Genomic DNA, 144179 nt, shown 5'->3' on the forward strand with positions numbered 1-144179 from the left:
GTAGCCTGGATGAAAACCAGGAATCCTAGCTACTAGACCAGCAAGGGCTCGAGGCTAGAAGCAAAGTTTCCCTGACTTTTACCCCTGCTTGAAAGCAAGCTTGTTTCAAGGAGGCAAAAACTGTAAAAACAGGCACAAAGTTTATTATTAGAGACACAGCACAACATGTGGGAGAGCTCACAGAGAAACAGTTTCTTTAGTTAAGACAGAGCAAAGCAGAGATACACACCAGAGAGAAAGGATGTGGGCATCCCCCCTAATGACGGGGAGCACGGTTAGGTCCTTTATACAGGGCAGTTCTTCAGGGTCTTTGTTTACCTTTAGCCAATAATCTCATTTCTTTTCCACACCTGCCCTGCCCTAGGGCACTCCCCAACATGCATGCGCAACTTTTTTCGAGATGAATTCCAGCCCGGAGGCCTATGGGGAGGTGGGGGGAGGCTTGTCACCACCTATTCTGGGGTGGAGCCCCCTCCTTTTTGACCCCTAAGGAGCCTTTCTGTGCATGTGCAGTGTCTCCCTTGCCCCAAGGATGGGAAATATGTGACCTCTTGATCTTTTGCTCAAGCAAGGTTTTAGCCCCTCTCTGTCCCTGCCATGACTGCTATCTTAAAGTATCCACAGGAGACAAAGTCCAGCTATTTACCCCGTTCCTGTTGTTATTTCCATCTCGAAGTACAAACAGGAGGCTGGTTGTAACTAGCCTAGAGCCCACCTGCCTCCTTCTTCAGGAAATGTAAACAGGAGGCTAGTTGTAAATGTCTAGCCTGGAGCCCATCTATCTCATGCCTCAGACACAGTGATTTAATTCTGGAAGGCTATGGGGTGCATGGGAGGTGGAGGGAATGGAAAGCAGAGTTGAAGACAGGCCTAGGCACCTACTCCGCACTCTATAAATATTTGTTGAATGAATGAATTGATGAATGAATGGGGTGGGGAGACTCTTTCCTTATTCTTAGGTGAAAACTCCATCTGACCCCAAATTGTTCCGGTCTTGTTCAGGTAATAATCATTTCAATTTTGTAATAAAACCTCAAGATATAATAGGCTCTATTTGGTCATCAGGATGCCCAGTGTTGTGTAATCATTCAGATTCTAGCTTGGTACCCTAACTCTCTTCTCTGCCCCCCAGCTGGGGTCCAGGAAGATAGTGTGCTTGGTACTTTTTTCAGCCTTCACTTATTTTCATCCCCAGTTTGCCAACAGAGGCTGTCCTCTCTCTGGGACTGGGCCAAGGGGGGCCGGGGTTGGGGGGGATTGGAGAAAAGGGTACAGTCTTATGGGGTGAAGATCTTTGCTGACTTTAGATGTCTGAAGCAGCAGGTGTTTGGAGCTGAGTGTTGTGAGGTATTTTCACAAAAATGATGGTTTGGGTGGTAATTGAAGCGGTGGAAGTACACGTTGCGGAGGATACAGTATCGTATTAATAAAACATCACCCATTAACACCTTAGCACAAATGATGGTAGCTACACCTCACTGATAAGGATGTGAATAAGGATGAATAATTTATGGAGATGATGTGTGTTGGGAGTGTTGGGTGGAAGCTGCCCTAAGAAATTTGAATTATGGGACGTCCCTGGCGGTCCCATGGTTAAGACTCCGTGCTTCCAATGCAAGGGGCGCGGGTTCGATCCCTGGTCGAGGAGCTAAGATCCCGCATGCTGTGTGGCGCGGACATTAAAAAAAAAAAAGAAAAAAGATATTTGAATTAAAGAGCTGTAAGGTAATTTAGAGATTATCTATGCCAATCTGTACATTTTGAAGGAACTGAGTAAAAACGAGAGAAATGACAGCTCTGTAGGATCTGGGTGGACAAACACTTCTGAGTCCAGGCAGTCCGTAAATAGGACAATGGGAAACAGAAACATAGGGGAAAATTTGTGCTTCTATGGAAAACTACACTGTCTGGAGTCTAGACTGGATGAGGTCCAGGTTAGCTGATTCTGATTCTGAGGAGCTGCTTTACAACTCTGTAAGCTGTAGATAACCAATAACAATGCTGTTGACTAAAAAAATATACTCACAACCTAAACGTTGGGAGTTATGTTTTATTTGGTGGGAATTTTTTGGACTTCAAGCCCAGGAGGCAGCATCTCAAGTAACCCTGAGAAAACTGCTCCGAGGGGGCGAGGGGAGAGCTAGGATATATACCAGTTTTGCAATGAAGGGCAAGTAGTAGGAACAAAAGGTTACTGTTAATAAAAGAAAACTAGATATCTCCAGTTAAGGAATTTAGTGCTTTTCTATGTATGGGAAGATGCAAGAGTCTGGGCTCACTAAAATCATTCCTTTGATGTGCACCTCAGCTCTCTGGGGCCAGTATCTTGTGTTTTCACACCCTGAGTTTCCTCAGGGCTCACTGCAGGGAGAGGCTGCAATCTGATGGCTCCTAGATGGCAGGTATTCTTTGTTTCCTTCCTGAGTTCCCTCAGGGCTCACCAGCTCACTGTTGGAGGGCTGCAATCACTGATGATCATGACATCTTTGTTTACTGATATGGCAGTCAATGTTCTATTTATCAATGCAAAATAATTCTTGTCTATATACATGTAAATTCTGCCCTGACGTTTCAGCGGACCTGTCTCCCCCAGTTTTGCCTCCAATGGCATGTTTATTTCAAGATTCCTGAGCTTTGTTTTTGTGTTTTTGTTTTCAAGATTCCTGGGCTTTGGAGTCTCCTTTGTACTGGCTGTAACACCTCCCCATTATCCTCATGAATGAATTAAACACAATCTTTAATGTGTCCATTTTTATATCTGCGGGAGAGTCCTGTTACCCTTGCTTCACAATTATCCTTTAACAAAAGGACAAAAGGACGGTGGGGAATATGGGCAGCTCCGGGCTCCTGGCCAGCTCCCTCCAGAAGATTATTTCCAGATGGGGAAGTCAGTCAATGTTACCAGATCTTCAGCTTTTCAAGGAAAGCTGAAAATTTTTCAGCCTTTTTTTTTTTTTGTAATGTGTGAAAGCTCTTTATTTTTAAATATTGACAACTGGAAAAAAAAAAGGCAAAAAAAAAAAAACAAAAACTTTGTGTCCCCAAGGAAACTCACCAGTGGCCCTGTTAGGGGAACGATGGACTGAAACTGCCCTCCCTGGCCAGGCAAGAGAGTAACCACTTGCACGAGTTATCTCATGACAGGAGGTCCTGGTAAGGAACGAAGACCCAACAAGCTACCACCAGCCAGAAGAATCCGGGAAAGGTCAAAAGGAGAGAGACTCCAGTCCATATGTCCTACCAACCTCCCAGAATCCTTCTCGCTGGAATCCATCCTGGCTGAGCGATGTGCGGGCCACCAGGAAGGACCCTGAGTCAGAATGATGGGCCAGAGACAACCCGGAAACTCACCCCATCACCATAAACCCAAGACTGCGAGCCACGCGGCAGAGCAGTTCTTCTGGGTCCCCTTACCCTGCTGGTCTCCGCCCGGGGGCGCCCCTTCCCAATAAAGTCTCTTGCTTTGTCAGCACGTGTGTCTCCTTGGACAATTCATTTCCAAACGTTAGACAAGAGCCCACCCTCGGGCCTTGGAAGGGGTCCCCCTTCCTGCAATAGCCCCACCCGGCCTTTGGAAACCTGGACCCAAGGGGGACCATGTGCTGGCCTGAAGCAGACCCAGGGCTCCCAAATCTATTTGCTCATCCTGACGGCAAACCAGTGACAAAGCTACCATCTTACAGGACAGCTGGAAAGTAGCCAGGTACAGAAATGAATGGCAGCGGCAGGACCAGACCCAGCTTTGCTACCCAGCGCTGTTTTCCCTCCAACTGGGAACAGTGAGAGCCGCAGGAGGAAAGGACAGGTGGTTGCCCTTCACAGTTTTGCCCAGGGCCAGCGCGAACCTAAGCCTGTGAGGTCCTCAAGTTTCCAAGAAATGTCAGCCTGGAGATCCTTTCCCAGAGCGGGATGGGGAGATTTTCAAAGAAGCTTCAAAACCCACAGTCTTCTCCAAATGATTTTTTTTTTTTTCAGTGCCAACTAAAGAAATACTCCTAGGTTCTTTAAGCCTAATTTTTAGATTCTTTCTCAAAGACAGTCCTAATCTAATGATCGTAAATCAAAATGGAAACAAAACCATGGATGAACTATTTGGAAAACTGGCAGGATCGTAGGGTGGATAAAAAAGCCTCTGCACTTTTGAGTTCCCTTAATGAGTTTCATGATCAGAGCGCATAACATGTTCATTCATTCATTCGTTAAAAAAATTACTGCCTTCCCACCAAATATGCCTAACACTGCACTAGAGTCTACTTGGTGTATCAAATACGTATGTAACCGAACAGGACCCTATGGGGTCTTCCCGGGACAGGCCTCCCCGTACCCTCTGCTTTAGCTCCTCTCTGAAGGACCTAGTAACAGTATTTGATGCACATTTCCTGAGTTGTTTTGCAGATGTGAAAACCCCCCACCAAACGGAAGATGTTAACTGCTTGATGACCGTGAGCACGTAGCCCCAGGCCTCCTGGAGCCCAAGGACTGATCGTGTTAACCCCTGTGACACCGCCCTGTTACCTCACCATCAGCCAATCAGAGAATTGTGCACGAGCTGATCACATACCCTACAACACCACTCTAGCACCTGGCTTTTAAAAATGCTTTGCTGAAACCCTTCAGGGAGCTCCGGGTTTTTTAAGGCATGAGCTGCCCATCTCCTTGCATTGCCCTGCAATAAATCTTTCTGTGCTCCAAACTACCGAGGTTTCAGTTTGTTTGGCCTCACGGTGCCTAGGGCACAGGAACTTGTGCTAACGCATATAAGACTCTCTCTGCCCCATTTCATTCACTCATGTAAATGTGATGGGCAAGATCCTGAGTTAGGCTCATGACAAACTATTATCTGCATTTTACAGTCAAGGAAAGCAAGGTGAGCTACCCAAAGCTGCACAGCTTCTAAGAGGCAAAACATCTTTTAAGTCCAGAGGGCTAAACCTGGATCACATGGGTTTTGTGGGGTCATAACCAGATGCTTTCAAATAAAAACAAACCAAAAAAAAGCAGAGCATATGAACTGGTAACCACTGATAAAAATAAAACAAACCTGTCCACAACCCTGGTTCAATTGCCTTCAATGAGTACTGCAACGTTTTCTATTCAGTTCAATTCAGCTGAACTTTCATGACACTTTAAACATGGAAGGTGGTGTTTAAACGGGACTTTGCAGGATCAGTAGGAGTTCGCCACACCGTGAAGGGAGAGAACAGGGGAAGGACATTCCAGGCAGGGAAAGCAGACAGACACAAGGCGAAGAAGAAGCTTGGCTGGACAAACAGCTGAGGTCAGTCACGCAGGCCTGTAGAGCATGTTAGGATGCTTGGACCTCATCCCACTAGAAACAGGAGCCACTGAAGGGCTTGAAGCAAAACAGCAACATCAGATTTGCGTTTGGAAGGATCACTCTGACCACACTGTGCGGAGAGGATCAGAAGGGGACAGAACTGGAGGCAGGGAGACCAGCAGGCTCTGGGGAGTCGCCTAAGCAAGGCATGATAGTGGCTGGGAAGAGTGAAGGCAGAAAAGGAGACTGGTGTGAAAGATACTTAGGAATCAAGGATGCTTCCAAGGTTTCTGGCTTGGGAACCTGGCTGGTTGGTGGTACCATTGTCCAAGGCATGGAGTGAAGGAAGAGGAGCAGCTTTACTAGGTGAAGAATATGAGTTAACTTTTGGGTGTATCAACTGGAGGTGCCTGGGGAACGTCCAAGGGGAAATATCCAAAAAGCAGAAAGATATTTGACTAATAAGCCTATGAAAAAGGGCAGTATAATTAGTAACCAAAGAAATATGAGTATAAATGACAATAAGCTATTTCCTGCCTATCATATTAGTAAATAATAATAATAATAATTATTATTATTATACAGAATCTGCACAGATCAGTGATATGGTAATCCTCTATACTGCTGGGACGGTGAGGTGGTGGTATATAAAATGAAATGAAGAGCACTTTGGGAATACGTACGAAAATAACACTGCAAGGGATTTACCTTAGGGAAATAATCTTGAATGTAGGCAAAGAATTAAATTTTGCTTCAAAGACATTTATCGTTGCATTGTTCATAGTTGTAGAAAATTGGAAATAACAGCCAACCGTCAAGGCTTGGATGAATGACTGTGATAAAATTCCATTCTACTATTCAAAATAACGTTTTTGGAGAGTACTAAATGGAAAAATACTCAAATATATCATTAAATTGGAAAAAAAAAAGCAAGTTAAAACTTCACATGATCCCATTTTTATTTTTAAAAATGTTTTTAAAAGAGACTGGAGGGAGGTAATCAAAGTGTCATCTCTGGTTCTCCCCAGGCATTGGGATTACAGGCGTTTTAAGTACTTGTTTGATTTTGCTTCTCATTATTTTATAAGCTTTCTGTAATGTTTGACTTTTATAATAATAAAACTAATAAATACAATAATAGCAACAAAATTAAATTGTAAAAAGCTGTCATAGCTATTTTAAAGAGCATTGCCAGAACATGATGGTATTTAAACACTGATGCCAGCGTGGACCAGGTAAACTGAACACAGAAGGACAAGCCTGGAGTACGAGGGCAGGGTTCATCATTCGGTTGAAACTGTAAACAATTTTTTGCTGGCATGTATATACATTCGTGTATTTTCTATGACAAAGCTCTCATCAAAAGTTGTTCCTCAGATAAGCATCAAGTATTTATGCCCAAGAGTAAGTAAAAATTCTTTTAATAAGGAAAGAAACACGTATGGTTGGAGATAAGCAGAAGCTTCTGGAAATACGGTTTTCTTCACAAGTATTCTAGGAAGACCGTCTTCAAGCGTTAGAATATTATTGGTTTCAATATTTTGGGGGGAGAGCAGCCTAATACTTTCTTCAATAGATATCTCCCTTCTGTGGCAGCTTATATAAGAAACAGATAAAAGCAAGATACCCCATGGGGGCAGGAAGCGGTGAGGGGGGTAGAGGGTCTGGGGCTCTGCTAGCCTGTTGTCCACCTTCTAGCCTTACAATCAGCCGCGAATGCATCTGTATGGGGTCCCTAGTCTTCGCAGAGGTAGTTGGAAGAACCCTTCAGAGCAATAGGGTAAAAAAGCTCTGCTCCCTGGAAAGGTAGAACTAGGCTGAAGAACTGGGAGGAGAGTGTGTTGATTGCAAACTGCCCAGACTGGGGACGAGTGGTCCAGGAAGGCTTCATCTGCAGCTGTGGTCAGTGAGAGACGGGACACAGGGGAGGAGAATTCAGTTCTTTCCCAGGACCCACTTCAGCCCTGAAGCACAGAGCTTTTCAAAGAGCTACTCTACCAGTTTGAAAGCCGTGCTGTCACTTGCAGAATGAACCAGCTAGATTTAGAATCGAGCTGAGATACCAATCATAGACACACATGCACACAACTAAAATATGTGTCTATTGTCTCCTACTTAGGCACATAAGAGGTGAGAAAATTTATAGGTTGTAGCTCCAGAGGGGTGGAGGGGAGCCTATTCCTAAAGAGCTAGAAATATGACAAAATCCCTAATGAAGATTTTGCAAACATTTCCCTTCCTCCCCCTGCCTGTTCCCCCCACCAATAATAATCCCATTGTGGCAACATTAAAAATGGCTAAGAGAAATCACAGCAGTGGTTACAGCTGTCCCAGAAGCATCCCATAGCCCAGGCTGCCTCCCACCTATAGTGGAAGTAGTGTCACCGAACCTGGCTTTGGGTCTCCTCGATAAACGTGCAGCAAAGCCAATCTACTGACACCAGGTTGTGGTGAAGGATAGTACAGCGTTTATTGCAGGGCAGAGCAAGGAAAAGAGGCAACGCATGCTCAAAAGACCCAAACTCCCTGATGGTTTTCAGCGGAGAGTTTTTAAAGGCAACATTTTAGGTGAGGGTTGCTCTCTCTTCTGATTGGTTGTTGGTGGTGGTGTTTTGAGAATCTTAATCATTAAACTTCTGGTTCCAACTAGTCTGGGGTCTATGTGCTTGTGGTCAGCATGTAGTCACCATTTTCTACCTGGGTGGTGGTCTCAGTTTTTGCAGAACAACTCAAAGATATGTGTCAGATGGTTACGTACATCCCTTGAGGGGGAGCTAGGACTCTGTTTTATCACTGAACTATTGCTTAAGCTCTCATTACTTTTCTTGCTTAACTGCTTTTCCTTTGTTCCTGCATTGCCTCACTTCCCTAATTAGTAACTAGTTGGATCTGCTCTTCGGAACTCAGGGAAGGCCTAGGAGACCAAAGCCTTTTTCTACAAACAAGAAATGGGACATGGAGCGACTTTGGTACCAGGGAGGGCCCTGCAGGGTCCTGCTTGGTTCCAATAACAATGTCCATTCCTCCCATCACACAGAAGCACATGCACATGCACACCACCACCAGTGGCATCACCACCACACATGTGGATTCTGCCCATCACTTGTGGAAGCTTCTCTCACCACTTCTTTCCTGCCTTGAAGATGTTGTGCACCATCCCAACTTTGGATGAAATATGATACCCGTCTGGCTACTGCTAGACCGAAGTCTGTAGCTAAGACCTTCCAAAGAAGGAAGAAAAGAAAGAGAGCACCAGGGCATCCTTCCAAACATTTATTTAACAGCTTCTCTGGCTCTCTCATGTTTCTCCAGAGACTTCAGAAAAAGAAAAATTTCCTGGAGTTTCTAATTGCCTTTATGTTTATTATGAGGAGGCATATGCTTTAATTGCATCATTAAAATCTTTTACTTTGTTAATTATACAATATCGTGAATATTCACATAAAAATCTTTTTATGGACAGAAGTTTTCATTTTTCTTGGGTGGTACCTAGAAGTGGAATAGCTAGATCATATAATTAACTTTAGGAGCGAGTGTTCTATAAATGCCAGTTAGGTCATGTTGATTGTGTTATTCAGATCTGCTATATCATGATTACTGTGATAGGAAGAAAGATGCATAGAGGGGCCCTATGATCTCCACTCTCTGGTGTTACTCCCATGATTAAATTATGTTACGTGACAAAGAGGCTTTTATAGATGCAATTGTAGAAGACCAAAATATGCCACCCCAGAATATGCCTCCTTGTCATAAGGATTATTTTGAACTGATTATTTTGAGAAACAGAAGATACAGGAGAAGCTCCGAAACTAAAGTAGAAGTTACCCTTTTACAAGGAGTTTACATTTACAAAGGAAATCTCTGTTTGTAAGAGTTTCTCCTTCTCTGTACCTGGAAGAGAAGGATGACTAAATCACAAGAGACTCTTATCAATGGATAAGGTACCAGCTTAAGTCTGCATAACTAGTTTTACTTTTATTTACCTTACTTTTCCTGATCACTCCCATAACTGGCCTCCCCCACACCCTTCTTCCTCTGTTTTTAACTGAAGACGTGATATTTAAGCCGAATTCTAAGCCCATTCCTTGAGGATTACTCATTTCTCTGGTTATCTCTCCCAAGAGCTATACATGTAATAAACTTTAGTTTGTTTTTCTCTTCTTAATCTGTATTTTATTATAGTAACCCCAGAACTTAGAAGGCTAGGGGGAAGATATTTTTCCTCCCCTACACAATTAAAATGACTTATCAGTTGACCTTAAGATTAGGGAGGCTATCCCAGTGGACGTGCTCCATTTACATGAACTCTTTAAAATCAGACAGTTTTCCCTGGCTAGTAGCAGAAGAGGAAGTCAGAGAGATTTCAAGTGTGAGGAAGAGGTGCTGGCTTTGAAGATGAAGGGGACCAGGTGGCAAGGAAAGCAGGTAGCTTCTAGTTACTGAGAGTGGCCTTGATTAACAGCCAGCAAAGAAACAGGGACCTCAGTCCTACAGCTTCAAGTAACTGAATTATGCCAACAATCTGAACGACCCTAGAAGTGACTTTCCCCAGAGGCTACAGAGCTCAGAGTGGCTGACACCTTGATTTTGGCCTTGTGAGACACTTGGGAGAGAACCCATTTAAGACCACCCTGGCTTGTGACCTACAAAACTATGTTGTTTTAAGCCACTTCTTTGTGAAAATTTGTTATGCAGCAAGAGAAAACTAATACATGTACTAACTTTTTGTTCCAATTGTTTTATCACTTATTCTCTCCAGGATTGTAGATTTGCCTATTTATCTTTAGTTATGACAGTTTTTGCTTCATGTATTTTGACGCTCTAAGATTCACATACATGTAAGATAGTTATGCCTTTCTGACTGATTGACCCTTTTGTTGTTATAAAATTTCTACTTCATCTCTGATAATAATCCTTGTTTGGAAATCTTCCTTGTCTGGTATTAACATAACCACACCAGGTCTCTTCTCTCCAAGAAGATATAACAATGCTTAATGTGTATGCACCTGATAACAGAGTGTCAAACCACATGAGGCAAAAACTGATAGAACTTCAAGGACAAATAGATTAATGCACTATTACATTTGCAGACTTCGGTGCCCCTCTGTGTATACTGAACAGATCTACCAGGCAGACAATCAGTCAGTACATAGTTGAACTCAAAAACACCATCAATCAACTGGATATAATTGACATCTATAGGATACTTCATCTAACAACAGCAGAATACACATTCTTTTCAAGCTTGTGTAGGACATTCACCAGGTAGACCACATTCTGGGACATTAAACTCACCTTCACAAATTTAAAAACTAGAAATCTTACAATGCATACTCTTAGATCACAGTGGAATTAAAATAGAAAGATAGCTGGAAAATCCCTAAATACATGGAGATTAAACAACATAGTTCCAAATAACACAAGGGTCAAAGAAGAAATCTCAAGAGAAATTTTAAAAAGCTTTGAACTAAATTGAAATGAAAATATAATTCATCAGAATTTATGAGATACAATGAAAGCAGTGTTGAGAGGGAAATGTATAGCATTGAATGCACATAATAGAAAAGAAGAGGAAGAGTCACGTGGTGACCGAGTTGGGGAAATGGTGGCTGTAGGAGTGAGCAGGTTTGGGGTGGAGGGGGCAGCACAGAGGAAGCATCTATGGCCTTCTACTGTGAGGTGAAACAAATAAGGAAGAGAGATTCAGTTCTAAAGTCCAAAAATGAGATTGAAAGGTTGACTTGTCCTGGTTCCTCCTACTTCAACTTGAACCCTGATGTTCTTCAGATAGATCCTGAAGTGACAGATGAAGAAATAAGAAAGTAGTTTCAGCAATTATTCATATTGGAGCATCCTGACAAAAAAGAGGTGATGCTGATGGAGCACAAAACACTTCTGAAGCTGTGGACGATGTTTACAAGTTGCTACTGGATCAGGAACAAAAGATGAGGGCCCTGGATGTAATTCAGGCAGGAAAATAATACCTGGAACACACTGTGAAAGATTAAAAAGGGCAATTAGAGAAGGAAGGAAAACCTACAAATGTGGAGGAGGATGGTCTCAAGCTGTTCAAACAAGCAGTATACAAACAGACCATAAAACACTATGCTGAGCTGGAAATTAAAAGGGAAGAGAGAGAAACCAAAGAGATGCATGAAAGGAAATGAATAAGGGAAGAAGAGATTGCAGCTCAAGCAAATGGTTTTTAAAAATCATTTTTTTCTCTGTTTTTCTTCACATTGGATAATTTCTATTGATATGTCTGGAAATTTATGACCTTTTTGTCTGAAGTTGCCAATTTGCTATTAAGTCCACCCAGTAAATTTTTAATTTCAGATACTATAAATTTCAATTCTAGAATGCCCATTTGGTTCTTTTTTAGAGTTTCTAGTTTTTCCTTGAGATTTCACCATCTCTACATTCATTATGTCCATCTCTTTCTTTAAATTCTTGGACATTTTTATAATAGCCATTTTAAAGTCCTAGTGTTTGAATTACCACATCTGAGTCATCTTCTGGTGGGTTTCTATTGACTTCTGTTTTAATGGGTCACATTTTTCTGCTTCTTCACATGTCCAGTAATTCGTGATATTATCCTTGACATTGTGAATGAATCCTTGTAAAGCATCTGTTATATTGTTTTCCTTTAAAGAGTGTTGAGTTTTGTTCCGACTGTTAATATACTGGAAACTTATTTTGATGTTGTTGAGACTTGCTTTTGGGCTTTGTTAGAGTGGGTTTAGAGTGGCCCTTACCCTAGGGCATGGTTCTTACACGTAAGCAGTGGTCTTCCTATTGTCTTAGCAGGATACCCAGGGTGTTCACTAAGATGTCTCCATTGTGACTCAGCCAGAATTCCTGTATCCGATAAGACTGTGTGACCTCTAGTATCTTTGTTATGTCTTAATCCTGTAGCAGTTATGCTAGGGTAGACCTTGTGGAGTTTCTCCCTGGGATCATTAAACCTATCCCATATCTGGGAATCTGGAGGGAATCCTCAGAAATCATCCTCTTTCTAGGTAGCTCCTTTAATTTTGGTACCCTGCACTGAAATTTACAGATGCTTTAGCAGCTCCCAAATTTAGCTGTCTGACTCCTCAGCTCAGGAGGCTATCATTCTCTGCCTGGGGCCGACCATCCTATGCCATAGTTGCAAAATTGTCCCCAGATCAAGAGATGGGGTAAATGTAGGACTCAACTCATGCTTCCCTCTCTCAGGGATCACAGTTATTTGCTGCCTATTGCCTGAAAACAGGTGTCTCATATACTTTGTTCAGCTTTATAGTCTCGGCAGGAGGGAAACTCTGATTCCAATTACTCCTTCATAGCTGGAAGCAGACGTTGATTACAGAAAGCCAAAAAAAAAAAAAAAAGAAGAAGAAAAAGAGAAATTATGGTGCTTTCCCATCTATTTTCAGCTGATTCTTCAGTAAATTTAATGTAAGGTAGAGATACCCCTTTCTCAACTCATCAAACTAACCTTCATTTGCCTGAAATTCCAGAATATCTTAAGTGCTTCTTCCAATTTTTTTTTTCAAGTAGATAGTTTCACCTTGAATTATTTAAAGTCTCACTGGAATGCCTAAATGAAACAGAAACTGAGCTGTTGCTGGCAGGTGGCAGCTGGTAAGTAACGTAGTCCTTCAAATCATCATCCATCAGATAACATTTGAAGAACTGAATTTAAAGGCTTATGAAAGTGAATCGCATAGACAAGTGTGGGCTGCCTAAAAATTGCGTCTACTCTAGTTCTGATGGTAATGGCCAAGATTCCCTACCAGGTCACTGATGCAACTCACAATCAGGTGTGGTAAAAAAAAAAAACCCCAAAACTCATGTTTTGGTTGTGATTCCAGTTCCCCTCTTCTTTTGCTGTTTTGTTCTGCAATCTGTATTGGTCTATTTTCCAGGATGATTTTTTTCCCTTGGGCCAATTCTGCTCTTTTATAGATACTCAGGGCTGGTGAATAATTGCAAAGAATTCTGTGGCTCTGTCATTTCTCCAAGTTAAATGTTTATCAATTTTATTGAGTACACCATTGTCTCTTCCTAATTATGTACAAATGTATTAGGTTTTATGATGCTAATTCTGCAGCACGATTCTCTTTCCTCTGTTGCTATGGTGAAAAAGATTTGTCTAAGCCTCTTGATTATTGGTGGGAAAGACCACCTTTAAAGTGGGTTTCTTACTCAACAATTTTGCTTACCTTATGATTTTTTGGGGGGGTCTTACTATGTCATATTCTCACTCCTGGCTGAGCAGCTGAAGTGAAAAACTATTGTCATGGAACCCTTGTTTCTGCATCATATATAGACTTTAGCATAATGATAAATATATAGGCAACCGGTCCAGGAGGTCAGGAAGGACGTTAGGAAATGGATATCTGTGCAAAAGAAAAACTCTGCAGATTATCCGTACTAACCCCCAAAACTATAGCATAAAAAAGTATGATTAAAACACTGAAACAAATACAACCTGATCCAGAGTGGATATCACTTTACCTTCTGATTCTCAGTTTCCTTATCTGTGAAATGGGCTAATAATCCTTGCATCAGAGGATGGTTATGAAGACCAGATAAGATCGTATACATACAGTGCCTAACACTGGCTGACCCACAGAAGGTGCTTACAAAATATTTATTTCCTTTTTCCCTCCAACACATGTTCACAATCCACAAATAAGTTTTTTCTTAGCCACTGTTATCAACCCTATTCCTTGTCAGATGAATGAATCCTCTGAAATTACACAGATATTTGTAACCGATTAAGAAACGGTACAGCTTAATCTCTGGAGAACACATTATCCCCAAATGAGCATAGAATGAGCAGAAATTTTAGGGATGAAATATGGGCGGGGAAGGAGCTTCCTTCCAAAAAGTCAGTATTATGATCAACAGAAGTAATTCATTCTGAAATATTTACTGTCTGGCTTGAGGTTTTATGCAAAGGGAAAGAAGAGATAGACATTATTCATGATTGAATCACCATTTCCCCCCCCCAGTAGGTTTTAAGACACTATAAATATAAAATTTCCCATGCTTAAATGTTTTATTGTTATGTTTAATTACAGTACATTTCTACTCTCAAAAATGTTATTAATTTCCTCTGAGCAAATTTTCTGCCCTTGATCTTGCCCTAGAGCTTCAGAGACAAATTTCCATTTTCTCTCTGGACATACCTGATCTTGCAGAGGCCTTTCAAATGAAACATATACCTAGTTGACCTAAGTATCCCTGCCCCCTATCTATTCTCCCTCTTTGTAGACCCTGTATTATGGGCACTACCAAGCACTCGATTGCTGCAGCTGGAAACCTCAGAGTTCTCTTTCACTGCTTCTTTCCCCTCAGCCTCTATTTTCAGATGGCTACCATGTCTGGTACATTAAAATACCTTTAACTTATAAATATTTTCCATTACGAAGCTGATAGGACCATATCAGAGAATAATTAAAAAATAGAAAAAGAAAATTAACTGTCTACATTTCTACTACCTTAATGCTACCATTCTGATCATTTCAGCATATTTCCTTCCAGTCTTTTTCCTTGCATTTCTGTTTGGTTCTCTTGTTTTAGTTTTCCTCTTTCCTTTTTTGAGTATTTTCTTACTTTCTGGTACTACAAAATGCTTCAGGTTCATCTCATATTTTCTCTGCCCCAGAATCAATCATTTATCTAAATTACATGGGTTCCTTGTGTTGGAGAATCTGTTCACAGGGTGTTGTTTTTCTTTCAAATGTTGCTGTAATCATGGTCATACTTTGGCGTGGCAGGTGGTTCCCATCTGGAATCTAAGCTATGCTCAGTGCTTGAGTTTAGCCATCTCTGGGCACATCTGGCAGAGTGATAGAGTAGGCAACCAGCAGTCTGCTAAGGAAAGAACTGCTAAGGAAAGAACTGCTAAGGAAGCAGTCTCCTGGGAAAGAACTCATGCTAAGGAAAGGAGTCAGGCAGGCAGACAAATGTGGACAGAGGTGACGTCCTCTTCATCTGAGGGAGAGAGAAGTGATTCTGCGTCATAAATGGAATCAATCATGCATTTTAAATTTCTTTTGACTCCAATTTGCAGGTGAAAGCATGGGAAAAACTGATGAAAACAAAAGAACTGGTTACTAAAAACCCTAGTGTTTTAATGAACAGGTTAAAAAAAAAAATCCTAATGTGATTTATTTATGATGTGTGTGTTCTTTATCTCACTTTGTAAAGTCCTTTACCTCCCTCCCACCTCCCACTTCCATGGTGCACTCTGGACTTTGTCATCACCCCGAACTACTCTTCTCTGAAATGACAAACTCATGCCATCCATCCCTGATCGCAACCTCAGGACCCTGGCGCAAGCTCATTTAATTTCTCCATAACAATACCATCCCTCCAGCTCTTCTCTTGCCAATATCCACAACTCCGTGCATACCTGTTCTGTTGTACTCTCCTAAGAGCCACCCCCCAACCCCAGCATCATGTGAAATCAAATGCCCATCTTCTCTGTGTCTTCACCCAAGTGCTGAGCACTGTTGGAAAAATTCCCATAACCAAGCAGCCTGGAGCCACTACAAATTCATGGTCACTTGCCTCAGCTGGTCCTCTCCCAGCCCTGTGGCGATTCTATGTTTCACAAATCAGCTCTCAATCCCATTTCTTTCTTTTTTTTTTTTGGCCGTGCAGTGTGACATGCGGGCTCTTAGTTCCCCAACCAGGGATCGAACCCGTGCATGCTGCAGTGGAAGCGCGGAGTCTTAACCACTGGACCACCAGGGACGTCCCTGAAGATACTCCCATTTCTGATCACAACAATTGTTTTTCTTGTTGGATTTTTTTAATGAGCAATTATGTTACTTTTTTTAAATTGTGTGAATATAAATATGGTACATTCATTTCAAGATACAGCTCAGGGATCATACTGGGTAGAACACATTTCCTTTCATCTCCAGGTTGAGTTCAGTACTTCTCCTCCGGACACCCATGACATCCTGCTTAAATCTCTTATGATACGTATCGCACAGCGCTTGTAACTTGTTTTCCTTGCTGGCCTGGGAGGTAGTTTCCACCTCATTTTCCCAGACTTCTCCACCGTGGAGAAGGGCGCCATCAACCTGTCTGGTCACAACAGCCAGAAACCTCAGGCATCACTGACACTCCCCCTTTCCATGCCTACACTTTCACTTCCCAGCTGTCCTCAAGTCCTGTCTAGCCAACCTGCAAATCACATCTCAAAATGTTCCACTTCCTTCCCGACTGCATTTTCATTCTAGATCAACATCTCTCCCCTAGTCCACTACACTGCTGCTTCCTAATTGGTCTCCTACGGCCACTCTTTCTGATCACAGCAATTTAAGTTTCCCACTCTTCTCAAAACCCTTCCTCACCTCTTCCCCTTCCTACCCTCCCGACCCCTGGCAGAGGAAACAAAGAAACTAGAGAAAATGGAATAATAGCCAAAGTTTACTGTGTGCCAGGTCCTGTCCTAAGCACTTTACATGTATTAATCCACTAGTTATCACAGCAACCCTCCAAGGTACTTGGTAAACTTAAGACACTGAGAAGAGAAATCCCCTGGCCAGGGTCACACAGTTACGAAGGGTTAAGGCAGCCTGGCTAAGGAGCCGGGACCTTTAACATCTCTGTGTTAATAGAAGTTGTCAGATAGGATCAACCTGTCTTGTTTGCCACTGTCCTTAGGAACTAGCCAGTGTAGATGCTCAGTAACTCTTTGGTGAGTGAATGGTCCAGGTGAGGTCAATAAGGAATTGAGCTGGAGTAGAATGGAAAGAAAGGGATGAATTTTACCCTGAAGAGATAGGCCCTACACAAAGAGGCAACTGGATGGAGGTGGGGAAAAGAGAGTTAAAGGAGACCTGAGGTTTTGGGATAGGGTAGGTAGGAGACCAGTGGTTGGTACCATCTGTAGAAATAGGAGTGATGCCTCGGGAGACGCAGGGGCAAGGTGATTAGGAATTTGGGAAACTTGGAAAACAACAAAATGAGAAATGTCTCCAAGAATCAGTTGAGAAGAAACTGATGATGATGGTGATGAAGATGACGAACGTAACAGGCACAGTTACACATGCTTTATGTGTACAAACTCATTTAATTCTCCCCCCAAATCCATGCAACAAGTGCTGCTCTGTCCCATTTTACAGATGGGGAAGTGGAGAAGTTAAGATACATACTTTCCTGAGGTCATGTACCTGGTACGTGGCAGATGTGAGATTCAAATTTAGGCAGTCTGACTCTAGAACTGCAGATTGGTATGTCTGGTGGTGGTCATTGCCTTGAGGTGAGAGACAGGGCCTTGGGGTATATGAGATCATGCAGAGGAGAGGACAGAGGGTAGGGATGGGGGACAGGGCAGAGGAGCTTATGGGAGCCTGTCTGTAGTTCTGTGATGCAGAAGGTACTCACTGAGAGAGAAATGATGGCGGCAGAGCCAGGGCAACCGAGGTGAACCTGGCCGGGGACCAGGGTTGGTGACAGGCAGATGCAGAGAAGGTAACACTGGTTTCTCCTCCTTCTGCTGAGGATATTCTCAGCTGTGTGGTCCTGCGTCCAGGCTCCAAGATGGAGCTGTATCATGGGTCTTGCATCTGGAGACAAGGCCACTGACTTTAATGGCACAGTGGGGGAAGACACAGTTAATATCAGAATCAGACTCACCTAAGCTGGGTCATCCTGTGAGAGACTAACAGATTCTCCTGCTTCCCTTGGGTAGGGAGATTCTGATTTCATTCATTTGGGGATAAGCCTGGATAACTACATTTAAAAATTATTGTGACAGATGATTCTGATGTAAGTGGTTCTTGGGCTTTATTCTGAGAAATATTAGCTTATTGTCAATGTATTTCTCAGATCATGGTTCCTAGAGGAAACGTGAAAGTATGGGACTTGAGATAGATAAGTTCTGATAGAGCTGAAAGGAGAGATATGTTTTCTTGCTTGCCTGGTTGGGACAGCCTAGCATGGCTCTGACACATTCCCTTGATCCAGCGTAGCCTCTGGGGCAAGAACTTGTAATTTTTAGAATCTGGGGAGAAAAGCATTTCAAGGAAACGTGGATGAGAAAGCAACGCCCAGGTAACTAAAGATTGGCTGAAGTGTCTTCTCCCCTGCTCTTCGTTTGCAGAAGAAGGTATGAAACTAGCGATGAAGCAACCAAAAGATGTGGATGACACACTGGCAAGGGTGAAAGATGAAAAGTGTCCTGTTCAAAATGCAGTGCAAGCCTAGACGAGTGGCTTCTTTAAGCAAAAACCCAACAAGATTCTCTTCCCAAACTCAAAGCTTTTCAAGCGGTGAAGTAGGGACCTTTCTGAGGCTGAACAGAAAGAGGTTGAGGACCTCTTCCAGAAGTTTGGTTACAACGTTTACCTCAGTGACCAGATGCCCCTCGATCGAACCATCCCAGACACGCGAGATCCCAGGACAAAGGTGGGCTTCCTGGGGACCTCAGTTTAATTTGAAGACAGGGTTTGGGAGTAGCAAAAATCAAGGGTTGGAAAGAAGATTGGGGGAGTGGGAAATTGGTGGGGAAGGGTCTCAGGGCGTAGAAAGTTCTGGAAGGCTGACAGAGCAGAGTTCTTGGCTCTAATCCATTTTATGATGGCAGCTCAGAGAAGATAACTGACTGATTTAAGTATTTACAGCCCCTCCGAGATGAGCAGAGATGTCAGAGAAACACAGATCCTTGAGAATTCTGATAGGACGGGTCTAACTCATAATTTTACAGATGAGGAAACAGGCTGAGAGAGAGAAAGAACTTGGGCAAGTTGCAGGGAAGTTAACAGCGCTACTCTTCTCACTGGTGTTTTCCCCACATTCTCTGCTTGGATCCCTCTTTGTTATTAATTTTAACCAAAAGAATCTTCCCTCTCTCCTGCTGTTTCCCCCTTCCTATTGTTTTTTTTTCTCTTTCTGCCTCTCCTACCCTCCTTAATAAGTTTTAAAAATAACATCTTTTGAAGATATAATTCACATACCATATAATTCATTAATTTAAAGTGTACAATTTAATGGATTTTAGTTTATTCATCACCATAATCAATTTTAAAACATTTTCACCTCTTCAAAAAGAAACCCCTCCCCCACTAACAGCCACTCCCCATCTGCCCACGATTAGCTCATCGCTAGGCAAGCACTGATCTGCTTTTTGTCCCTATGGATTCGCCTATTCTGGACATTTCATATAAATGGACTCATATAATATGGGGTCTTCTGTGACTGGCTTTTTGCACGTAGCATAATGTTTTCAACTGTCATTCATGTTATAGTGTCTACCACTACTTCATTCCTTTTATTGTAAAATAATATTTTGTTTTATGGTTATACCACATTTTCTTCGTCTATTCACTAGTTGATGGACATATGGATTGTATCCACTTTTTGACTGTTATGAATAATGCTGCTATGAACATTTACGTACAAGTTTTTGTGTGGACATATGTCTTCGTTTATCTTGGTTATACCCTAGGAGTAGAATTGCTGGGCCATATGATAACTCTATATTTAAACTTTCAAGGAAATGCCAGACTGTTTTCCAAAGTGACTGCATCATCTTACATTCCCTCCAAGCAACATATGAGAGCCCTGATTTTTCCACATCCTTACCAACATTTGTTATTACTTGTTTTTTGATCAAAGCCATCCTAGTGGGTGTGAAGTGGCATATCATTGTGGTTTTGATTTAAATTTCCTTGTTGTCTAATGATGCTGAACATCTTTTCATGTGTTTATGGGCCATTTGTATATCTTCCTTGGAGAAATGTCTGTTCAGAGACTTTCTACTTTTAAAAATGGATTTATTTGTCTTTATTTATTGAGTTGCAAGGGTTTTGTTTTTTTTTTTAATAAATTCTATATATATACATAAGATTATGTCATCTGCAAATACTTATTCTGTTCCAATATGATGCCTTTTATTTCATATTCTTGCCTAATTGCCTGGCTAGAACCTCCAGTACAATGTTGAATAGAAGTGGTGAAACAATAGGCCATTATTGTTTTGTTCCTCATTATAGAGGGAAAGTATTTTATATTTCACCATTAAGTATGATGTTAGCTGTAGGTTTTGTAGATGTCCTTTATGAGAAATTCCATTCTATTCCTAGTTTGTTTAGTCTTTTCTTTTTGTTTTTATCATGAAGGGGAGTTAAATTTTGTCAAATGCTGTTTCTGTGTCTGTTGAAATAATCAAGTGGGTTTTGTCCATTGTCTATTAACATGGTGTTTTACATAAATTGATGTTAGGATGTCAAACAAACCTCAAATTCTTGGCATAAATTCCACTTAAACATGGCATATAATTGTTTCTACAGTTGCTGGATTTGGTTTGCTAGTATTTTGTTGAGGATTTTTGTGTCTCTAGTCATAAGGGACATTGGTTTGTAGCTTTCCTTCCGTTTGATATTTTTGTCTGGTTTTGTATCTGGGTAAGACTTGTCTCATAGAATGAGTAGGGAAGTGTTTCCTCCTCTTTTATATTTTAGAAAAGTTTGTGAAGGATTTCTATTAATTCTTCTTGAAATACTCAGTAGAATTCACCACTGAAGCCATCTGGGCCTGACCTTTTTTGATGGGTAATTTTTGGTTACTAATTTAATCTTTTTGCTTGAAGTTGTCTATGCAGATTTCTGTTTATTTTGTGTCAGTTTTGATAATATATGTCTTTCTAGGAATTTGTCAGTTTCATCTCAGTTTTCTAATTTGTTGGCAGATAGTTGTTTATGGTACTCCCATAAATGTGTTGTTTAATTTCCACATATTTGTGAATTTCTAATTTTTTTCTTTTTTCATCTCTAATGCCACTCCACTGTGATCAGAGAATCACACTTGGTATGAATTTAATCTTTTTAAATTTACTGAGGCTTATTTTATGCCCTAGCATACAGCCTCTCCTGGAGAATGTTGCACGTACAGTTGAAAGTATTCTGCTTTTGTTGCGTAGTGTTAGTATAGACGTCATTAGGTCTAGTTGGTTTGCAGTGTTGTTTAAGGCTTACATTTCCTTGTTTATCTTCTGCTTAGTTGTTGTATCTATTATTGCAAGTCGGGTATTGAAAACTCCAATGATTACTGTTGAATTGTCTGTTACTCCCTTCAATCTGTCAGTTTTTGTTCCATGTATTTTGGGACTCTGTTGCTAGGAATATATGTTTATAATTTTTATGTCTTCCTGATGGATTGATTCTTTTATCATTACAAAATCTCTCCCTTTATAACTAGTAACATTTTTATTTTACCATCTATTTTGTCTGATTTTAGTATAACCACTCTAGCTTTCTTATGGTTGCTGTCTGCATGATATATCCTTTGTTTTCAACCTATTTGTACCTTTTGATCTAAAAGTGTGTTTCCTAAAGACAGCATATAGTTGGATCTTTTTTTTTCCAAATATAATCTGACAGTATCTACCTTTTGATTGTGTTGTTTAATTCATTCACAATTAATGTTTTTATTAATATAGTTGGATTTACGTCTATTTTTGTTTTCTAATGTCTTGTGTGTTTTTCCTCTATTCCTCCTTTACTGCTTGTTTTTCACATTAAGTGAATATTTTCTAATGTAACAGTATAATTCTTTTAACAATTTTTCAATATATTCTTATAGTTGTTTTCTTTTTTTTAATACATTTTATTTATTTAATTTCTTGAAGTGTTAGCACATTCACATACTTCAAGCATCAAAAGTATAAAACAATGTACAGCAATGTCTCTTTTCCAGCCCTGTCTTCTATCTGCCAAGTTCCTATCCCCTTAAAACAAGTAACCAACATTATTAGTTTCTCATTTACTTCCCAAGATTTTTAAATTGTATATACACGCCAGTACAAGTATAGATTATGTTCCCTTCTTTTTTTAACCCCAATAATACACTATTTTGGCACCCTTTTCTCCCCACTTAAAAATAAATCTTGGAGATTGTAGTTGTTTTCTTAATGGTTGGTGTAACTTAACTTAATGATAAGTTAACATACATCTTAACTTATCAGAGTCTATTTAGACTTATTCCAATGAGATATAGGAAGGTTACTCCTATATAACTCTATTCCCTCTTCCTTCCTTTTTCTATTATTTTTACACATATTCCATATATGTATGGTACAAACCCCAAAATATACTGTTATAATTACATTATATAGTTGTATGTCTGTTAAAGAAGATGAGAAAAGTTAAAGAAGAGAAAAAAGGAGAGGAAGCATAAATTTATAGTGTGTTATATTTATCTTCTTATTTACCATGTCTGATTCTCTGCACTTATTCCTGTGGATTCAATTTACCATCTGGTGTTATTTCCTTACTTCAATACAGCTTTGCTCCCATCCACCTCTTTTGTGTTGCTTTTGTCAAGTATAGTAAATTGTTACATGTTATAGCCCCAATAATACAATTATACACACTTTAAAAAATACAGTTGCTTTTAAAATTAGTTAAGAGAAGAAAGGAGAAGAAATAGGCATTTATATTGTCTTTTATAATTACACAATTACCTTTAGTAGTGCTCTTTGTTTTTGTGTGTGTGTGTGTGTATTTGAATTATCGACTGAGATCACTTGCTTTTAACCAAAAGATTCACAGACTTAGAGAACGAACTTATGGTTACCAGGGGGGAAGGGTGGGGGGAAGGGATAGTTAGGGAGTTTGGGATTGACATGTACACACTGCTACATTTAAAATGGATAATCAACAAGGACCAACTGTATAGCATAGGGGACTCTGCTCAATATTCTGTAACAACGTAAATGGGAAAAGAATTTGAAAAAGAGTAGATACGTGTATATGTATAATTGAATCAGTTTGCTGTACACCTGAAACTAACACATCGTTAATCAACTATACTCCAATATAAAATAAAAAGCTTAAAAAATGTTAAAATAATAAAAAAACAAAGCAAGTGTTAAAAAAAAGAACATCGTATTTCTTTTAAGGTGGTCTGCTACCAACAAATTCTCTCAATGTTTGTTGATCTGCCAATGTCTTTATTTCACCTTCATATTTGAAAGATATAAGATGCTCTGTTGATAGTCTTTTTTCTTTTGACAATTTCAGTATGTTGTCCCACTGCCTTCTGTTTTTATTATTTTTGATGAGATGTCAACTGTTAATATTTTTTGGAGTCCCCTTGTATGTGGTGAGTCATTTTTCTCTGGCTGCTTTCAAGATTTTATCTTTGGCTTTTAGTATTTGGACTCTGATGTGCCTGGGTGTGTATCTCTGCATTTATCCTACTTATTTTGGAACCTAGCTCAATTTCATAATTTAGGTCTTTAGGTGTGCAGATGATATGCTGAGGTCAGTGGGTAATTGAAGCTGCTTTGCACTTAATTCTGGAGCATTAAGTTTTAATTCCATAGAGATTAACTAATGAAACTGCTTGTTAGAAAGTCTTAGTGTGGATACAAACTATATATGACTCAAGTATCCACCTATACTTGAATAACATGAGTCACATCTCATGCTTATAAACCAAATAAATACTCTTCCTTCATGCTGACCATAAAAAAATTCGTGTGGCTCAGACATATGGATTCCAGAGCTAAAGCATCCTGGGTACCACCACGCTTTGAAAACTATAGGAAGGGCTTCCCTGGTGGCGCAGTGGTTGAGAATCTGCCTGCTAATGCAGGGGACACGGGTTCGAGCCCTGGTCTGGGAAGATCCCACATGCCACGGAGCAGCTGGGCCCGTGAGCCACAACTACTGAGCCTGCGCGTCTGGAGCCTGTGCCCCGCAACGGGAGGGGCCGCGATAGTGAAAGGCCCGCGCACCGCGATGAAGAGCGGGCCCCGCACCGCGATGAAGAGTGGCCCCCACTTGCCGCAACTAGAGAAAGCCCTCGCACAGAAACGACGACCCAACACAGCCAAAAATAAATAAATAAATAAATTAAGTAGCTATAAAATTAAAAAAAAAAAAAAAAAGAAAACTATAGGAAGACCACTCCTTGGACTTTCTTTGAGAAAGAAATAATTTAGTGATTCAGAGCTATCTCATAGAATTATAAGGTAATATAAGGATAGACCTTCTATGCCTGCTAAGCATGATGCCAAAGTGGTGGTCATCATTAGGTCTCCCCAGCTTTCTGGATGGTTGTCTGATACCAGAAAGATGCCAGCCCTGGCAGTCTTCATGTTGTCATGTCCTCTCGTTACCTTTCAGGGACCAGAGAAAAGCGACTCAGGGGAATCAGTAAATTTTATTGAGCTTAGGTAGCTATTAAATACCAACCAAACAATCAAACATATGGAAAGGCAGAGCTTCAATAGTTAACCTCTAATAAGGAGTTCACCAAAATGCCATGGGCCAGGACCAGTTACAAAATTTGCAAGACCCAGTACAAAATGAAAACATGGGGCCCTTTGTTTAAAAATTATTAAGAATTTCAAGATGGTGACAGCAGAGTATTAGCCAAGTTAATTCACCAATTCATTTTTTTTTTTGGAACTGCAGGAGCCACATTTTTTTGCCTCTCTCTCTCTCTCTTTTTTTTTGGGGGGGGGGCTGCCCTGCGAGGCATGCGGCATCTTAGTTCCCCAACCAGGGATCAAACCCATGTCCTTTGCAGTGGAAATACGGAGTCTTAACACTGGACAGCCAGGGAAGTCCCCTGCCTCTCTTGATATAAAGTGAGTAAGAGAATGTGAGGTGTGGATAAGTGTTGTGAAAGCATTTAGAAAGTAGCCAAGAAAATATTCAAAAGGATGCGTGGGAGACCGGGTGGAGGAAGAAACATCTGAAGGTAGCTGATTGGATTATGTGGATTAGAGGTAAGAGAAGCTGAGCACGGTTTTAATCAGTTTCCAGTTTAGCATAATTACCGATTCTTACTCTCAGTTAGATGCATATTTATTATATAACCAGTCTGTACTAGACGTTAAGAATGGCCACTGAGGGCTTCCCTGGTGGCGCAGTGGTTGAGAATCTGCCTGCCAATGCAGGGGACACGGGTTCGAGCCCTGGTCTGGGAAGATCCCACATGCCGCGGAGCAACTAGGCCCGTGAGCCACAACTACTGAGCCTGCGCGTCTGGAGCCTGTGCTCCGCAACAAGAGAGGCCGCGACAGTGAGAGGCCCGCGCACCGCGATGAAGAGTGGCCCCCGCTTGCCGCAACTGGAGAAAGCCCTCGTACAGAAACGAAGACCCAACACAGCCATAAATAAAATAAAATAAATAAATAAATTAAAAAAAAATTAAAAAAAAAAAAAAAAAAAAAAAAGAATGGCCACTGAGCTTGAAAGAATTTAAAGTTCATCTCTCAGGCTCCTCTGCTTTAAACATTGATGATCCCCAGGCTTTAGCTGAAGGCGTCTATCTGCACGTAACTTGAGTGATTTTACCCAGCTCTTACGAAGTCAACCACCATGTACACGGTGATGACTCCCAAATTCACGTCTCCAATCCAGATTGTTCAGACTCAATGTGGCCAAACTTAAATGTACCAATTTCTTTTTCTCCTCTCATGTGAATGGTGTTATTGTTCAAGTGATAATTATAGCAACAAGAACAGCTATAACCACCAAGGTGGTAGCGATAGCAGCTAACATTTATTGAGCACTTCTTCCATTCTGAGCATCTTATGTACGTTATTGCATTTGATCCTCATAATAATACTATTGTAAGATAATAGAAATATATATTGGTCTCTGTTCCCAGTTCCTGGCACAGAACTCATGAAACCGTTGTAAATTCCTAAGTGCATCCTAAGTGCATTCCTAAGTGCATACTAGGAGCATCTTTCGTTCTATTGAGGTGACTCTGGGTAAACTCCTGTATGGGGGCTGGTCACCAGAAAGACCAAGTCATGCTTAGAAGCTTGGAATTTTCAGCCTCACCTTCCATCTTCCAGAAAGGGGAGAGGGTTGAACAATCGAATTAATATTTGATCATGCTGGTGTGAGGAAGCCTCTGTAAAATCTCAGTAGTGTGGGATTCAGGGAGCTTCCAGGCTGGTGAGCACATCCACACTGGGAGGGTGATGTACCCCAGCTCTGTGGGGACAGAAGGTCCTGTGGTCAGGACCCTCCCAGATCTTCTCTATCTATGCCTTCATCTGACTGGTGAACTGTATCCTTTATTCTGTTCTTTGCGGTTGGCATCTGAAGTGGGGAGCAGTCTTGTCGGACTGGGCCCTTGCCATGTGGAATCTGATTATCACCAGGTAGATACTGTCAGAATTGAATGAAATTATAGGACACCCAGCTGGTATCACAGAGAATTGCTTGGTGTGGGAAAAACTCCCACACCTTTGGTGACCAGAAGAGTCAAAAATGAAGTGTTCTGTGTGATAATAATGTAATACAGGAGACACACAACAGGGAGCCACAGAAACCCACACATACACGTCTGGTCACTGACGTTTTCATTGTGAATAGCGCTGTAAGTAGAGAGAAAGAGACACACAAGAAGTTTTCTTCTTTACAAGTACCAAGACAATTTAATGGCGGAAAGAATGGTGTTGGGACAACTGGGTATCTACATGCAAAAAGATGAAGTGGGTGCTTAAATCACATCAGACATAAATATTAACTCAGAATGGTCATAGATGTAAGAGATAAAATGATAAAACTCTGAGAAGAAAACATGAGTAAATCTTGAAGATCAGGTGTTAGGCAATGATTTTTAGATATGACACCAAAAGTCTAAGTGATAAAAGAGATGATTGGACTTCATCAAAACTGAAATTTTTTTCTTGCTGCAGATAATATCAAGAAAGTGAAAAGACAGCTCTCTGAGTGGGATAAAACATTTGCAAACCATATATCCGATAAGGTACTTGAATCTAGAATATATAAGTAACTCTTACAACTTAATAATAAAAAGACAAATAACCAAATTAAAAATGAATAAAGTCCTTAGATATTGCTCCAGAGAAGATATACAAATAGCCAACAAGCACAGGGAAAGATGGTCACATCATTAGTTATTAGGGAAATGCAAATTAAAACCACGGTGAGATAATACTTCACACCTACTGGGAAGGCTATCATCACAATGGAGTAATGACAAATATTGTCCAGGATGTGGAGAAATTGAAACCAACATTTATTACTGGTGGTAATGTAAAATGGTACAGCCACTTTGGAAAACCGTACAGCAGTTCATCAAATTGTTAAATATAGGGTTACCACGTGACTTAGCAATTTCGCTCTTAGGTGTGTATGTTAGTAAAATGAAAACATATGCCAACACAAAAGCTTGTTCAAGAATTTTCATAGTGGCATTAATAACAGCCAAAAAGTAGAAACATCCTAAATGTCCAACAATGGATGAATGGATAAACATGTGACATATCCATACAATGGAATATTATTTGACAATAGAAAGAAATGAAGTACTGATATATGCTACATTGATGAACTTTGAAAACATTAAGCTAGGTGAACACAAAAGACCACATATCGTATGTTTCCATGTAAATGAAAAGTCCAGAATAGGCAATTCTATAGAGATAGAAAGTAGATCAATAATTGCCTATGGCTGAGGGGGGATGGGGTTGGGGAGAAATAAAGAGTAACTGCTAATAAGTATGGACTTTATTTTCAGTGTGATGAAAATGTTCTAAAATTAGATAGTGATGATGTTTGCTCAACTCTGTGAATATTAAAAACAATGAATTGTACATTTTTATTTTATTTTATTTTTTCCCTCTGGAGAGTTTTTAAAAAATTTTTTACTGGGGTATAGTTGATTTACAGTCTTGTGTTAGTTTCATGTGTCCAGCACAGTGAATCAGTTATACATATACATAGATCCACTCTTTTTTAGGTTATTTTCCCATATAGGCCATTACAGAATACTGAGTAGAGTTCCCTGTGCTATACAGTAGGTCCTCATTAGTTATCTATTTTATATATAGTAGTGTGTATGTGTCAATCCTAATCTTCCAATTTATCCCTCTCCCATACACTTTTTATTTTTAAACCAGATTTTATATTTTATTCAAATCACATTTATTTTAAATTTATTTATTTATTTATTTATGGCTGTGTTGGGTCTTCGTTTCTGTGCGAGGGCTTTCTCCAGTTGCGGCAAGCGGGGGCCACTCTTCATCGCGATGCGCGGGCCTCTCACTATCGCTGCCTCTCTTGTTGCGGAGCACAGGCTCCAGACGCGCAGGCTCAGTAGTTGTGGCTCACGGGCCTAGTTGCTCCGCGGCATGTGGGATCTTCCCAGACCAGGGCTCGAACTCGTGTCCCCTGCATTGGCAGGCAGATTCTCAACCACTGCGCCACCAGGGAAGCCCCGCCCATACACTTTTAAATGGGTGAATTTTATTGTATGTGAAATATATCTTGATGAGGATGTTAAAAAAAAAAAGAAGAGTAGGTCAGTGCCTAGCATACGGTAAAGCATTTAATAAATATAAACTCTGACACTTAAAAAATGTGTTAAGCACACGTCTCTGGACAGTTGCACCTCTCTTTAGTGGTGAAGGAGAGGATTGTGTCAAAAATGACGGAAGGTCTGAGAACATGGAGAAAGGGTGGTGGCAATGGCAGAAGGAGGCCCTCTGGCAAGGACGATAATATGGGGACAGGGAAGAATAAGAATTCTTTGTGGGACACGTTGAATGTTCAAGTGGAAACGTCTACTGAAGGTTAATCAAAAAGAAATGAATTTTATCCCCATAACAAGAGAATTTTGGAGAAATACAAAATCTTCTTGCTACTGTGATAAGCAACTGAGAGTTCTCCTCCCTAATGAGTTTGGGGGTTGGTGAGTTGATTGATAGATTATAACATCATACGTAGAGAAGAGGGACTTTGGAGAGTAATGTTTAAGGAATTAAAAAGAGTAATATGGTTATAAAACATCTCTTAGAGGTGTCTTCAGAAGAGATACCCTTCACAACTCCCGTCTCTCAGTGTCATTCTCATATTCGTGGATGAAACTCTGTCTGTTATACAAAGAACCATCACCAGCATCATCAACCGGACGCCCTCTCAATTGTTGAAGGAGATCATCTTAGTGGACGGTTTTAGCTCAAATGGTGAGCAACTTGTTCAAGGAATAGTAGTAAAAATGACCATTTATGGACTGTGCTAGGCTGAGAGGGGTTTTAGAGTTTAGGACAAGAAGTTGGACTTCTCATGGAGGGAAAAGAAAGGGATCATTTGTTGAGGGGTCATTTTGTGCTGGGTACATTAATCTTCCCAAGTCAAGACAGAGGACCATCCTTTTGTTTGTCCTTTTGTTTTTCTGTGGATAAAAAAAACCCAAAAGCAATGGTTCTATAATTCCACATTCCATGGAAATAGATGAGTTAATTCAAGACTCCTTCCTGTGGAGCAATGAAACTGAAAGATAACAAGTTTACAAACACAGAGTGGACACACAAAGAGAAGCCAAAGAAGGTTCTCAGCTGTTCTAGACCCTGTCATATAACATCCCGTTCACTTGGGTCGGGAACCCATTCATAGACATAATTTGTTTGGATAGGCACAGCAGAGGGAATTGTTGGTCATTCTTTGACGGGTGTCCCTGGGACAAGGATCACCTTCTCTCTCAGTAACCATGGAAACATCAGCCAGTTTGGGCCTGCACTGAATTATGTATTGTGCTAAAATCTTTTTTTTGTTAAACTGAGGAAAATGTTGGGACGTCTCTACCATGCAGGCCACAAAAGAAACTTACTGTTCACGTGACTTTGGGGGGCTGTCTCTCAGCTACTTCCTGCCTCCATTTCCTCATCTGTGACATGGGACAGATAATAGTGCTTCCTGATAGGACTGTTTTGGGGATTAAATCATACATGTAGAGTCCTCAGCCCAGGGCTTGCCCGTAGTAAATGTTAGCTAGATTTATCCTCCTTGTTTACCTCAGTATCATTGGTAGTAAGATTGAAATGCCACAAATCGACGTTAGAGATGTACCCCCTTCCTTTTTTCTCCCTAGACGTGAAGCCTCCGTTGCATCAGGTCAAATATTTCAAGTGTCAACCGATTTAATCCAAGTGTTTCAAAAATGGTTTGAATGCATACACAGGCTTTATAAAAGAGAGGAGAGAGAGAGAAGAAGAAACTGTAAACAAGCTGGAAATAGCGAATCTTATTTGCATAATGTTGCGGATAAACTTATTAGCTAGAAGCTGGCAAGGAGATTCGTCTGGATATTCTGTCCCAATTGGTCCTTGAGTAGGTCAAGTAGGAATACCTAAAACAAGACAAAACAATTTCAGTTGTTTATGTACTCTCCAGAAGATCTTGAGAGTTTAGCTGTGGAGAAGAAGTTCTAGGTTGTCTCGGCAACGTCTGTCCATCAGCACCTCTACCTTAGGTCAGGTGTGTCCCATTCATTCTTTTTTAAAAAAATGTATTTATTTTATTTATTTATTTTTGGCTGCGTTGGGTCTTTGTTGCTGTGCACGGGCTTTCTCTAGTTGCAGTGAGTGGGGGCTACTCTTGGTTGCGGTGCGCGGGCTTCTCATTGCAGTGGCTTCTCTTGTTGCAGAAAGAGGGCTGTAGGCGTGTGGGCTTCAGTAGTTGCAGCACGCAGGCCCTTGAGTGTGTGGGCTTCAGTGGTTGCGACTCGTGAGCTCTAGAGCACAGGCTCAGTAGTTGTGGCGCAGGGGCTTAGTTGCTCCGTGGCATGTGGGATCTTCCCGGACCAGGGATCAAACCCGTGTCCCTTGTGTTGGCAGGCAGATTCTTAACCACTGCACCACCAAGGAAGTCCCGCATTCATTCTTGTAAGACTTTCTCAATACTCTTAAAACACATGTAACAGTGCCTGGCACATAGCAGTATTATTATGCTAAGATAGTTTAACTTCAATGGAAAAATTAGGATTGGGAACATGAATCCTGAGGATGGAAGGGAGAGGAGAAGCAGGGGTAGGGAAACACTATTTTCTCAGTCAAGGCTGTACAACTGCCCATCCTATGCTGGAGGTAGTCCAACCACTACTCTACAATAGTACAAAATTTTTACACCGCATTGATTATTGCATTCAGAAGTTCTATAGGTGTGCATTTGGTTGGCAGGAGAATTAAAGGCATACTTGGATGAGAAGATTAAGCTTTACAACCAGAAGTCTCCAGGACTACTGAAAATAATACGGCATACCGAGAGAAAAGGTCTTGCTGCTGCTCGCAACACCGGCAGGGAGGTGGCCACGGCTGACGTGGTTGCCATCTTGGATGCTCATGTTGAAGTGAACGCTGGGTGGTAAGGCTCCAGGGGACTCCTTCTGGGAAAGGGAAGAGAGGAGATATTGTACATACGGTGAGTATAAGACAGGATATTGTGGAAGTGGGGAAAGTCAACACCAGACCTCAAGCAAAAGGAAGCTCCAAAGACAGGATGCTTTTGGTTGGCTAGGAGAAGTAGTCTAGTGCTAGCGAAAAAGCAATGGACTTGGCATATGGACAACTGGATACCAGCCCTGGCTTTGCCAAATACTTTGTGACTTTCAGTGAGTCACTTCACCAAACTAGACATTTATGTAAAATGAAGAGATTATCCTTATCTGTAAAATGAAGAGATTATCTTCTGGTAATTCCTAAGGTTTTTCCCATGAAGTTACCTGATACGAAGAGAGTTGTGTTCTTTGGAGAATGTGGGGAATCAGATAGTAAAGAGACATTATTTTGGAAGCAGGAAGACCCAAGAGGTAATGTAAATTCAGGCAGATACTGATGGTCCTGTTCACAATGGCTTGGGGGTGATATTTGGGTACTAATTTCAAATCTGCTCTTGACCTGGGTCAGCAGCTAGCCACCCCAGCTATCCCCAAAACTGCAGATTCTCTGGGCTCTGGAGAGTTCTGCTCACCACCCAGGGCAGCCTGAATGAAGAAGGTGCTCAGTGCCAGGGCAAGGTGCTTGCAGCAGCTTTGTCTGCTTGCTTCTGCTGTTTACTCTCACATCCAACCTGGGTTACACACTGTTCTTTTAGGGCAGAGCCCATCTTGGCGCTGATTCAGGAAGACCACACCGTGGTTGTGTCTCCTGTGTTTGACAACATCCTTTTCGACACCTTTAAACTGGATACGTATGCATTAGCAGTTGACGGGTTTAATTGGGAGCGATGGTGCCACTATGATTCACTGCCAAAGGCCTGGCTTGATCTGCATGATGTCACCGCTCCTGTGAAGTAAGTCTTTGTGGGCTCAGGGAACGTGATTAGCACATGGGAAGTCAGGAATGGGCAGTCTGGGCTTCGTTTGTTTTTGGTGGTAGTCATGAGAGTGGGGTGGGAGGAGTGGAGGAGATGGGGTGAAGGACAGGGGATAGAGAAAAAAGAAGCTGATCCCAGATAAGAAATCACAGATACTTTGGCTATTTAAGGAATTTCAAGCAAAATAAAGCAAAGAGTATAATGGTTTAGAAAATATCTTGGCCACTTTAAGCATTTATCAGGCTATGAAGCAGGGATACCAAGATGAAAAAGATGTCATTTCAATGTAATTTGAGAAGGGAAGGCTCCACGCACTTAGTTCAGCCTAAGGGTTTGGGGAGAACCTTCAGGATAAGAAGAAGCTTGGGTAGAGAGAATCTTGAAGGCTAAACCATCATTGGGCTTCCTAGCCCTCACCGTCATCCTGACCCATTCCTCGTCGAGGTGTTAGTGACTCTCTTGCTGTGTGCTCTGCAGGAGTCCTTCCATCGTGGGCATCCTGGCTGCCAACAGGCTCTTCTTGGGAGAGATTGGATCACTGGATGGTGGGATGCTGACCTATGAAGGGGAGAACGTGGAACTTAGACTGAGGGTGGGTGCATTTCCATTCTCGTTATGGGACAAAGCAGAAGGGGAAATCATAGGAAGGTAGTAGGATCTGTGGAATCCTGGAACAAGGATGAATGCCATTGGCTCAAGAGGCAGACAAATTCTCATGTTTCCAAGTCACTAGGGAGGGGCTGTGGAACTTCTGGAGTGGAGCTTTCTGGTATAGGTCTGTATAATCTGGGTGGAAAGATGGTGTCCCTATTTCCCTGAGGACTCCAGGCATTTTCCAAGCATCTCCTGAGATAAACCAACTTTGGGACAGACGGCTCTCTACAAGACCAGTCAAAGAGAAACTGGAATGGGCAGAGGGACCAGAGGATACAGATGTGTGGAGAGCCAACCTGCCCCTGTATGGACAGCCAAAGCAGCTGACAGGATGACATAAGTTCATGCTGAGATGTAGTCTAGTCTAGAACAGATAGCCAGCGATGGGTTGCACATAAATGGAATCCTCAAACCAGTTCAAGTTCTGAGCAACTTCCTGTGTGTCTGGAGCAATACTGGCGTCACACTTCAGCAATGATCCCTGTTCTCTGCCCCTGACAGCTTCTCATGGTTTCAAATGAACAGGTCAAATGAACCTGGATTTATTTGTGCTTTATAAGGGTATTCACGGTGCAAGTAAAACAGTTGGAGAAATTCCAAGTGCAGGTTCATATTACCTCTGTGTATCAGTTAACTATTGCCACAAAAATGCTGTGTAACAAACCATTCTAAACTCAGTGACTTAACGCAACAATAATTACAGATCTTACAGATCTGCAGGTCCAGCTGGGCTTGGATGGGGTGGCTCTTAGGCCTAGGTTTGGAACTAGCATGTTATTTCTTCTGTCTTATCCCATTTGTCAAAAGTCTCACGGCCAAGCACAAAGTCAAGGGGTAGGGGAGTATCTTCTGTCTACAATAAAGGCATGGAGAGAGGTATAAAGAACTGGGGCCAATGGATTCAACTCATCACAATCAGTTTGGAACAGTTTTCATGCATAAAATATCCCTTCTATAGTATGCCTTTTGCCCCTTCTGTATAATCTACAGGCCTTCTCTAAACGAACTTGACCCTTGGGTTTGTGACTGTCCTTGTTAGTTATCCTGTAATCTTCCAACCTAAGGCTGAACTCTTTTTATTTTTTTATTAATTTTTATTGGAGTATAGTTGCTTTACAATGTTGTGTTAGTTTCTGCTGTACAGCAAAGTGAATCAGTTATACATATACACATATACACTCTTTTTTAGCTTTCCTTATCACGTGAGTAGGGTTCTCTGTGTTAACAGTAGGTTCTCATCAGTTATCTATTTTATACATAATGGTGTATATATGTCAATCCCAATCTCCCAGTTTGTCCCACCACCCCCTTCCCCCCCTTGGTAACCATAAGTTTGTTCTCTACATCTGTGACTCTATTTCTTAACTCTTAAAAGACGCAGCGCAGCCTAAGGTGGTGAAACTTACACAGGTATTGGAGACAGACAGACTTAAGTCCAAATCCTACTCTGCCATCCGAAAGTCTGTGTTACCCTGGGCAACACACAAGCTCTTGAAGCCATACCTGCTACGTCAGGCACCTAGCATGGCTAGCGACACGTGGCTTTTACACTCAGTAAATAGTTACTGACAATAATAATAATAGTAAGGATGTCAGGGTTGCACTGTGAAAAATGCTGAACACGGGTTCTAATTCTGGCTCTGCTGACACCCTGTGGACTGACCTTCTATAACATGGCTTTTTTCTCTTCCCCCAGATTAAAAATTCTGTGCTTGAGGCCAGGTGACCTCTGGTCCATTGTGGACTCTGGAGGAACAAGATAATTTCCTGTCTAAAGCTTAGTCAGGTCTTTCAGAGACTGATGACCCTACAGCCATATATCGTACCCGGTTAGCACCCAATGAGGACTCCACATTTGTATGTTAACAAATAAACTTTGAGTTCCCCTCTGGGTTCTACCTTAAGCCACAATCATTCCTTGGCAGAGAAAACTAATTTTTTTACGTAGTGGTCTTGACCAGTTTTCCCATTTGTGAAATGAAGAGAAGCATCCTTGTTTCATCTTCCTCCCAAGGATGACGGTGCAGTTCAAACGTGATAAGTAATTCGAAATGATTTATAAACATATTAATTAGAATCCTCGTTTGGTTTCTGTGACAGAGGCCAAAATAACAAAGGTTTGAACAAGATAGAAATTGATTTCCTATAACAGTTTGAACACGAGCAGTTCAGGACTGAGAGGGCAGCTCCAGGGTGATGGGAACCAAGCCTCTTCCATCACATGGCTCTGCTACCCTCAGCACCACATCTGTATTCTCATCAGTACGAAGAGAAAAGAGGGGAAAGAGAGAGCACGCTGTTTGTTTTTAAGATCACTCCCCGAAAGGTGTATTTCTTCTACATCCCATTGGCCACGACAGGTCACACGGACATGCCTGTGTGCAAAAGAGTCTGGGAAATGTAGATTTCAGCTAGTTGGCTATGTGCCCAGTTACTCCTTCTATAACTATAAATGTAGGGGGCGGGGAGTAGACACTGGGATTGCAATTAGTCTCTAGCACAAAAAACATAAATGCAGAAATCATTATTTTATGCACGGTACTTAGTAAAGTCCTGAGGATGACCCAAGTTCCTTGTGGCTGGGTTTTCCTACCCACCAGAGCATCCCATGAATTTGCCTGGAACCTCAATTCTCCAACTTAGCACCCAAAGCCCTTCTTACCATTTCTGAGTTCATCACGCTTTTCTCTGCTCTCCGTTCCGCATCTCATTTCATCTTCCGCAAGAAATCCTAATTCTTTTAATACTTTGTGATTCAGAAAAATAGATTTTGCTGGAAACAGAGGGAGTGTCAGGGAAGGGTCATTCTTTTCCTTTTCTTGGTAAAACGGTTTACCCATATCCAGCTTCCTTTGTTTGTGTGTGTGGCCATTTGCCTTTTCAAACCTCTAAGCACTTGTTAGGATATGTATTTCTTCTAACAGTAGCAGACCTTGGAGAACATCAGAGCTGCACGGGGTGTTTTATTCTGACATCTAGAGGCCACGCAGCGATGGTGCGCATGAATGCGTATAAATAGAGATGGAGTGTCAGTCTGATGCCCTCAGCACTGGTCCAGCACCCTGTGTATTCCTGGCGCTGTACCAGAGCTTGACACTGTCTGAGATCAGAATCAGGCTTTGTCATTTCTTAGCTGGTAAACGTGGGCACATTACTTTAATGGGGGTAATCATAATACTTACATGGTGAGGGTTAAATTCCTGAAACATCAGGATAGTTTGTGATACAAAGTAAGCCATTGTAACTATAAGCAGAAGCTTCATGTCTCTGTGTGTTTGAGAGCAAGAGAGAGACAGACAGACAGACAGAATGAGGAAGGGGCAATTGGCAAGCGGGAATAAATTGAGAGAGAAAAATCTGAAACCTATTGTTTCAGGATAAGAGTTAAAATTGTTTCATCAATGACAATTCTGACTTTTATCTTTTCACCTGAATTTAAGGTTTCTTGTGCCCACTGTTCATTTTTCTCCCTTAAATGCCTGTGGATTGGAAAACTCTTTTAGGAAAACGGAAGGAAAGTTGTATCGGGATTTTCAAATGTTCAGCTACAGAAAATAAAGTCTGAAAACAAGCTAGACGGAACCTCTACATGACGCTGGGAACCAATGAGGTGAAATGGAGGAGGAGGGTGAAGAAAAGATGTGCTTCAAGTTTATCATCTTAGAAGATGGTGCCATTTAGTCCTCCTGGCAGCCCTTTTGGGACTGAGCCCCTTGAGGCTCAGGGAGGGGGCAGGTTTCCCCCCCTCACTGCCAGGTGTGCAGTGATGGATTTGATCACAGGTCATTTTGATTTCAAAGCCTGGCTATTTTTCACTTTGCTATTCTGGATTGTAGAGATGGTGAGGGAGGGGAAGCTGTGGGTTCAGAAGTAGAGGAAGGGGTGAAAAAAATTTGAAAGTCGGATAAGGGGACTGACCATCCCCGCCTCCCCCCGGGTGTTTAACTGAACCAGCAGGACCTGAGTTGCTCTGGGGGTCCCACAGACATGAGTGCGGTAGGTTGCTAACCGCTGCTGGATGGGCTAATAGCTCCCAGAAAATGCAACTCACTTGGGCAACCATGAAGAGAACACACAGGAGCCATTGTATCCATCTAATATCACTAGACAGGTCAATCATCTACTGGCATAAAGAATACATTTTAAGCCACATGTTAGACTGTGTGGGCTGACAAGCATGTTTGTATCCATCAGGATGACAAACAAATTTATAATTAGATCATAAGTCATGGTATCTCTTGGTCAAGAATTACCTGGATTAGTTACCAATTGCTGTGTAATAAAATCGTCACAAACTTAGTGGCTCAAAGCAGGATCCATCTATCATCTCACAGCTCCTGTGGGTCGGGAGCCCATGCCTGGCTCAGCCGGGTCTTCTGTAAGGCTGCCGTCAGGGTGTTGGCCAGGGCTGGGCTCTCCTCTAGGGTTGGCCGGGGACAGGTCTGCTTCCAAGCTCGTGTGGTTGCTAACGGCACTCAGTTCCGTCAAGTCTTCCAGACGGAGGAAGCACTCAGCTTTTTCTGGCTCTCAGTTGGGAGCCGCCCTCAGTGTCCTGCCGTGTGACCTCTCCCTTTGGTGGCCTGATTCTTCAAAGCCAGCGAGACAGTGCATCTCCCAGCAAGACGGACACTACCTGCTTATGTAACGTAATGACACACGTGTAGTCGTGCACATGCTGTCCTCTTTGTCACAGCCTATTGGTTAGAAGGAGGTTTCAAGCCCACCCTCAGGGGAGGGGATTAGGGAGACATGTGAATGGCAGGAGTCAGGCCTCGTGGGGGCCCCTGAGAGTCTGTCCACCACATTGCCTTACATCCAGCACCAGGACAGAGGGCAGTCATGGGAAGCTAAGTCCAGCGAGACTGGCCCAGGCCATGGCGTCCCTCGGGACTTCTGCATTTTCCCTGGGGATAAAGGAGCAGGGGCTCTTGGGCTTCCCTGGTGGCGCAGTGGTTAAGAATCCGCCTGCCAATGCAGGGGACAAGGGTTTGAGCCCTGGTCCGGGAAGATCCCATATGCCACGGAGCAACTAAGCCTGTGCGCCACAACTACTGAGCCTGCGCTCTAGAGCCCGTGAGCCACAACTAGTGAGCCTGCGTGCCACAACTACTGAAGCCCGCACGCCTAGAGCCCATGCTCCACAACAAGAGAAGCCACTGCAATGAGAAGCCCGCACACTGCAACAAAGAGTAGCCCCCACTCACCGCAACTAGAGAAAGCCCGCACACTGCAACGAAGACCCAACGCAGCCAAAAAAAAAAAAAAAAAAAGGAGCAGGGGCTCTCCTCTGGTCCCTTCAGGAGGACTTCCTGAAGGAGGTAGGATTTCTGGCGCTGTCTGAGCAACAGGAGAGAAGCAGTTTGGTAGACGTCTAAGGAAGATTGTTTTATATGAGTAGTTTGGGGGCGCATAGAGATGGGAGTAGGAAGACTGAATGTACACTCTTTAAAAAGTGGTTCCAGAGTGTGGTCTCTGAGTCAACAGGCTGTGCACTTTCCGGCCACGGGTCCAGCCTGCCCAGGCAATTTTGCTTTTTTCTTCTCTTGCAGGTGTGGCAATGCAGTGGGAGAGTCAAGGTCTTGCTCTGCTCCCGGGTTGCCCACCTGGAGAGACACCACAAGCCCTACTCCTTGGACCTGAGTATTCCCTTGAAGCAAAATGCCCTGAGAGTGGCTGAAATCTGGATGGATGAGTACAAAGACATGGTCTACATGGCCTGGAACACACCTCTCCAGGTTCGTTCCGGACTTGAACAGAAGCAGAGATGGATGAAGGAGAAAGAGGTGGTGGTCACGGCGGGAAATGGGAAGGGATAAAGCAGAAGTGCCATCCCAGCCCTAAAGAATTAAAGTCAAGTCCCGATAGGGTGAGGATAATGACATTAACATTTATGTCCCAGGACTAAGTTCCAGGCACTCATGACTCATCACAACGTACCTCTGGTGTAAGGCTTATTTTTATTATTTTAAGTTTTCAGATAAAGAAACTGAAGCACAGAGTGGAAGGGAAGTTGCTTAAGGTAATAAGGTCGTAAGAGCAGAGATAGGATTCAAACCAAGGAAACTTCTAGATTCGATGTCCTTCATCCGTCATCTATACTGGGGGATTCCTTGTGGGGCAGGGTTGGGCATGGATCCACTGTCTAAAGAGGACATAAACATGGCGGTTGGGGTGTGGGATGGTGGGAGCCGGCACCGGAATCCTGTTGGATGCACGTGAACGAAGATGACCTTCTTGGCTAAGGCCACATCATTTGCCCTAGTCCCCGAGGCTGGCATGACATGCCGTCTCTGTTCCCGAGCTGTGGCTCTGGGCTGAAGCATTCTTCCACTTTGATTGGCCACAGATACCACTTCTAGAAAATCTCGTTTAACCTCCAAATCTTGCTGCCAGAATATTCCTTTTGGAAGCCTTTTCTGGACATCATGAGGAATATTTTGTGCCTGATTGATGTGAATATTATCTCAAATAGGAGCAGTCTGCATCAGCTTGCTAATGATGAGACGTAAACCCCGCTACGCAGGCTTTGCAAGTGCCTTTGAAACTAGCAGATATTCCTAGGGGTCAAGCTTCTTCCACTTTCCCTGGAAAACTATAAATGATTAAGGATATCTTACAGGGAATCAGGGAAACACTCAGTTCCCTCATGCATTATCCGTACCCTTTGGTGGAGTCAAGGGTGTTGCAAGGTGCAGACATGTTCCGTGTTTTATTTGCAGAACTCCAGAATCGATTTTGGAGACGTTTCTTCCAGAATGGCACTCCAGAAGGAACTGAAATGCAAAACTTTTGACTGGTATCTGAAAAATGTTTATCCAGTCCTGAAGCCAATCCACAGCACTGCGGGCTACGGAAGAGTAGGTTTCATGAAATTGCATTTCAGATTTTAAATGTTTGGATATAAAAGACCATGAGACCTGAATCCATTGCATGACTGCCTGGACAAGGGTTTCCAAAAGCCATCCTCCCCGATTCCCTACCTACCCCCAACTCCTTCCTCAACGTTTTGCACTTGAACCCTCTCAGTTTCCCTTCCTCTCTTGCTCCCCAGTCCCCATCTACTCCTTCTCTCCGCCTCTGGTTCCTTACTTTGCAAACCACAGCCCTTGCTGTGACCCTCACAGTTTCTCAGCCAGTCAGGGCGTGTGGCCTCACCCACCTGACGGCAGGTGTAGGAGCCTCTTCTTTATATATGCTCTGATGCTCTGACGGGGTGTGTGTTCCCAGGAAGTGGGCATCACAGCAGAGCCTCACTTCAGCTTAGAAGGTAGCTGCCAGGATCCCAAATTCCCACTCCCTTTGGCATCCTTAGAGTACTGGGCAAAATGCAGGGCCTGGGGAGGCTTGGCGACCCTCCTTCTCTGCCTCTTTCCAACAGTGTTGCCTTGTGTTTTGCTCCTTCAGATGAAAAACCCATTGGATGAAAGTGTCTGCCTGGACCAGGGAGCTATTCCAGGCAACAGCCGATCATGTATTACTGCCATCAGTACAGTTCCCAGGTATCTTCCCTGCCCTGGCAGAGTGAGTCTGTTGTGGCTCACCCCCTGCTAGCCTTTGCCAGATTGGGACTTGGTGTTAGATGATGGGGAAGCAGGTGCTGAGCATCCTGAGTAATGGGTAAGGATGAAGCCTGAACCCGTGCTTGTAACTAAGCACTTCCAAGTTCATGTGAGCAGTCATTGCGTTTCAGGTACAGGGAGACTAGGCAGAAAGGCTGTGCTCTGGCACGTTCATTCTCCAAGGTCATATCTTCATTGAAAAAAACCTCCGATCTCTTCCTTTTCCCCTCCTCCCACTGCCCCTTCTATCCGCCCGCTGCCCCTTGTATGCCCTGGAAGGTGGACAGGTGATGTTACCTGTGGCTCCTTCCGTAGAGAAGGAAACAGAGGGCTAGAGAAGAGAGAGGCTGAATGGAAGCCCCTCCATGGGGTAGGAGAGGTCTGGCACCACGTGGAGGGTGCCCCCAGGGGACTTTTTCCGCCTATCATGTTACTTTGCATGTTGCCCTCACAGGAACTTTTTGAGGTCTGCAGGACAGATTGAGCTTCCATTTGAGAAAAGAAAAAAATGGAGATACAGAAACAACCTATTTGTCCAAGCTCACTGAGCAAGGCAGTGAGAGACTGAGAATTTGAAAGGTTTCCTGACAACAAGCCCTTAGCTGGGACTTATAATGACAGCTTCTGTAGTTCAGTTGTGTTGTTTTTGTTTTTGTTTTCAAAGATAAGCTCCTTCATCTATGCAGGAATTGATTCTATTGGAGCCTTTGTATGGAAGGAAGCAGGCTAGGGTCCCTCCCTCATGCCTGGTCTTCTTTCTAGAATCAGCTGGGGATGAGGGGAGGTCAGAGAAGGGTGCAGAGGTGACTCTTTGTTACCCACGAAAGTGCAGTGGTCCCCCCGTGGTGACTGGGTGTCTAGGGGAACCAAGAGCAGTCTTTATGCCCTCTGTAATGTCAAGGGCATCCCCACTGAGTCTCCATGGCAAATCCCCTTGTCCTCTTGCAGAATGTCTACTACCACCTAACTGGGGAAGTCTATGTGGGACCACTGATTGCTGAGACAGACATTGATGACTGCTATCTGACAGACCCTGGCAAAGGGGAGAAACCTACTTTAGAGCCATGTTCCAAGGCAGTCAAAAATAGACTGCACATACACTGGGATTTTAAACCGGTGAGTCAAGTGTTGTTTTTTTTAAAGATAGATATATTAAAATATAGTCTGAGAGGTTCAGATTTGATCTAGTAGTGTTTTAGAAAGATTAATTTTGTAGCAGTGTATAGGGAAAAGACTAGAAATTTTTCTAGTCTGGGCATGAAATACTGAGTCTGTCGACTAAGGCGGGGTGGCCAAGGGGAAAAGATATTGGAATGTGTTGTAACTTAACAGTTAAGAGTTTGCCTTCAAATCCTAGTTCAGTCACTTTTAGCTATTTCCTTTTTCTTTTTCTTTTTTTAAACATCTTTATTGGAGTATAATTGCTTTACAATGTTGTGCTAGTTTCCGCTGTACAACAAAGCCAATCAGCTATACATATACATACATCCCCATATCTCTGCCCTCTTGCATCTCCCTCCCACCCTCCCCATCCCACCCCTCCAGGAGTTCACAAAGCACGGAGCTGATCTCCCTGTGCTATGCGGCTGCTTCCCACTAGCTATCTATTTTTTTTTTTAACATCTTTATTGGAGTATAATTGCTTTACAATGGTGTGTTAGTTTCTGCTTTATAACAAAGTGAATCAGTTATACATATACATATGTTCCCATATCTCTTCCCTCTTGCGTCTCCCTCCCTCCCACCCTCCCTATCCCAACCCTCTAGGTGATCACAAAGCACCGAGCTGATCTCCCTGTGCTATGCAGCTGCTTCCCACTAGCTATCTATTTTACGTTTGGTAGTGTATATATTTCCATGCCACTCTCTCACTTCGTCCTGGCTTACACTTCCTCCTCCCCATGTCCTCAAGTCCACTCTCTAGTAGGTCTGTGTCTTTATTTTCTCATCCTCTCTGAGACTCAGTATCTTCATCTCTAAAACGGAGATGATAATTTCTACTTTACAAGCCTGTGGAGATGATTAAATGGGATAATATATGTAAAGTATTTAGCATGGCGCCCGGCACATAGAAAGCATTCAATACTATTAGCTGTTGTGATTAGCCTTATTATTAATGATAATCAGAGAGTCTGGAGCACTAGGATGAAATTCGACAGGCACTGATGTAAAAGCCCTGATTTAACATCATCATCAACTGACTAAGAACAGGGTGGAGGGAATCTGGCGGAAGTCACATGACAGTGGCATGAGGGACATGGCTGACCACGTCTACATGTGAATTAACTATGTGTTGGAGCTGCATTCCTAAGCCACGTTGGCAGTAATGAGATGTCTTGAGGGAGAGAGGGGGGTAATGCTTTGTCTGTGAATATATCTCTGAGCATCTTGGTGCTGTGTTAGCTTAGGTTCACATTGTAAGAGACATGGACAGTCTAACAGTAATTGCTCACTTAAAGCTAATAACCCCTTGAGGAATGCTATGGACTGTCTCCAGGAAAACATATATAGGCACCTATGTGAACAATTGTGCTAATGTTTTGTTGAAGTTTTTTTTTTTTTTTTTTGTCTAAGTTCATTAGAGATGACGGTCTGCAGTTCTTTTTTGTTTTGATACTGTCTTCGTTTTTAGTACCAGGTTGATACTGGTCTCATAAAGTGCGTTGGGAAGTGTTCCTTCTTTCTGTTGATAAAATTAGTCATGTTGACAAATATTACAGAAGAGACCAATTTCTGGAAGAGGCATTGTCTGGAAGAGATTTTCTGGAAGAGATTGTCTTTAATTGGTGTTAATCCATCTTTAAATTTTTGCCAGAATTCTTTAGGGAAACCATATGGACCTGGATTTTTTTTTTTGAACCTTTTAAATTATGAGTTGAATTTTAAAAAAATGATATAGGGCTATTCAGATTATTTCATCTTGATTGAGTTTGGTGGTTTATGGTTTCTGAGGAACTGTTCCACTTCTTCAAATTTATGAGTATAAAGTTATTTGTAGTATTTAATTTATTTACTTATTTACTTATTTTTATTTAGATATAATGGACATATTATATTAATTTCAGGTGCACAGCATAATGACATGATTTATATGTATATTGCAAAATAAGCACCACAGTAAGTCTAGTTAACGTTCTTCATCACACACAGTTACAATTTTTTTTCTTGTGATGAGAACTTTAAAGGGGTTTTTCAATTTAATAAATTCCCTTAAACATTACAGACTGTATTTATAAATTTAATACATTAAATTTTCTTTTTTAAGAACTTCAATTATCTTGACTTTAAATCGAATGATTTCTTAAGTTCTGTTAAATGTTTCAAAAGTGTTTGCAATCCAGTAAAATTTCAACATAAAATCACAGATTTATTTAATTACACATTTTAAAATTGGTATCACAAGGTTAATCTGTAAGACAGTTTTTCTTAAACATAGTAAGTACTTAAAAATAGTAAATGTACATAGAATCTTTAGCAATTATTATGTGTTTGATTCCTTTCACATCTCAACTTTATCTTAAATCTCCAGATAGTATTTATGCTAAAGAAACAATGATGACATCCCAAATATTTTGAAGGTTGTCTTTCCAAGAGAATTTTGGAAGATCACTTACTTTCTTAGCGGGTTGAAGTTGCTGATAGAATAGAGATCTTGGCTGGTATGAGATCTGGAGCTGCAGGACATGCAGGGGAATTCAGCCCACCACTCTGATGTCCAGGCTGGGTCCCTTTGTACGATCACTATGTCAAGAATTCCAAAAGTTAAAGAGAGAGACACTCATGTCGCTCATGGTGCATTACCTGACTTCAAGTCAGGTTGAAGTCCCTTCATTCCATCTAATCTCTTCATACCCACCTTATCTCTTAGGACCACAGCTCTTTCAGTTGTGAAAATGATGTTTGATGGAATCTTGGGTCCCTTTTGTGCTCTACTTTCTTTGTAGACACAAATCGCACAATCATTCTACTAAAAAGTTACCAAAGATGTTTCCCAGAACTGAGAGGGAGGGAAAACTCGATAATTCCTTTGTTGTCTTCCAATTCCATGATTAATGTTTTGAGTCAACCAGAAGAGGTTCAGACCTCTGAAAACCACAGGAGAGATGGTGCCAGTGACTGAGAAGGGACTTGTTTGGAGAGAGAAGGCCAGTTTGAGGTATCTGGACTTTCACATGAGGAGCACGGAGGGGAAAGGAGAGACAAAGCTGATATAATGGAGAATTTGAGTGACAGTCATTGTTCAGAAGTCTTTTGGATAGAGTGACAGCAGAGGATCTCTGGGAGAGGTAGTGAGAAGGAGGAGGCCACTTGTAGTTGGGTTTGAGAAGTGAATAGGAAGAGATCCCTGAGGGAGGGCACTCACGCGTGCTGGAGGGCACAGCTCCAGAAAGGTCTGACACTAACCAGAATCCCCAAATTGATTAGGCCCCCTTTTAAGGCACTAATTCTCTTTTAAGACAATATTTTAATTTAAGGAATAATATAGAATGTAGATCAAGATTAATATAGAAAATATGTTAATAGTTATAGCAAAATATTAGGAAAGATTAAATGTCCAACAGTAGGGGAGATTTTTGTTCATCCCTTAAACTGAATATTATATAGTCATTCAAATTATATTCTCAAAAAGTGTGTTTTCTAAAAAGTTAATGACACTGGAAAATGCACATGATACAATGTTAAATTTCAAAAACAGGGTATAAAAGCCATATAGACAATGTTATCTTAAGCTAAAAAAATGAGCACATATTCTTTTTGTACAAGTGAAAAAGAATCAAAAAACCTTTTAAAAAGTGGCAGGCCATACCTCTTAAATACAAACCAAACCAAAAATGTATAAGATCCAGATGAACACATGTAAGAGAAACCAGAGGGGAAGAGTCTGAAGACATGTAAGGAATATTGCCAAAGTACATGTCACATGGAAGTGGAGAGAAAATAGAAAAAAAAAAAAGGACCATTGATTTTATCTGCAAGGTCACAATAAATTGTAATTGCCAATATTTATTGAGTACATATTATGTACCAGACATTGGGTTAAACATTACCTAATTTAGTCCTTACTCAAATCTTATGAGAAGTATTACCATTAGCTCTACTTTACCTATGAAGTAACTAAAACACAGAGAAGTCAAATAATATTCCAAGGTCACATAGCATAGTAAATATCCAGGGTTCAAACACAGAATCTTATCTACTGTTTTTGCCACACTGCTTGGGAAGTTTGATTCTGAAAGGGAGAAAAACACTGAATGCTGGTTGAAAAAGATGATAGAGTTAAGGAACATTTTTTCCCCTCGAATATTGGGACATTTGGATATATTTAAAGTCATAGAAAAGGAATCTGCCAAGAGGGAGAAATAAGAGAAGGATGTTAGACAGGAAGGGTGTTTGTTTCTCTGGCATCGAGGATGGCTGGGGTCCAAGCACAGGGGGCTGATAGTAGAGACAGAGGCAGGGCAGCTCCTTTGAGACCACCCCTGAGAAGCACCCCGAGATTGCTCATGGCATTTGGGAGGGACTAGATTGGCTGGAAGCAAGGTCTTCTTGACAAAGGGAAAAACAAAGGCATTTAGTGAAAGTGAGGGTCAAGGGCTGGGGCAGAAGGAAAAAGCGTGCTAAGGAGGCTTGGAAGAGTAACCCTAAGGAGTAAGCCAAGTTCTGAGGCCAGACTGCTCTAAACACTTTTTAGGGGCCAGGCCTACTCAGTTGGTGGACCCTCTCCAGGAGCGCTCTGTGGTCTGGGAATGGGGCCCAGAGAAAGGAGCGGTGGGAGTGATGCGGGCAGTTCAAGAATAGGAGGGCATAATTCCAGAAGAGTCATGGACCACAGTGTTCACTGCAGCTCTATTTACAATAGCCAGACATGGAAGCAACCTAAGTGTCCATTGACAGATGAATGGATAAAGAAGATGTGGCACATATATACAATGGAATATTACTCAGCCATAAAAAGAAACGAAATGGAGTTATTTGTAGTGAGGTGGATGGACCTAGAGTCTGTCATGCAGAGTGAAGTAAGTCAGAAAGAGAAAAACAAATACCGTATGCTAACACATATATATGGAATTAAAAAAAAAAAAAGGTTCTGAAGAACCTAGAGGCAGGACAGGAATAAAGATGCAGACTTAGAGAATGGACTTGAGGACATGGGGAGGGGGAAGGGTAAGCTGGGACGAAGTGAGAGAGTGACATGGACACATATACACTACCAAATGTAAAATAGATAGCTAGTGGGAAGCAGCCGCATAGCACAGGGAGATCAGTTCGGTGCTTTGTGACCACCTAGAGGGGTGGGATAGGGAGGGTGGGAGGGAGATGCAAGAGGGAGGAGATCCAGGGATAAATGTATACATATAGCTGATTCACTTTGTTATAAAGCAGAAACTAACACACCGTTATAGAACAATTATACTCCAATAAAGATGTTAAAAAAAAAATAGAAAAGAATAGGAGGGCAGCCCTGAATGACAGATGCTGGATGGATGCACCCAGGGAGGTGGGAGGTGGTGGCCAGAGGGAGTCCAGGGTGGCCAGGGACGGGGGCAGGTGAGATTGGGGGAGCAGGGTTGGTGGGGGCCGTTGGCGATTGGAAGAGATGAGAGGAAGGGAGGCGGGGTCAGAGAGGGAGCAGAGATTTGGATGTAGAGCTGCAGCCCTGCTTGGTGTTAAGCAAACACGAGGTGGGGACAGGTCATCGAGGTGGCGCAGTGAGATCTGGGCTTCTCACCAGACGTCCACATGTATGCTGTGAACTCTGAGGGCAAAGGGAACCACTTCACCCAGACACTAAGGTAGATTCCTGCAGAGGGCTGGAGAGGCGCATGGGGAGGGAAGAGTTAGGAGAACAGAACAGGACACATGGCATGACTGTCAGTGTCAAGGTGAGCAGATAAGGAGCAAAGAGGTCGGGGGCGTTGGACGTGGCACAAGGGAGCACAGAGAAGGACGCCCTCCCTCCCCTGTTCCCCGTTAGGATGGGGAGGGATGGAGATGAACTAATATCTATTGCACATCTTCCGTGTCAGGCACAGAGCTCAATAAATATTAACCCCAACATCAACTCTAGACCCATTTTAGAGATGAGGAAATTGAGACTTAGGTTAGGTAATTTGCCCACATCTCTCTCTTCACAGTGGAGCAGAGATCCAACCCAGACTCTTTGGCTTTAAAGCCCTTAATGTTTCCAGCAGTAAACCTTGGTGAAGCTCCCACAACAGGGGAGGCAGGAACTGCCTCCCTCCCCAGAGAAAACAGGTGGAGAAAATAGGCTGAGAATCCTGAACAGAGCTTCCACTTCAGTCCCACCACCGGAGTCCCTTGCTGAGGAGGCGGGGGTGGGAGGGGGGAGAGTTCTGATGGGTTTCACGGGCTCGGGGATGAAGACGTAGAAAGGAGGTCAAGTGCAGAAGGGCCACGGCTCTTCAAGCTGCATCCTGTCTTGCCAGCCATGCTGACCTGATGCTTCCAGCTCAGGAGATACGGATGAGAACATAGGAACCCAGCACAGTGTTTCTTACTCCCGGGTCTGGGGTTAGTTTGCGGCGGGACTAGAAGAGAAAGCACCGGGTGATCTAACTCAGCACTCGGCTTCGTTTGTCCACTGGATGACTCGCAGAGGATTGAGGGAGCCCTTGGGCTTTTCTCTGAGCACAGCAGGGAGATGATGCTTCAACACCTCCACTTTTTCTCCTTCCATCCAGGGAAGAGCTGTCCTAAACAGAACCACCAAACGATGTGTGGAGACAAAGAGGGACACTTCAGGTGGCTACACGTTTGTTCTCCAGACCTGCACCACACAAGTGTGGACACTCCAGTACACTGTCGGAAACTGGGGGTCAAACCAACGCCCAGTGACCCTCAGAGAGCCTGGGTTCTTGCCACAGGAATGGGTTCTGCTCAAAGTGGAGGAGAGGGAGAGAAAGAAGGTGTGTGTGTGTGTGTGTGTGCATGTGTGTTTACTGTGACTTCAGCCAGCACTGTCCTGAAAGGTGCAGCAAATCGACCCGTAATCTTTAAAAAAAATCCCTCCATCCATCCCCTCACAGCAGCTTTCTTTGGATTACCCCATCTCTCCCATAACAGAGACTCCAGGGGCTGAGGATAGGAGAGAACACACCTAACGAACCAATCCCACTCTGCTTAGTACCTGAGAATGGTGGAAAAATCCAAGTCCTTCCAAGTCTTTCTCTAAGGAGCTTATAACATTTAATAGGCTTGATTACCTGTTTCCTTCTACCATCCCTGAATATTATGGAGAAAATGAGGCTTGAAACAGACAGGCATCACTTGTTGGGAAACAAAGAAGGGATTGTAGGTAAATACTAAAGACCAGGGGTCCTTACTGCTGCCCACTGGATAAATCCTTTCTTGTAAGTGGTGAGTTAGGAGGATCTGTCTAGGGGTGCTGGCTTTGGCAAGGTGTTAGGGGCTGGTGGGAGCGAGCATCACGGTGGGAGAGGAAGTAGGATGGCGCTGTGTGTGCTGTGTTGTTGGGTCCACCTTTCAAGTATGTCCTTTCTCCAGAGGGTCACCTTTTCCTCTTCGTTTCACGTCAGGGTTACTTGGGTATGATTCTGGGAATCATCAGGCTTCCTTTAAGCATTAGGCAGACAAGACACCGATAATTTAGTGCAGAATTAAATCAGCTAAGAGTTTTTCAAATAAGAAATGTACAAGTCATAAATATACAGCTTGATAAAATTTTCGCAGTGACCACGCCCATATCAAGGACTAAAACGTTGCCACAATTTAAGATTTTATGGTGCAAAAATTAAGGAAGAGGATAAATGTTGAGCAAATGTAGAACTTCTAGCTTCTGCCCAGCATGTTAAAGGGAAGATGCAATTCATAGCCAAGTTTTAAGAAAAGCATGTGCCCAACAGAAAAATGGGCAAAAGACACAATATCCTTAAGCAAAAGAAAAAAATGTTTAACCTCACTCATAGAGTAATGCAAATTTAAACTGTACTGAGATCATTTTTCACTTAACTTGGTGAAAATTAAAAAATATGATGGCACATTCTGGTTGGCAGGACCGTGGGAAACAGGCGATCTCATACTTCGATGGTAGGGATTCAAACTGGTACAGTCCTTTTGGGAGGGATATTTGGCAATATCTAAAGACACTATATGTGCATTTTCTATTTGTGCCAGTAATTCCGCCTCTAGGTATTTACAGCTCCAAAAACAAGAAAATACTTACGTACATAATAATTATTTGCAGTATTGATTGTGCTTGTAAAATGTTGGAAACAAACCGTATGCTCAAACATCAGGGAGTGGTCCACCCAATGGGGTGCAGCTGTAGAAAAGAACGAGGACCATGTTTTGAATGGATATGGAGTGATTTCCAGTGCGAAAGGAGAAAAACAGTCTATAGTATGGGTCTTTTAGGTAAGAAATGAGGGGGAAAGATACATGTATCTGTTCATTTCTGGTTAATCTGCATGATTAACCAGAAACTAATGAGACTGGTGACTAATGGGTGGTGGGGGCTGGGAATAGGGTGGAAAGGACTGGGTATAGGAACAGGATAGAAGGGGTGTGGCAGGGGAGTGACACTTTTCAAACTACAATTATTAATTGTAGACTTTTAGAACCACGTTATATTTCATATGCTCAAAACACACATACGGGAAAACCAGTAAGGTTAGAGGAAACCCAAAATGGAGCACAAATAAAAACAAGTGAACTTAACTATATTTTGATATTTTAACTGAATGCACATACCCTCTGAGAACACTTAGCATCTAGCATCCAGATCTTGGTTTCTTAATATTTTCCAGTAAAAGGAATTAGGGCTCCCTGGAGAAATAGCTGATTTTAGGGCTTGGGGACTGGGACATTTTCCCATGTTGGGAAATAAGGAACTTCTCAAAGAATGATGGGAACAAGTCACAGACTACAGCAGCCAGGTTCCAGGGGCTCCCACTGGCCAAATCTAAGACAACTTGAGCATTAAACTAAACAATGATTTTATTATATAGACTATAAGCCATAGTATAAAATAAGAATCCATGAGTCCATACCGATGAGTGATTGGATAAATGGATGGATGGATAGATGGACGAATAAATGAATGAATGGGGAAAAAGGTAAAGCTCTTTCTGATAGTAGAAAGCCAACTAATACATGTAGGAGAAATTATGGAATTAGAAATTTATTTGGCAACCCCCATAATTAAAATTGTTTCAGGCAAGAATTATCAATGGGGGCTTCCCTGGTGGCGCAGTGGTTGAGAATCCGCCTGCCAATGCAGGGGACACGGGTTCGAGCCCTGGTCTGGGAAGATCCCACATGCCGTGGAGCAACTAGGCCCGTGAGCCACAACTACTGAGCCTGCGCGTCTGGAGCCTGTGCTCCTCAACAAGAGAGGCCGCGATAGTGAGAGGCCCGCGCACCGCGATGAAGAGTGGCCCCCACTTGCCACAACTAGAGAAAGCCCTCACACAGAAGTGAAGACCCAACACAGTCAAAAATAAATATAAATAAATTAATTAATTAAAAAAAAATGTACTTAAAAAAAAATGGCTAATTGAGGCTCTTCCTTAAAAAAAAAAAAAAAAAAGAATTATCAATGGATGTTAAAACTAGTGGGTGATGAGAAACAGGATACATACAGAGTATCAAAGTAACTCCCCCAAAGATATTCATTAACTACAAAGGGAAAATAATAATTTCGTGGTGGAGAAACTGGGCGGACACCATCTTAACAAGATGATCGGTGTTAACATCACCAGTTACAGCAAAAATGGATATCATGTGCCTCCTGATATGATGCTCCCAGAAGAATACATCACTTCTGTGGTATTCCTGCCCAAAATACGGAACCTGAATCTATAATCTTGAGGAAATATCAGTTAAACCAACCTGAGGGACATTCTTCAAAATAAATGGTCTTCATGCTTCATAAACGTCAGTCATTAAAAAAAAAAAAAAAAAACACAGACTGAGGAACTGCCCCAGAGTAAAGGAGAGACAGGACAGGGCTTCCCTGGTGGCGCAGTGGTTGACAGTCTGCCTGCCAATGCAGGGGACACGGGTTCGAGCCCTGGTCTGGGAAGATCCCACATGCCGCGGAGCAACTGGGCCCGTGAGCCACAACTACTGAGCCTGCGCGTCTGGAGCCTGTGCTCCGCAACAAGAGAGGCCGCGACAGTGACAGGCCCGCGCACCACGATGAAGAGTGGCCCCGACTTGCCGCAACTGGAGAAAGCCCTCGCACAGAAAAGAAGACCCAACACAGCCATAAATAAATAAAATTAAAAAAAAAAAAAAAAAGAACTGTGTGCTCTGACATATCTCAAAATGGTTCCTTTAAAAAATAAAAGATAAAAAAGAGACAGGACAGGTGTGCTGATTTACCTCTCTTAATTGCAGCTGCTGCTTCTCTCGAATTCTGGCACTTTTTTCAAGAGAGATGGGCCTGAGGCTGTGGTCATGTATCCTGGGCCTGGTGGTCCCTTTTCTCCAGGCCCCAAGCACATTCCACACCAGCCTCGAACATCCCAATGCTGTTTAGGACAAGCACCTTCCTCATTTGTGCAAAACCTAAGAGATAAAGGGCTGAGGGCTGGGTCCTAACAAATTGAGATTCTAGCAGTTCTAAATTTAATCTCTTATAGAGTCCTTTTATTTTCCTTGTAATCCATTTTTACAATAGGAAATGTGCTTTTAGTTAATCTCCTAATTTTAAGGAAACTTGTAAAGTTCTTTTATAGAGACTAAGTGAAATAGAGTTAGGCCAGTAATGTCCTGGTGAAAATTATCGCTAGGATTGGTGAATAAATCAACTTCTCATGACTTTAAGTTGTTATAATTTTAACAAACACAGGTTTTTTTTCCTGCAAACATTTTGATAAGTGTAGTTTCTAGGAACAAACCTGTCTCAAGATTTCAAGTCTACTGTCCATGGAACTATAAAAATCAAACCTCTCAATATTACCAGAAAGTTGTTTGGCCTTTTTTTTTTTTTTTTTTTAACATCTTTATTGGAGTATAATTGCTTTACAATGGTGTGTTAGTTTCTGCTTTATAACAAAGTGAATCAGTTATACATATACATATGTTCCCATATCTCTTCCCTCTTGCGTCTCCCTCCCTCCCACCCTCCCTATCCCACCCCTCTAGGTGGTCACAAAGCACTGAGCTGATCTCCCTGTGCTATGCGGCTGCTTCCCACTAGCTATCTATTTTACATTTGGTAGTGTATATATGTCCATGCCACTCTCTCACCCTGTCACATCTTACCCCTCCCCCTCCCCATATCCTCAAGTCCATTCTCTAGTAGGTCTGTGTCTTTATTCCCGTCTTGCCCCTAGGTTCTTCATGACCTTTTTTTTTTTTTCCTTAGATTCCATATATATGTGTTAGCATACTGTATTTGTTTTTCTGACTTACTTCACTCTGTATGACAGACTCTAACTCCATCCACCTCACTACAAATAACTCAATTTCGTTTCTTTTTATGGCTGAGTAATATTCCATTGTATATATGTGCCGCATCTTCTTTATCCATTCATCCGATGATGGACACTTAGGTTGCTTCCATGTCCTGGCTATTGTAAATAGAGCTGCTATGAACATTTTGGTACATGACTCTTTTTGAATTATGGTTTTCCCAGGGTATATGCCCAGTAGTGGGATTGCTGGGTCGTATGGTAGTTCTATTTTTAGTTTTTAAGGAACCTCCATACTGTTCTCCATAGTGGCTGTATCAATTTACATTCCCACCAACAGTGCAGGAGTGTTCCCTTTTCTCCACACTCTCTCCAGCATTTATTGTTTCTAGATTTTTTGATGATGGTCATTCTGACTGGTGTGAGATGATATCTCATTGTAGTTTTGATTTGCATTTCTCTAATGATTAATGATGCTGAGCATTCTTTCATGTGTCTGTTGGCAATCTGTATATCTTCTTTGGAGAAATGTCTATTTAGGTCTTCTGCCCGTTTTTGGATTGGGTTGTTTGTTTTTTGCTTATTGAGCTGCATGAGCTGCTTATAAATCTTGGAGATTAATCCTTTGTCAGTTGCTTTGTTTGGCCTTCTTAACAAAAAGCCCTAGGCAGAAACCCAACTTTATGACAACAAGATAAGAAATAGGTGTAGTTTTCACTTTAATTGATGTAAGAGGTTGTGTCAATATTCCCAATATTTTCCTTCTTTCTCTGACAAGTCATTACCGTAAGGTCAGGACTTGTCTTTTCCAAGTAACTTGTCAATGTTCTTCATTCTTTAAAGGTTCTTCATTAACTACTAAATGAGGCTGGTGGTTTCTGTTTCCAATATAGTTTCTAGCCAAGGCTAAATTGCAGAAGACGGGCTTATGTTTTCCTGTTTTTGCAGGTGCTTTGTCCTGAGGCTGGCTGTAACCCCCAAGTCCCAGCTTCTCCCCCCAACCCCCATCAAGCTCTCTACTTCCTCTCCAGGGGCCCTGCTGGTGGGCCTTCCCCACCAGGCTTTCAGCTCATTTTGACTAGTGTTTCCATGTGAGAATTCTTTCCCAGCATTGCTTGGGAAATTTCTGTGTTTTTCCAAATTTCAAATTTCAAGAAAAAAACCAGTTGAAAAGTTAGGAAAACAAGAAAAAAACTCTATAATTCTCCTGCAAGAATTAAAGCTTTATAAGTGACATAGAGATGTTACTGATTTGAAGGAATCCATTGAAGTGCAATGGAACATGAGTGCAGGAACCACTGGCACATAGAGTCCAAGGTTAAGGGTGATAGTTTCTGAGACCAGGACAGGATCACTGAGAAGAAAAGCAGTGATGATCTAACCAGTTTGTCATCCATAAGCTATAGCCATGTTGTGTCTGTGACCTGCCTGTCTCTAATGGTGAGTAATTGTTGCAAATAATAATTAATGAATTTTACTAATTTCTGATACATTTTTATGCACTGTGTACTTTCTACAAATCTTGGAATGGTGTTCCAAGAAATAATAAATTTTGGGAGCAAAATAAGTCTTGAGCAATTTCAACGTATGATTCTGACTAGTGCTGTCAACTAGTTAACCTCTCACTAGGAGATCTGAATGTTACATTATTTAAATAATACACAGTAATGTTTGCTAGTGTTTGAATATTTGCTATAGACTATAGTTTTCATAAATATGACTAAGCTTAATATTTCTTCTTTATTATACAACTTTTTATATATCCATGAGTAAAGAGTATAATTAATTTTAGAAACACTTAAAGAATAACTTATGATTTGGGGAATTCCTGAACATTCTCAAGAGTTCTAATTTTTGTTCCTGAATCCCAAAGATAGTATCTGTTGGTAAACTACTGGGAATACTACCTTAACATTGCTGGAACCTACAGGGTGGTCTCCCCCAATGTATTGCCCTGGGTTTTCCATTAAGCAATCAATCAAACAAGTTTCTTTCAAGATTTACTTATAAAAACTTGGTCCTTTTTCTTTTTTTCTTTTTTGCCAAAATTTTTAAAGCCAGTTCATTGAGGTATGAATGACATGTACACAATTAATGCACACAATTTAACGAGTTTGGGGTAAGTATAACCCGGGAAACCATCACTACCTTCAAGGCTACAGACTTCCATTACCTCCCAAGGTTTTCTTTTGCCATTAATTATTATTAATATTATTATTATTACTAGCACACTCACCATAAGATTTTTCCTCTTAGGAAAATTTTAAGTATAAGATACAGAATTGTAAGCTATAGGCACTAGACTGTATAGTAGATCCCCAGAACTTATTCATCTTGCATAATTAAAACTTTATACCCTTTGATAATTATTTCCCTATTTCCTCCTTCTCCGACCCCTGGCAACTGCCGTTCTATTCTCTGCCTCTATGCATTTGACTATTTTTAGATTCCACATGTAAATGAGATCATATGGTGTTTGTCCTTCTGTGTCTGGCTTATCTTACTTAGCATAATGTCCTCCGGGTCTATCCATGTTGCCACACATTTGCCAAGCTTTTAAAATTGCCTTTGACAAACGAGTTTCCCAGTGGTCTTTTCTTCTCAAGTCTGTGTGTGCCGGGGCTGTGGTTGGTTGGCCGGGAGAGCTATGGCTGCGTGAACAGCAGCCTGGACGCAGCGTTTGGAGGGCTCCTGCTGGGGCACAGTGGTTCTCACGATTATAAGTATCTTCAACAATTTGTTCCCAGTGACTTTTTAATCAAGAGCTTCTCTCAAGGGCAGGAGAGCTCTGCTGAAGGTGGAGTAAAGTGTACTTCCCCACTTTCCTCTGATCAGTGGGGGAAAGGTCAAGATCTAGGACCATGGGTTACGACGACAGTGGCAAGAAGAGGAATCTGTAAGTAGCACAAAGCTCCAGCATCATAATCTGGGGAACCCCTTTCTTCCAAAAGTCCCACCCCAAGCCCCATCATGGAACCCCTTCACCACCTGCTGGAGTCTTTCTGCACAGATTTGTAGCGGGTGCAGCAGAGGTGCCACAGATTCTGTGAAGAGGCGCTGGGACAGATGCTCTGCTTTCTAAGCCATGGGTCCTGCCACTCTCATGAGGGCTTCCCTTCCCCAGTTGGAGCCAGACGCTGGTCCTGGGAGGGCTACTGCTCTGGGGACTGGCTACCTGCCGAGCCTTGCTTTGCTCCACTGGGCTAGAACACTGCACTCCCGGAGTTGCCCATCATGGCTTAGGGCACAGGGAAGATAGACTGAAGGGGCAGAAAGGAATTGACTCGGGGGGCAAAAGGGGTGGCCACTGCACAGCCAGTTTGGGTGATGGAGGACCCTGCGGGACGGGTGTGGCTGTGTGGGTACCAGCAGTACCAGCAGTGGTACTTGCATGCCCTAGGACAGGGTTAACAGGGCAGCAGATCTTGCAGGGTGATGGAAGTGGCGGGGTGGGCAGGGGGCTAGTCTTGCCTGCAGTAGCTGCTGCAGAGGCCCCCGTGGTGCTGGGTAGCCCTCAGGGAGCTCTGGCAATGGCAGGTAGTGAAATGTTGATAGCTGAGCCTGGGGATTGGCCAAGCAGGAATGTGTGAAAGAGCCAGGGGAAGGGGCCTCTAACTGCGGCCGCCTCTGCTCTTAGGCCCTTCCCTGCAGGAGGACTCTGGCTTTCTCAATGTGCCTGAGGTTTTCCAATCTCCATGCTCAGATGTTAGGACCTTTGCATCTGGGATGAACTCAGCTCCAGGGGAGCAGGCACTGGCTCTATTGATCAACGACGACCCTGCTCTTGTACATCTTTCTGTTCAGTCTAGAGGGAACAATAGGGGGTCTTTTTTTTTTTTTTTTAAAGTGCTTCTATAGCACCTTGTATTTTTTAAAATTTTATTTATTTATTTATTTATGGCTGCGTTGGGTCTTCGTTTCTGTGCGAGGGCTTTCTCTAGTTGCGGCAAGCGGGGGCCACTCTTCATCGCGGTGCGCGGGCCTCTCACTATCGCGGCCTCTCTTGTTGCGGAGCACAGGCTCCAGACGCGCAGGCTCAGCAATTGTGGCTCACGGGCCTAGTTGCTCTGCGGCATGTGGGATCTTCCCAGACCAGGGCTCGAACCCGTGTCCCCTGCATTAGCAGGCAGATTCTCAACCACTGCGCCACCAGGGAAGCCCCAATAGGGGGTCTTTACTCATGAACACTTTGCCCAACAGACCTTTAATCACGGACAGGCTGTTTCCCATAGAGGATTCTTCTTTGGATCCTACCCCAGCCCTTAGGAGGCTGAGAAGAGCCCTCCAAAGGGAATAATGTCCCCACCTATGAGACTCACCCTTCTCCCTTGAACCCTCTGGGATCAGGGGAGATTTCTTAAGACTGTAATAAGAGACACCCTTAAAAAGTGAAGGCATCTCTTTTACCTCACCCCTACCAGTGTGAACTCCCTGTAGCCAAGTTCTCTTAGGGAGAGAGAGAGAGGGAGGTTTCAGCTGTCCTGGGCTATATCCAGAGCCACGGCAGAAGCAGTTTCACTGATACTGAACAGAACTACTCTCCAAGTGAGAATCAATGGCCAGTACAGCAGTCCCCTGGCCGTCTTGAGTGTTTCTAAACATCCTGCTTATGTACAGAGAGGTCTGAAAAAATAAAAGCAGTCCAGGACCAGTTGCACCCAGAAGGCAAGGATGGGAGGATCTTAATGGAACAGGCAAGGCCCCTGGGGGAGCGGTGGTGCTGGCTGTGGCTGGGTTGGGCCTCTTTGGGCAAATAGACTAGCTGGCCGGTCACTAACAGAGTGCAATGTGGTAGAATAAACAGGCAACTGTTCTGAAATCCAGCTTGCCCTGGCCCTAGGCTGGAGCTGTCTGGCAAACCCAGCAGTGGAGAGACTTCACCTCAGACATGCTTTGAATAAGTGTACCCAGTTGAGTTCTTTGCCAGGTCTCTTGTCTGTCTCCACTCCATCCTTAGATCCTTTTGGCTCCAGAGGATATCAAAGGTTCCTGCTGTGCTTGGCCAGAGGCCTCAGAGAGAGAGATTTGTAAGAGTCTTTTCATTATGGGCTCTTGGTTACTGGAATTTGAAAATCTGGCTGTGAACACTTCTACTAGGCCAACTGTTGGCACCAGTGTTATAACAAGGATCAACTTCTACCCTCAGTCCCTTTGAGTCAAATATGGAAAAACTCGATTTGGCAGTGCTTTCCCCTGAAATAGCAGCAAGAAGAGAGACAAATATCCCAAGTTTAAAGAGAGAAAACTTTAGACTGAATCAGGGATTCTCTTGTACTCGTATTCTAATAAGTAATACCTTCAACTTTGTCATCACTCCTGATATTTGTGCTTATAAATGGCCTCTAGACTGGGGATGCAAGTCAGCTCTGAAGCTACAACTGGAATAAAAGAAACCAGTGTATTAAAAGTCCTTGCATGACTGGTTCAAGATGGCAATGCCGGAAGACGCTGAACTCCCCTCCTCCATGAATACACTGAGTCTACAGGTACACATGGAACCAATTCCTCTTAAAAATCCTAAAGGCTGGCTGAGTGATAACGTCACATTGGGCAAACAAGAAAACCATATCGAGGCAGGTAGGAGAGGCTGGGACACAACCTCACGCAAACCCCACCCCTGGTGCGCATCTCACAGCCGGGAGGGAACTCGGAACCCAGAGTTTCTCCCTGAGGAATGAGGGGTTTTGACCCCACATCAGGCATCCTGACATGTGGGACACATGAGCCCCCCAAAACCTCTGGCTTTCAAAACCCACGGGTCTTGGGTCCTGAGACCCACAAGACTAGGAATCTGTGAGATGGCTCTTAAAGGGCTCCCACACTTAGACTTGCCCATCCCATGGCCCAGCTCAGAGCAACCCATTGCCTCCAGACTTAAAGGAAGAACACTCACCTGCTTATATTAAAGCATTGGCTGGAGGGGCCAGCATCTAATTTAGCATCGCATCTAGGAGTCTGCTGGAACGCTCTACAAGATGCAGATGGGTGGGTGCGGTCTTCCGCTCTCCCTTTGCTGTGATCCACGAACATCAGTGTCTCCAGGATGGATGCTTTTGCACACGTCCATGCCCCGATTTTTGTGGCTGCTGCCTGGGGCACACCTGATCACCCGGCCCTGGAGGCCAAGGGACTGTAATAATCGGCGTCACCAGAAAGGAGCTCACAACCCAGGCCGGCACCCTGATTTTTGCGACTGCTGCCAGGGAACTCCTCCACATCACCTGGCTCTGGCGGCCAGTGGGGGTTACACTCTTGGGTCCCCCAGGTCTGTGACCGACAGAGAAAGAGTTCTTAAACAGCTGCCACCCCCAGAGCACAGCAAGAGGCAACAGACCCCCTGGAGCTTGGAGGCCTATTAGCTGATTATTATAACTGCAGGCAGAGGGGCAGCTTTCTGATTAAACACACAGCTAAGGGCTGACTGTAAACCTTTCCTGAGACCTCAGAGGGTGACGTTATCTTTGCACTCACCCTCTGCTGTGCTCCGGAGGCCAGTGTCTCCTGGAGGGGAGTTTTGCATGCATCCAGTGCCCTGGTTTCTGTGCCTGGAATCTCGGATTTTGCAGTTGCCACTCAGGGTATGCCCCTAGACCGCCTGGCTCTGGTGGCCAGGGGGCTTGTGTTCCTGAGTCCCATGGGACTGTGGTGATTGAAGAGATGATTCTTGGCAGGTTACCACCCCCAGGGTACTCAGGCTGTGGACTGAGGCACAACCCCCAGTCTTTCTATGAAGAAGGACTATTTGCTTGTCCTTTGACCTGAAAGGCAGTTTTCAGGTTTGACACACATTTAGATGCCTGTGGAGCTGCTCTCAAGGAATGTGGGCTGTGGGTGCCGTCTTGGCTTTCTTCCTCAGCTTTGCTGCAGCTCACAGATATCACCCAGAAGAGAGTTTGTACACTCATCTTGAGCCCTGATATCTGTGACTGCCGCTCAGGGGACACCTCCAGATCACCTGGACCTGTTGGACAGTGGGGCTTATGCTTGTGGTCCCAGAAGACGGTATGTATTTGCATATGTTTAAAAGCTGATGCCTGAGAGTCTGGCTTCCGGTTAGCCTGGATCTAGGTGGTGACTGAGATCCTCCCCTTTGGGACACTGACAGGTCTTGGCACACCCTCAACTGCTGGGAGCCATTAAAAATATAATAGGCTGCTTGGACAAGCACAGAGGCTTAAAAGACAACCAGGAGTTGAGGCAGGGCTGAAAGAAAATGTTCATCTCTTACATGAGACCACACCTTCAAGACTGGAAGGGGTGGTTGTTTCATCTACTGTATAGAAACCAACACAGAGGAAGCAAAACGAAGAAACAGAGGAATATGTTCCAAATGAAAGGACAAGATAGAACCTCAGGGGGAAAAGAAACCTTAATGAAATGGAGATATGTAATTTATCTGATAAAGAGTTCAAAGTAATGGTCATGAATATTCTCACTGAACTGGGGAGAAGAATGGATGAACACAGTGAGAACTTCAGCAAGGAGATGGAAGATATACAGAGGTACCAAATAGAAGTCACAGAGTTGAAGAACTCAATAACTAAACTGAATAAATACTCTATAGGGGTGCAAAAGCAGACTAGATGAAGCAGAAGAAAGGATCGGTGGACCTGAAGACAAGACAGTGGAACTCACCCAATCAGAGCAGCAAAAAGAAAAAAAGAATGAAAAAAAGAGAAAATAGCTTAAGGGACTTATGGGACAACATCAGATGGAAACCAAAAGAAAGCTGGAGTAGCTATACTTACATCAGACAAAATAGACTTTAAAACAAAGACTATAATAAGAGACAAAGAAAGGGCATTACATAATAACAAAAGGGTCAATCCAACAAGAAGATATAATATTTGTAAATATTTATGCACCCAACATAGAGGCACCTAAATATAAAAAGCAAATATCAGATATAAAGGGAGAAATAGACAGCAATACAATAATAGTAGGGGATCTTAATACCCCACTTACATCAATTGATAGATCACCAAAACAGAAAATTGATAAGGAAACATCAGCCTTAAAGGACACATCAGACCAGATGGACTTAACAGATATTTACAGAATATTCCATCCAAAAGCAACAGAATGCATATTCTTCTCATGTGACAGAACATTTTCTGAGATAGATCATATATTAGGTCACAAAACAAGTCTTAATCAACTTAAAAGGATTAAAATCACATCAAACATTTTTTCTGACAACAGTATGAAACTAGAATTTAATCACACAAAGTCAACTGGAAAATTCACAAACGTGTGGAGATTAAACAACATGCTACTGAACAAGCAATGGTTCAAAGGAGAAATCAAAAGAGAAATAAAAAAATACCTTGAGACAAATGAAAATGGAAATATAACATACCAAAATTTATGGGATGCAGCAAAAGCAGTTCTAAGAGGGAAGCTCATAGTGATAAATATCTACCTCAAGAAACAAGAAATGTCTCAAACAACCTAACTTTACACCTCAAGGAACTAGAAAAAGAAGAACAAACAAAGCCCAAAATTAGTAGAAGGCAGGAAATAACAAAGATTAGGGCAGAAATAAATGAATTAGAGACTAAAAAGATAATAGAAAAGATCAAAGAAACTAAGAGCTGCTTCTTTGAAAAGATAAACAAAATAGATCATTAGCCAGACTCATTAAGAAGAGAGAGGACTCAAATAAATAAAATCAGAAATGAAAGAGGAGATGTTACAATTGATACCTCAGAAATACATAGGATCATAAGAGGCTACTATGAAAAATTATATGCTGACAAATTGGACAACCTAGAAGAAATGGATAAATTCCGTATATATATATATATATATATATATATATAAAATAAGGGGGGGTGTGTGTGTGCATGCATGTGGTTGAATATTATTCAGTCATAAAAAAGAATAAAATCCTGCCATTTGTGACAGCATGGATGGACTTCGAGGGCATTATGCTATGAGAAATAATTCAGACAGAGAAAGGCAAATACTGTATGATCTCTCTTATATGTAGAATCCATATATATATGATATTATATGTATTTATATAATATACATATATAAATACATATAAAACTAGGCTCATAGGTACAAATTGGTGGTTGTCAGAAGCAGGGGGTTGGGGGGGGTGGGAGAAATGGATGAACAGTTTTTGTTTTATTTTAGTTAAATACATTGAATAATAACAAAAAGACACATAGCCAGAGAGAGACAGTGCTTAATTAAGTATGTCTGTGAGTTAGAGAACAGAAAAACCAAGGTAAATAAGGTCCCTGCAGGGATGGCTCTGGGACAGGGCTCTGCTTACCCTGAGACTGGGTGTTTCTTTGATCTGGTCTGGAAGGGACCTTGTAATGCAATGCTTTTCTTTGGAGAGCACGTGTCCTCATGGAAGGGACACCTGTTTCCTCTTGGATACACGTTCTCCTGTCTCCTACTAGGAGTCAGAGAAAAAGCACCATTTGAATCCCTTTTGGTTGTGTCTTTTTGAGACTGTAGCTGCCAGTTGTGTGGCCTAGATTCACCAGGGTTATGCAAACTTAATCATGTTTTTTTAGGATTTTATGGTATTCATCCATTTCCTCCGCCCTTCCCACCTTCTGTCCTAACTTTTACTTCTACTTCTCTGACACTTGGTTGAATCAATTTGATTGGAGCAGAAAGGGAAGCAGGCCCACTTGGATTGGGGAGGGGGCTAACAGGGTGGGTGGGGGTGGTGGTGGTGGAGGAGGCTCTCAGGTCTGCCTCAGGCTCAGGAGGCCTCCCGAGGAAGGTGGGATTGGAGGAGGCGAGTGAGGAGAGGGGGACTCTTCCTGCTCCAGAGCCTGACATGGTCCCAGGGATGTGATGACAAATGAACAGAGACGTGGAACCGGGAGCAAAAATGCCAAAAATGAATTTGCCTGGACGGCATGAAAGGGCAAAGGAGAGATGGGGGCACGCCCTGGGGGAGAGACAGTGTAGGCCTGCGAGGAAGACAGCAGCCAACAGAAACGTCCTTTATCTTGCCTTCTCCCTCAGGAATGCATAGAGAAACAAATGAATAAATAATACTCAAGTTCTATTTTTCATTGTAAAAATTTCCAAAACACATCAAGGCAAAGCCAAAAAAATAAACAAATACAAAAGCCTGCATCAGCTTACCACTTTGAAGTAATAATTATAGATTTCTCCTTGTTTCCTTCTCATCTTTTTTCTTTGAATCTATGTATCTGAATATATTTATACATTTTATAAAATTAGGACCTTATTTTATATGCAGTTGTAGCTTGATATTTTTAATTTAATATTTTATCAAAAAAATCCAGCATTTTTCCTTATATCTGGATATAGAGGAGTTATCTGCTGAAAGACAGAAGTTTCTAGCACAGGCTTTAGAAGATGACTCTGGAACGATGGTGTGGGTGAGTTTCTTTTGGGCACAAGTTTGAGGTGGAACAGAGCACTTCCTCAGCTGCCCAGCCCACCATAAGGGCTGCTGTTCCGAGAAGGAAGAAGGAAGAAGGCAGAGGGAGGTGTGTTAGAAAAAAGAGCTCTCTTCTCCCAGGTGTGGTGGGGGAGAGCCCGCAGGGCTGGGTCTGGTCTGTAATGATGGGGTCAGCGCCTCCCAGCTGAGTACAAAGGGATTCCCCACCTTGGAGGATGCTCTTTATAGCTGACATTTATTGAGCATCTACTAGGCGCTGGGCATTGGGGGCTGTGCAAATGCCATTCGTCATCCTCCAAACAACTTGAACAAATAAGCATCATTATCCACACTTCACAAAGGCAGAAACTAAGGCTCTCAGAGATTAATTTACCAGTTCATGGTCACACAGCTGGTGAGTGACTGAGGACTACAGCTCGCATTTCCAAGAGGGTAGCAGGATAGAAAAATATAGGCTTTGAAACAAACAGAAAACATGAATTTGAATCACTTTTGTTAAAATACAACTTTCCTTTAGACTCAAAAGTGATACGTATTTATTGAAGAACATTGCTACCAATGTCTTTCTATCTCTGGTCACTTGATTTGGGAAGTCTCTGCTTATCTGATTTTCCCTGTTGGGATCTTACATTAAGTCATTCAACAAACATTTATTTTTCAATTACTATGTTTAGTCACTGATAAGGGGAATAAAATAATGCATATGATTTAGACCCTGCCTTCAAGAAATGGACAGGACAATGGGATGTGGCAGTCACATACACACTATAACACCTGTAATGATTACTGCCATAGAGGTCTGAACCCAGGGCTGAGGAAACATCCACGAGAGGAGGGTTACACCTGTTTGGCCAGAGTCAAGGAAGGCTTCAGAATGAAGGTGGTGTTTCCCCCTTCGAGCCTTGGTTATTTCACCCGTTAAATGAAGGAACTGGACAAGAGTGACTTGTGGCTTCGGCATTCCTTGATTTTCATTCCCTTATCTTCCACAGGGTTGTCACCAAGGACAGCTCTTTCCCATAAGTAGGAAACTACATGTGAGTTGCATATGTGTTCCCAGACAGCGTGCTGCAGAGCTCCCATTACATGGTTGCCTGCAAAGCCCCTTATCTTGCAGTGACCCGGTCTGCACATTTGCTTGTGTTGGGCAAGGAGAGATCTGGTCTCAGATCCAGGTCTGGGATATTTCCTTTCCACTTTCAGCTCCCTTCCTCTTTCCATGCTTTCAGGTGTCTTTCAGTGGCAGGTCAAGACCCACTCCACTCCTCCCCACACCCACATTCCCCGAACGGGTAGAATTTGTTTCAGTTCAGCTCTGCACCCCTCTAGATCTTAGCACGGTGCCTTGTGCATAGCAGATGATCAAATAACGTGGACGGATGAATAGCTGTTTTCTCTTCTGGAACTTTGCATGCAGTTTAAAAGTGTCTGTGTTTGTTTTCTCTAGTTTGCGCAACAAATTAGCACAAACATGGCCAAAAACAACATAAATATATTATCTCACAGTTCTGGAGGTCAGAAGTCTGAAATGGGTCTCACTGGGCTAAAATCAAGGTGTTAGCAAGGCTGTGCTCCTCTCTGGAAGTCCTAGGGGGACATCCCTTCTTTTCTGTTTGTTTGTTTTGTTTTCTGGTTTTGTTTTTGTCTTTTCCATCTTCTAGAGGCTGCCTGCACTCCTGGGCCTGTGGCTTCTCTCACCTTCAAAGTCAGTGGTGGCTGATCAAATCTTTCTCACATTGCGTCACTGCACCACTGACTGTTCTGCCATCTTTAAAGGACCTTGTGATGACATTGGGCCCCTCTGGATACTCCAGAATCATCTTTCTTGAAGTCAGTTGATCAGCACACTTAATTCCATTTTGCCATGTAACATATCATCGTTACAGGTTACAGGGATTAGGATGTGGACACCTTTGCAGAGGCCATTTTTCTATCTACTATGGGGCCAAGTAAATTTATTTCAGGATCCTGTTTATTCAGCCATCCACCCCTGCACTCACCTCGCATTTGTGGAGCTCTTACTATGTTCCATGTGCTCTGCAGGGAGCTGGGAGATCAGGGGTGCACCACGCAGAGTCTGGTAGGAGACAAGAGTGAGCAACTGCCCAGCAATCTGACAAGCCCTGTAATGTGGGTGTGCAAAGGGGGGCTGTGGGGTACAGAGCAGGGGCATCACCCCAGGCTGGAGAAAGAGAGGACACCCGGCCTGAGCTTTAAGGGGGCTGGGGCTGGGACCGGGGGACCATGCAGAGGGAAGAGCGTTTGCAAAGACCTGGAAGGTGTGGGAGTTAAGAATAGTCTAAATTGCTGGAGCATAAGGTGCTTGCCCACACTCTACCTGTGCTGTCCTTAAGGAAGGGAGTTGAGGCTGGATGGGTAAGAATGGGCAGGTCATGGTGGACCCTGGGTGCAGTTAAGGTGCTGGACTCTATGTTGTAGCCACAAGTAAGCCACTGAAGGATTTCAAACAGAGGAGCGATGGTGTTGATGTGCCGGCCATGCATGGTGACATTCCAGGGATTCTTCCTTGCGTGCTTGGGGCTTCCTTCCTCCCAGGGAACACACATGGTCTACCTTTTTCTCAAATGAGCACAGTGCAGCCATTTAATACCCTTGTGGCCAACCTCCCTGGGCTAACCCTGGTGCCTGCTGTTGCTAAGGCTGCTTTGAGGTCCTCAAAGGTGACTTTGCAGAATCTCTCCACATATTATGCCCAGGACGTGGCTCTGATTACTTCCCTGCTTTCCGTCTCTTTTTCCCCCAGAGTCATCTTCATTAAGGTCCTAATTAGGACAGCATCAATGAGCTGTAAGTGCATCTGTACGAGATGATCGCCTCTCTCAGCAGATTTGTTGCTTCTCTGAAAGTAGTGGCAGAAGCGATGATGAAGCAGCTGTGGGACAGCAGCAGAAGCACTGGTTCTAGTCAGAAAATCTGCCTGTGAATCCCAGCTCTGCCACTGAATAGCATTAGAACTTGAGGAAGTCACAGAAATTCAGTCATAATTCAATTCCACAGTCTATAGAATGGGGGATGTATTAGCCAGGGTAGGCTAACTGCTGTATCCAACATTTTAGTTAGATTAACACTATAAAAGTTTATGTCTTATTCATACGACAGCAAAGCAGGTGTTCTGCTTAGCTCTGCTCCACTTTGTGACTCAGGGACTCAGAATCCCTCCAACTTATGTCTCCCTCAACCCCCTCCACCCTGCAGTCCTCGGCATCCTCCTTATCTGGTCAAACGATGGGGAAAGGAGAGAGAGTGTTCAGGTTTGCATAGTTTTCTGTGCCAGCCCAGGAAGGGAGCCACATCCCTTCTGCCCACATTCCACTGGGCAGAATGTGGTCACGTGGTGCTGCATCCACTTAGTTGCAAGGGAAGCTGGGAAATGTAGTCCAGCTGCGTGCCCAGGATGAAAAGGAAATGGTTCACTGCACACCTGGTCAGTCTTTCCCCAACCATCTAACTATAAGGATTATACAGTTTCGAAAGTTAAATTAGATCAGTGCCTCTCTAGCGCTGAGAGCAGTGCCTCATACATGTGAGGGCTGAATGTGGGCTTTTGAGCCTTGGAAAGAGTGCCTCAGAAGACAACAAACACTCCAGGAAGGAAACGTGAATTGTGGGTTGTGAGAGCACTCCTCCTTCATGGTTTCTTTAAATGTATCAGGAAACAAGATTCAGTAAGAAACAGTCCATTAGCAGCAGCAAAACACACGTCAAAAGAAAATAGTGCATTAGCCCCGGCACACTTAGGACAGAGCGGCTTTCTGCCAGGAGGTGCTGCTTCCTGTCTGATCTGATAGTAGCAGAGTCCCTGGTCTTCCTCATCTTCCTTTGCTGCTTCTTTTCCGATTACTTGCCCCCCTCCCCCCATCCTTAAACTCACACACACTAATTCCCCTCATGGAGGGCTAATAGGAGCTGACTCAGGAGTGATAAGTAGCAGAGGGGTGGGTTAAGTTGGACAAGATAATTTAGAAGAATAAATAAGGCAACCTAGGTCATCGAAAGGAGGATTAAATGCCATTTGGCCTAGGAGAAAGGTCCAGATTAATTCAGACGCTTGTGCAAGGGAGTATGCAAATCACTTGAACAGAGAAGAGAGAGACGGCTCATGGAAACGTCTTGTAATGAAGTAAGACAGTGTTTCTTCCAAGTGTTAGGGCCCTGATGCCTTTCCAATCCCCTGTCCTGCTCTGCCCCCTCCTCATGATGGGAACTTAATTAGGAATGGAAGATATTCCATCTCCCTGCCTAGCATATTTCAGAGCTGGTGATTTTATTAGAGCAAGTATTAATTTTTTTAAGACATAATAAGAAGATTATTTCTTCTCTCTTTCTATCAGTTCAAGCCCTACCTTGGAAAAAACAGCAAGAGGAAACTCTTTAGTGAGTGTGCTGCTTTCAGAGCCAGCCCGGGGGACAGATCCATCTCCATTAAGTGTCCAGTTTTTGAGAGCTGGGCTCGGTAATGAACTCTGTGATCTGAAGGCTGGGGGCTGGCTGGGAGGGGGCTCTGAGAGCGGCTTGGGAAGCAAGTCCCTCTCTGATGATGCGCAAGAAAATGTCATCCAAAGAGAGCTGGTGAGCCGTGTGCATGAGGGCTGAGGGGTAGGCTGCAGAGATTGATGGATGGGGGTCATTTGAAAGAAAGGACATGACAAGTTAAAGCGAAATCATGCTTGTGGCTCAGGACTCAGAGCTTTTATCCAGCCACGAGCTATTCTCGGTCTGCTTGCGGGAGGGAGGGCTGTAGGCTGCTTCTGCTTCAGAGTGAGGACGTGAACGTGAAGAGGGGGCTGGTCTGGGGCTGAGTGGGCAGAGAGGTGGCTAAAGCGTGGCCCAGGAGCCAGAGGAGAGCTGGAGGGGGAGGAGTCAAAGAAGGAGCCTGGCGGTGAGTACGGAGAACCCAGGACTCAGGATCCCAGCCCTAGAGCCCCTAGGGTCCCTGTTCCAGGAAGGAGAGGGGTGAGGACCATTCAGAGTTGATCAGTGAAGACATTGGATGGAGAAGAGCTCTGACTGCCCTTCTCTTTGATTGTTTTGCTTTTCCTTATGGTGGATCTCCTTCAGGAAGAGGGTTGCAATGTGTGTTGTTCAAAACCTGGGTTTGAATTCCAACTCCGCCATTTGTCTACTTGGTGAACTTGGAGAAGTTCGTTAACCTCTCTGAGCTTCAGAGAATGGTGAGGATGAAAAGGATAATAATGTATGTAAAACCCCTACAGTGTCCGGCTCATAGCAATCGTTTGTCAGAGTTAACTGATGCTGTGAAAAATGCTTAGTTTGATCAAGGAGATGACTGGAAATTTGGGGAAGGCATCCCAGACGGCATGATAAAGCTGTGCTCATGCAAACGCAAATCGGAAGGCCTTTTTCATGAGGTTTGCCCCCATTTGGAGGCCAAAGATCTGGGTCCTAGTTGTGGTGCCACCATTAACGAGCTGCGGGACCTGCAGCCGGCTCAAGTAAGAATTTCAGGAGCAGGTCCTCGTGTTGGAAATATGGATGATGCTGATTGCTTGGCCTGCTACATGGGGTTCTGTTAGGGTTCGTCAGGCAAACAGGAAACACCTCATGAGAGGCAAGAGTCTAGGCAAACATGGGGGGGTCATCGGTGGGTGATCCCCAGAAGCAGAGGCAAGATGACTAGGGAGTGAGAGGAAGAAATGGGGAGAGGGCAGAGAGTGGGAGAGAAAGTGCTAGAAGCTCTGGTAACCCTAAGATTGTTTTCTATGTCTGTGAATCTGTTTCTGTTTTGTAAATAAGTTCATTTGTGCTGTTTTTGAGATTCCACATATAAGTGATATCATATAATATTTGTCTTTCTCTCTCTGACTTACTTCACTTAGTAGGATCATCTCTAGGTCCCTCCATGTTCCTGCAAATGGCATTCTTTCATTCTTTTTAATGGCTGAGTAGTACTCCATTGTGTATATGTACCACATCTTCTTTCTCCATTCCTCTGTTGATGGGCACTTGGGTTGCTAGCAGTCGACTCTTGTGAGTCAGTATGAGCTCCAGCACATCACTGGCAGGAGACCAACAGAGAGGCTTCTAGAGCTCTCAAGTAGTGAGAAAAAGTCATCAGATTTGGGATATATTTTTAAAGCTTCCTCCTATTATGAACAAGGGTGAGTGACATTCTTGCTATATCTCATTAAATCTTTATACCAGCTCAGGGCCAGCTTTAGCCCATAGAGAACCTTGGCGCAAATCAAAAAAAGACGCCCCTTCCTCATTATTTGCTGAACAGCCACGCCAGGGTGCACGGTGCTGGGTATGGAGTGCAGGGTGCCCCATACAGGGTACAACCTGCCAATTCAGGAAGACCTCCTTTGAACTACAATGACAGAGGTGCTGCCAGGACTCCCTTTTCGTAGATGAGGAATTGGCAGTCCGTATTAGTTAACTAACTTGCCTGCAGTGGGGGAGATGATATAGAAATCCAACGTACAGCCTCACCCCCAAAGTGAATCTTCACGCCTGGGCTGTCAGGTGCCCAGATTGCAAGGGCAAGGAGGTGGAAGGAAGAGTAAGAAACCTAGGGCTATAGATTTTTATGGCAAAATTTTATCCCTGGAGTTGTGCCAACCCAAGGTAAAGTGAAAGGAACTATAGTTATTAAGCTTCTACTTGATGAAAAGCATCCCAAACTTCTTCATGTTAATTTGGGACCAAGAGACATTTTAGCTTCATTTTTTTTTTTTTTTTAATTTTATTTATTTATTTTTGGCTGTGCTGGGTCTTCGGTTCGTGCGAGGGCTTTCTCTAGTTGCGGCAAGTGGGGGCCACTCTTCGTCGCGGTGCGGGGACCGCTCTTCATCGCGGTGCGCGGGCCTTTCACTATCGCGGCCCCTCCCGTTGCGGGGCACAGGCTCCAGACGCGCAGGCTCAGTAGTTGTGGCTCACGGGCCCAGCCGCTCTGTGGCATGTGGGATCTTCCCAGACCAGGGCTCGAACCCGTGTCCCCTGCATTAGCAGGCAGATTCTCAACCACTGCGCCACCAGGGAAGCCCAAGCTTCATTTTTAAAAATGAGAACACGGAGGCTCAGAGAGGTTGGGAAATGCACCCAGGGTCACACAGCTGGGGAGTGGCACCTGGCCTGTGCGCCTTCCACATCACCTCCCTCGAGGTTGTGCCCTACCAGTGGGCACAGGAGCCCCGCCCTCGCGGTGCATTGCCCCCCCCCCCCTTCCTCAGACGATCAGAGGCATCTGGATGGGGAACAGGCTGCCCACTTCCTAATAGTTTAGGAACTTGACATCAGGGCAGTTGTACGGAGATCATTTATTTTTTTCACTCATTCAACAAACATTGAGTGTCTGTTATGTACCAGCCACCCAGTCAGGCATGGGGGCTGCAGTCACAATGTCAGAGGCCTTCTCTCTGACCTTGTAAATTACTCCACAATCCTCTTGGTTCCTCTTTACAATTCGGGGTGCAAGTCCCAAATGCTCAGTCCCAATCTACCGAGGGCTCTAAGGGAACCCAGGATGCTCACGTGGTTTGCTATTTCCCCAAGTGAGGATAGAATCAGGACACATGGAAGGTATCAAAAATTGCAACTTCCCGGGACTTCCCTGGCGGTCCAGTGATTAAGACTCTGCGCTCCCACTGTAGGAGCCTCGGGTTCGATCCCTGGTCGGGGAACTGAGATCCCACGTGCCACGCAGTGCGCCACCCCCCCCCAGAAAAAAAGAAGTTGCGACTTCCCTTTCCTGTTTCCAAAACGTCACTTTGCCCCTTCCCCTGCCAATTCCTGCGCCGATGACATCGAGAAAACTGAGCCCAGAACTTCCAGACAGCGTGGCGCCTGTCCCCCACCTGCCCCCGATTCCCCTTTCTCCATCTCCTTGTTTTCGACCTGTTTTGTAAGGATGCGGGGCTCTTCCCTAGCGCAGGGCCCCTTCCTGGCTTTGGGAGGATTCGGCTGGACGTGTTTTTCATGGAAATGGAATTCAAATTGGAACCTTATGTCTGGTTTCTCTGTGCCGCAGAGCGTGGCTACAGTGTGGCCTACATCAGCCAGACCCGGATTCCGAAAGTCTGCTGACTCGGATTAGCTAAGCTGATGCTTTCTCCTTAAATGAGGGACTTCATGCCTGTCCTTTTCCTGTAAGGATTCCCTTCTGGTGATGAGATAGTGAAATACGATGCACAGGGGTGTTGTGTGTGTGTGTGTGTGTTTGTGTGTGTGTGTATATGTGTGTTTGTGTGTGTATATGTGTGTATGTGTATGAGGGTGTGTGTGTGTGTATGTGTGTATATGTGTGTGTGTACGTGTGTGTGTACGTGTGTGTGTGTTTGTGTGTGTGTATATGTGTATGAGGGTGTGTATGTGTGTGTGTATGTGTATGAGGGTATGTGTGTGTGTGTGTATGTGTATGGGGGTGTGTGTGTGTATGTGGGTGTATATGTGTGTATGTGTGTGTGTATATGTGTATATGTGTGTGTGTATGTGTATGGGTGGTGTGTGTGTATATGTGTGTATGTGTGTGTATATGTGTGTATGTGTGTGTGTCTGTGTGTCTGTGTGTGTGTCTGTGTGTGTGGGTGTGAGTGTATATGTGTGTGTGAAGAGAAAGTGCAGAGGGTTAACTCTGCATTCAGGAAAGTTCTGGGCTCCCCTGAGCTCTACCATCCCCCTCACTTCCCAGGAGGTGGTCTGTCCTCACAGCTCAGCTGGATTGGAACCTCCACTGTAAAACTTCTCAGCTGAGATACTCTCTGCAGGTTACTTGGCTTCTCCGAGGGGTTCAGTTACTCTTGCTGCAAGACAAGTTACCTGACACCTACTGTCTTCAAATATCAGTTTGGTATCATTACAGCTCACAATTCCGGGGCTCGGGAATTCAGACAAGTTGCAGCGGGGATGTCCTGTTACCTGCTCTGTGATGTCTGGGGTCTCAGCTGGAATAATTTGAACGGCTCAATCCCGAAGCAGCTCGGGCTGCTCGAGGAGTGTGCCTCTGTGAATACGTGTGTGTGTGCGCACATGTGTCTACACACTTATGTCTGTATGTATATACTTTGCCCCCCCCCACCATTAGATAGACTGTCCTGGGGGTCAGGGTCACAGTCAGGCCTATTTCATTCAACACTCTATACCCAGCACCTAACACAGTACCTGGTACACAGAAGATGCTCAATGACTGTTTGTTACGTAGATGAATGACTACCTCTCAGGTCACCAGTGTGCATGGCCAGGACAGCGGGTGATGAAAGCAAGGTGAGTCAGCACAGAGACAGCCCTCTCAAGGAGCTGCCTTCTTGTCCTCTCCCCACTCGTAAATACTGCTCAGGTCACCCTGGACTGAGGGGAGAACTCTATCTATTTAGCAGCTAACACAGCTTGAGGAGCCCAGGACGCGCCGACTCTTATCTATACGATTGCCTCGGCTAATGGAAAACGTGCGCATTAACTAATTTGCGCTTTTCAGATGGATAGGTTCTGGGGTAAATGAGGGACACAGAGTACTTTGAGACTCTGATGACAAATCCGTTGGAAATGTCCTCTACTGTAACTTTCACCTTCCAGATTTGGGCTGTGAGTGTAAGAGCCTTCATCTTATCCTCAGTTGAGTGTGTCTCCATAGGGAGGGGTGCGGGGATGCGTGCGGAGATGGGGGGACGTGGCATCTGGGTGATGACGGTGTGGGCATCCTCTGGCTGCCTCTGTGGCCGTGTTCCTGCAGCTGGTGACACACGTCCTCCTGGGCATCACCTCCAAGAATCAGGTCTTGGGCCAGCGGGAAGGGGTGCCTAGAGCCCACTCCTGCCTCTGCCGTGGGAAGGGCCTGGTGGGTGACACCTGGGGTAGCCGTGTGAGGCCAGCGTTGCAAAACCGCTCTACTCGGGAGCTGCTGTTGCTGTTGCTTTTGGAGAAAATGGGGTTCTTTCTACCTGCAGGGGCAGATGCCTGGAGACCCTCTGCAATGGTACCAACCTAGGGTTAGGAGCACACATCCAGAGTCTGAGGGTTGCAGAACCAGGATTATAATTTACCTTAGACCCCAGAGTCCTCTAGTATAAACCCCTCACTGTGCAAGTGAGGAACCCAAGGCCCAGGGAAGTGCAGTGATTTGGGCTGATCACTGGACACCCCAGGCCTGGAAGTCGGGCTCCCCGACTCCAACTCCAGTGCCCAAGGCTCCGGATGTGACAGTCCTTTGCACACTGTAAAGCACCGTGATCAACTGAGGGCGTTCTTCATGTTATTATGAACCCGTGTCCCTTGGTCACTTGGATGGGAAACGTACATGGAGAGAAAACAGCTGTCACCTCTCCCTCTTCTCCCCTGCACCCTGACCCCACCCTTCACACACTGCCGCCTCCCCTCCTCTGGACTCTGGCCCCCTTGCTGGTGTCCTGGACCCGGGCCTGGGGGGGAAACAACACATGCATTTCAGAAAAGAGGGTGCGGGGGAGAAGGAATTGTGTGAAGGATGCTTGGTGAGCCTTCAACATCTTCAGAAGAAAGGCACGAAGCGTGGGGACACCAGGAGGAGCAGCACGATGAAACCTCCTCCCCTCCAGCCGCCGAGGCAGACCCTCCTCCCCTCCAGCCCCCGAGGCAGACCCTCCTCCCCTCCAGCCCCCGAGGCAGACCCTCCTCCCCTCCAGCCCCCGAAGCCCCCAACTTCCAGGTGTCCTGAAAGTCCAGCTCTATGGAGTGGGATGCTGGAATCCTTGCTCCCAGCCTGGCGGCCAGCACTGTGGCCCCTGTGGTCAGAGCCTGCCTGCCTCTGGGAATTGTGTCTTGGGGGAAATGAGGTCCTCCTTACCCCAGGCCATTTCCAGGCTTCCTGAACCACCGAGAGCACTGGGATGAGGGATGAATATTTTATAAAAGGCCATAAAACATAATTTGCTCCTCGGAGCGAAGTAGAGGCTGTAGTTAAAAAAAGAGAGAAGCTACCATCGGTGGACTGAGAATGTTGCATTATTTAGCCCCAGCTATTTCATTCCATCGGGAGAGCAGAAGAACCAGAACATGAAAATCACACTGAGCTCCTCAGGAAGGGAGGCAGCACTTTGGAGGCCCCGCTGCATCCAGCTTAGACTCACTGGGCAAGGGACAGTGGTTCTCTGTTTGCAACGTGCTCGGGGGGAGGGAAGCATAAACGCTTTGGAAAGGACGAGGCACCCTACTGCTCCCATCTGTCTATTTGCAGCCAAAGTGGGGAGGGGAGCGGGGGATGCTAGTGGGGTCTCCTCTTTCTGTAGAATCCTCCCTAATCTCCCCCATCTTTTCTTCCGAAGCAGCTCCTTCGTTCTCCAAGACTGGAACGGGAAGCCAAGCCCAGAAGAGAAAACAGCCTAAAAGTGCACATTAGACATGCCAGTTCCAATTTCTGCATTCGACAGGCTACCTCACAAGGTCTTTGAGACCTTGCCTTCCCACTTGTTTTGGGGATCTGTTGTACTCGACAGACAACCTCCTCTAATTTCTTCCTTTTTATTTTTTTCTTTGCTTTTTCTTCCCTCCCTCCCTCTCTCTCTCCCTCTCTTTCTTCCTTCCTTCCTTCCTTCCTTTCTTCATTTCTTCCCTTTTTAAAAACATCTTTATTGGAGTATAATTGCTTTACAATGTTGTGTTCCTTTCTTTCTTTAAAAATTTTTGGCCATGCCACGTGACTTGTGGAATCTTAGATCCCCAAGCAGCTTGTGGAATCTTAGTTCCCCCACCAGGGATCGAATCTGTGCCCTCGGCAGTGAAAGGGCCGAGTCCTTACCACTGGACCGCCAGGGAATTCGCAATTTCTTCCTTTTTAGGTTCCTGCAATTCCTGACCCTGGGAGGAAAACGGAAAATCATTTTACTTCTGTTTTGATGCAAAGCAATTGAACTTCCTTTGCCTTAAGCTTCCATCACAAACCGTATCCTGGGCTTTATTTTTCTTATAACCATAAAGTCCTTTCATTTGTCGTCAGAACTAAAAGAACTTTTTTACTTCACGGAGTAAAGCAGTTAGCAGAGTCAACAAGAGATACAATTTCTTCAACTGTGTCAAAGGTTCCAGATCAATCTCTTCGTGACTTTGTACTTCACTCCAGTGGTGGAAGAGGCCGGAAAATATTTTCTCCATCTTTTCCGAGCATACCCTCTACAGCATGATATGGTGGGGGGAGAAGTAACCAACAATAAAAACAAAAGAATTGACCAAGATTAAGCTTTTGAAATGAATTTCATGATTTATGTTCAATTTTTTACTTGTGGCCATAGAAAATAGAACATTAATGACCTCTGTTGTATGTATCTCTAAGCAGGAAAACAAGTAGGTGTATCAGTCAGGAGAGGCTAGGTTAAGCTGTAGTAATAAACGTCCCATACCTCTCAGTGTGTTCTATTGAAGGATTATTTATTTCTCAGACTACACATTCTTCACTGGCATTCTTGGCGGCCCTAGGCTGATGGAGCGGCCACTTTCTCAAGTGCTCTGGATCATTATGGCAGAGGAAAAGAGTTTGGGACACTCAGTGCTGCAGGCCAGATATGGCACATGTCACAACGCATTGGCTGGAGCTAGTCACGTGACCCTGGCCCGCCATACGTGGACCAGGAAGGACACAATCCTACCACGTGCTCAGAAGGTAGAGAGATGGAAATATTTGGTAAATAGCAGCAATGCCTACCATCGTCTGCCCTCCTGATCATGAAATGTTTGACCCTCACAGGCAAAATACACTTACTCACTCTCTAAGGGAGACAACGCGAAAGTCCTATCCATTCCAGGTAACAAGCTCAAAGTCTAGGACCTCCAGCAGTGGGTAGTAGTCTTTGTGTTCAGAGGGACATGTTCTGGTCTCTACATCAGTTACGGACGTGGCACCTCCCAGTTCAGAAACTCAGAGAACCAAAGACATGTTATCTTTCCCTCTCTCACAACGCAATGGACAAGGGTTGAATTGGAATAAGATAACCTTAATAAATATTCCCGTTCAGAAGGGGGAGAGATGGAAGCAGTGCAGCCATCACTGGACTGCTGTGGTTCTGAACTCCACTTAGCAGAATTAGGACCTCATGTGGCTGCTTGGGAGGGATTCCCAGCTCACTGTTCTCTATCCCCTGGCTTCTCCCTCTGGAACACCCCTTTTTCTCTGTCATCTTCCTTGGTCCTGTCTGAGATGGGCGTTGCGGGTGATATGTTTCTTGGGGACTGAGCAGCTTTCTCTGTCGGCTTCCTGACCATAAAAATTTAGGGGCCTAAAAGTTGTTTCAAGTCTTGAACAGTTCTGAATGGTTTAGTCCAGGTCATGGTTCCCTTGGCGGTATGACTGATATAAATCATCTTAGACTTTCTTCTATCTGTCCAGGCAGCTCTCTGTGCCCAGAGTCAATAACCACACCCATGGTTCTTCTTGAGATCAACCTAACAGTGGATAATTTGAGCCTATTAGTTTTCTGTGGGAGGTTACACACCTCTAGTTTCTTCCCCTCCGCACAAGCCACTTTGTTTAATTCAAATAATAATTTTTTTGGAAGCCACAACTTTAATTAGGTTTTTGTAAAACACCTTATTTCATTCAGAGGTATTAGCAATGGGCATGATTGCCCTATGATTGATTTGTTCCATGAAGCAAGCCTGAGTCCTTATCAGCCCTTCTGCCACAGAGGTCTTTCAATTTTTGTTTACTTCTGATTGGGAATGAGCAGCAGTTGCCTCTGCCAACCCTGAAAATCCCCACATTTCTGGACTCTCTCTTGTCCATTTCAGCTCTGCTTGCCAATGGTAACCACCATGTGATACTAACAATCTGTTTTGTAACCTCTTCATAGATGTGCCAGTTTTTAGGTACATTATCTGCTTCTAAGTTATCACAGGCAACAATTTTTCAAATATTTTGCCACTCAGAACATGGATAGTCCATAACAGCCTCCAATAAAGTGTCTTTACTGCCCATTATCTGGCCCCTGAACCAATGACACAAATTTTAGGTTTTGGTTACAGCACCTTCTCGATTCTGGGTATCATTGTGGATCAGTTTGGATAGACTAGATCATGCCATGGTAACAAATCCATCCCCAAATATCAGAGAATTAGAACAACAAAAGATTTTTTTCTTACTCATGCTATGTTCCTATGTTTGTCTGGGGGCCCTGTCCCACGTCACCTCACTCTGGAACCCACCTCACTCTGCCAGAGCAGCCACAATCATGGGTGATTCTGGCCATTGTGGCTGGGATAAAGAAAGCTCTAGAGGCTTTAATTAAATATTTGGGTCCAGAAATGACACGCATCACTTCTGCTTACAACTCATGGGTTAGAACTACTGGACTGGTCCAACCACAATTGAGCTAGAATACAGTTCCCCACCTTCCTGAAAGGGAGAGAGCTGGAGACATTTGGAAAACAGCACTAATGATGCCACAGTAGGGGAAAGGGATGAAGAAGCAGCTGCAAACTTGTAATACTAACACGTGCTCTTGGATCCTCCCTGACTGGTAAAACATTCTTTCTTCTTTTTTTTTTTGGCTGCGTCCGGTCTTAGCTGCGGCATGTGGGATCTTTCGTTGCAGCTCGCGGGCTTCTCTCTAGTTGTGGCGTGCGGGTTTTCTCTCTCTAGTTGTGGTGCGTGGGCTCCAGGGCGGGTGGGCTCTGTAGTTTACAGCATGTGGGCTCTCTCCTTGAGGCGTACGAGCTCAGTAGTTGTGGCACATGGGCTTAGTTGCCCCGCGGCATGTGGGATCTTAGTTCCCCAACCAGGGATCAAACCCGGGTCCCCTGCATTGGAAGGTGAATTCTTCACCACTGGACCACCAGGGAAGTCCCAAATGTTCTTTATAGATTTATTTTTTGGCGTGGTTAGTCATTTCCTAGGGCTGTTGATTTGCGAGACACAGATGTCTAATGCATTCTTTTCCCAATATACAGCTTCACTCAACTAAAATGTTAGATTTTTCTCTAGTGGATTCTGGAGCATCATTATCTCCGTCACACTTTGTAGTTGAGATCATCACCATCACCATCATCATCGTCATCATCATCAAAAACTTTGGCTAAGCAGCTAATTATAAATGATGCTTATCTACAAGATATGTGTTTACATTTGTCCTTCCCCTTGTCACTTTAGTCCCAGGGAAAGCCCAGAGGGAGGGAAATGGTCATGGGACACATTGTCTGACTCATCATTCCTGTCCCAAACCATCTGCAGTGGAAACCTAGAGAGGGGGGTGATTCTTCTTAGGGAGGGTGTGTGTATACGTACTTGTGCACAGGTAGGAACTGAGGAAGCTGACCACTTACATTCTTTCCTTCCACACGTGTCTGTGAGACATAGGGCAGTGAGAAGGACCATTTGCAGAGATTCCTCAGAGAAACAAGGCTAAGTCTCCCCAAAGGAAAACTACAAGGATCTTATTCCTGGGGTAATGATAAGCACACACACGCACACACAGAGCAAAGTAGAAAATGTAGTAAAAGAAACCTGTAAAATAGAGTAGAATGATCATTTATATACCTGGGATAAATACATTTTAAGGCAAAGATAAAAATGTAAATGGTTATCAAATTATCTTACACATTTTATCTGCTCATCTTGGTACATACATCTGTTTTTAGGTGGTTCCTCCCTCCTGGCACCATTTTATTCCCACCATGTGCTCCTAATTTGATGTAGATATGTTTTCAGCTGGAAGGTCTGCATGGGTCAGGGAGGATGGGACCCCTGGGGTCTGGTCTCAGTTGTTGGTTTCCAGGATAATCCTTTCTCTTGGTTTCCTTTCCTTTCCACTGAAAACCCCTTGGTCTTCTTTGCTGGCTCCTCTTCCTCCTGAACTTGAATGGTAAATTGTAGACTGCGGTGAAGGACTGGGTCCATATTCTGTTTCTCTAGGAGACTTTAATGCCAGGGATTTAAATACTTCTAAATATTTTAAATTCATAAATCATACATTTCTCTACCATATTCTAGACCTGGATAAACAATCGCCTCCTTGATGTCTTCATTCACATGTGTAATTTGCCTCTCCAAATGAATATGTCTAAAAACGATATGGGTCTTGATTGATCCCAAGCTGTTCAGTCTCTCATCTTCCCTTTCTCAATAAATGGCACCACCAACCCACCTGGTTGCTCAAATCCCAAACCTGGCATCCATTGTTTACTTCTCATGTCCTATCCATCACCAGTTCCTGCTAATTCTATCTCCTAAACATCTCCCCAACCCCACCTCCTCCCTCTGTATCTCTATACAACCTACCTTTTCTCTAGTCCAAGTCGTCACCATCTTTTCCCCAAATCACTGCAATTTCCTGGTCTCCCGATTTTTTTCTTTTGTGGCTTTGTAGTTCATTCCCCCACAGCCTCTATGTAAATCATGTCATGTCTCTTCTCCTCTTGAGAACCATCACTGGCTTCACATCCAACATCCTAAGATAACACCTGAACACCGCCCCCTGGAAGACCTACCCCTCGCTCCTTCTTCAGCCTCATCTTGTACATCTCTCCCTGCTGCCCATTCTCCTCCCAGCACATGGCTTTTCTTATCATCCTGAACACCCACGACCTGTCTAGCTCAGAGCTTCTGAACTTGTCTGCCCAGAATGCTCTTCCCTGCTTTTAGCAAGTCTGGCTCGTTCTCATCTTTGACTTCTCAGTTGAAATATTACCTCTTCAGAGGGAAATTTCCCAACCACCCTCTTCAAAGCAGAATCCCCAGGTTCATTTCTGAGTCAGCATCCCATTTATTTTCATCAGAGCATTTACTACAATATGTAAATATCTTCTTTATTGTTTACTGTTAACATTTTCTGTCTAGAATGTCATGTATTTATTGCACGAAAATGTAAGCTCATAAGACCAGATGGGTTGTCCAGATCACTTCCAAATCCCCAGCACCTGGCACATGGTGGGCACCCACTAGCTTCTCAATGAAAGCTTGTTAAATAAATGAATGGTTCCTACCATTAGTGAAAATGTCTGGATTTAGATACAATTAGAAAAGCCTATGGTTTCATGAAATTGGGGCTCAGTGAACTCTGGGGAAATGTTCACCGGTCACTGGAGGTGGCGTTGCAGTCTATGGATGGGGTTATTCCTCCTGTCTTCCTTCACATAGGAACTGGCACTTCCGAAGGTGTGATTTTACTCATCCTTAATATTTGCTTGAGAGGAAAGATCTAGAAAAAAGGGCTTTTCTAAAGCTAAGAAACGAGTCTCTTTCACAAAAGAACTAAAAACAGAACTCTGATTCATGAACTTGCTAATGGGTTTTCCCTCCAGGGGAAACTCCTCGTGCACAGTGAAACCGCTCTTGGGGCAGAGCCTTGTGGGGTGCAGGTCAAAGTAACCATGCAGCGTCAGCTCTGCCTGTAGCTTGGCAGCCTTAACCCAAGTGGTATTCAAAGGGCTGTTCCCGCCACCACGTTAGACTGTGCCCCCTCCTGGCAGAATGCAGGTTCCTTCCCACGTTTCTCCAAGGTTTGTTTGGAAGAGTTACTGACCTAGTTGATAACCTTGTGGATAAAAACGGCAATGATGAAAAGAAACATGCAAATGAACATTTCACTGTAAAAACTGACCACCAAAGACGACAAAAGGGATCATGAGTGAGTCAATTTACCACCCAGAAAAGAATTACAGATAACTGGACATGGGTAAAAAAGAGTATCTTCTATGTTATATAATACTTATGTTATATGATATAAGTGTATCATATAATATATGATACACTTATATCATATAACACAGGTTATATGTAGGTTCCCTTTCTTTCCTTAAAATATTTCTTTTTTAAGAAATGGGTTCTTAAAAAAACCTATAGGTTTTTTAGATTCCCTTTCTTTCCTTAAAATATTTCTTTCTTTTTTTTTAATGGAGCAACTTCATAGTGCAAAGTTTAAATTGATTAATTACAGAGCCTGTGAATAGGAAGAATATTGACTGAGTGACTGGGTACCCTTGCTCTCTCGCCATTCACTGAAACATGCAAGCTGAGAGGAGGGAGTGGAAATGAACAGGATAAGCAAAGAAAAGCAGCGGAAGAACGACTGCCCTGCAGGCCTGGTGAGGGACCGGACTGGAGAATGAAGCAGTGATGTGGCAGCCTGTCTCCTACCCACTCACCACTTGACCTCTGCCCTAAACATCCAGGACACTTAGTTCCCTACTCCCCATCGCCCCGCCCCCAACACCTCGCTGGGAGTGAATCACTGTGGGTTTAAAACACTCCATGCAATACAAAGAACTCTCACATGAATCTTGTGGTTGGAGAGTACCTTTACGTATCATTTCCATCAGTATCATCCATGAACTCTTACCAATGATCTAAGAACACAAGAAGCTACACACAAACACCTTCTGGTTGTCAACAACCTATTTTGTCCACAGCCACCCCAAACGGGGGAAAATGAAGCACAGAGAAGCAAACGTCAACCCTACCTGGCAGTGGCAGTGTGCAAAGATCAGACCAAAGCACCCCCAGCAGACCCCAACCTGTCTGATCCAGTGATGGAAGACGATAGGGTCTCTGGTAGAAATGGATGGAAAACCATTCTTACCTCCTCCCTCCTGGAGAGTTAGGGGAAGAGTCTCTACAGCAAACTTGGGTCCCTACCCAAATACTGCCAGGTGGGTCTTCGCTGTAACATTACTGAGGAGCAGAGGCCGCCCTTCTCATAGGATTGTGAAGAGTGAGTGAAGCGGTGCAGGTGAAGCACCTAGAAGGTGGCCGGTACGTATTAAGTGCTCAGGAAGTGCAGCTGTTAGTTTAATCAACATGACCTTTCCACTCCCCCCTTCCCCCTGTTCTCATTCACTCCGGATTCGTTCCCAGGGAGGCTGGGAGCTTATGAATTCCAGGATGTACTTCCCTGAGCTATGCTACCTCTGAGATGCCACCATCTTCTGGTTCTTTCTTCACTGGGGCTGCTGCCCAAACTCCCAGGACTCCCTTGGAAAACTTCTGTTGGAAAAGGCAACCAGCGACTTCCTACCCTTTTCCCTGCAATCACTTTGCAATCCTGGGAGAATGGCGGCCTCGCCCTCCCGGGTTTGCAAAGGGAGGTATGGGATTCTCTGGGGACTGACATTGGAGTACGACTTAAATTGGAAGCTCTCAAGACATCAAAACATGCTTCCTCAATTTTTTTTTTTAAGTAGAGATTGGAGAAGCTGGCAAATAGGTCTTCGTAAATACAGAAGGACAAAATATAATTTGATTTTTTTCATTAAATTTCTGGGTGAGTGGAGGCCCAGAGCTCTGTGCCATGGGGCGGGGAGGGGGGCGGTGAGGGGTGTTTTCTTATTGATGAGATGCACTGCGCAGGTCAGCTCCCTAAACCGAAAAGAGAAGAGCGACTTGCCGGGGCGGGGGGGTGTGGCATTAGGGTACCTGCGCCTGTTTAGAGGGCCGTGGATGTGGACGTGCGGGAGGGAGAGGCGTGCCAGGAGAGCGCGGGAAAGATTAGTGGAGAGGTGAGGGTGCGTCCGCTCGCCGCGCCCTGGCTCGCGCGGCCCCTGGCCGGGCCAGGGGTGTGATGCGCGAGTGGGGTGGGAGGGGGCAGCAGGCGGGGCCTGCCACGTCACTTGGAGAGAGTGTGTTGGGAAGGAAGGGCAGAGCGGAGAGCCGAGCCGCTGCAGCTGCGGCGGCTGCAGCGAAGGCACAAGGGCTGGGGAGGTGGGTCCGCGCGCCCCGGCGCCGGGGCGGCCCCAGGGCCCTCTCGCAGGCCAGCGGCGCGGCTCGGAGGGAGGCGGTGGCGGCCGCGGCGGCGGGAACGGCGACCTTGGCCAGCGGAGCCCGCGGTGGCCGTAGGGCGGAGGCCGAGCCCCGCCAGGCGTCTTGGCCGAGCCGGAGGGAGGCGCATCTGACGCTCGGGTCCCAGCGGCGGCCGGGGGTCTGGAGCTGCTGGAGGAGCGCCGCGGGAGCTGGGACGTGCTGACCGGTCTGGAGGGCGGACCCCCGCGTCCCGGAGCCCAGTCTGGGGAGGGGCGGGGGCGCGAAGCCGCGCTTCTTTCCTGGCGTCCAGCTGCACACGCGCCAGGCTGCGGTTCCAGGTACCACAAGCTCTATCTAGCATCGGGCGCGGATAACTAGGGGCGCGGAGCCGAACCCTCCGCGCCCAGGTCATCTCCCCAGACCTAGCCCGGCGAAGACCAGGGCTTCGGGGCTTAGGGACCCGACGGCGGTCGTACCGCGAGCCCCACCCCGACAAGAAGGCGCCGCCGAGAGCTGGGAGGCGGCGCCGCGCCCGGGAGGTCGTGTCGTGGGCGCCGTCCTGGTGGCGGGGAGCGCACCGCGGAGGGGACATGCGATCGGAGAAGTCCCTTACGTTGGCGGCGCCGGGGGAGGTCCGTGGGCCGGAGGGGGAGCAACAGGATGCCGGAGACTTCCCGGAGGCCGGCGGCGGCGGCGGCTGCTGTAGTAGCGAGCGGCTGGTCATCAACATCTCCGGGCTGCGCTTCGAGACGCAGCTGCGCACCCTGTCGCTCTTCCCCGACACGCTCCTGGGGGACCCCGGCCGCCGCGTCCGCTTCTTCGACCCGCTGAGGAACGAGTACTTCTTCGACCGCAACCGGCCCAGCTTCGACGCCATCCTCTACTACTACCAGTCGGGGGGCCGGCTGCGGAGGCCGGTCAACGTGCCGCTGGACATCTTCTTGGAGGAGATCCGCTTCTACCAGCTCGGGGACGAGGCCCTGGCTGCCTTCCGCGAGGACGAGGGCTGCCTGCCCGAGGGTGGCGTGGACGAGAAGCCACTGCCCTCCCAGCCCTTCCAGCGCCAGGTGTGGCTGCTCTTCGAGTACCCGGAGAGCTCGGGGCCCGCCCGGGGCATCGCCATCGTCTCGGTCCTGGTCATCCTCATCTCCATCGTCATCTTTTGCCTGGAGACGCTGCCGCAGTTCCGTGCAGATGGTCGAGGCGGAAGCGATGGTGGTGGTGTCTCCCCAGTGTCCCGGGGCAGTCAGGAGGAAGAGGAGGATGAAGACGATTCCTATACATTTCATCCTGGCATCACCCCCGGGGGAATGGCGGCAGGGGGCTCATCCCCACTAAGTACTCTTGGGGGCTCCTTTTTCACCGACCCCTTTTTTCTGGTGGAGACGCTGTGCATCGTCTGGTTCACCTTCGAGCTGCTGGTGCGCTTCTCCGCCTGCCCCAGCAAGCCGGCCTTCTTCCGCAACATCATGAACATCATCGACTTGGTGGCCATCTTCCCCTACTTCATCACCCTGGGCACCGAGCTGGTGCAGCAACAGGAGCAGCCGTCAGCCAGTGGAGGCGGCGGCCAGAACGGGCAGCAGGCCATGTCCCTGGCCATCCTGAGAGTGATCCGCCTGGTCCGGGTGTTCCGCATCTTCAAGCTGTCCCGCCACTCCAAGGGGCTGCAGATCCTGGGCAAGACCCTGCAGGCTTCCATGCGGGAGCTGGGTCTGCTCATCTTCTTCCTCTTCATCGGGGTCATCCTCTTCTCCAGCGCCGTCTACTTCGCAGAGGCTGACGATGATGATTCGCTCTTTCCCAGCATCCCGGATGCCTTCTGGTGGGCGGTGGTTACCATGACCACGGTAGGTTACGGGGACATGTACCCCATGACGGTGGGGGGCAAGATCGTGGGCTCGCTGTGTGCCATCGCCGGGGTCCTCACCATCGCCCTGCCCGTGCCCGTCATCGTCTCCAACTTCAACTACTTCTACCACCGGGAGACGGACCACGAGGAGCACGGCCAGTATACCCACGTCACCTGTGGGCAGCCGGCCCCGGACCTGAAGGCAGCTGACTGTGGACTTGGCAAGCCTGAGTTCTCGGAGGCCACCCGGGAGCGGAGACCCAGCTACCTTCCCACTCCACATCGGGCATATGCCGAGAAAAGGATGCTCACTGAAGTTTGATGGATGCAGGCCGGGCCTGCACGGAAGGAAGACACTGAGCAAACCATCCCTTAGGGCTCCTTCTCATTCTCCACCACGCGCACCCCACAGCTCCAGGTGACTTTCTGACTCCCTCCCCTACACCCAGTGGCTGGTGCCAGGACCACACACCTGGACTCTCAATCTTGTTACTTGACCCCTGCAGCATCCAAGGTGTTTCTCCATCTGAGTGACATTTTCGAAATTCTAACGGTGCCACTCATTCGTGCCCATTTTCTGTCACATGGATGAGATTTCCATCTGACCTTCCCTCAAGACTCTGATTTTTCATGTCTGGGACTTGTAATATCTCTAGGAAGAGCGACGTTGACAAGATGGAAACCAGGCATACTTGGGTCCTTTTTCCCCTTAGCATCTGTGGCTTTGGGGCATGCCCCTGTCTTAGCTTCTGGCCACATGGTAACCGGCAGAAACGGGGGGACAGAAACAGTACTCCTTCTGTTGTTTTCCTCCAGCGCCCTGTAACACTGGCTGGTCATCCTGAAGAGGACCCCTGGGAGAGCCTTCAGCTGCCCAGCCTGAAAATATGCTATTCATCTCTAATCTTGGATGCAATTCGAGAAACTACAATTACACTTGGCCATTTAGAGGATATGAGAGTCAGTTCTGGACCAGAGGGGCCAATGGATTCTTCCAGGTGTGATCCGGCACAGTAGACATCAGTCTTTGGTCTCCACTTAGTTCTCCCCACTCTGATCCCCTGACTCTCTCTAGCTTCCAGGAAGGTGCCTTCTCAGAGCCAAATACTCTTCCTGTGCAGAGGAACTGGCAAAGAGGAACCACAGAGCTGGGAGAAATGGCTGAATATAATCAAGCACCTGGCTTGACCGCTTACCAGAAGAGAGGTGCCACGGAGACAGTGCCACCTCGGGGGGCAGAGGAGTCTTCTACTGATTGCAAATTTCTCTCCCTCACTTCCCCCGACCCTCTCTAGCCCTCCACCCTTCTTCCTGGGAGTCTGACTTAGGATTGCTGTTGAAGGCTTTCTAAAGCAGACTCCAGCCTAAACCCACAGACGGGTAAAAGCACACGTTGGATGCTAGCGTGGGCTTTTTTTTTTCTTTTCCATTTTGTGGGCAATGAGACAGGTGGTTTAGAGTAAGGAAGAAGCATTATTCCTTTGCTGACAGCCTCACTGTTAGAGGTTTTTGCTGAGTCAAACAAACATTCTCCTGCTCTGGCCCTGGAGCTGCAGCCAACAACTCTCACTGGTAAGGTGCCACCTGGACCAAGTCATCTTCTTCCATTGTGAACCCCTGTTTCTGTCCCCTCATCACATTGTCATTCATTTGTTGCCTTGATCAACTGTGATGCACTGTTCTGAGCTCTCCTGGGTACGGTTCAGAAACCGAAAGGACTGTTAACGAGTTTTTAATTTTATAAACTAGGCTTTAAGGCTCCTTGATAAGAATTTTTTAAAAAATCTTTTCTCAAAGAGCAAACTTATGAGGGACGGCCTCTTGAGGGTTTTCTTGAGAGACACTGTCCGGATGTTGCCACACTTTACAGGGTAACTTGGGTGCCACAGTCCCTCTTTGTGCCTCAGTTTCCCCACCCATTCAATGGGAACATTCATGTCTTCCCCCCACCCCCACCTCATGGGGAATGGCCCGTGAACTCATCTGGGAGGCTGGGGATGACGCTATGCAAATGTGTGAACTTCCGTAACGGTTTCTAGTTCATTACCACGTTCCCCCATTTCCCATAGGCAAGGCCTCCCCTGAGAGTTCCTGCCTTGGATCCAGAGCCCATGCACAGGCCATTCTGGGCCATTAGCTCTTTAAATCCCTCCCTAGCCTCTTGAACCGGGCCTTGGTCTTTCTTCTTACCCTTTGGCAAGGAGGAGACTCTTTGGAGCGATCCAGTGGGATCCTTTTAGGGCCAGACACCATCATCTTGATTGGGAGCTTGGCTTCTCCAAACCTGAAATGCAGTAGGAGATGCTCATGATTCAGACACTTGCTCTGAGGCCATAAAGTGCCAGGTTTCCAAATCTCTTCTGGAATATTAACTCCTGGCAGTTCGGGGGAAAGAGAAGGCCCACCCAGAGGCAAAAGGAATGCTCCCGGCGAGGGTAAAGTTGGCACACGTAGGCATGTGTCTCTGTACGTACGTATGTGCTCATCTTCATCTCCATTTCCTTTTCAAGTCAGAGCATGCCCGAAAGTAAAGGGTTTATGGAGAGCTGGGCTCTCCAGGGACTCTGGTTGCCGTAGCAACCTTCCAGACTGTTCTCTCTATCTTCTGATTTGGGCAGCCAGGGAGAACAGGAGACTACGTATTCCCAGCTTCTGAAAGGGGGACGCCTCTCGCATATGGCTTTAGGGGCTGCTAGGGCTAGGACAGGGGTGCGTGACCTTCGGAAAATGAAGGGGAAGCAGGTCCCCAAAGCTTCCCATCTGGACCTTTCTTCCTGGTTTCCCCACCCAGTCATTGAAGCTGCCTCATCCCACCCCTGAGTCTTCAGAAACTTGAATGCTAAGCAACTGCTGGTTAAACCAATGTCCATATTATTTTGTTTGAAATGGCCCTGGAGGGGACTAGCTTCTCCAGAGGCAGTCAAGCTGGGCCCGGCCAAGGGTCGTACTCATTTTAATCCGTAATAGCACGTGTGGAGCACTCACATCCTCGGAGAGAGGCTCCGCCCAGCCCCAAGAGAGACAGAGAAACGACGCTCCTTCTTCCCAAGGAACAGTCTAGCGCTTGGGAGGAATTTCACAGGTGGTTCATCTTAAGATGTGGAAGAAACACTGAGAGGCTGTGACCTGACCTAGTTCCTGTGAAGGATTCTGCCAAGTGAACCCCTCTGACTCCGAGCCTCTTGATGGGGATTTTGCTCCCTGAGCGCCGAGACAATCTGTGCCCGGTGTTGCTGTGACAGCTGGGGTGGCGATTTCGCAGCTGCCAGCAGAGGGGTTCAGGTCATCGTTACACCTGACTCGGGCCCACAGGAGCTCCCAGAGGTCTTCCTGGATCTGTGAAGCTCGGCTGAGACGTGGGAGATTTCCTCCTGCCAGATCAGCCCCAGGAGAGAAGGGGACAGCTGGCCGTCTTTGCACCCGAGGTAGGTTCTCCTGTTGGGGAATTTCGTTCTGGCTCAGTCCTTCAGGCCAAATGAGAACAGGGGTGGGGAGGGGCAGAGAGAGGGCGGGAGAGAGTGTGTTTGGGGGAGGATGATGGCTTTGGTTTCCTTTCCTCAGCGGCCACCTCGCTCTCTGTGTTTTTGTCTGCATCTACTTTACTCTCCTTCTCTGTTTCTGTTCCCACACTGCTACCTCCCTCCTTCATCCCCTTCATATATATATATATATATAATTAATGTATTTATTTTGGCTGTGCTGGGTCTTTGTTGCGGCATGCATGTGGGATCTAGTTCCCCAACCAGGGATTGAACCCAAGCCTCCCGCACTGGTGGAAGAATAGAGTCTTACCCACTGGACCACCAGGGAAGCACCCCCCATCCCCTTCTAATCACCCCCTTTTCTCTGTATTTACCCTTTCCGTCTTCTATTCAGTGTCACTCTCTCTGCCTTTTGTTTTGTTCTCACATCTCTGATTTTCCCCCATCTGCTGTTTGAATCTCTTCTTCCTCCTCTGTGTATCTTTCTCTCTGTCTCTCTCTTACATTCTCAGGGGCTGGGAGCACCTTGGGGCATTTCAGCTGAGATTGCCCTTTGGACTGTAAGACGGCTGTGACCTAGGGTGTTTGCTCAGAAGGTTGTTCTCCAGCTGGAGGACCCCCCTTTTTCCTGTCATCTTGGTACAGCATCCTTTCCTAGGGTACTCACCTCTGTGGGCAGAGTCCTGAGCTTCTGGAGCAAGGTGAGATTGCTGTGGGTTTAGGAGATGTCTCGGACAACATTTCTTGAATCTGCAAGGATAAAATAGAGAAGGAGAGAGAGAGAGAGAGAAGGAACCTGAGAGCAATACATTTCAGAGAAATACTTTGAAATGGCCTTAAGAAGGGTCCCCCAACCTTAACAAGCTTACAGAAACGTTCAAGACAATGGCACAGTGGAAAAAGTGAAATAAACACAGAAGAGAGGGCTTAGGAGGAAGGCATAGAGTGGAATTAGACTAGAAAAAGTCTTAATTCAAGGGCGACCTTCTGACTGCCCTTAATTCACTCCAAGGGTCTCAGAGCTGTCTCTCTTGTCCACTGAAGGCGGAAGAAAAGCAAAGGACATACATGTCAGTGGTGCAAGGTGCGGGGGACACTCCTTGGCATGATGGGTTAAGATTCACCAACCGGTCCGTAGGGAGGCTCGTGCATCTCCTTGCTGGAGGTCGTGTAGGCTGATTCCCACCTGCATCAGGATATCAGGCGGCTTTTGGAGGGTAAGGGACATTTTCTAAAAGAGGATTGTGGTGACAGTTGTACAGCTCTATAAGGCAACCCAAAAAAGTCACTGAATTGTTAAAAAAAAAAAAGTGACATGAGACTAATAACCTCAGAGTTTCACCTCTTGTCTGGGAGATGATTTGGTTTTATAAATCTGGAGGTTAAGCCTCTCTAAAGATGGACCAGACTGCATATTCAGGATGGAGTGACAGTTTGTTTTCTCTGCCACACGGGGACACTTCAGAGCTTTCATGCAGTTGCTGCCAGCTCCTCCCTTCCAGTGCCAAGAACTGTTTGTTTTCTTTTGTCTTGAATTTTGACAATGAAACCTTTGTGGGACTGACATGCCCCTTTCTTTTTGCTCTGAAGACAGGCCAAGCCATTCCTGGTCCGTGCAGAGCCTGCTTAGCATGTCCTGAACTAGGATAAGCACGTTGGATGTGACTCATTCATGACAGAGGATGAAGGCAATGAACTCGCCTCCCCCCCCCCCCCGCCCCCGCCAAGGGGTTTCTACTTTGCTGGCAAAAGAGAAACAATCAAAACCTCACAGACAAACGCAGAAAACTCCACCTTATCTCTGTACCTGGCAACTCAGAATTCCTTAAGAAATTACACAGGAGTCAAGGTGTTTTTCTCCTGGCCTGGTCCCCACCCTCCAGCCGCTGATGGGGCCCCGCAGGCTGTGGTGCTTCCAGGAAACAGAAGAAGTAGGGGTGAGAGTCTCCCCTTAGCTCGTCCTCCTCCAAGGGTGCTCATGGGATGTCATTCCTCTCTCTCGCTCTCTCTCTCTCTTTTTTTAAAAAATATTTATTTATGTATTTGGCTGAGCCAGGTCTTCGTTGCGGCATGCCCGTGGGATCTAGTTCTCTGACCAGGGATCGAACCCGGGGCCCCTGCGCTGGGAGCGCGGAGCCTTAGCCACTGGCCCACCAGGGACGTCCCTGTCTTTCCTCTCTTGCTCTTACTTGCCTTCCGCTCGCTAATCCCTTCCTTCACCACGACCCGCCGACCCCCGCCCTGGCTGCTTTTCCTCACATGACACGTTCCGGTCCTGCTGTTTATCATGCCTTCTCTCCGCTGGCCGAGGCCTCGCTTTTGGCAGTGTTTTGTCCCCCGGCATCTCTCCAGAAATGCCAGGAGAGATTTCCAGGGAACACCGTCCTCCCGGGACAATCTGGCTGGGACCGCCGGGCCGGCTCTGATTGGTTTTGACTGTGCGTTATTGCCCCGGGAAGCAAAGTTTGGTCTAATTCTAGCTTGTCAAGGTCACTTAGGGAAGGAAAAGAAATCCATTCTTTAAACCAAAAGATTTCCTCTCTCCATCCCACTTGACTCCGGGCTGCCCCGGGGTGCGCGGCTCTCTTGGACCAGAGTCAGACTGGAGCCTAGGGCTTTTCGGGAAAGGGGACCTCTGGATGCAGACCACTGGGCATGAGGACAGGTGGGCTCTTAGCTCTCGTGTTACCATGTCTCCCGATGAACCACTTTCCTGTTCTGGGCTCGAGGTCCTTGTGGGGTTGGAGAGGGTCATTTCTTTCCCTTCCTCTTGCTCTGAACTCCTAGAGAAAGGCATTGATACCACCCCTTGGTCCCATATATTTTTAAAAATTTTTATTGGAGTCTAGTTTATTTACAATGTTGTGTTAGTTTCAGGTGTACAGGAAAGTGAATCAGTTATACATATACATAGATCCACTCTTTTTTAGATTCTTTTCCCATATAGGTCATCACAGAGTACTGAGTAGAGTTCCCTGTGCTATGCAGCAGGTCCTCATTAGTTATCTTGGTCACCATCCCCTTGGTTCCCTAAAGAAGGAGTGGAAACCTCTCAGTGAGCACTTGGGAAAGGTTATCCAAAACAAGTGACTGCTCGTTCCCAGAACAAGAGAGAAAAAAGAGGCAGACACCCTAGTAAGTGCCGTCAAGACTGGTCTCACCTTGGCTGTCACCTAACCTGTTGGGGGCCTAGCCCTGATGGGGTTTATGACAATTTTTTAAAAATGTATTTTATTGAAGTAGAGTTGCTCTACCATGTTGGGTTAATTTCTGCTGCACAGCAAAGTGAGTCAGTTATACATATCTAGATATTCTTTTTCATATTCTTTTCCATTATGGTTTATCTATGACAATTTTTTCTTCTTTTTGAGCACACCTCCGACCTCATCCTTGCTACTGTGGAGGGGCTTTTCCTTTAGTCTGTCCCGCGCCTGGCGGACACTCTTTGCCCGGCCCTAGAAACATCCTGGAGCCTTAAGCGGCCTCTGTCACAGGTGCAGGGAACGCAGACAGACCCCGGCTCTTTGGCGAGAGTGAAACCAACATCTCCAAGGAGCCTGCAGCCGCGCTGTCTGCGGCGCTGCTATTTTTGACGCGCTTGCTCTCGCTCCCAGGACTTGACAACCGTGGTTTCCAGGAGACAGACAAACCCGCTCTTGGCAGCAGAGACATTGTGCTTTGGAAAAAAAAACACAGGAAGACAGTCCCGCGGCCAGGAGGGGCCGGGACCATGCCTTCTTTCTCCTCCCGGAGGCTGACACCGGCCAGTGACGTTGTGGATCTGAGGCTGCGGTGCCACCTCCTCCGGGGAATCCATCCTCTCCCGTGGGAGTGGTCCTGACAGGAAGGAGAATGGCGCCATTCATTTAAAGAAGCATCTCGAACACGTTCAGTCCTTTCAGACGTCGTGTCATGTAACAGAGGTTGGGAGCCTGGACTCTGGAGCCAGATCTTCTGGGTTGAGATCCCGCCTCTGCCACTCACCTGCTGGGTGATGTAGACCAAGTTCTGAAACCTTCTGTGCCTCAGTTTCCTTCTCTGTAAAATGGGGGCATGATGGAGCCAGTCTCACAGGGCTGTTTTGAGGGTTAGATGAGTTAATATGGGTACAATGTTTAGGTGATATGTGACACCCTGTAACCCTATGTCCACAGTGTGATGGGCAGCCATCTCTGAGCACGACCCAGAGGTTGGAATCATGATCAGTGCTGTTATCCTTCAACAACTAAATGCAGTGGGAAGGCTAGGCATTGTTTTCCTCTTTGGCAGATCAGACAGTTGAGGCTCAGAGGGCAGGTTCGAGGGCATCCGGCTTCCTTGTGGTCCATCGCCCTCAGGGGAGATGTAATGAACAGAACGCAGTAAGGGTCTGATCGGTACTAAACAAAAAGAGAGAATGAATTCGTGGTTCCTAAATGTGTACATAGGCTGTTTTTTGTTCGTTTGTTTGTTGTTTTTTTTTCTGGCCGTGCCGTGCGACATGTGGGATCTTAGTTCCCTGACCAGGGATTGAACCTGGGCCCCCTGCACTGGAAACGCGAAGTCTTAACCACTGGACCACCAGGGAAGTCCCCCATAGGCTTTTATTTACATGCCAGTTTGTCTTTGTGATGGAAAACCAGCAAGCATCCTATGCTCTTTTCTTCCTGGGGCTCTGAAGGCACGGAGCTGCATCTACATCTTTCTAGAGGGCCTTGCCTCACTCCATCACTGCTCTCCTCCCCTCACGTTTTAGCATCCTCGGCGGGTCACTCTCCTACAGCCTTCCTCACACACTTCCTCCCATCCTCCTCCTTGGGACAAATGCAGGGCCTCACGGTTAATCCTCGGGACGGAACCCAGAAGCTGGACCCGGCTGAGTTTTCATCCATTGCTCTAGCGGCTTTCAAAATCCCGCTTCCCCCGGTCCTCGCCCTCAGCATCCCTCTTTCATGTCCCACTGCGCCCTTTCCCCTTTGCCGGTGGGGTACCCGCTGACATTGCTCGGCTGTTTTCCAGCTGCCCTGTCTTCCTTTCAGGCAGAGAGTACAGGAGACCCCGGAGTCGGAAGACGCTGCTTCCCTGACTCCCGTGGGTCTCCCTCTGCTTCCGCTGTGGCTGAAGGGCCGGTGCTGCACTGGGGGTCCTGACTCGGGCCAGAACGCCGTACGCACCCTCAGCTCATTCCCACAGCCACCGCAGTGTCCCGTGGGACACTGCCTTCCCCATCCTGAATTCAGAGCTGCCTTGCTTTTGGAGTCAGAGAACTTGGGTCTGAATCACTGTCTGTTAGCTGCACCTCGTTTAAACCTCTCCAGTCTTCTGCTTTGCCATCTGCAAAATAAGGAAGCAGATTCCACTTGCCCCACTTGGTTGTCACGAGGCTGCAAGGGAAAGGGTTTAGCAGGCCAGACGCTCTCAGCAGAGCCCCGTTCTCCCCTCTGCCAGGCAGCCGAGCGGGCCTCAGTGACACTGACCAGCAACCTGGGGTGACCAGCCACCTGCGCCTCAAAGAAAGGGGGTCCCAGTTGACTGCAGTTTTGTTCTCTGAAACCAACATTGATATGAAATATGACATAAAAATAGACTCAGGATAGCAAGCTTTTTAACTAGAAGGCTCTTTTCCTAAAAGATTCACAGCAGAATCTCTTTAAATAAATACCACTTAAGATATCACTTAATACAGAGAAAGTAATCTGAATATGTCTTGTAAGAATATGGTGGATATACCGGTAATCTTTTTTTGTTGGTTTCCAACCAAATACGATGCAGAGTCTCACTCAACCCCATCCCATGAGCACCGGCATATTGGGTAGGGTAGTATCCAGGGTCACAGATGGACAGATGAGAGAGCTGGGAGGGGTCATAAACGCCCCCCTTCATGAAGGAGGGGTCTGATGCGGACAAGAGGAGTGACTGACCTATGGTCACACAGGCAATCGGGGCAGAGCTGAGCCCAGAACTCAATGTTTTCTGACTCCAATGCAAGTATATTTTTCTATGGAAAATGGAAACCTAAGGATTATTTAAACATTAAAAAAAAAAACTTTATTCATTTCCCACCCAACCAAACTCCTCAGCAGGGCTGTCCAGGAGGACATGGAATGAGTGCGTTTGAATTTCATCTCTCTCCCCTGACTTTCCAGGGGGCAGAGGCAGCAGGCCAAGCTAAGAAATCCTTAATCAGACAACCAGCTCCTGGATTTTGAAGGAAGGACCTTCAAGTGTTACCCTAGTGCGGACCAAAGGTACTTTTGCACAGGGAAAAAGAGGTTTGTGTACGGTCTCTGGCATCTAATCTCACTGAGGCAGAGGTTCCTTAACCTTTTAGGGCTTCACTTTTTCTGTTAAATTTAGTGACAGGGCTGTAGGAAACCGTCTTAGATTAGAAACCAGGAAAGCTGGAGGTTATTTGAGACTTCTGTATTTTATAGAGGAAGGAAGGAATACAGAAGGTTGGCTTCTTACCCAGCAGTGCCGACTTCTGATGCCCTGGGAAACAGAAATCCTCTTCTAGGCTCTTCTCTGCCTTTTGTTGCCCTGGGAGAGAAAGAGAAGTTACCGTTGGGTTACAGATCACTTATAAATCACAGGACTAGGGGCAGGAAGAACCAAGTTTCCAGAGGCCATGGTAGCTGAGCCATAAATCAGACGGATGCTCGCCGGCTGCTTTAAGGCAATTTGGCATCGCTGGGAAGAGACAAAAGTCTGGTGTGCTGGGGAAAAAAGCTTGTGGCCTGTGCAGGACTGCTCTCTGCTTTAGAGGACGGGTCATGCTAAATGTCTGTGCAGCATTCCAGACAGCTATCGCAAAGCGCCTAACCTGAGACTCTGCAGGTTACTCCTGACCAGATGTCCTAAATCGGTAATGTGTGGGCCAAATATGATGAGACACTAAGAAATATTGGACATGACAATTACATTTCCATAAAGGTGGGAAGAATAAAAAAATGAAACAAAATACAGGGAAAGTTGGAAGATTTCACATGCAGACCTGGATATTTGTTATCTTCTGAAAAACAACAGGTCTGGTCTCCTTGGTCCTGTGTTTCAGTTTTTCAACCTCAGTCCCTTTGGAAGGGCCGGGTGCTCTTGCCAGGTGCCTACGGAGGCTGGGGCCCCTGTCGCTTGCACTGTGCCCACAGCCTTGGATTCCTTGTAGGAGGAAGACATCTCCCTACGTGTGCATTTCCACCGCAGGTTGGAACACCAGAGACGGAACGGGTGCCCTGTGCAGGGACAGGTGCCAGCCGGCCTCCTTCATCTGGTGACCGGTGGACTCTGGCGTGTGTGGCCGCCCTCGGAAGCCCTCCTGTGGGATCGCGTTGCACTGAGTCACAGCGGACTGTTAGGTGGGGGCGGGAGGAGGGTGGTTGTCAGACACAGACAGTGGGGATGGAGGCGAGGGCTGGCAGCGAGAGAGGAGACAGTCACAGCTCCAGACGAGAGACAGTCATGTGGCTGCAGGAGGGCAGGGGGCCTCGGAGCGATCAAGAATACACTGAGGCAACGTATAAATACAACACGGCCTCTGTCCCCTGGGGCTCTCTGCCATCACCCTTGTGTAGGCGCTCAGCACCCGATGTTAGAATTACTGCAATAAAACCATTCAATCTGGAAGAAAAAAAGTTATGTGCGCTGTCCAATTACGTAAGCAGGGAGATGTGTGAAACAATTAAGGATTTCCGTCTAAAATGATAAAAATGAGAAAAAGGCAAACTGCGGTGTTTAGATATTACCGATTTGAAGATGACTTCCTGACGTCAGATAACGAGGCGTCCCCCATGCCTGCTGGCTGGGACTGGAGAGAACTGAGAGCAGGCATTCCTAAAGTGGGACCACGTGGCTTTCCGGGGTCATCATAGGCCCCGCAGCACGGGCTCTGCATCTGTCAGCTGTCTGCGACATCACGACCCCACCCACGGTCAGCCCCAGATCCCTTCTTGCCCCTCTTCTGAGATTCTTCCCAGCGAGTTTCAGCTCCCAGGGGAACGCTCATGTCTGTGAGATTTACTAGCCGAAAGTTAAATAATTGTAGAGTTGGAATCATGTCCAACATTATATCGCTTTGGGAGACAGATAAGAAAGTCTCTCCTCTTTTCATTGCTTTATGTGTATAATTTCATTACAGTATTTCAGGGCTAGAATTCAAGTGGAGAGTCTCAAAAGCATTCTGAGTTACAGTCAGCCCCAAATCCTCAGGATTCCAAGAGAGGGGTAGATTTCACGGTGGTCATCCCTCACTGGGGACAGCTTTCACTGCTGAAAACCCAAGTTTAAAAGGATGCTGTAGGGCTTCCTTGGCGGCGCAGTGGTTGAGAATCTGCCTGCCAATGCAGGGGACACGGGTTCGAGCCCTGGTCTGGGAAGATCCCACATGCCGCGGAGCAACTAGGCCCGTGAGCCACAATTACTGAGCCTGCGCGTCTGGAGCCTGTGCTCCGCAACAAGAGAGGCCGCGACAGTGAGAGGCCCGCGCACCGCGATGAAGAGTGGCCCCCACTCGCCGCAACTGGAGAAAGCCCTCGCACAGAAACGAAGACCCAACGCAGCCATAAATAAATAAAAATAAATAAATAAAATTTAAAAAAAGAAAAAAAAATCAGCTGCAAGAGTATATATTAAAAAAAAAAAAAAAAAGGATGCTGTAACCCTTTTCTTTCCCCTTCCCCCAAAATATTTACCGTTTCCAGGAGTGTGGAAAAAATGAAATCAGGTTAGGCCTAAAGGAAATCCATCATGGCCTTCCATCTTAATGCTTGTCTGCCTCACTTTTTCCAATAGACTCACTTCTAAAGTTGCTGTTTTTGCCATGAGTGTGTGTGTGCGCGCATGCACACACGTATAAAAATAATAGACTCGGGGCTTCCCTGGTGGCGCAGTGGTTAAGAATCCCCCTGCCAATGCAGGGGACATGGGTTCAAGTCCTGGTCCGGGAAGATCCCACATGCCACGGAGCAACTAAGCCTGTGCGCCACACCTACTGAGCCTGCGCTCTAGAGCCCCCGAGCCACAACTACTGAGCCCACATGCCCCAACTACTGAAGCCCTTGAGCCTAGAGCCTGTGCTCTGCAACAAGAGAAGCCACCAAAATAAGAAGCCCGCGCATTGCAACAAAGAGTTGCCCCCGCTCGCCGCAACTAGAGAAAGCCCGTGCACAGCAACGAAGACCCAACGCGACCAAAAATAAAAATAAATAAAATTAAAAAAAAAAATAATAGACTCACTTCCTATCAGAGGTGTTTTCAATAGAAGGGGGCCTTTTCACATTAAAAAAAATCACAGTATAGCTAAATTTACATGAGAATACCTAGTCTACAGAAAAATGAACCTCAACTAGTTTGTGGCATACTTCCTACCATCCTAATTCCTTCCTGCAGTGGTGGGAAAAGGAATGCTCTGGTATTAGAAAGGGTGGGGATCGCTGACCAGATCTGAGAAAGGAAGAGCCCTTCTGTGCGTTAGCAGAAGTAGGGTATATTTTTCAAAATGTATGTTCAAAAGTGAGAACTCTAAGAGACTCTTTACCGTTTTCCTCTCTTTCTCACTGCATTTTGGCTCTCGAGGTACTGAGTCTGCCAGCGCGCAGCACTGCGTTTTGCGTGCCTATCGCCGTGTCAGGAGAGGCGGGATGGGAGCGCTGACACAGTTCTGAGCCCCTAGTTTCTCTTGTTTTCTCTAACCAAGTAGGAAGCGGGGATGCCAGCCAACCTGGGAGTCCGCACCCACTGCTGCCACCACCCTCCGGTTGTGCAGCTCTGTGGCCTTGGGGACTTTGGGAACCTCTCTGAGCTTTGGTTTCCTTCTCTGTAAAATCGGACCGTGAATGTGGTAGCATCCCTCATGGTGGCTGGTAGAATTTCATGAGATAGTGCTAACCAAGGTGCATCACACAGCTTGGCATGTAGCAAGCATCCAATCAGAGAGCGTTATTATTTCCATGGTCTCTTTCTTCTTTCCCTTGTTCAGTGGGGTGCTGAGGCAGCAACAAGCCTCTGAAAATTGTCCAAACTTTAGAACCAGTGGAAACCACTCAAAGCTTTCGTAAATCAGTCCTTTGGGAGATATATAATAGTTTCTCTCACTTTGCAGATTTAGACTTCCTGACCTAACCCTGACCACGATTCAGCTATTCAATCATCAGATACTTGGCTGTCACAGAGGTGACTCACGTAAAGGGGCTTAATGCCACGTTAGACTTGAAAACTGCTTCCATGCCAAAAAAGCCAGCGAAAGAGAATATCCAAGGATTCTGATAAATTCCTTTAAAAAGAACATAAGCAATGAAGCGACTTATCCGTTCAGAATCCCTGGGAGCAGTGGGAACTTCCAACTCACTTAGGAATTAACTGAACGTGTGAGTGAGTGTGGAAAGATCGTGTATCTCAGCTCGTTACTTGCCTGGCTTCTGGGCCCAGGTGGATGCTTCCTTGAGTGCCCAGCAGCTCATAAATATGCCTTTAGTGAAGTGTTTGGGGTCGAGCGACGTTCTTCTTTGGAATTACAACACAAGCAGGTGGAAAATATGACTCAGTTTACAGAGAATGTATTTTTTTTACACACAGCATTTCAGGAATGTGTTTAATTTACAGGGAAGTCAGCTGAACTCATTTCATGATGAATAAGTAGAGAGTAAGACAAAATGACGTGGAATAATTGAGCAGGAAGAGACTTCCAAAAGTTAGGGAATCCACTACTCTGCCCTGAATTCGAGTGAGTTCTTAATTATCCCAGGCCTCTTCTGAAACACCCCCAAAGAGGATCCATAACCTAGACCCCCTCAAGGACATGTGTTTGAGCTTCGCAACCTTTGTTGTCGGGATGTTTTTCTCCTATCTCAGTTACACATCTCCTGTGGTACTTTAAACTTCCTTCCTCCCATTTTGTCTTCTACTGAAATGAATACTGCCCATATTACCTAGAATAGCATCTTTTGCCACTTCCTCGAGCTGTGATCTGGAGAGCACTAGTCCTTAATGACATTCCCGTGGGAAAAGACTCCCTGGGCACTACGTCTGTTTCAGAAATGCTGCCTCTTGGAGATACACAAGGCATATGTGCAGATTAAAGGCTCTGAGAAGTCCTGCAGCAAATAAACCTATTTCACTTCTTAAACCAGTACTGTTTAAATTGGTTTTTTTTACTACGGAAGCTCCACCTCTTTTGTGGCGGCGGGGGGACTTCTATTCATGTCCCACAAAAACTGTAATCCAAGGAATATATTTTGAGAAACTCAGAGATCTAAAACTCCTGGTGATGTATTGGAGTCTATGAAACCTCAGCCCTTAAAGGTTTTCTCAAATGGACTGTTGGGTAGCTTCTTATCAACCCTCTTAAAGTTTTCCACACTCCTCTTGAGTTTGTGAAGAGGCTTATAGAATCAGTGATCCGATAAGGCTCTGAATAATGTGGAAGAAGACATTCTCTCCCCTGCTGACCTTCTTCTTAAGTAGAAGTCTTTGAGAAAAATAACTGTAAGAGTGGTTCTTGTTTGTTAGATTTGGAGTTGCTGTTCTACTTTGCCTGCAAGTGTCCATACTTCAGATACACTTCGCCAGATGGCAGACTGACTTAACAGTGCTGTCTTATGGTGCTAGCAGCCCGATTTCCATGCATGTTGTTAACCAAACCAAAGATTAGGACATACATTTCTTTTTTTTTTCCAAATGATGTCTCTGTGCACAACTGACCCTATGAGGTGGCCATCATTATCCCCATTTTACAGATGAGGAAACCGAGGCTCAGAGAGGTGAAGTAACTTGCCTACAATCCCACAGCTAGGAAGTGAAGGAGACAAGATTTATACTCAGGGTTTAGTGCCTGGCATAACGAAGATTCAGAAAATGTCTCCTTCTCTGCATAATGCTTCCAACATGCAGCAGGCACTCTGGAAAGATCCTGAGTTTTTTCAGGAAGAGGAAAAGGCCTTTGCCTGTGGTAGGAAGTCATGAGTTCAGGTCCCAGCTCTTCTAGGACATGCATTTCTATTCACAAGCACTCTTCCAACTAAACCAGGCCTTTTAATGGAAACTTCCAAGTATAGCCTTTACTACTTATCCTATTTATGAAATCTTATTTGCCATCAAAGCAAGACATAAAGAAACACTAGCAGTGAGCTCTAAGTAACCAGGGTTAGAGTCTTCTCTTCCATTTTCCTAAATACCGTTTTCAAGTTCGACACACTCTTGCTGTCTCCTGAGGCACTGCAGGCGTTGGTCCCTCCCAGTTGCACTGGGTTCCCCCGGTGCTGGGGTGTTAAGTCCTCTGGGAAGCTCTTTCTGCTAGGCGTTCTTTGTTCCCGAGGAATCCTTACCTCTGACTCTTCTCTGCTCATCCCAGGAGAGGTCTGATGCCCTTGTCTGCTCCTCTACCAGCCGGTCCAGGATGAGATTCTTCCATGCTTTCCCTTCCGTGCTCAGAGGCAAAAGGAAAGAGGCTATGGTTGCTCTTGACCTGCTGTCGCCTTTGTATCTGCTCCTTCTCTGGACAGCTTGGGCTGTGAGGAGGAGTTTCTGATGACTGATTGTTTCTTTCATCTTTAAATGCACCAAGAGTCAGAACAAGTGGATTGTGGGGAAGGCGGGAATCATTTAATTCTGGGTCTGTCGCTAACTTGCTGTGACCCTGAGCAAGCTGCCCACCTGGCACTGGGCTGGTATTAGCTATTGGTATTATCCTGTGTCCTGGTCTCTTCGTCTGTATAGTGAGGTTGTTGCATTAGACAATTTTTGAGCTTTTGCTTGAAAATTCTATGGTTGCTCAAGCCTGTTCATTAAATGTACAGCTGCTTCCCTCCATAACTTGGCAAACTTTATTGCTTGGCTTTTACCACCAGAGTGATCTTTTAAAAAGAGAGCTGGAGTTAACTTAAAATTTCAACTTTATATAGAATTATTTAACTTCAGAGTTTATCTACTCCAGTCTCTTATTTTACAAGATCAGAACTTAACACTTAAAAATATACTGAGCAGATTATAGCAAAGTTTTGAAAGCAATGTCTTAATTTTTTATGTGATACCAAGTATGATAAATCTCTTCCCTCTGCTTTTCTCTTACTTTTTCTCTCTCCCTCTTCCCTCCTTCCCTCCCTTCTTTCCTATTTTTCTTAGATGAAGTCTATCTTAGTTATTCAGTGATTTCCAGAGCTTTTAAATTTCAAAGTATCAAATAAACATTCCTCGGTATTGGCTGTGTCAGCACCTTGGCTTTATGACTGGAAAAACATTGGGCACAGAGATATGCTTCTATATTATGGAAAAGCAGGGGATGCAGACCAGCAGGGCTGCCGACCTATATCCTCTGGGTCTCTGGCTCCCCAGTTGAAGAGGGAGCCTGTAGAAAAGACAAAGCAAAGAAAAGTTGGTACAATTCTCTGGTATCTTCAAAGTAGAAGCTGGCTCTTTCCATTTCTGGGAAACCCCAAGGGCAGGCGTTGGATTGTATGCTGGGATGGTCCCACTGAGCTGTGCAGTGGTTCTAAATAGTAAGGCCTGTCCAGCTCTGCCCCGGGAGCTGGGGCTGCACATCGGGGCCAGGGTTCCCACGAGCTGGGTCCCAGTCCTGCACGGGCGCATCAGGTCCTGGTGCCTTTTGGTGTTTGTTCATCATCTTCATCCATTTAGTTTCCTTTCCTACTGCTGGTGCAGCCTGACGAAGCAGCAGAACCCTGGCCGCAGACAGAGAAAGCCCATGTGGGCTCCGAGTATACTGTCTGACCTTGAGCAAATGGCTTGAAACAAACATTTTATTTACTGACTTTAAAAATAGTATCTGCTCATTATGGAAAATTAGTACAATTCAGAAAAATATAAGGAAGAAAATGAAAGTATCCCTAATCCCACAACCAGAGACTTTCAGTGTCGGTATTTTACTGGGTTTTTCTTCCAGACTAGCTCTGTCTCTGCATCTGTATCTCTGTTGAGACCATTTTGTGTTTCATTAAAAAAAACCCTCCATGTTATGTCTCTAATTTTCTCATGCAATTATTTTTTAAATAAATTTATTTATTTATTTTTGGCTGCATTGGGTCTTCGTTGCTGCCCATGGGCTTTCTCTAGTTGCGGCGAGTGGGGGCTACTCTTTGTTGCGGTGTGCGGGCTTCTCATTGCGGTGGTTTCTCTTGTTGCTGAGCACGGGCTCTACAGCGCAGGCTCAGTAGTTGTGACCCACGGGCTCTAGAGCGCAGGCTCAGTAGTTGTGATGCATGGGCTTAGTTGCTCCGCGGCATGTGGGATCTTCCTGGACCAGGGCTCGAACCCGTGTCCCCTGCATTGGCAGGCGGATTCTCAACCACTGCGCCACCAGGGAAGTCCCTCTCATGCAATTATTATATAACCATCACATAGGTGCACCATCATTTAGGTAACCTATCCCTTACTGTGGGACATTCAGGTTGTTTTCTAGCTTTTTGTTCTAAATGATGCTACAGTGAACATTTTCCCTATAGATAAGTGTTCACATTTATGACTGTCTCCTTAGGTTGTGTTCCTACAAGGGTCAAGCGGTATGAATAAATGGAGCAAATTATTTTCTTGGCCTCAGCTTCCTCACCTATCATAAAACAACAACAGAAACAACGATAATTAAGAGCAGCAGACACGTCCCCAGCGCAGTGTGTGCAGCCGCATTTCTATGAGCTTCGCGTGTGCTGACTCAGTCGCTCACCCGGCAGCGCTGTAAGCATCCCCGGCCTAGGGGAGCCACTGGTCCAGGATCGCACGGCTAGAAAGTGGGGGGGTAGGATTGCACCCCAGGCAGTCTGGCTCCAGCATCCTTGCTCTCAACCGTGATGCTAATACTGCCCCCGTGAGATGGGGAACGATCCCCAGGGCGCCATTGGTCCTAAGGTCATCTGCATCACGTGATTCTACACCAGCCACGTCCCCAAGTAGCACGGTTGCCGGGTGTGAGTCCCCCGCTACTTGAATCCTCTTCACCCCTGCATTTGTGTGCATGTGTGTGTGTGTGTGTGTGCGCGCACGCGCTTGTATGACCTTAGGAATGGAACAGAGCCATCAGAGAGAGTGTGGAGCAGAAAAGCCTGGACATCTATCGACAAAACAATAAAACCCTGCTAATGGGTGTTATTATTACGGATAACTCATCATGGTGTCCTCCTTTCCTTAAGGTTCTCAGCCTTTATGGCTGGGACATTTGTCACGTTATAATTGGGCTGTCATCCCAGTGGAGCAGGCATGGGATGGGATGTGCTGTCTAGCACGACCCTGTCCCAGAAACACGTCTGTACACGTGCCTCGAGGAGGGCATGTCCCCTCCCAGAGCAGCTCCGCCCACACTGTCTAGAGCAGCGTGATACCCGCGGGTGTGATTATTCATTCTGCAGGGAAGGAGGGAATCGACAGACTTATCATAGAATGAGGGTCCAGGTGGCCTTATTGCGTGTTCAATACAGAGATTGCCTGTCTTCCTGGAAATTCTGATGCAGGAGATCTGGGAGAAGCCGAGGATCAGCCTCTCTAATACGTGTGCACTACGTGATGATCTTCAGGAAGCCTGGGGAGGTCTTAGGTGGTGGGTCTCCACCTTGCCAGGGCTTCAGAATCACCTGAGAAGCTTTTTAAAAAGTATCACTTCCTGCCCCCTCTGCTGTCTTAACCCCTTCCTGCTCCAGCCCAGTTTGAATCATTGATCTAGGATGGGGTCTAGGAGCAACATTTTTTACAAAGCTTCTCAAGAGATCGTAGGGTGTAGCCACAGTGGGGGACCGCTAGTCTAAGAGGTTCTGGCGATAATGATTTACACCTTCACATTTAAGTGCCCTTGACATTTTACAAAGATTTTTCACAACTGAACTTCACAACAGTCCACTAAGGTCAGTAGAGCGGGCATTTTTATAACTTTCCGTGGCCCACAGAGGTTTACTGAGTTGGCCAAGGTTGCACAGCTTCTCCCTCAGTCACAGTGGAGGTTCCCTGCCCAGCCCAGGCCAGTCCTGCCAGGCCCTTTGGGAAAGGGCAGCCTCCCCTCCCCGAGGATCTTCCAGGAGAGAATCATCTCAGCCTCCACCAGCTGCCTCTCTAGCGTGGAGGCTCTTTCTTTTCATTCTCATCTGAATCCCTTCTACCGCAGCCCCTCTTCCTCCTCAGAAAGCCTCCTCATGAAATGTGCCAACACATCTTGTTCGCAAGCTCCACCCCACGTGACAGATAATGGCCCCGAGGGACACAGGGGTGTGACCCCCAGCCCCAGACCTAGCCCTTCACGGCTGATCCTCTGCATTAGCGCTTGGCAGGAGTGAGCAGATCCACCTCCAGCACAGCAGCTGCCCAGGGCCCCCCCTTCGCTTCTCCCTAGCTGTCACCTCCCATCCCAGTTCCCCCTTCACCACTAGAGCTTCTCTCCTGCACCCACTCCCTTCCCATCCCGCCCCCAGAACAGCCTTCAGGCCCACCTGAGTCCTTCCTGTGAGCCCCTGCCGTGGTGGGTCTCCTCTCTGGACATCCGGGTTGGACTGGCGCTTAACAAGGTGGGCGAGGGAGAGGAAGACAGAAGCAGGTACCTGCAAGCGCCTGCTGCCATCCCCGCCCAGCACACCAGCTATTGGCTCAAACTCTCCCCCGACTCAAAGCAACGACCTCTGTTTCTCGTTCCTCTTCCTCTCCTTGTTCAAACCTTTTACCCCTGCGCAGGCTGTACCCTGGACCGGCTCCCAGGGACTGCAGGCTCTCTGTGTCAGAATCCTGCCTCCTCGGTCCCTGGGATGCAGGGAGGGGGGCGGGGTGGGCAGGAGGCGGGGTTTGGCTTCTGGGCGCTGCAGGCTGCAGTGCTGCCCTGGAGGAGGAGGTGCAGGTGCAGGTCCCCTCCTTCCTTTCACCTGCTCCGCAGCCTTGCGACACGTGACACCACCACCTGGCAGACGCCCTCGGAGTGCCCTTCTTTCTCTCTCCCCGGCCTGCCCACCGCAGGTTAATTGCTTTGGAGGGTTGGTGTGGAGGGTCAATTAATGTCCTCACGACTTTTGATCCCCAAGGACCAACTTTCAGGAAAGGCATGTCCTCTGCTCTCAAGGCCGGGCCCCCGCTCTGCCCTGCTGCTCTTATACAACAACTCTGTGCAGCTTTTTCTGCCAGGAGAGAGGAGAGAGGATTTGGAAAGAGGGAGGAGGTGTATGACAGGCTCTCCTTTCCCAAAACGAAGCAAAGGTGTAGTTTCCCAGAGCCTGGAATGTCTGGCTTGGTGAATCTTTACCGTTCTGGTTGGGTGTCATCAGAGAGAATGGTTATTAGTGGGTCCAAGGGCCCCTCACTGTTACCCCCCTGAGCCTCTTTCCAGGAAGCCGTGAGTTGAGACAGAAGGCCCTAGTTTGGTCTGGGCTAGTCTCTCGGTGGAAGAGATGGAAAACCTCCCAGCCATGAGAGCTGGAAGGGGTCTGACCCATCATCCAGCTTCCCTTTCTCATTTTTTTTTTAAACATCTTTATTGGAGTATAATTGCTTTACAATGTTGCGTTAGTTTCTGCTGTGTAACAAAGTGAATCAGCTATACATATACATATATCCCCATATCTCCTCCCTCTTGCATCTCCCTCCCACCCTCCCTATCCCACCCCTCTAGGTGGTCACAGAGCACCGAGCTGATCTCCCTGTGCTATGCGGCTGCTTCCCACTAGCTATCTGTTTTACATTTGGTAGTGTATATATGTCCATGCCACTCTCTCACTTCATCCCAGCTTCCCCTTCCCCCTCCCCGTGTCCTCAAGTCCATTCTCTACATCTGTGTCTTTATTCCTGTCCTGCCCCTAGGTTCTTCAGAACCATTTTTTGTTTTTTTTTTAGATTCCATATATATGTGTTAGCATACGGTATTTGTTTTTCTCTTTCTGACTTACTTCACTCTGCATGACAGACTCTAGGTCCATCTACCGCACTACAAATAACTCAATTTCGTTTCTTTTTATGGCAGAGTAATATTCCATTGTATATATGTGCCACATCTTCTTTATCCATTCCTCTGCCGATGGACACTTAGGTTGCTTCCATGTCCTGGCTATTGTAAATAGAGCTGCAATGAATATTGTGGTACATGACTCTTTTTGAATTATGTTTTTTCCAGGGTATATGCCCAGTAGTGGGATTGCTGGGTCGTATGGTAATTCTATTTTTAGTTTTTTAAGGAACCTCCATACTGTTCTCCATAGTGGCTGTATCAATTTACAGTCCCACCAACAGTGCAGGAGGGTTCCCTTTTCTCCACACCCTCTCCAGCATTTATTGTTTGTACATTTTTTGATGATGGCCATTCTGACTGGTGTGAGGTGACACCTCATTGTAGTTTTGATTTGCATTTCTCTAATGATTAGTGATGTTGAGCATCCTTTCATGTGTTTGTTGGCCCTCTGTATATCTTCTTTGGAGAAATGTCTATTGAGGTCCAGAGATATTACTTGATCAGCCCAAGGCCACATGGCTTTGGTGGCTACTTTGTAACAGAGCTGGGTCTGAAGTCTAAAGTGTTAACTCACTTTCTCTCTTACCTAAGACACAATGCCTCTACAACGAATCTCCTCTGAAAGCGTGCGGTAGCTCCGGCTCTGAGGAGTCATAGTCGCCTGGCGCCTTGTGAGGGCTTCGTGGGGAGAGCACGGATGCAGCCTCAGACCTGGTAGGTTCAAATCCCGCCTCTCCTACTCACTAGCGTTGAGGTCTCGGGCATGTTTCTTTCTCTCTTGGGACCTGGTGCTCCCCAGCTATAACATGGGGATCATTGCACTTATTTTATAGAACTACCGTGAGGGTTTTCTAATGGAGATAAGATATATTTAGCACATAATCATTGCTCAATAAAAGAAAGAAGTGTCCTTGGGCAAAATAAATAATACTTGCCCTCTTTCCCTGGGTTCTAATTCTGAAGCTGGTTTGGTTTGGGGATTGTTTAGTGCCTTCATGCTTGCAGTTGGGAGCAGAGAACGGGGGAGGGGTGGCCTTCTTTTTGTCTCCTCTCCAGGCCCCGAGGGGGATGGCCCTGCAAAGAGCTGGGTGTCACCCTGTAGCCTGTGGTCATGCCTCTCAGGCCCAAGCAGCCCAGACATAGAGGGAGATGAGACAGACCTTGGCAACTCAAAAGAAGCAGGGACTTCCCTTACTTTCTCTCTAGGCTTGTGAAATCCATTCAGCCTACAATCCAACCTTTGTTAAAGACCTAACTCTGTGACCCCGCCCCAGGCTGGCAGTAAGCCCCCCGGGTAAGAGGAAGTAAAGGGCACAGGGATGAAGAGGTAGATAGACATTCTTCAGCCCCGGTCACTTCTGAGGTCATGGGCATTGGCTGGATGACCCCTGAAACTCTTCTGAGGGTGGCTACAGGGGACAATGGCTTGTGCCAGGTCTGCCTTGTGACCTCATAGAATGAACCTTTCTTGGCCCTGCACTGAGAAAGCTCTTCTTTTGTTGTGTGTCCTTCATGCCCTAAAGCACCACATCTGAGCTCAATTCCTGGTCATTCACCTCTTCCCACAACAGATCCCTATGGAACATCCATCTTTCCAGGGTCAGATAGGATCCTGCTTCTCTCTACCTCCCTTCATATCCCCATCTCTCTAAACCCTAAACCTCCTTCAAGGACCACCTAGCACTTACCCTACTTCCTTTCATGAAGCCTTCACAGGGATGGGTCCACTCACTGTGTCCTTAGTGGAGGTGACCTTGTATTGCTATGCACATCTTCATGTTCAAATCCCTTCTACAAAAGCACAGGCCATCAGCCCCTCACCTCAAAGAGCCTCGTTGAAAAGTATGTCTTAAGTTCAACTGGCCTATAATTTCATTGAGGGCAGGGGCCTTGTCTCGTCTTTTCCTCACAACACTATATCAGGGAGCGATTGGCTGCATATAACAGCGGCATTTAAAAGCAAAAAAACAAAGAACATTTATCGTCTCATAGAACTTGGAGTTTTGAGGAGGGAGGGCTATTGCTCTGTAACTACCTTCAAAACTTAGGGGTTGAAACATTAGCCACTATTTTTAGCTCCTAATTCAGCAGTTCAGCAGGTTAGGCTGGGCTCAGCCAGGCAGATCTTCTGGTCCCGCCTGACCCGCGCTCCTCCTGCCGCTGTGGTCAGCTCTGCTTCACCAGGTGGCTCTGCTTTGGGGGATTGGCTGGCTATTGGCCAGGGAGCCTGAGCTCTCTGTGCCTGTCTTTTCCATCCCTCTAGCGGGTGGTCTGGGCTTTTTCTCATGGTGGACGCAGGGGCCCAAGAGCAAGAGTGGGAGCATCAAGGCTTCTTGAGATCAAGGTTCGGAATTGGGGCATTACTTCTGCTGCGTACTATTGGTTATCGGCTTGCCCAAAAAGTTCGTTTGGGTTTTTCCGTAAGATGTTAACAAATCACTAGGCCAGCCCAGGCTCAAGAAATGGGGAAATAGACTCTGCCCTGTGGTGGGAGGAGCTTCAATATCACATTGTAAAGGGCAGGGCAGGAAGTTTGAACCACTTCTGCAATCAGCCCCCCGCGGCCATGGTGCAGGGCTCAGGGGGTCCTGCTCTCTGAGGCTCACGTGGCTCCCCCTCACCTCGTGTTCACAGAAGCCTGCAGCAGTTCCAGACATCACATCTTCACACCACCAGGTCCAAAGGCAAGAAGGGAAGAACCTTCCTAAGAATGAGGAAACCTTCCCACCAGCCTCTCTTAGCTGTGGTTCGGACACATGCCCAAAGCAATCTTGGCAGAGGTGGGTAAGAGTGCCATGATTGATTTAGGCTCAGCCAGAGTCACCTGTAGGGCTGGACAGGGACCCAACCTCTTTGGAGCATTTGGCTTTTAGAAACTCGAACAAAATTGAGATTCTGGGGGCAAAGATGCAGGGCAGGGGATGGCAGCGGGGCTGGGAATCAGTAGGGTGTGGAGGAAGCACCTTATTCGGTGTCTTGTACCCACTTATTCTTTTTTAACAGACATTTATAATAAGGCTACGTGAGCCAGGCCCTGGAGAATCAAAGGTGAGCAGAACTCTAATCTCTTGAGGAAGGAGGTCACAGCACATGGCAGACACAAGTAGACGGCGTGCTAAGTGGGGCAGGTAGCGGGGCAGGCTGTACATGAGGGCCCAGATCCTGCCTGCTGGCCCCTCTCATCACCCCTGAGCTTTGACTGCGGGAGTGACAGGCAAAGACCAATGCAGGAGTCAAGGGACAACTTTATCCGCATCAAAGCAGCCCCCAGATCCTGCAACTCAGGGCTCTGGGGTAAAAGGCTGAGTTGAAACACACAGCTGGGACTGCAGGCAAAGGGGGGTTTCCTATTCCTTCCTACCTTGGAAGCAAAATCTGTGAACAGCTTTCCTAAGAGTGACTTGCAGGAGGGGGAGAGAACAAGACTCTCTCAGTCCACTTTCCCAGCTGGTTTCGTGGAGATTGGAATCAGGAATTTAGCCTTCCTTGGAGGCAGGTGCTCCCGGTAAGGAAGAGTGAGGAGTTCTCCTGGTGGCTGGAGGGAGTCAGGAGAGGTTTCCCAGAGAAGTCAATCCATCAGCCGGGCCTTGCAGGATGAGTAGGAGTTTTCAGGATTGAAAAGAAAATTCTTAATAGAAGGAACGGCTTGAGCAAAGGCAAGGGGACCCAAGAAAAGGAGGATGTGTTCAAGGAACTGGGAGCTTGGGACACATGGGGTGGGGCAAAGGGTGCAGGGGAGGCTGGAGAAAGAGGTTGGACTCAGGTGGTGAAGAGCCACGAAGCTGTTAGGAGTTCGATTCATTCTGACGCCCGTGGGAGCAGCAAGAGTTGTCAATCAGAGACAGGACCTGCGCAGATGCTGTTTTGGAATGATCCCAAATGCTGGCTGAAGTGAGGACAGGAGTGGGGACCCTGGCATAGCACGTCGTGGCGAGAGGTGGTAGGAGTGGTCCGCCGTAGTCAGGAGGGATGTTTCATCACTGACACTGTTATTCATGGCTGGCACCTGTTTTTGGCCAGTTTTATTATTGTGGACGATGCAATCCTTCATTGCCTGTGTGGGGACAGACCTCTCTCAATGCACTGCCCCTGATGTGCTCCTGAGGGAAGGCTCCTGTAGGAAACCAAGTAGAAGAGATTTGGGTCACGTACTGAGCATCTGCTGGGAGCTTTGGGTGGATGGGCTGAGTGTGGGCTCTGCGGTTTGGAGGTGGATTTGAAAAGAGCCGTCGTGTTTGGGACACTGCTGCACCAGGCTGCAGAAACTGCCTGCCTCTAAGAGTTTCTTGAAAGTGGAAGAGGCCCACGTGCTCTTGGAGGATGTGGAGAGAAGGTGGGGTGGCGGTAGGTGTCACCGTCCTGCTGACCTCAGGGGCATGGGTCTCACAAACCCCATCTCTTCTGGCCACGTTGGCTCCCCTTGACCCTCAGGGAGTAAGAGATGCCTTCCCTCAGGTTGCTGGGAGCAGGTGGGAAGGAACAGTGTCTCTTTTGTTCCTGGAACGTTCTCCATAAAATAGTCAGGGCTGCCAGGAAATCATCAAGGGGAGCCGTCTGACAAGTAGAGTTATTCAGAAGGGAAAGCTTTGCCTGCCAGTCTCCATCCCTCCAGGCTGCTCCAGGGGTCCATCTCCCACCTTTGCTGTCCTGGGGAGCTCTCGCATCACAACATCCACACACCAGAGGCTGCAGGTATTGCCGTGGGTGCTCTCGGTGGAGAGCAGAACCTGGGGACGGCAAGAGCGCTTCCCTTGACCTCTGATCGCTTTGCAGCCTAAATGAAATGTGATTCAGTGATCCAGGTGACTCGGTTGCCTCTGAAAAGTGAGAAGCTTTATCTGTCTGCCATTGGCCTGCCTGACTTTGAGCAGTCTCACCTATGTGTTGTACCTCGGTTTCTTGGGAGGGATGTTGGGTTACTGTGAGAAATAACAAACAAGATCAATTGCATATTGAATGTCATCTCATGGGTAAATGCACATGAACCATTTTATTATATTTTCATGTAAGAAATAGAAATGATTTATTGGAAATCTGGTGATAGCTCACGTCCAGCTTAGACAGAGTAAGACAGTGTGCTTATAAAGTGGAAAATTTGCAGTTATCCAGTCAATTTCACCAATGGAGTCAGCTTAGATTAATGCTGTGGAGGTTGCATGATGCTGATGGGCATTTGACACGACTCAAGTGAGCCCCAAACTTGCTCTCAGATCTTGATAGTTTCTGGGAAGTTAGAGGAAAATGGTAGCACCGAGGAGACTTCCTCCACCCACTTTAAATGAGGCTCTATTTGTGAGCTTTTCCTATGCTTGGCTTCAACCAGAGCAATCTGTGGGAAGTTAGACTTTCTGGGGGTTATTTTAGCTCAACTAGTAGTGAACCCAAGCCCAACAAAAGAGTTCTGTCTGTGATGTGAGACCAAAATTCAGAGCTCTAAGTCTAGACCAGAAGGTAGTGTTGCGCAGTGGTGGAATGTAGGGTTGGTGTCTTGGTATCCTGGTTCTATCCATCTAGCTGTGTGATTTGGGGTAATTATTTAACCTCGTGGAGCCTCAGATTCCTTATTTGCGAAATAGAGAAAATAATGTCTATCTCAAAGGATGGGTAGGCTTATTCATGAGAAAATGTATTTAAAATATCTTGAACACAGGAAGTGATGAATAAAGTATAGTTATTATTTTAATTAGGCTATAGAACTTAGGTGTTGGTTGTTCTATAATTAAATGGGGCCAGTTAGCTTTCTTTTGGTTACGAGAGACTAAAACGCTGGCTCAAACCAATTTAATCAAAAAGGGGAACCTATTAACTCATAAAACTTCATTTAAAATTGGGCTTCCTTTAGCAGGATACCATAGAACAGGCCAAAGCATGGAAGGTTGTAGGGGTCGAATGACTCTTTAGTAGTCATTTAGCAAATGAATTTTGCCAAATTTAGCAAATGAAATTTACCAAATTTAGCAAATGGAAGTACAGGATGCCCAGATAATTTAATGAATAGCTCTAACTGCTGAATTTCTGTAATGTATTGAAAAAAGCTGAGTATGAGACATTTAGGCTGTCCTGAGAAGGCTAATACAGGAAGCAAGACAAAATCATTAAATATAGGACATGTCTTAAATATACAGGATGCCTAGCAACCCTCCTCTTGTTGAGGGTATTTCCACCCATGAAATTCTACCCATACCTACAAGTAGTGTTTTTAGCTAGTGCTATTAGACTCAATTAATTTAATTCCTATATCAATTAAATTAACCAGAGCCTGTGCTGGAAAATTCAAGATAAGTCTAAGATCCATAGTATGTTTCTTGAAAATAATAGAATTCTTTCAAAAAATTGGGCTTCAAGTCCAGTATGATCCAAGAGGTAAAATGTTTTCATCCCTTTTAATGTAATTCTGCCGTCCATGTTGACTGTGGATGGTGGTAAGATGGCTACTAGCTCCAGACATATCCTCCCAGGTTCTAGCCCAATAAAGAGAGTCTTTTATTGACCTGGCAAAATCCATGATCTGATTTTCATTGGTCAGAATTCCACCTCATCCTCTTATCTGGGCAGATTATTAGGCCAGGGGAATGGTATGCTCTGACTGGACATATCTGGGTCACATGCACAGCCTCAGAGCCAGTGCTGGAGTCACTTTCACCCAAAGCCTACGGGCTGAGTGTGGAGTGTGGAGATTGCTTTTCCAGAGGAGAGCTGGTTCTCTGAAAGGAAAAGAAGAGACAGCATAGGTGTTGGGTAACCAAAAATGCAGCAGCCTCCCTCCCCAAACAAACAAACAAACAAACAGCAAGTATCTATTACATCCAGGTTCTTCTTTGCCGCCCTTTAGCAAAAGAAAAATATCATAGCTTAGGTAAATCAACACCAAACTAGGACAAGGAACATGTCCCTGACTTTAGGTGAGGAATTCCTAAATCCACACCTGGGCTTGCCGCTTCAGATTTTAAGATTATCAAAGAATGCTTTTGCATAATTCTTTTTCTAAAGTTACTGGTTCTTCCGCCCCCCACCCCCAACCTAGATTATTAAGATAATGCAGTTGATTCTTGAACGACATGGATTTGAACTGAATGGGTCCACTTTTACACAGAGTTTTTTCAGGAAATGCACACTACAGCACACAATCCAAGGCTGGATGAATCCGAGGATATGGAGGTGTGACTCAGATTTTCGACTGTGCGGAGGGTCAGCACGCTAGATCCCTGAGTTGTTCAAAGTTCAACTGTATATGAATAAAGGTGTATAGAGCAAAATAAAAGTCACCAATAATCCCACAACCGAGAGATAATTCCTTTCATCTTGGTGTAGTTATTCCAGATGATTTGTGAGTGTGTATTTGTATGTGTCTTATACATATAAAATACTTTAAAAAATGAAATCAAACATAAACTTACTTTATTACCTTTTAAAATGCAATAATATATTCTGGAAATCTTTTCATCTTAAAATGTAGATTTTGGAAATCGCAATTTTAGGGCTGCACACATTTAAACAAAAATACCATTACTATTTAACCACTCTTCTATTAATTGTTTTTCATGATTGTAAGCAACACATATCCTTACCTGTACATGTTTATCTATTTGCTGATGATTTCTTGCGAATAAATTCCCAGAAGTGGAATTTTTGTGCTAACAATTATGTATACCTTAAAGATTCTGACATTTTGTGTTACTAAAATGCCCTTCAGAAAATTGTACCTGTACTGGGTAGATTGCCAGATAAAATACAGGATGCCCAGTTAATTCGAATTTAAGATAAACAGTGAATTTTTTTTAGTATAAGAATGTCCCAAATATTGCAGAATCATTTGAAATTCAAATTTAACTGTGGATCTTGGGAGCCCCAGTCTCGGGTCTGGCCACCTTAGTGCACCAACAGCCGTTTCCTCCGAAGTCTGGCCATCTCTGGGGATGCTACCATCTAGTGGGGTTGGATCCCTGCTCTTTTCCTACTCTGACCTCTGACTTTTTTTTTTTTTTCTGGGTGTAAGGGAGGAATCTCTACTTCTCATATTGTATCAGTCTGCTAAGGCTACCATAACGCAGTGTCACAGATTGGGTGGCTTAAACAAGTAATTACATTATTAAATTTATTTTCTCATAGCTCTGGAGGCTGGAAGTCCAAGATCAAGGTGCCAGCACATTCAGTTTCTGGCGAGAGCTCTTTTCCTATTTTTGAGGACCGCCGCCTTCTCACCTTCTGGCTGTGTCCTCACATCACCCTTTCTCAGCACACACGGAGAGACAGCGAGCTCCAGTGTCTCTTATATATGGACACCAATCCCACAGGGCCGGGCCCTACCCCTCGCACCTGATTTGAGCTTGGTTACTTCCTTAGAGGCCCCGTCTCCAAAGATAGCTGCCCTTGGGGTGGGGGGCTCGGGCTTCAGCATATGAATTTTGGTGGGATGCAAACATTCCGTTCATAACATGTATCTTTTTTTTTTTTTAAATAATGCCAGCTCACAGTTTTCTATTCTTTTTTTAAAAAATTAATTAATTAATTAATTAATGGCTGTGTTGGGTCTTCGTTTCTGTGCGAGGGCTTTCTCTAGTTGCGGCAAGCGGGGGCCACTCTTCATCGCGGTGCGCGGGCCTCTCACTATCGCGGCCCCTCCCGTTGCGGGGCACAGGCTCCAGACACGCAGGCTCAGTAGTTGTGGCTCACGGGCCTAGTTGCTCCGCGGCATGTGGGATCTTCCCAGACCAGGGCTCGAACCCGTGTCCCCTGCATTGGCAGGCAGACTCTCAACCACTGCACCACCAGGGAAGCCCTGTAACATGTATCTTTAAAGGTGCTTTCCTCTTATCGCTTTCCAAGACTCTAAAGGAGTTCAGGTTTTCGAAAAACAACACAGGCAAACTCTGCTTATGAATGAGGTAGTAAAATGTGTCCGTTGAACTCAAAAGCTTCCAGAAGAACTCAGTTGAAAGATTTATAACCTTCATAAATTGAATATTTATTTATCAAAGCCATGGATCCTCTAAATAATCTTTTTGGCACACAAAAGCACCTTGTGGGAACATAAAGAGTGCACATTGACATTTATACACATGTATATATGCATAGAAAAAAGACCGGAGGTATGTTAATCACAATAATAGTCACAGCTACCAATTACTAAACACTGTGCTGTACAAAAATATTACCGTAAATCGTCACACTGTAAGATAGCTTCAATTATTATTTCCATTTATCAGATGAGTCCACCACATAGGTAACTGGGCTAAAACCGGTTCTGTGCGACTCCAAAGGCAAAGAGTGTGTACGTTTTAGAATCAGAAAGATTATTTCCACCTTGAAAAATTATAGTGGATGGTCAATGGATAGAAATGAAAAGACAAACAGAAGAAATCGCCATCTCTGTGTGAGAGTATTTATGTCACCAACCAGCTCTGAATGTTCTAGTTGGGAAGAGTGGCTCTTAACTTGATGGGCATTAAGTGGTATCTTGTGTAGTTTGCATTTTGTTGCTAATTATAATGTCCACATGCTCTTTTTTTTTTTTTTTTTTAAATTTATTTGTTTATTTATTTTGGCTGTGTTGGGTCTGTGTTGCTGCGCGCGGGCTTTCTCTAATTGCGGCAAGCGGGGGTACTCTTCATTGCAGTGCGCGGGCTTCTCATTGCGGTGGCTTCTCTTGCTGCAGAGCACGGGCTCTAGGCGCGTGGGCTTCAGTAGTTGCAGCATGTGGTCTCAGTTGTGGCTCACGGGCTCTAGAGCACAGGCTCAGTAGTTGTGGCAGCAGGAGCTTAGTTGCTGCGCGGCATGTGGGATCTTCCCGGACCAGGAATCGAACCCGTGTTCCCTGCACTGGCAGGCGGATTCTCAACCACTGCGCCACCAGGGAAGCCCCCACATGCTCTTTTTTTTAACTTTTTATTTTATATTGGAGTATAGTTGAATAACAATGTTGTGTTAGTTTCAGGTGTACAGCAAAGTGATTCAGTTTTACATTTTCCCATTTAGGTTGTTACATAATATTGAGCAGAGGTCCTTGTGCTATATAGTAGGTCCTTGTTGGTTATCCGTTTTAAATATAGCAGTGTGTACGTGTCAATCCCAAACTCCCTATCTATCCCTCCCTCCGACCCTTCCACCCCTGGTAACCATAAGTTCGCTCTCTAAGTCTGTGAGTCTGTTTCTGTTTTGTAAATAAGTTCATTTGTATCATTTCTTTTTAGATTCTGCATATAAGCAATACACAATAGTTTTCTTTCTCTGTCTGACTTACTTTACTCAATATGACAATCTCCAGGTCCATCCATGTTGCTGCAAATGGCATTATTTCATTCTTTTTCATGGCTGAGTAATATTCCACTGTAGATATGTTCCACATCTTCTTTATCCATTCCTCTGTCGACGGGCATTTAGGTTGCTTCCATGTCTTGGCCGCACGCTGTTAAAGATAATGGCGAACCCTAATACTTGGGAGAGACTGACAGTCTCCCTGTGGGTGTCTGGAGCGTGACGTAGCCCTCACCTTGCTGCATGCCGCCTCTCCGTCTCTCAGGGGTTGCACAGGGTTTGGTGACGTACCCCAGAGGAGCAGCAACTTCGATCAAGCTCAAGGTTTCAAGGGATGCCAAATTCCACATCACTCACAGGAATGCCAGAACGATTGGGAAACAGCTGTTGAGTCTAGACCAGCCAGTGTAGATGCAAGACAAGACCAGCCAGTGTAGACACGAGATTGAGATGGTCAGTGGTTCACACTGGATCCAGCAAGAGGCAGGATTGTCCAGATCCTGGTCCTCGCCTTCCCCTGCACATGGGGCATGGCGCAAACTCTGGGAAGTGCAGCCCAGTTGAAGATGTGACTCCCCCAACAGCAATTGCCAAGACTGATTTTGGGGGCAAAGGAAAATGTGTTTTAAAAATATACACATGAGGATTCTCAAATTTCGTTGTTCAATTGTAATATATTGCAGATGTAAAAACTTTAAGACTCCCTCTGACTATTTTAGCTTGTGTCTGAAGGGGAGTTAATTTAAAGGAGACAACCTGGCAGTCTTATTCTTTAGAAGGAACTTTAAAGAATGTTTGTTTTATCATACGATTCTGAATAAGTAGGGAAAAATGGATGAATTCAAACTTGCTTTACTCAGCAAAGGGTCAAATTAATACCGGATTACTAGGTAGTCCTTAATTGCACAGGAAGTATAAACAAGTGGTGCTCAAAATTAGGTGTTCAAATTTAGATCCCCCGATGCCCTATCTTATGTTGGATTTGTTATTTTGTGCATTAGCTGACAAATGGTCGTTCTCATGGTGGCCCTGTCAGCCGGCCCATGTCACCATCTTTTCTGTATAGTTATGCATGTGCAATAATTTAGCTACTTTGTTGCATTTTTTTGCCCTTGTTTTATAAAAATGAGGGGAACACAGAGAAATTGACAGCACCAAGCAAAGATGTTAGCAGAGCTGAGAGGAGATAAAAATCGTTAGGTTTGCCGAAAGTGCTGAATCTTTAGCTTCAATCAGTTGTTCACTGGGATTCAGCCAATTGAATGTGTGTTGAATTATGAAGGAAGGTAACATATTGAAGGATCATGTGTGAAGTGCTGGAAATAGATATGGATGTTATATCTACAAGGCAAAGCGTAAGGAAGGATTTCATCATACGTTAGTGCTCCAGCATAGAAACCCCATACAACATACAATCTTTTGCAGAATTTACATAAATACACATTTCCAGAAATTATATGTGAAGATGGGAACCACAGGTTTATAGAGAAGTGAGTGGCAGGGCTTTACAGAAAAGCGTGCTGGACTTCCCTGGTGGCACAGTGGTTAAGAATCCGCCTGCCAATGCAGGGGACACGGGTTCAAGCCCTGGTCTGGGAAGATCCCACATGCCGTGGAGCAACTAAGCCCATGTGCCACAACTACTGAGCCTGTGCTCTAGAGCCCACGAGCCACAGCTACTGAGCCCACATGCCACAACTACTGTAGCCCGCGTGCCTACAGCCTGTGCTCCACAACAAGAGAAGCCACAGCAATGAGAAGCCCGCGCACCTCAACGAAGAGTAGCCCCCGCTCGCCGCAACTAGAGAAAGCCCGCGCGCAGCAATGAAGACCCAACACAGCCAAAATTTAAAATATAAAAAACTAAATAAATTTATTTTAAAAAAAAGCATGCAGTCTCCAAGTCCTAAGAGTTTTAGGGCAGAGGTGAGGCAGATTAATAAATGTTATTCAAACCCAAGCAATACATATTGGCTGTTGCAGTAGTAAAAGGTAGTGTTTTAACAAATTATTGATAAGTATTTATTGAGCTCCTATTGTGTGCTAGGCAATGGCGATAGAATGATAAATGGAACAAATGATTTCCTCCTTTAACAGAACTGATGACGACGACGACAATGGTGATTTGGTGTGTGTGTTCGTGCTGATGTTCATCCAGTAAACTCCAGTATAAAACTGCAACTGTGACAAGCGTTACAAAGTACAGACATTCACATACCAGTTCTATAAGAGCCTGAAATGGGAGGATTTGACTTAATGATATTTGAATTATATGAAGAAGGTTAGATAGGTAAATGTTCCAGACGCGTCATTCCAGGCAGAGTGAACAGTATGTCCAAAGGCCCTGTAGTGGGATTAACGTGGTGAGTACAAGAGACGGGGTTGCCAAGGGAACAAAGGAAAGGGCACGCATGGAGCAAGGCAGTCTCACCACAAGGCACTGGGTTTGATGGATGCAGGTGGACCTGTTACAAAACTTTTGCCTTTTGTAAAAGACAAAACTTTTACTTTAGGTCCATCCATGTTGCTGCAAATGACATTATTTCATTCTTTTTCATGGCTGAGTAGTATTCCATTGTATCTATGTACCACATCTTCTTTATCCATTTATCTGTTGATGGACACTTAGGTTGCTTCCATGTCTTGGCTCTTAGTGCAGCAATGAACATGGGGGCACATGTGTCCTTTCAAATTAGATAAACTTCCCCTCTTTTGACTGAGTGGCAGAGGGATAGGTGTTTGGCTCTGTGGAGGTGGGGAGGAGACCTGGAAGAGCATGTCCAAGGCAACCCTGGCTGTTCTTGAAGGGCTTTGTGGGAGTTACAGCGACACGCCTTCACACCCGGCGGCTGAGTTGGGGCTTGGCTTTCTCAGCCCAGGGCACGGTAGAGGCAGACCTTGAACACAGGACACTGGGCCCCAAATCTCACATACTTTCCAGTAGAAAACACTGACGTCTGATATCACGTGGGACTGGCTGTAAGGGCAGCAGGAAATCAGGGAAGAGAGAGCTCAGCCGTGTTGGTGCGACCAGAGGGGCTCACGGCGGCGCTGAGGCTCGGCTGGGCCGGGAGGGATGGGGACGGAGGAAAGTGGGAGGGGGAGGCAGGAGGTTCCAGTGGGTGGCGGAGGGGAGAGCCAGGCTATAGCAAGGACTCTTCCACGGAGGAAGCATACGCCTGATGGATCTGAGGGTCAAGATGGGCCCTGGGACCCAGCAGGACAGTGCAGGTGTCAGAGAGAAGGGAGCCCAGCTAGTAAGTTGTATGAAGCGTCACCTTCCTGGGCCTGGAAGTTGAGCGGATTGCTTGGACTTAATTTTGGGGGACTGAGAGGCCACTAAAGGTGGGGTGTTAATGACCACGGTATACAAAGGCAGCTTCTGCAGGAGCCGTTCAGGGCTCAGCAGTTGCTGATGGGTTGCAGGGACCCTTGGAGGGCCTGTGGGGTGGCAGGTACAGTTTGGGTAAGACAGAGAGGCCAGGAATGGGGCCAGGCGGGGGACCACCATGCAAAGGAGCCAAGGAAAGAGGCTGGCCGTCTATCCCAGGTCTCTTGGAGCCACCCCTCATGCAGCCCAACCTCCCACCACTAACTCATCTCCTTTTCTTCTGATTCATCCTTGGCAGGAAGGAAGGGAAGAGGCTGGCACAGAGGTCCAGGCCAGGAGACCTTCACCTCCACTTCTGATAGTGGCTGGACAAAGAGGGTCCGGACCCTCAACTTCTCCAGAAGATGAGACCCCCTCCGGTGGCCTCCCACGGGCCATGACCAGGCTGGAAAAAGCTGGGACCAGACCCACCGGCATTTAAAGATGGGGCCCAGGATATTGGGGTGAAGCTGGGGCGGGGAGGTGAGAGCTGGTGGTGTGGATTAAGGAGACCAGGTGTGGAGAGGGCAGGGGTCGAACGATGAGGGCAAGTGCGCGGCTGTGCTGGAGGCCCGTCTAGGAAAAGGGTGGCCACGGAGGGCTACCAGTAAACCCACGCGCAGTCTCGGAGGCCGTGTGCTTCGCTGTGTGGAAACATCAACAGCTAAGCTAAGCAGACATGTCATGTTAAGTCGTGACAAAGGCAGCTATCCAAGGTGCCAGGGCACCCAGCCAGCGTCCCAGGTGCCACCCGCAGATGGCATCAGAAATGACGTTTGATTACCCTCTGCCGTGACCCCACCCTGGACAGGGGACGTCTTCCAAGGGGGCAGGATGTGTCACCCACGGTTGAAGAGTGGCCTGTCTCTCCTATAGACCTGCCTGCGGGCAGACGTCAAGGCCAGATGATGCCACGTGCAGGGTCTCCCAGGACAGCGGAGGTGTCTTTCTAGTGTGTAACCCACTCTGCCTCTGTCCTGTCCCCAGGGGAAGGAGAGCAGGTTCTACTTCCGGGAAGTCCCTCCTCCTCGCCTCCGTCCCTCCCTCCCTCCAGCATCCTTCCAGAGTGCTCTGGAAGGGGACATTCCCACTAGTGGCCACTCATCCAAATATCTTTTCCTCTCGGTGACAAAACACATGAGGCTGATTTTCTTGCCTTGAATTTACTTTCTTAATTAGGTGTTGCTGAGATTACCGTTTGCTTTAATGCCCGGACCCTCCCAGGTCTGTGTGCTGGGCAGGGGGGCTTCGTCACCAAACTGCAGAAGCCCTGGCCGCGGGGACCATATCCTCAGCCAAGTGCCCACCCGATGTCTAGCAAAGCACCGGACGTGGACTTGTCACTCACAAAGTGGCCGGTGAATGAGTGAGTGAGGATGTGATTGAATGAACGTTGGCTCTGGTTAATATATGCCGTTAACACACTCGCGTACAAGTCGTCAGGCACTTACACATTGTTTCCTATAAGTGAGGGTGGCAGTCAAGCGTCGCTGCATCACACACACACACTTTTCTCTCCCAGGCTTCTCCTCTTACCGAAGAAGCCTCACAACTCTGACATCTCCTGTGAAGGTCTGTGTCCCAAGCTGTGTCTGTGATCTGTTTGCTTCTTCATTCAACAAGTGTTCGTTGAATGCCTGCTGTGGGCCAAGGGACAAAACCAAGGACTCAGGCTCTTATGAAGCTTAGCTTCTGCTGGAGGAGATAGGCAATCGATAGAATAAGTAACTAAAATACACTCTATGCTAGGTGAGTACAAACTCCACCAAGGGACATCCAGAAAGGGGGCCGTGAAATACAGCAGGGGGTGGGGGAGTGTGGGGACCAGATTAAAGTAGGGGAGACAGGGGAAGGCTGACCTAGAAGGGAATGTCTGAGTAAAGAGCAGAGGGGATCAAGGAGTGAGGGCGCCGTTCTAGGTGGAGGAACAGCAAGTGCAAAGGCCCTGAGGTGGGAGCCTCGCTGGTGTGTTCTAGGAACAGCAAGGGTGCCGGTGCGGCTGGAGGGCAGTGAGTCAGCAGGACGCGAGGTCAGGGTTACCTGGGTACTGAGGGTGGGCTCTGTCCAGCCAGGGCCTTAGAGGCCCTGAAAGGTCTGTGCTCGTACGTGGAGTTGGAAAGGAAGCCATTCCTGCAGGGTTCTGAGCGGGGAAGGGACACGTCTGGACTTCAATTCTAACAGAATTTCCAGTTGGGAAGAGGGTGGGATAATCCCCGTGAGAGCGGCTGGTGGGCGGACCAGGCTGTCCGTGGTGAGGTTGGTGAGAAGTGGACAGAGTCTGCATAATTTTGAAAAGAGAGCCAACGGGAGGAATTGGGGGTGGGGTTAAGAGAAAGAGCGAAGGCGAGGATGACTCCCAGCTTGCGGGGGAGAAAGGGGAGACCCGGGGGCCGGACCACCCTCTGTGTCTGTGCTGGAGACCCAGCGACCCGCTCCCAGAAGCTGGCCTGCGGTGACCTCACCCACCAGACTCTGCCCCCAGGCACAGCTTGGCTCTGCCTCCCAGCCCCACTTCCTTCTCTCCAGGAGGCCCGGGGGTGGGTGGCAGCAGGTGGGGTGGTGGGTGGGTAGTGTCAGCTGCCGCCGTCCCCGCCGTCTTGTCTCCCTGACCGCACGTCCAGGACGGGCTGCATCTGCGTTTCCATGATTTATTCTGAGTCTCGTGCACCTGGGAGGGTTGGGGACCTGGCTGGCCTTGGCCTTGGCAGGCAAGGTATTGTCACCTCCCGGACAACCACACCAGAGTGGGACGCAGGAGACCAGAATCACCTGAGGCCGAGACAATGGGGGAGGAAAAGCCAGGGTGCGTGGGGCGCTGCAGTAGGAGAACCTGGAATCGGTCTGGGAGAAGAAGAAACATCAGTGGGAGGCTGAGGACACCTCTCTCCTGGCTCCTGGAGGGGCCCATGGAGGCCTTGTCCAGAGTGGATGGATGGACGGCAGGAGACCTGATGTCACAGGCCGCCCTCAGACTGTCCTGCTCTCTGCCATCGGTCTGCCTTTGGGAGGCACCGTTCCAGGAGTGACTCTTGTCTTTGTTTGGAGGTGAGGTAGCAGAAAACTGATTGACCAGGCCACTCGTGGGCGCCATGGGCTGGTGTCAGAGGACGGGGCTCCCTGAGCTCAGTTGCGCTGGCTTGTGGCCGGGGAGCCCACTGGGCCGCCCAAGGGGAGGTCTCAGGGCCACCCTCCAGCTCACGTGCGAGCAGCCGCAACACGGCGGAGCGGCGGGAGCTGTGGGCCGAGAGTCTGGAGGCCCGGGGCCCAGTCCCGGCTCTGCCACTAAACTCACCATCTGATGCACGTCGACACTTTGCATGTCTTTATCCCCTGGTCCTCCACCTCACCAGAGAAATGAAGAATTGGACCCAGTGATCGCCATTGTCTCTTCCCACTTGGATAGACTTTAACTCCATCACTTGGATAACTGAGGGCAAATTGGTTTCCTGGCCCCTAATGGAAAACGAGAGCCCTCTCCTCTTGCCTGGGGGGATCCGTAATGATTCCATTCTTATCAAGCGTCTCTACCTGCAGGCAGGCAGTTATAATACCCAGGTGACTCTGGCTGTCACTGTTCTTGTATCTAGGCAAGAATGGCTTGTTGGTGGCTCGCCAAGGACACAGGGTTGTTCTGATTATACGAGCGAATACCTAAGTAGGTCCTGGCTGTCGTCAGCATGTGTGTGTGTTAGTGACAGTCACTGTCATGACTATTATGGGCTGGGCCACGTAGGCATCTTTTCCTGCTAAAGAGGAGGAATTCCTCCATCTCGTTTCCTCAAGGCTCCAAGTGCAAACTTACAGCCCGGAGTGACCCCTTGGCACGGAGCCCTTGGCTCTGTGGGCCACAGAAGGCATCCTCTGTCTCTCAGCTCAGCCTCAGAATACGACGCCGGTGGCGGGCGGTGGGAGAGGTGAGAGGAGAGGTGAGACGAGGTGCGTCAGACGGTCGCCGTGCTCTTCGTGGCAGTGCTTGGCGACTGTCAGTCTCCCTCCAGGTGTAGGTGGTATGAGCCATGCTGTGCTTCCTCCTGGGTGAGCAGTAGACTGTGGGCTCATTTGAGACTCAGAGCATCTCAGGGATGGGAGGTCACGTGGGAGGTCACAAGACCCAGAGAAGTGAAGGGGCTTTGTCCACGGTGAGGCAGTGAGTGGCTGGAAGAGGCGTCCTGGGTAGGACGGTAGCGCTCGGAGCCCTTGGGCTTGTTGCTGATGCTGAGGCCTGCAGCCAGAGATCGCCAGTGCTTTTTCCCCAAAACAAGACAAAACAACTTCCTCCGAAATCTATAAGAATCTGGGCCACACTCATCAGCTCCATCCCTTCCTGCAGGTACCTGCTCCCTTTATGGTTCCCCAGCCACCTGCCATTGCCGACGGCGCCACTAGAGGGAGCCACCACGGCTCCTGTTTCTCCCACAGGTGGGCTGGGAAACGCTGGGGCTGCCCCGGGAGCCGGGCACCTCCTGGTGGGAAGGGCTCTTCATCAGCCCTCGGTCACTCCACGGGGTCCCTGCGTGTCCAGCCACAAGTGATGTGTGAGTCCGTTCAGGGCTGAGAGTCTGCTGGGGTCTCTACCCAGCAGTCCTGATGTAGCTGGACGTCCAGTGAATGGGGGATGACCTGCCCCTTGTCCATCCGTGCAGGAGCCCTAGGAGGTGCTGCTCAGAGATCTGGGGCAGATGTGGGGGGAGCCGAGGCTTCAAAGGCCCCCGGATCCCTGGCCTGAGAAGCCCAGTGGGCAACTTGAGGGGGGACCACTGCCAGGGGGTATCCCCCACCTCTTGGAAGATGCAACAGAGCAGCGGGAAGCAGCAGGAAACTGCCCTGGAAACTGCACTCAGAGGCCTGATATCCAGGGACTTTTGCCCAAGTTGCTGTCAGCGGTGGGAAATTATGCACAGGGGCCAGGGGATGATGTGGCAAAGAGATCAGGTGTCTTTTGGAAAAGTGATTTTCCAGTTCAAATACCACTCGGTCACAGAGATTTTCTGGAATCCCACCAGGCTAAGAGTCAGGCTGAATTATCCTGAACTCCTACCTGCTATTGGGCTTGGGGTCAGGAGGGGACAGATGGGTAGTGACCTTGTGCATAACCTTTTGTCCTCCAGGGGGAGTCTTCCCCTCTGGGCCTCAGAGGTTTCCTCCTCTGTCAAGCAGGGGGTTTATATCTGGATGCTCTCCAAGTCCCCTCCTGCAAGGAGGAGTGGTCTGTTTGGTTTGTCCTCCTGCACTGTGGCTCATCTGTCACCAACCCTCTGCTTTCCGCAGTTTGAAGCATGTGGAAAGTCGTTGCCCCTCCCCACATAAGCAGCTTTTAAAAATACCAGTAAAAATAAGATGAGATTGACCTCTTAGGACCAGTCAACTCATCAAAATGATTCTGAGCCCTCTGTGCTGAAGTGTCAACAGTAATTGATCATTTCCCAGCAGTAGGCTGGGAAAGCTCAAAAGCGGGGTTAAAGTTTACATTTTCTATGTCAGCAATCACTTGCCTGCTGTCTGGCTTCATTTTTGGTCCTGCTGACTTCTGATGAGCTGGGGCCAGCTCGTCGGGGCTCTGTGATGTTGCCTCACATCTTGGTGGCAGGGGTCCTCATTACTCTGAATTTCCAAGCACAGCTTAGTCTCTCAAAGATGCTTCAGTGACTAAAACTCCATTCCAAACCTGGTTTTTGTGGAAAAGAAAGTCGATGACGATGGGAGGGGTTGGAGGGGTTTCCTGAGAGGCAAAGAGAAGGGTTTCCTTCCAATCAATACATTATTCCAGTCAATACATTATTGATTGCAATAACGAAGATGTGTTTTTCAGTTTTGTTTTTGTCTAGTGCCTTAATAGTCAAGAAAGGCTGTGGACATTAATGGGAGCAGGATACTGGGGCATGCATGGTCCAGGGCAGGACTTCTCATCCTTCATTGTGGAGCCAGATCACCTGGAGACCTTGTTAAAATGCAGATTCCTGGGCCCCAACCCCCGGGGATACTGATTCAGTAGGTCTGAGAAGGAGCCCAGGAACGTGCATTTCTATCAAGCTCCGGGTAATGCCGAGGCTGCAGGTCAGGACACTAGGCTGTGGGTGGCACTGGCCTAGGGCACAATGACGTACCATCTACAGCCAGGGCGGTGAGCCCTGTGCAGATACGAACCAGGGATTGTCGAGCTCACAGGGAACGTGGGGAACGGTTCACTGCAGTGGATGCGAACACAGCTAAATCTCCAAGGAAACAGACGGTCCCCCCCCCCCACTGTTATTCACAAGGCTGTGGTGGTGACTAAACTCTTGGCTAATTACCACGCTGGCGGGAAGCATCCCAGGTTAGTGCTCTGAGCTTCTGGCCACTTGTGGCCAGCAGGTGGGGCAGGGTGATTTCTTCCCAGGCCCGAGGGGCTGGAAGAGGAAAAGTACTGAGGAGATGGTAGCAGAGCCTTTCAGAAAACGCTGCAATCTCCGAGTGCACCAACACCATCCAGAACTAGGATCTGGCGGCGAAGGGGTGCTGTCGGTTTTTCAAGTTGTTTGCTTTTCCTCCTGTTGTCCCAAAGTGCATCCTCGTTCACCCCCGTGTGCAGTAGGTGACTGTGGCTTGAGATGAAAGGGAGATCACTCTCCCTGTACCGAAGACGGAGCAAGAGGAGGAGGGAGAGAAAGGAGCTTGTGTGAGGTGCTAGTGAGCAGCGCTGGGCTGGCTGGACTAGCATGTTTCCTGCCCAGGTGGGCTGGGGGGATGCTGGTCTGCCCCAAGGTCTTTGCCGACCCCAAGGTCATGGTCCTGATCAGGCTGTGCTCTTGGGGTGGGGAAGGTGAAGCAGTTTTTTAGGGAGAAAAAGTCAGGCAATCCTCGGACTAAGATGAAATGACCCAGAGGGTATTAGTTGCCCTGCGCTTGCAAAGAAGCAGGGGCCGGGAGTTATCGAGCGCCCCCTTTGTGCACTGTTTGCCAGTCTCATCTGGGCATGTACAACTGAGCATCACGCAGGCAGCCAAGCCGACACAGTGCCTGTTGGCCAGGCGCTGGTCCCCCAGCGTTCCCAGAGCACCCTGCCTCTTCCTCCTTCACGATGCCTCTTCCCAGCGTGCATGAGCTTTGGAAATACCTTCATCTCCCCAAATTATTTGGGAGCGATTTACATTTCAGCCTCCGAGACTCCCCTTTTCCCTTTCTTGGCGTGAAAACACCTAGTAGTTTTGGAGAAAAGGTATGGGTCCAGAAAACAGTGGTACATGGGTGGGCTGGATGTGTATTTTGAGCCCTCATTCATTGGAGGTGTCTGTGCGTGTGAGTGTGCCCTTGGTGTGCAGGCGGGGGTAGAGCCTCCAGGGCAAAGTACGGTAACAAAACATCAGCTGTTAACACTTTATTTGGGAACATGGTGCGTATTTGCTGGAAGCACCCACACCTCTCCTAGGGGGTCCTCCCGCTCGCCCCCAGCAGTCCTCTGCTTAGCTTGTTACATTTGTCCGTCCCTGTGACCAACACATGCAGATCACTTGTTCAGAGAGAACCCCGGTTACAACTAAATGGGGGGACCAGAAGCCTCTCGTCTCACGCTGTGGCCTGAAATTTTCTCCAGCTCACTGTGATAGCATTTCGGCCGGAGCAGACGAGCAGACTTCTTCTTTTACAGATATAAACAAAGAGGTGTGTGTGTGTGTTTAGATTGCAAGCTCCCACCTCAACCCACCCCTTAAAGCATCTTTAAGAGTGAGCAGAGCTGCACCGCCACACTGTCCCCTCACTCCTTAGACAGCTCTCTTTGCTGTCAGCCATCCAGACCATCTTAAGCGAAAGACCATGGGGGTTCCCCTTCCCCTGCGCTGACGTCTGGGTATAAACTCTGACTTTCCTAGAGACAGTTTCCCACAGGGCTTCTTTGTCCCTTGTTGACTGCAGAGGATGTTGCTCTACAAGGCGGAGCATCGGCGTCACCCCTACTGCAGCTGTTCGGACGGCAGGAACCCTCAGCCTCGGATCCTAAGGCGACCTATAGCTGCCCCTGAACGTGCGTCTTTGGGGACGCTGCAGGGCCTGCCCCCAGGTCCCCTCTGCCACCTGACCGGCTCCACTGGGGCTCCCTGCTACTGCCTCCAGTTCAGCCTGGCCGCTGGGACCAAGGACGGGTCCAACGGCCGGTAGTCAGGGAGCGGCGAGCGACATTCTCCGAAGACTGGGTTTCTGATGGCTGTCCTTGAAGGCCCCCAACCCCCCTCCCCTCGCTCTGTGCCGTCCCCAGTGCTGTAACCGACCCGGAACATCAGAGGCAGGAAACTCATTGCTCCAGTTGAATTTTGCTGCAGTTTCTTTTTTTTTTTTTTCCTCCCTTAGATGCTGAGAGCTATTTTTAGCCACAGATTTTTTTTTTTTTTTTTTTTTTTTGCAGGGGATCCACAGTCTATTTTTAAAGCCCTTACGGAGGCCATATCATCCAGTGACCCCCCAAAGGGATTTTGGAGTTAGGTGGGAGAGGCCAGGGCAGCGGGTGGTGGGGGAACTTCCTGAAGATGAGAGGGTTGTCCTAGGGAGGCCTGGCAGAGGCTGGACCCCAGCCGGGGGCAGGGGGCCGTCCACGCAGACCCACTCTGCTCTTCCCCCCAGTCGCTCAGCTTCAGGGACAGGGCAGCGGGCTCTGGCAGCCCAGCAGCTGCGATAACATTGCCTCCAAATGTGGCCGCTGGTTTAATTTACTGCATTTTCCTCTCCTTTCCCTGAATTTCTACACGCACGTGTCTCCCCATCGCCCCCTTCCATGGTCCCACCTGGTAGAAGTGAGCTGGGCTGTGGAAGGCTTTGGACAATGGGTCGGGCAGGAAGCCGGCCCTGGGTGAGGAGGGGGGCCAGGGGTGGCCCAGACGGTGGCCGGGGGTGGAGAAGCAGCTGGGCAAGGATCTGGTGGCCTCAGGCTCCACAGGAGGGGCAGGAGGAGGAGGAACCGAGCACCCAGGGCAGGGCGGCTTCTCGGAAAGCCCAGGTTCTGTTCAGAGCCGCCTGGACAGAGGCGTTAACGGGGCAGGGGTGCTGTGGCATCTGGAAGACCCTGCCCTCCCGTGCCCATTCCCGGCACTTAACCTCTCCTGCCAAGGCCTGTGGGAGTGGATGGAACAGGTGGGGAGAGGAGCTGGGGCGGAAAATTCCAGACAGAGCTGGTGAAAGTGCTCCCCAGCTGGACCCAAGCCTCCTTTCTCTCTGCTCTGCATTTAGGGAAGGATGGAAGGACGGCCTCGCAGGAGGTCCCGAGCCTTCCCCGCCCCTCCTTTCTCTCTCCTCCTGGAACTGAGTCCACGGGCTGCTCTGGAAACAACTGGGATGCTTGGTGCCCCCTCATCCAAGAGGTGAGGAGGAGGAGAGAGGGAAGGCGGGGGGGTCCTTGCTTCCACCTGGTTAGCAGACGACTGCACGGCCGGTGGGCCAAGAGCGGCTGGGGGTGCTGCTGTGGGCCCACCTGGGGTTGGCAGGACCCCTGGGTAAGGCAGCCCTCCTTGGGCTCTGCCAGGACTGCGGACCATCCAGGTCAGCCGGGCATCCCTGCCTCAGGAGGGCAAGGGACCGCGCGCCCCTAAAGAGACCCCACACTCCGTAGCCTCCCCACTACGACCTGCCCAGAGTCAGGCCAATGTCACCGTGCCCGCCTCGCCTGTTCCGTCAGGCTCCACCTGAGCCCCGGGACCCCCTGTTCCTGGATTCTTCTCTCCATCGCTCTGACTTCATCGGTGGGTCTCCCATGCCCCTCCATGTAAGATTGCCATCCTCTCCCCGCACCCGAGCGCCCCTCCTTGCTGAGCTTCTAGTTTCTCACCATCTGACACATCATGCATCTTCCCATCTCTTGTTCATGTATGTGACTCCTTTAACGTAAGTCCCATCAGGACAGGGATTTCCTTTCCTCTGTTCACAGCAAATCCCTCAATGCCTAGAGCAGCACTGAATGTATATTTGCCGAATGAATCAATAAAAGAAGCAAAACGTGCCAAGGTAGAGGCATCCCTGGGGAGGCTTTCTTTTTGACCCCCACCAGCAGAGCATTCAGGGAGGTGACAAAATAGGGACACCTCCCCTCCCAACACACACAGAGGAGATCAGTTTTGGCCCCAGAATAACAATCTATTCAGAATCTTAGCAGGAAGGGGCTGAAGAGATCATCAGACCTAAGCCCCACATTTGTGCAGAAGAGGGAGCTGAAGCCCAGAGAGGTGAGGTAACCTGCCCAGCATCACACAGCCCGTGAGTGACAGAGAGCAGAACCTGGGCACTCTGCTCCTAGGCTAGAATTCCAGAGACGGCCATCAGCTGTCTCTGCCTCAAAATGTGGAGAAAGCATTATATTCCTTCCCAGGCCCAGGAGCAATGGCCTTCCCAACCCCGTGGGGTAGGATTGCCCTCAAACTCGGGGTGGACAGATCAGCAAACCAGCATCCCAGGCTCCGGGCCAGCTGGAGGGTTCTGGGAGTCTGCCCGCGAAGATGTCTTCTCTCAGCAGGACCCAGACCACGAGCAGTAAAGAACCCACATCAGCAAAGAGAGAGACACTGCATTTCCAGGAGGCGATTGAGGGCTGCGTCCCCTTCTTCCCAGTGAAGCCAAAGTCCTCACCAGGGGTCTTTGTGCGGGGCAGGGGGACTGATCTACATGATTTCATCACACTTGGGGTGGCCTGTGTGTCTGTCAAGGGGCAGCTGTGAGGACTAGGCAATAAAGGACCCTGGTTCTGGGGACAGCAGTCCATCAGCCAGTGCATCAATAGCACCAACTTCCAGCCGCACTGAACGCCCGTTACCCTGGAGAAACAGGGAAAAGGGGGGTGTTCCATGCAGAGGGGCAGCAGCGCTGGTGCACTGAAGTGAACTGAGTGCAGTCTCGTGCCAGGTGCAGCGTGTGGGGCTGGGGACAGTTGCTGGGACTCATCTGCGGGACTGCCAGACGCTGAACAAAAGCTATGAATTCGGACACCGCTCTCAGGTACCTAGTGCTCTCCGTGAACCAGATCCAAGCCCTTGACGTGGGCCCCCGAGTCCTTGGGACAACCCTATGGGGTGGGTGTTAGTATCTATCCTCACTGAGAGAAGAGAGAACAGAGGCACAGAGGAGTTCAGGCCCCCAGCATCTCACAGTTGATAAGTGGGGAGGGGCTGGAGTCCAACCCTGGCAGTCTGGGTCCAGGACCCTCGTGCCAGCCTTCTTCTCTCTGATGATGATGGAGGCGGTGGAGATGCAGCTAACACTTAGGGAGCACTTCCCATGTACCGACCCCACCCAAAGCACGTTGTGCATATTAATCCATTGAACCCTCCCAACTGCCCCGGAGGAAGTGTCTACTGTAGATGAAGAAGCAGAGACAAAGACTTGGGTACATTGTAAACTGCCTGCAGGTAGTAAATGGTGGAGGAGGATTTGCAAGATGGGGTGATGTGGGGATGAGCACAGTCCTACTGGGGACCAACTTGGACACACATCAGGTCACGGTTAGAGACAAACGCCTGTATTTCCTGATCCTGTCTCCAGCATGTTCTAGGAGGAAACTCAGTTCCTCCAAGACTCCTCCCACGTGGTGTTGAGTGTCCCCAGAGAGCCTCACACGCTCTGAGACTTTGTTCCGGCAGCAAGTGTGTGTGGTCCCCACCGTTGTTTTCTTCTCACACCACGATTATTCCCCATCCTCCTCCAGCTCCTGCTGCAGCTCTTGCCTTAAAATGTCCCCAAAGCGAGCCTGAACAGGAGAGCAGATCTCACCAGTCCAGGTTGCTCTGTGCTGCCCATTCATCACCGAGATTTTAGGGAAACAACTCTCACTCTTTACTGCTTCTCAGATCCATCCCCCCCCACCCCGCCCCTTCCCTGCCCGCAGCCAGGATTCGGTTGCAGGTCCCAGGGGCTGGGTGACCTGAGTGACACACAGGACCATACTCTTCCTCTCTTCCCCGCTAATGCTGCCATTGTTTCTACATGGGAAATGTGTCCAGTCCCTGGAATCCTTTCCTCCCCAGCAGGCAAGCTTCCTCATGCTAATCACCTGCTCTGTCAGATTCTCCTCGAGGTCCTTCAGATGTGCAGATGGTCTGAATATAAGGTGAAAAGTTTCTACTCTCCAGCCTTTGTTTTAAGATGAGCCAGGTGGGGAGGGACCGGCAAGCTGGGGAGTTTCAGTGCTCATAAGGGTCGTTGAAGGCTGTTGCACTGCTGCATTAGAACACGGAGGGTGTTTTCTAATTTTCACAGCACGTTTGCTTTTCCTGGGTCATCTTCTTCCCTTTCAAGTCTTCTGTGATGAGCCATCAGATCTCCAGGGCGCTTCTGCTGCCCTGGCAAGTTCTAGAGTAGCACTGCCCCAGCACTGAGCTTCAAAGATACACAGCTTCCGGGAGGACATGCCTTCAGCAAAAGGCTCTTGGCTGAGCTAATACTGAACTGTGCAGGGTGGGAGAGCCCTGGGCCAAATCTCATTTGTAGGAACCATCCCCTGCCTCTGTAATGTTTTAAAAATGGTTCTCCTGTTTGTCCACTAGGTTATCTATCTGACCATAGTGTGGGCTTTTATAAGAGACTTGGAAAGGCAAGGCTGTTAGCTTGGTCCCAGGAATCTTAAAAGTCTGTCCTTGCCCACAGAGCAGGGATGGGGTGAAGGGCGCTGACTTGTTTTTGGAGATTTTCCTGGTCCAAAGACATTCCAACTGAGGACAGAAGAACACAGAAGAATGCATGGGCAGAGACTGAGTACAGTCCAAGATGCTGCTTATGGGAATAATAGTGGTGATGATGATGATCTGAGGCTAATAAAAACAATGCCGTTGATGATGTTGATGGTGAAGACGATGCTGCTGCTGATGGTGGTGGTGATGATGGTGATGGTGGTGATGATGATGATGATGGTGGTGATGATGATGATGGTGGTGATGATGATGGTGGTGACGATGATGATGATGGTGATGGTGGTGGTGATGGTGATGGTGGTGATGGTGAGGATGATGGTGATGGTGATGATGTTGATGGTGATGATGATGATGATGATGGTGATGGTGGTGATGATGGTGATGGTGGTGATGGTGGTGATGGTGATGGTGGTGATGGTGAGGATGATGGTGATGGTGATGATGATGGTGATGGTGATGATGGTGATGGTGATGATGATGATGGTGGTGATGATGATAATGACGGTGATGATGATGGTGATGGTGGTGATGGTGATGGTGGTGATGGTTAGGACGTTGATGATGGTGATGGTGATGATGATGTTGATGGTGATGATGATGATGGTGGTGATGGTGGTGATCGTGATGATGGTGATGATGATGATGGTGATGTCAGCTAGTGTTTATTGAATGCTAACTCCGTATCTGGCACTGAGCTAAGCTCTTGATGTGCAAGAGCTCATTTCATCTTCACAGCAATGCCATGAGACAGGTATTACTATGTTCCCACTTTGCAGATAAGGAAAGTAAGGCTCAGAGTGGTTATGTAACTTGCTTGAGGTCACATAGCAGGGAAGTGGTAGAACTGAGTCTCTCATGCAGGAACCTGTCTCAAGAGCCAGCTTTGAAACAATGCCTCTATCAGGTTTTTAGTCCCTGGCCGCATCTCATTCATTCCAGATCTTTTTTATTTTTTTAAATTTATTTATTTATTTATATTTATTTTTGGCTGTGTTGGGTCTTCGTTTCTGTGCGAGGGCTTTCTCTAGTTGCGGCAAGTGGGGGCCACTCTTCATCGCGGTGCGCGGGCCTCTCACCGTCGCGGCCTCTCCCGTTGCAGAGCACAGGCTCCAGACGCACAAGCTCAGTAGTTGTGGCTCACGGGCTTAGTCGCTCCGCGGCATGTGGGATCTTCCCAGACCAGGGCTCGAACCCGTGTCCCCTGCATTGGCAGGCAGATTCTCAACCACTGCGCCACCAGGGAAGCCCTCATTCCAGATCTTGAATCCAGATAATGGGCTCAACTCTCTCCCCCAAAGTGAAGGTGCTTCTACCCAAGAAAAGGGGCAGAGGGAGCTGTCCACCTGGCATGCCTGGAAAGTGGCCAGAATTGGTGACTGCGGAGCAGAGAGGAGGGGAAGGTTGGAGGAGAGGAGAGGAAACTCGAAAGGTAGTTTGGATAAGAGAATGAAGGAGATTTTACTTGACAGTAACCGAGAGGCAATAGACAGTCATCAAAGGTTTCTGAGCAGAGATATGGCAAGATCACGTTTGTATCTGGGAAGGCGCCTGCAGTGATTCAGGTCTGGATGGAGCCATCCTCTCCGTAGTCCTTCAAACCTTGCCAGCAGGAAGAAAGCCCTCTCTTGCACCCACGGATGAGGCTGTGCCCGCCCGTGAGGTGGGAGGTGAGGCGACTTGCTCTGTTTTGCAGAAGCAGCAGCTCGGCTCACAGGTTCCATGCTCTTTTGGCTTCCCTTGGTGCTCAGAGGGGACATTCCTGTGCAGCCAGAGGGCGTGGGTAAATGTTAAACAACCATCCCTCTAGGGATAAAAAGCCCAGGTTTGGAGCATTTGCGAATTTCATTAGCATAAATACCCCCACTATGGCCGATCTCAAGCAACTGAATTGTTATCAACGGGGTTGCAGAATTCCTGAAAAATTTAACAGTTCGTTCTAGCAAGCCAGCGGGAGCGGGGTCCACAACTCTGCATGCACCCCCGTGCCCTCCCCTGCAGACACTGGTCACCCCTAGCCAGCACTGGTAAGAGAGGCAGAGTAAGTTGCCCAGGCCACAGCTGATCCGCTTGGAGACCCAGGGATTGAATGAGGGGTGGAAACTGGCATCTTGTCTCCTGGGCCACGTGTTTGGACAGGCTCTGTTTAGGAGGACAAAGTCTGACCTCTGCCTGGATCCCCTTCAGAAGGGATTTTACATTCAGTGGTAGCAAAATTCCTCTCTGGCTTCTAAGGCTTATGGGTCACATCCTCCTGTCAGAACCGGAAAAATAATGTCAGGGAGTATTTTTAATTGTGAGTACAAATCCCCTACAGTGATGGATGAATTTGAATGCCTCAAATCCTGTGCGTATGCTAGAAGATTATATGTCATTTTTCAATTGCCAAAGTACTTCTATTGCCCTGGTATTCATCTGATCATTCATTCATCTGACATAAACTGAGAGCCCACGCATGGAGATTACGGGCAACAGAAGAGAAGGACCACCAGTTAGGTACTGACAATAAGTCAGAGGTGGGAGCAGGCAATAGACCATGAATCCTGACACGCAAGGTGAAAGTTAAAAAGTAAGCAGTGGATGGGGTTCAGGGCAAGATAACCCAAAATATGCCACTGCCTTACATTGATCATTATGAATAAAGGTTACTTGAGAAAGAGCAAGTGCAAGATAAACGCTTGGACCCTCTTTTGTCCCCCTGAAAGCAGGAAATAAATCTCCCATGTGAAGTTACCCTTCCTGTCCTGGGAGGGTAGAAGGCATCCCAGAGACAGGAAATTCAGGACTGAGAAGGCTGTGTAGACAGGCTGTGTATGTCTTCCCTAATTTGCTACCTCAAGCCCAAACCCCTTTGTTTTGTCAGTTCTTCACAAACTTATTGTTTCTTTGTCTAAAAGAGTATAAAAGCCGCCTGCTTTGGTCATGTCAGGGAGTCTCATATTTCATGGGGCAAATTTTTCTTCCCTACGCAGTCACTGGAGTTTTGAGAATCAACAGGTGAGACGCTCAGGACCAGCAGGTAGGAGGGGGTGTTCAGGACCAGTGAGCAGAGAATATTGCTTACAACAGACCTGCCCTTGAGGCCGCAGACTGACCCAGCCCTTGGGTTCTTACCCGTTTCCTGTTGGGACAAGAGGCAATGCCAGGGAGGGGGCAGGAAGTAACATTATAGAGAGGTCCTGGGATACATCAGGCATGTATGAGTTTTTCACATATATTTTCTTTCTTTCTTTCTTTTATTGAAGTATAGTTGATTTACAATGTTGTGTTAGCTTCAGGTGTACAACAAAGTGATTCAGTTACATACATACGTATATATATATTTATATTTCTTTTTCAGATTCTTCTCCATTACAGGTTACTACAAGATATTGAATATAGTTCCCTGTGCTATACAGTAGGACCTTGTTGTTTATTTTACATATAATAGTATCTGTTAATCCCAACTTCCTAATTTTCCCCTTCCCTTTTTCCCCTTTGGTAACCATAAGTTTGTTTTCTATGTCAGTGAGTCTATTCCTGTTTTGTAAATAAGTTCATTGGTATCATTCTTTTAGATTCTACATATAAGTGATATCATATGATATTTGTCTTTCTCTGTTTGACTTACTTCACTTAGTATGATAATCTCTAGGTCCATTTGCTGCAAATGGCATTATTTCATTCTTTTTAATGGCTGAGTAATATTCCATTGCATATATGTACCACATCTTCTTTATCCATTCATCTGCTGATGTCTATGCCTTTGCTATCATAAATAGTGCTGCTATGAACACTGGGGTGCATGTATCTTTTCAAATTAGAGTTTTCTCCGGATATATGCCCAGGAGTGGGATTGCAGGATCATATGGGAACTCTACTTTACCATACCCATACCCATGTCCTTCTGTCACATGTATTTTCTGAAGTCCTAGTGGCAAGGAGAGAACCATGTGAGACCAGTGGTATTATTTTATTATTTGTTTGAAGAAAGGGAGGCTCAGAGAGGTTAATGACTTGCCTGTGGTCACACAGCTGGTAAGAGGCAGAGCCAAGGAGTATAAGAGGGTAGCAGCTGAATACAGATTCAGAAAAATTGGCAGGCGGTTGGAATTTATAGGAACGGAATCAGTTGGGTGTCTCCCTGCATTGGGGGGCCCCGTGGCTGCTGATGGCCTGCAAGGCTGGGGACAGGGCTGGCGGAGAAGAGGGAAGGATACTTCTGTTCTCCCAGGCCCCGGGAGCAAGGTGTCCACTGCTCGGTCCACGTGTCCTCCTGGAAGAGGCTCTGGTGTTTACATAAGGGCACATTTCTGGCGAGTGAGGAGGGCCAAGCTGTAAACGGAGCTCCCATCCCCAGCTCGCCAGATGCCCGAGAGCGAGGCACACGCTGACGCTGATGGAGAACAGGGACTTCTTGTTTACCAGGCTCGCCATCTGGACGGCCGGTATCGTCCAAGGAAATCGCTGTAACAAGGGCTCTGAGGCCTCTTATGAACTGGCTCCATGGGCCTTTATTTACGTTCTGCTCATCCAAATGGCTCAGGCCCCCAAACGGGAGACTCTCAGGACCTGAGCTCCAGGCATTTACGTGGCTTGGAGGCTTTATTGGCTCTGAGTTGGTTGGCATTTTGTGGGATATGAGGTCTGAGACTGGGAAGTTTAAGACAGCAGGCCACTACAGACCTTTCCTTTCTCCAGGGCCTTCTGACCTAACAGGGATTTCCTAACACTTCTACCAAGCTCTACATAGAGAAGTTCATAGATGTGAAGGGAAAGTACCTCCTACTATCTCTTCATCTCATGAGTAAGATGACCACCAATCTTGGTTTTCCCAGGACGGCCATGTCTACACCCAGTGTCCAGGCATACTTACTAATAGTGTCTGCTTTTGCTCTCAGAAAGCTCCTAGTTTGGACCGTAAGTCACGTGCTCATCCTTCTTAGAGGAGACGGAGCACCTGGGCTTTGTCCTGTTGCTGATCAGATGTCATGAGTCCCTAGTCATTGTCTTTGTTCAATTTATTAACCCTGTGATTTCCAGGCTCTGTAGGATCCTGATCTCCTTTCTTTACAGGCCTCAGAGTCATGGGCCTGTGCTTAAGCAGCATTCAATAAGGAGACAGGCAAAAAAGTCAACAGACTGATGAGGTTAATAGAGCATGGGTTGTACATTCCAGTTTATGGATGTTCAGTTTGGGACCATGAAGACAAGGGACACTTCCAAGGCCACGTGGAACCCAAACTCTAGTTCTAACCTGGGCATCCTGATTCTGGGTGACTCTTTTTTCCTCTGTGCCAGCTATGAGGTCTCAGGTGCCCCTTACCTAATGGGAGGTCAAGCTAGTCCACACCAAGAAAAATTCTACAGAAGGACCCCAAATCAAACTAACAACCAAACAAGGATCTATGCCATGGTTAATTGACATATATCAGCTTCCTGAGTGTCCTTTCTGAGTGATTCCTTGTCATCAGCAAAAAGGTTTGTTTGTAGGGAGTAATATATCCAGGCCCTCTGAGCCATTTTTGTTCCCGGCTCTGAAAGCAACCACTCAGCGAAAGGCCCACAGAACACTTCTCTGAAGGCGAGGAATGACACCTGTGTTGAATGAAGGAAGCATAAGATGTGAACTGTTCATTAGCTACATCAAATAGGGTCTGGGGTTGGTGCCATTTGTTGGGAGCAGGGCGACAAGCAGTAGCGTGTGATCTGATAGCGATTCATGTTGACTCCAAACCCACAGGTTAACCAAATGGACCCCTCCAAATCAGGCACCTGTCTTGGTTATGGTTTTCTGTTTAGTATGGATGAGCCATCCGTAAACTTGATTTGGAAATGCAGATGTGAGCTTTGGATTTATTAGGCTATGCTTACAGCAGCAAGAACCTTCCTGAGTTCCTAGGAAACAAACAAAAGGGATGAACTGGAGAAGGAAAGGACAATCTAGCTCCTGGGGTGACTTTGGCCACCACACACGAGCTGTACATGGACTCCCTGGGCCGGTAGGAGTCTGCAGAGCTCATGCTATTTACTCCCCGTCTCCAGATGCAAACCAGGGGCTCTCACTTGCTCTCATGACCATCCAAACTTCCCTTAAAGACTTCTCATTTCCATCTGGATATTTGGATATGTGTGTCATGTAGACACATTAGCATTCCAGAACTGAAGACTGCAAAAGACCTTGGAGGAGGAGAATGAACCAGGAAAAGAACAGCCTGATGTGATGGGAAGAATACTAAAACTTAATGACAGACCAAGGTTGAAAATAAAGGACTGGAAAAATGCATACCAAGCAGATGACAGCTAAGAGAAAGCCAGGGTGGCCGTACGAATGGCAACCAAAGAAGACCCCAAGAGAAAGAGAGTTTTGGAGATGACGAATTCTTCAATTCGTCATAATTCATGAGGAATATAAAATAACTCTGAGCTGAATTACACCTAGCAATTCCCATTCAAACTATGTAATGCAACCATTGCCAGAATTATAAGGAGGGATGGGCAAATACATTTAGAGTGGGAGGTTTTAACATCTTTCTGAAAACTAATAGATCAAACAGGTAAAAAAAATAATAGGGTATGGAAAATTAGAGCAACATAGTTAAAACTTTTGCTCAATGTCCTCATCTAGAATGTTCACCCTTAATTAGAGAATTCACAGTCTTTTCAATCAAACATGAAACAGTGGCCAACTTTACTGTTATTTTCATTTTTATTTACATTTATTGACTTTTAACTTACTACTTGCCTTATCTTAAGCAATACCAACTGTGAACTATTAAGTTTGAGGTAGTAGTTATTATATTTCTTTGAAAGACACATTTTATTAAGTACATAAGTAGTGCTCATTTTTAAAAGTCCATTTTGGAAAGTATCCCCAGAATCTCCTTGTATGCCACTAGTGATGTATATTAGAAATAAAGAATGCTGAAATTAATGAAGTAAGAGTCTAACTCAAGAATTTATGAAAAAGCAATGGGGTAATCTAATGGAAATAGAAAAAAGGAAATAATAAAGAAAATAGTAAAGTTAATGAAATAAGAAAAAATAATGAAAATAACTAAAACAGCTTTTTTTGGAAAAAGTAAAAAAATAGACAACCCTTATGTAATATTGATTAAATAAAAGAGAACATATAAGAACAAAATAATGGAAATGAAAACTAAGAATGAATTGTATTTACAGTATAGATTTTAAAATTATGAGATAACAATGATTAACTTTACGCCAATATATTTGAAAACCCAGACAAAATATAACATCAAAACTGAGTGAATAAAAAGAAACTAAGAATAAACCTAAAACTATTAAAGAATTTGCATCAGTAGTTTAAAAACTACCTGCAAAACAAATAAATAACAAAACAATGTAGTTAGGTAGTTTTTACATAGAAGTCTACCAAATCTTCAAGGAAGAAACAATCCCTGTCTTGTATAAACTGCATCAGAGAATAAAGAGGGAAAACAACAGAACTTTGATACAAAGTTCCTTGGCCAGGAAGTCCAAGTGATGTCTTCCGTAAGAAGATGTCTTCCGCCTGTCCCCTGGCAGGGCTACCCACAGCACTGCGACGTAAGCGAGATCCATTTTCTCTTTAAAAGCCGTTGGAGAAAGGCACATCCTTACCTGAACCCACGTTCCAGGTCTCATCAATCTTTTTCCCTCAAAGCAGCCTTCCTCTTGTCTAACAATTTCTTTGCATTGCAGTCCTACGGGTTCCAAAATGGAATTGAATGAAATGGGAATTTCATGAAGAGTCAGCCTTTCGATAACACACCAGCCTGATACCATGCAGAATCACTCTTGCAGAAGCTTCAGCTGGTCTGAAATAACTTGATAATGGAAACGGGGAAGAGTACCGGTACTAAAAGGAATAACTTCTGGGGGATTGTGTGGGTTTTGTGCACGGCACGAGGAAGGGATCCTCAAAATGGGAGGGTTCATGACCACACTTAAGATGGATACTGATGGAAACTGATAAACAAGATGGGCTGCTGATGGACTGGAATGATTCGACCTCGAGAAGAGACTCAAAGGGTTACGAAGCTTACTGGTAGGGTCGATGGTTGGGTGACGTGGGTAGAGGGTGGGGCTGACATGGACAACAACGGCTGAAGAGGAAGGAGAAAGATCAATAAGACAGCCACTCTTCTTTAGCTTCCTGGGGTCTGGCCTCAGAGTTGAGTCTGGGCTCTGCAGTTGGCAAACCTCCTCTTTGGTACAGCTCAGTACGGTTCTCCCTCCCTGCTTTCCTGCCTCTCTTGGTGGCCTTTTCTGAATGTCCCCAGTTACACTGTCCTAGACTACTAGGAGATGAGGGGATGGGGTGGGGGGCAGGACAGTGCAGTGAGTATCCTTACTGGGCTCCAGTTGGAAGACAAGACAGGCTCAGATCTCAGCTCTGCCTCTGACCAGCCAAGAGACTCTGCACACCTCCCATCAGAAGAGGAATAAAATGCAAATGTAAGCCATAATGACCTTGACCTTCACCTAGCTCTAGATTTCACTGTTTGTTTATTTTTATTTTTTTCTACTGTACTCTGGGGTCTTTTGCACTCTGACTTCCTGTATTCCAATTTGAAAATATCCTGACTCTCCACAGATGGACAATATGCATGTTTTTGTATTCTATGTCAAAGCACGAGATTATTCTGAGCATTTCTGCAAAACTTACCCGCAACAGTGTGTACTGTTAGAGCATTAGGATTCAAGTCCATGGGACTTTGAGCTCCTTTAGGACACAACACACATCCTGACCCTCTTTGTATCCCCAAGGCCAAGTACTCAGCCCAGCACAAAATAAATGTTCAGTAAATGCTTTATAATAGTGAATGAAGAATTAGAAATTATTGACTTAAAATGCTCTCTGTTATGCCCAGAAGATACTTTTCTGACGGTACTGTCATGGGGTAGTACTCTTCCTGTGGGCAAGAGAACTATCTTAGTGATGAGAGCTTTTTATATGTGTTCATGGATTTATCCTTGGTCCTTGATCGAAGTTTGTTCTACTCTGGGGTAAGAGGAATTCCTAGGGAAGCAGATAAAGAAATATTCTTTAAGCACCAATGCTGGGGGCTTTCATGAAGTGGACTCAGGGTGTATTAACCATGTCTTTTATTTTCTGTATTTTGATGCTTTGACACCTGGGGTCAGGCAGACCCTGGAGGGATGCCCCTCCCAAGGTTAGTCAGTTTCTAGAGCTAGGAACCAACTTACCCACAAGTGCACCTTTTAAATGCAAACCAGCCAACCCCAGCCAGCTCCTGTATCAGGCTCTCGTGGCCACTAAACAACTGCCCTGATCACCCCTGTGTCAGATACCAGCCAACTAGGGACAGCCCCTATGTCCTAGAGCCCATTGAAATTATTCAACTAACCAATCCTACACCTGCTTACCCTGCCCGTTACCTTGCCCATTTCCTTACCACAGAAACCACGCTGAAGGCTCTCACCCCAATTCCCCCCACCCCAGCCCCTCCTGGCTGACCCTGTGTGGCCCCCGGGTGACGTGGTGTGCCCCTCCTTTGGGGAACTCTGAGTAGCAAACTATCGTTTCAGTGGCAATCATCTCTTGACCAGTTGGCCTTGCCATACCTAAATAATAATAAAGTCTGTCTTTTAAAATACGTGGACTTCCCTCTTGGGAAGCAGGTATTTTACTAATAAGGAAATAGCTCAGGCAGGTTTAGTGGCAAAAATTACAAAGTAACTAAGTGGTGGAGCTTGGATTGGAACCCAAACCTCGGAGCCCTAAACTCAATGTTCTGTCTACCACCACATGTGATAACTGAGTCATTTGTGGAGAAAATGTCCCCAATAAGATTTGTAAGGCATATACAAGTGAATAGGAATATGTATTCACGGTCCCACTTTTATACCGAGGTAGCCTTCTCTATACAGTGGTCTTCATCTTACTTCTTCTCCCTTAAAAAATATATCTTAGATTTCTTTGTTTTTAACCAAACTTTGTTCCCCCTAAAATGAGGAAAAAGTAGGGACCTGATTCTTGGTTCTATTGCTGACCAAATAAATCTTGTTGACACCAAGATAAATGCGATTTGGAGTATAATGTTCCCCTAGCTAAGACTCTAATGTAATAATAACAATAGCAATAATAACAACAACAGCAACTTCACTTACAGAGGCTTACTATGTGCCAGGCAGCCGGCGAAGCCCTTCGCATACATTTTCTCATTTGCTTCCTCAGTGGCACTGTGAGGGAGATGCAATTGTTATTCCCATTTTGAGGATGAAGAAACTGAGGTACGTGCCCAAGGTCACAAGGAAGAAAGTGATGGAGGCCAAGACCCCAACTCCAGCTGTCTGAGTCTAAAGTGCATGCAGGGGCCAGTGCTTCTCAAATTAACATGTATATTAGCCCAGGAACACAAGCACATGAAGTAAAAAGTGAGAGTCTCCCCTCCTTCCCCACCCCTTCCATCCCACCGCTCTGCTCAGAGGCAAGCACTGTGAACAAGCTGGTGTGTAGCCCCCCTGCCCTTTTACTATGTATGCATTTATTATATATATTTACATAAAAGTACATAGTTTCAAAAAATTCACTTGGGATCATGCTCCAGATTACTTTTTTACCTTCCTTTGTCTTGGCGATCTTTCCATGTTGGTACAGGTAGACACATCTCATTCCTGTTCACAGCTACATAATTTTCCTTTCTATTAAAAAAAATATTTTGGGGAGTATGGTTGATTTACAGTATTACATTAGTTTCAGGTGTACAGCAAAGTGATTCAGTTTTATATATATATATATATATATATATATATATATATATATATATATAGCAGAAAAGAATCTGAAATAAATACATGTGTGTGTATATATATATATACATATATTCTTTTTTAGATTCTTTTCCACTATATGTTATTACAAGGTATTGAATATTGTTCCCTGTGCTTATACAGTAGGTCCTTGTTTTTTTTATCTATTTTATATATAGTAGTGTGATAATCTCTAGGTCCATCCATGTTGCTGCAAATGGCATTGTTTCATTATTTTTTATGGCTGAGTAGTATTCCACTGTATATATGTACCATGTCTTCTTTACCCATTCATCCATCAATGGACATTTAGGTTGCTTCCACTGCTTAGCTATTGTGAATAGTGCTGCTGTGAATTTAGGGGTGCATGTATCTTTTTGAAATAGAGATTTTGTCTTTTACAGGTATACGCCCAGGAGTGGGATTGCTGGATCATATGGTAAGTCTATTTTTGGTTAACTTCAACTGCATAATTTTCAATAGCATGGTTTAGCCCTTCTCCTACTAGTTCTTGCACATTTTTAGCCATTACATATAGTTGGACATCTTTATGCATAGGCACAGTAATTTCTCTAGAATGATGACGAAAGTAAAATTACTTCTTAGCAGCATATGCATGTTTTAGATTTTAATGGACACTGACGGGTTATTCTTCAAAAAAAAAGCTTGTCAAATTTAACATCCTGCAATTGTATGTAGGAATATCTACTTCTCTGTATGCTCACCAACACTAAATATTTTAAACACTTACAATTTTTATCTAGTCAGATGGGGAAAAACATTTTAATATTTTAATATTCATTTTCCTGATTATTGGTCAGTTTGGGCCTCTGTCCATAAGGTTATTATTGGTCATTAGATTTCTTTTTTGGTG

General features: G+C 46.1%; 2 protein-coding genes, 1 long non-coding RNA gene and 1 pseudogene across 6 annotated transcripts; 3 read left to right on the forward strand and 1 right to left on the reverse strand.

Moving 5' to 3' along the window:
* The first annotated feature begins 8233 nt into the window (after window positions 1-8233).
* On the forward strand, window positions 8234-11487 carry LOC118901989 (annotated as a pseudogene).
* Window positions 11488-17191: 5704 nt separating this feature from the next.
* On the forward strand, window positions 17192-71462 carry GALNT8 (polypeptide N-acetylgalactosaminyltransferase 8). The gene is given in 14 exon segments (XM_036865838.1): window positions 17192-17216; window positions 18393-18697; window positions 29084-29252; window positions 31245-31428; window positions 32158-32355; window positions 32857-32971; window positions 38583-38768; window positions 39753-39890; window positions 40438-40492; window positions 40495-40532; window positions 41541-41708; window positions 48296-48445; window positions 68807-68872; window positions 71286-71462. Coding segments are annotated over 14 exon segments (1974 nt in total).
* Window positions 71463-83564: 12102 nt separating this feature from the next.
* Window positions 83565-121690, forward strand: KCNA6 (potassium voltage-gated channel subfamily A member 6). 4 transcript variants are annotated; one of them, XM_036867371.1, is made up of 3 exons: window positions 83565-88344; window positions 106880-107002; window positions 120172-121690. In XM_036867371.1, exon 1 carries the CDS (start codon window positions 83658-83660, stop codon window positions 85239-85241), a length of 1584 nt encoding a protein of 527 aa, XP_036723266.1. In that variant the 5' UTR covers window positions 83565-83657; the 3' UTR covers window positions 85242-88344; window positions 106880-107002; window positions 120172-121690. The 4 variants fall into 4 exon arrangements, with proteins under 4 accessions (XP_036723266.1, XP_036723269.1, XP_036723267.1 ...); XM_036867374.1 differs by lacking the exons at window positions 106880-107002; window positions 120172-121690 and adding an exon at window positions 92016-92091; XM_036867372.1 differs by lacking the exons at window positions 106880-107002; window positions 120172-121690 and adding an exon at window positions 91773-91855.
* On the reverse strand, window positions 92154-105036 carry LOC118902725. Its single transcript, XR_005021599.1, has 3 exons — window positions 104793-105036; window positions 94849-94920; window positions 92154-92238 (listed from the first exon to the last, which is right to left on the reverse strand). It is a non-coding gene; the product is annotated as an uncharacterized LOC118902725 (long non-coding RNA).
* Window positions 121691-144179: the final 22489 nt, after the last annotated feature.

This window comes from Balaenoptera musculus, chromosome 10, assembly GCF_009873245.2.
Source record: "Balaenoptera musculus isolate JJ_BM4_2016_0621 chromosome 10, mBalMus1.pri.v3, whole genome shotgun sequence".
NCBI lineage: Eukaryota > Metazoa > Chordata > Mammalia > Artiodactyla > Balaenopteridae > Balaenoptera > Balaenoptera musculus.

Coding starts and splice junctions, on each gene's coding strand:
- KCNA6 (XM_036867371.1), top strand. CDS start 83,658: ATGCGATCGGAGAAGTCCCTTACGTTGGCGGCGCCGGGGGAGGTCCGT.